Source organism: Amblyomma mixtum, chromosome 3 (genome assembly GCF_055824585.1).
Source record: "Amblyomma mixtum isolate Tamu chromosome 3, ASM5582458v1, whole genome shotgun sequence".
Classification (NCBI taxonomy): domain Eukaryota; kingdom Metazoa; phylum Arthropoda; class Arachnida; order Ixodida; family Ixodidae; genus Amblyomma; species Amblyomma mixtum.
Genome location: NC_143014.1, coordinates 3,154,490 through 3,276,385, shown reverse-complemented (window position 1 = coordinate 3,276,385; position 121,896 = coordinate 3,154,490). Strand labels below are relative to the sequence as shown.

General features: G+C 48.6%; 1 protein-coding gene across 2 annotated transcripts; it reads right to left on the bottom strand.

The window, feature by feature from the left end:
- Positions 1 to 774: 774 nt before the first annotated feature.
- On the bottom strand, positions 775 to 57,371 carry LOC149349118 (mblk-1-related factor 1-like). 2 transcript variants are annotated; one of them, XM_089578071.1, is made up of 7 exons: positions 57,215 to 57,371; positions 56,885 to 56,953; positions 56,731 to 56,807; positions 56,581 to 56,671; positions 56,298 to 56,385; positions 53,032 to 53,317; positions 775 to 1,951 (listed from the first exon to the last, which is right to left on the bottom strand). In XM_089578071.1, exons 1-7 carry the CDS (start codon positions 57,306 to 57,308, stop codon positions 1,394 to 1,396), a joined length of 1,263 nt encoding a protein of 420 aa, XP_089434197.1. In that variant the 5' UTR covers positions 57,309 to 57,371; the 3' UTR covers positions 775 to 1,393. The 2 variants fall into 2 exon arrangements, with proteins under 2 accessions (XP_089434197.1, XP_089434198.1); XM_089578072.1 differs by having other exon boundaries at positions 1,461 to 1,951; positions 56,532 to 56,671.
- Between the last annotated feature and the right edge of the window lie 64,525 nt (positions 57,372 to 121,896).

Genomic DNA, 121,896 nt, shown 5'->3' with positions numbered 1-121,896 from the left:
TCACGACGTTCACTCCAACCTCGACCAAAATTTACAAACTGACGCTATTTTTCTAGACTTTGCTAAAGCATTTGACAAAGTTCCCCACAGGTGTGTACTGCTAAAACTAACCATGCTAAAACTGCATCCTAACGTCTTATTATGGATCGAAGAATTCCTTTCTCATCGCTCCCAGTTTGTTCTCGTTAATGGTCACGTTCCAACCTCTTCCAGTAACATCAGGCGTACCCCAAGGTTCCATATTACCTCCAAACCTGGTTTGCAATGCTCGTCTGTTTGCAGACGACTGCGTTATTTACTGCACAATTTCCAACACCTCCGACTAATCACAGCTCCAAAACGACATTAACACAGTGCACGCCTGGTGCGATGACTGGCTAATGTCGCTTAATCCTAATAAATGTAAACTTGTATCTTTTCACCGCCGATGTAACCCCCAGGTTTTCACTTACTCAGTAGCTAACGTTCCACTTGAATCTGTATACTCATGCAAGTACCTAGGCGTCACCTTGTGCCAGGATCTCTCCTGGCACTCAAAAGGTAACGAACATCGAGCTAGCCGATCATTGGGTTTTTTGAAATGTCATCTACGGCACGCCCCTCACTTCTCGCCTACCAAAACTAGAATACGCACCTGGAGCCAGCACAGTATCTCATCAGTTCACTACAATCTGCCTATTCGCACCACACCAGTGTCTTGCTTCCCACCCTGCGTCGCACCGCCAGCTGGGCTGAGGAGGAGAAGACCACAGAAGCCTTGGAGACAAGAAGGGGTAAAAAAATCACGTCTTTTTAATTGTCCTCTTAATACAGACTCGCTCGTGTACACACGGGGATAAACAGGTGGAATGTTCGCCACTGCAGAGCGAATCGTTTGGCCTTTCGCATCTCCTTTTTGTACAGTGGTGTTCGCCAAAGAGACTGAGAAAACTGCCACAAGTCCCTCATTTCGGGATCTCAAAAATACACTGGTATACTTATGTAGATATCCTCGAGAGCAAAAAAATGGAAAATCTCTGACAAATCAACAAAACAGTAAACATAAAACATGATAAAAAAGCGACAACAAACGCGACCCAGCCACCGCCGTGTAGGTTCGGCGGGGCCAACTCAACAGGCTTTGCACTAAGTCTGGGCGCGCGGTATGGCAGTGCGGTTAAGTCCACTGGCCGCCCAGCCCAAATTATGCGAAAAATACTCTGCGTGGAAAAATAGTCTCTCTCTCTCTCTCTAAGTACACACCGGGCAGGCACTTGGCAGGGCCGAGCCCTGAGGCACGAGATCCGGAAAGCGCCGTCATCACAGTCGGCCCGAAGAAGAAAATACTCTCTCGTCGTCATCACAGAGTAGACTAGCTTAGCATGAGGGACGCTTTCCGGCGGCCACGCGCCGGTCACTTGTCCAGCGTGGATTTGATGAGGGCCTCGAGCAGGCCGTCCGGCTGGCGGGGCCTCTTCTTGGGCCGCAGCAGGTGCCGCTCCTTGACCTTGTACTCGAGCGTGGAGTGGGGCACCCCGAAGTAGGTGCCCGCACGGTGCACGCTCATCTCCCCACGCTGCACCGCGCGCACCGCCTGGATCAGGTGGTCCCGGTCATAGTTGCGGTACCGGCCCCGCTTGGGCCGCGTGCGCTTCTCCTCGGGCGCCGCCGCCGCCGCCGCCGCGCCGCCCCCCGCCGCCGCCGCCTCCGACGAGGAGGAGGAGGACGACGAGGAGGAGGAGGAGGAGGAGGAGGAGGAGGAGGCGGCCGCGGGCCCCGCCCCCCGCTGGGCCGCCGCCGGCCGGTACGAGGGCACCTTGAGGATGACGTCGGCGGCCGGGCGGCGCAGGGCGTCCAGCCGCTCCTGCGCCAGCATCCGGATCAGGTCGGACACGACGGGCAGCGGCGCCTTGGGCTCCTCCTCGGCCCCGGAGGCTGGCTGCAGCGCCAGCTGCTGGATGCTCGACAGGAACTGCGGACACCATTGGGCCACTCTCAGAACGTGCAGGGGGCCACAACGTCCTACAGCCACTCTAGTCACAACTGTACGAGAGGGCAACTGTTATTCCAATATCAAGTCTCACACTGTAAACTACTTCACAAATATATAATAAATAATCATTAACTATCAGCTTGGACTGCAGCTTTTTTATGAGACCAACATCAGTTCGTTGCATTAACAACATATCTTCTGATTCTGGCTTTCCGCAAGGGCTCGTGCTGGCTCCCCTTCTCTTCTTGCTCTTTATAAATGACACTGTTGATAATCTATCTTCTGTTCATATTAAATTGCATGCACATCAGTGTGTGCTCTACAACACAATACTGTTCAGGACCAAATTAGATTAAAAAATGAGTTGTCAAAAGTAATTGCTTTGTGTGATGGGTGGTAAATGACCGTTGACTTTAAAGACTGTTTTTACGAGAAACACCCATGAGAAAAGTCCCCTTTTGTTCCCGTACAGTACTAACACCAACACTCATTCAGAAGTAATGCAGTACAAGTACCTAGGTCCTTAGATTACTAATAATTTATCGTGTACAAAGCACATCGATACTATCACTGCTAGCACTCTCCGTAAACTTTTTTTTTTCTTCGGTGGTATTTGAGATTGTTATGGCTCGGGTAGCGTGGCCAGTTGTATCACCAAGGGGGCTCGTCCGTGATGAGGAAACGGTCTGAAGCTTCAAAGATTGGGGATATCAAAAACAAGCAGGTTTAATGGCAAGAAACTAAGACACTTATTTACATAATTTACAAAAAGAAGAGAGGGAAACATGACGTCGTGCGACTGGATGAGCCTTTTACCCAGGGCCCAGAGCCACTGGATGAACCCATTACCCAAGGTTCAGAGCGTTCGTGCTCACTTTGGTCGCAGGTTAAATAGCCCAAGGCTCCGCCCTTTCACCAGGCGGCAATTCATCGCGACACAAAGATCGGCACTGCACAACACAGCAAACGAAGACACCTGTTGAGAGTCCACCCGTGGGAACTGGCGAGGAGGAAACGTAAGTCTGAAGCTCTTTCGCACTGCGAGGCAACCATACTGTTGGCAGCTCGGGTCCATCGAACACAGGTGTGGCATGATGACGTTGCAGCCGCAGCTGCGCTGGCTTCCTCTGATTCGTTCCGGGTCTTCTCAGACGAGGAGCATCCTTTCTTCCCCTGTCGTCGGTCCTTCTAGAAGGTAAGGTCGTTGGCACCGAGCCGAGCAGGGAAGAGCTCCATCGACCATTTCCCAGCTGGTCATTCTTTTTGGTGGGGTCATCTTGGGGGTCAAACGACCTTTTGAAATTTCCGCTGTTGAATCCGCCACCGTTTCATCGCGGGTCTCAGGATGGGTCGTAACAGCTACCTCCCCTGCCAGACGAGTCTCGGCGGGTAGCAGTCACCGCTGCTGCACGAAGAGACAACTTGGGCTAATTGCTCGCAGAAGTATGCCAGAAGCCCTCTGCCGCTCGCAACATTGTCTTCTTTTGCGCTGACCCAATCTCTTTTGGGTCGTCTCTAAAACGCAAACCACATGCCCAAGCAAGCACTCAACTTCCCTCCGAGCAAACCAGTTCCAAAAGAGGGATTCAATCTCGGTACTATAGCTGTTGGAGAAAAGCTTACACTGACACTTCTCAGGACCCACGGAAGCTGAGAAAAACCAAACCTGCTACTGTACACATTCACTCAAAAACGCACGAAAAAAAAAACATTAGTAGCAATTTTGGTTCATGGACTGCTTAAAGAGAACAGCTAAGAAAGTCCACGTCCCTTCTTGCATGTACTTTAAAAAAGTAAACATCTCCAAAAGCTCCACAACTGAGTGAAATTCACGAAGTTTACAAAAACCACTCAGCACTACCACGAAAAACTGGAAACTCGTTTGCCTTCGCCCCTGTCTCATTTTTTTACAGTGAGTCAACGCAACAAAAAAAAAGGCAAACACTTATTCCCCGAATTGGACATTCTTCAGCCGCGCCCTGCGCGGTCGTGGTCGGACGGCCGGTCCACAAGCAGGTGCTTCAAGAAAACTGCGGGGTTGATTGGTTCCGGGTTCCGCCTCCGCACTAATGGGTGCCTCCTCCATTTTTTTTGTCCCTGCTTGTGGTGTCCGCCTCCGACTCACGCGCTCTCTGCGGCGCCCCTTTGTGTGGCGGTCGCGCGCTATTCTCCCTAGCACGTCGCATGCGTCACCTGTCGAAGGGCAATGCCGTCTTTGCACTCTCAACGGACAAGAGCGCTTTCGCCCCGCAATGGCAGTCACCTTGGCTTTCATCGGGCCCATCCGCTTTCGGGAAAATTTCACTGCTGATTTTCCCTTTCCCTCAACAGCTATCGCGGTGCCGTCCCGAATTAATTTGCCGTCCCTCGCATCATCATGTACACCTGTCCTAGCATTACTCAAATGCTTGTCGCGTTCGCGTTTTTTCTTGCGTAGCGACGCTACCTACACTTCGCTCAGAGTGCTATGCGGCGGCTCAACTGTCGAATTGTTTACTCCTGTGGTTCCGTCTGAGCACCAAAGCTCATTTTCCTGCTGTCTTTCTATCGGAGCAGCATCCTCCTCATTCCGGGCAACAGAAACAATCTTATAGCGCCCGGCGACGCTATAAAGCGCCGGCACTGAGATCGGCGTTACAGCGCGCGCTAGAAGAAAATAAAGATGGACAGCGCGTGCTCGGAGGGCACGCCCGGCACGGGCAGTTCGGAACTAGAAGCCTGCCACGCTGGTCGTCTCTCTCTGGTGCTCCGCTGCGACCCCGCAAATCCTCAACAATCTCGTCTCTGTGGCACTTTTCAGCGAACGTTGCGCTCTTGCCTGGCGCTTCACTGCTGCCGACAGGCGATTCCCGTTCACTCTTTGTGCCGCTTAATACCGCCTCAACTTCCTGACTGCTAGTGCTCGGCAGCTGCACCAGCGGTGTCCCTTCTCTGGCTCTGTCATATCTTTCACACCGAACCTCACTGCATCTTTCTGGCGCGGGGCCTCTGCCTTATCTGCCAACGCGCTATCTGCCTCAGGTCTAACAGTAAGCGTGTCACACCTTTCTTTTTCCTCGCAAAGGTTTCGCTTTTCCTGTTCTTTCTCCACGCGGAGGCTTTTCTGCAGAATAGTTTCACACTTTTCGCCTGCCTCCTTGTTGAGAAGAGGTACCACTTGCTGGGGACAACTGCCCGACCTCTCGCTCAACTCCATATCTAACTTACTGAGCTCAGCCTTTAGCTTCAGTAAATTTTGCTTCACTCTCACGCCTCTTTTCCTCTTTTTCCTGCTCTTTCTGAGCTGCTCTTCCTTTTTTTGTTCGATGAGGCTCCACGCTTCACTGAGCCCCTCATCATCTGCCCCCAAATCAGTAATGGCCTGAATGATCAGGGGTTTTCGTGCCAAACCCCTCGTATCAATTCCCAATTCCTCACACAACAGCAACAGGTCCGGCTTCTGCAGTTTCTGTAGGTCCATGATAGTTATGAGTCTGAGCTATTTCCAAAACAACTATGCAAAAATACCAAACCTCTAGGCTTTAAGCACAGGTGTCTACCAGTTCTAAATTTTAACCCTCTTTTAGAACCTGGTCCGCATCAGAGGAAAAGCCAAGCACTCACCCACACACGTGATCATGTCCCGAGACAGCTGCACTCTCGCTGGCCGACCCGACTGTTGTTGTCGCTTGTAGCTCAGATCCCCATCACTGATCCACAGTTGTTGGGTCTTCGGATTCCAGGCTTCGAATCCGAGGCTTCGGATCCCACCGCTGCCACCAGTTGTTATAAGTTGGGTAGCAGCATCCCACCGCTGGCAACCAGTTGTTGTGGGGCCCAGACTTCGGATTTGGGGAACGAAAAACAAGCAGGTTTAATGGCAAGAAACTAAGACACTTATTTACATAATTTACAAAAAGAAGAGCAAGGAATCAAAAGTTAAGAGTTCATGACATCGTGCGACTGGATGAGCCTTTTACCCAGGGACCAGAGCCACTGGATGAACCTATTACCCAAGGTTCAGAGCGTTCGTGCTCACTTTGGTCGCAGGTTAAATAGCCCAAGGCTCCGCCCTTTCACCAGGCGGCAATTCATCGCGACACAAAGATCGGCACTACACAACACAGCAAACGAAGACACCTGTTGAGAGTCCACCCGTGGGAACTGGCGAGGAGGAAATGTAAGTCTGCAGCTCTTTCGCACTGCGAGGCAACCATACTGTTGGCAGCTCGGGTCCATCGAACACAGGTGTGGCATGATGACGTCGCAGCCGCAGCTGCGCTGGCTTCCTCTGATTTGTTCCGGGTCTTCTCAGATGAGGAGCATCCTTTCTTCCCCTGTCGTCGGTCCTTCTAGAAGGTAAGGTCGTTGGCACCGAGCCGAGCGTGGGAAGAGCTCCATCGACCATTTCCCAGCTAGTTATTCTTTTTGGTGGGGTCATCTTGGGGGTCAAACGACCTTTCGAAATTTCCGCTGTTGAATCCGCCACCGTTAACATCGCGGGTCTCAAGTTCGGTCGTAACAAGATCTACTACACCAGCTGTTTGATCGCTAGCATCAAACCCACTTATAATAATACACTGGATATAACAATGGTCAGTCGCAGCACCATCAGCTTTACCATGTGTTCAATGGTAAAATAAACCGCTTATAGCAATGCTGTCACAGCACATCAAACAATTAAATCTGGTCATTGAGTGTCATCCATAAAAGAGACAAAAAAATGGAAGCGCTGCAACTGCATCAACAAAACCACACTACACAAGCGCATGTGGAGCCGATCGAGCCTGCGCAGCGACTCCACGAAAGACCTGCTCACTGGCGGCGAGGCAGGCATCGCTTCATCCTCTACTTTTCAACATGCAACTGATCACCTTCAGTGCTAAAGAATATTCGCTGTTTGCTCATTTCATTAAAATCCCACCCCTTATGTAATACCCCTGGCCTTTAAGGAAAATAAACTGAACTGAGAAACAACAGACCCCTTCGAGAGAAGAAAGTGGGGAGCACTGGTGTTGCAGTCCACTTTTAACATTTCTGAGGGGTGTCTTGACCACTGCGCTACAGCTGGTACCGGCAGCGTTGTCCCATCTTCCCTGTTCTTCGCTAACTTGGCCCCGTTCCCCAGAATTCATGTGTCCTAAAGGCAGGAGTCAGGCGAGCTGCTGTGTTGCTGCCACGCGTACTCCCAATCAGTCAGTGCGGTGTTGCCAGCATGGCTCTTCACCCTTGGATGTCCCGTAAGAGTGGCCAGTGCAGAGATGCTTTGGTCACTGATGAACAGGCGTGTCGAAGAACTCTCACATGCTGACGATGCAGCCATGACAAACAGCTGGGCGAGTTTGTAATAATTGATTGCGGGGGGCAGAGCAAGACGGAGGACAAAGCCTTCGTCCTTCGTCTTGTTCAGCTGTCAGGAGAACAATGAACAGGTTGCAATATAATAGCAAAAGCTCGTCATTCGACCTACATTAATCCGTAAGGATAATTCCAACTGCCAGCACATATTTGGCCGAGTCTATGGCATCGTACGCTCGCTAATTTGGACATTATGGGTCTCGCACCGGTTAATTCGAACGTGCTCCCGAAGGGCGCCTGCGTCCAGGTATGACTGGTGCGGCAAGCGAATGACCAAACAGCCTTGTTCAAACCGGAATTCTGTGCTGCAGAGTCATCCGTGCACCTCGCCAAGCATGACGACAAACGCATGGCCCCGTCTCAAAATCAGTCAGTTTCACTTTTCTGAGCTTCGTGAAAGCAGCAAGCTAACCGAGCCCTGCTGCACGCCCTTGCGGGTGCTGATTGGTGCATTCATTCACTGCACTGCTCGTCACGTGCCGTTCTGCAGTGAAGCCTCCTCACACCTGTGAGAGGTGTGACGCAGTAGCGGTGGAGCTGCAGCACTGGCACACTGTGAACACTGTCGGGGAGGCCCCTTCTGCTTCGACACTCCCTACAGTATGCATGCAATAAAGCATCTATGGAAATGTGAAAAAAAAAAATCACGCCACTCTCATCTCAAAAGCAAGCAAACATTGTCCAGTCTTTCATCAAACATATGCACCGTGATGCAAATCGGTTCTTGATAGTTTTTCATGGTCATTCCATAGTTTGAACATTTTTCCGGTCCCCTGAAGTTCCAACTAACAAGCTTTTACAGGCATCAGAACAATCAAATCCCTCCGGGTGCTTCCTGTCAATAAATGGTCTAAAGTTTGTCATTTTTCTTTTTTTCACCACAACCCGGTTATAACAGTTATTGGTTATAACAATGGCATTTCCATGCCACTTCAATATTGTTATAAGTGGGCTTGACTGTAACACCATAATCCGTCGAGCACTTGAATATGCTGTCGTAATTTGGGACCCGTTCACCGCTAACTAGAGTGTACTGAACGAAAACGAGTAAGATTTATCTTCAACAAATATGGCCGCGCTTCTGTCAGTCAGTTACTTCAACAATGTGGTTTCCTGTCAGTAAGCAAAAGAAATCACATATGCAGATTAAAGGTCTTTTTTTCAGTTAATAACAGAGCATTACAATATTAACATATCTAGTGTTTTCAGGTTTAGGTTTAAAGTGAAACCTCGTTAAACGGTAGTTGGCCGGAACTCGGAAAAAGTATGTACTAAACGGTAGCGACGACCACTGAGCACGCTTGTCGCTACAATGCCATCGAATGATCCAGTCCACTGTGGGCACAAGTCAACCCGAATAAAGAGCTTTTTTTCGAAGCCATTTCCGCTGCATGCCTGCAGTCGCCACTGCTGGTGGAGGTGATGTCGCCCTCACCCCCGGGAGCTGCCAAAGCAGCCCGAGCCATCTCGAAGACACAGCCACAGAAGATGTCCCAACTGAAGACAAAGTGCGAAGCAGCCGTCATCTCCAGAGGCGTCCACCTGAATACGGACTACTACCAGGCCGTACGCTAGCAAAGAAGGACTCAATTCTGACGTCAACCATGGCTACGACACCAGCCCCCATTATTTTGAACCAGCCCCGACTGCCGTCCGCGTTCAACGGTTCACCGGGCAAGGATCCTGAAGAATGGCTGGAACAATTTGACCGTGTTGCCGTGTTCATGACCAGACTAAAGTAAACCACGTTTTGTTCGCCTGCCCCTGCCCACCAAGCCTATTAATGATGCTCAAGCGTGAGGACCTGCGACAAGCACCCGCAGTGCTTCCATTGCGGTGAAGCCGGTCATATTCTTCGTAACTGCCCCGTATCGGTGCTCGTGGCTTTGCCTTTGACACGCTTCGGCCAATGTCTGCAAGAAATCATCGAGTACCTGCGCCGAGAGCAGTTCACCATCGCCGTCAGCTTCGCGCTTTGGGTCCCCACACTGCAGCTACACAGCTGCGGTACGAGGAAGGTCTCCCAGCCCCCCAGGGGAAACTCAAGAGTGAAGCACCGAAGACCCTCCTCCAACGACCACGCCGCATGAAGATGCTGCCCCCAACCACAATGCAAACAAACCGCCTTCACGCCATCACTCAGAAAAGCTTCAACGACACTCCCTGCCCACAATTCACATACGAAGCCGTGAATCAGGACATCCGAGTTAGAAGTGGCTATCGACAGCCGGAAAGTTGCCGCTCTAGTCAACACAGAAGCCGATTATTCGGTGATGAATGGACGCTGCACAGCTGAGGAAAGTCACGACCGCCTGGGACGGCCCGCACCGCAGGGGGCCTCCTCATCATGCCATCAGGACGATGCACAGCGCGAGTGACTCTCAAGGGACACACGTATCCTGCGGCATTTGCTGTGCTACAGGAATGTTCCCAAAGCCATACAGCTTCCACAGAAACTTCGTGGTTGAAGAAAAATTCGTCCTGGGTTCGAACCCGGGACCACCGCTTCACCGGAGCAGTCGCTCTACCAACTGAGCTAACCGGGACGGCAAGCTTATGGTAGAGCGAGAGCGAATTGATCAATAACTACAAGTGGGAACAGTGCTGGTCAAATGTTTCGGGGGAATGCCCCAAGGTAGAGTAGATTTGTAATAAGGGAGTAATTACTCATTGACATCCACCCGAGCGCAGTCATACGGCTACAAAGGAAAGCTATACAGCTTCCACAAAAACTTCGTAGTTAAAGAAAAAAAATGTCAGCAAAAACAGCGGTCAGTGATGCTACAGGTAATATGCAATTTGGGGAGCGCCAAAGTATTGATTTAGAAACACTATCAGTATTCAACTTTTAGTTTCCAAATCTTGGAACACAATGCTTGAAAAGCTATGCTACTCCATTAGGTTTGTTCTTAAGGGAGAACGAGGGTCCTAAAACTGACCTTTTCATTTGAGGCTTGAATCTCACGAAATTTTGCACATACATGCTTTTTTTCTCTTCTAATCCCAAAAATGTAGTCATAATTGAGCTGGTTGTCTTAGATCAAAAGTTATCTTAAATTCTAGAGTAATTAGGTAATTTTTTACGCAGCTTTAATGAACTTTCTCCTTGCATTTTATTGCTTTTAATTACATGAACTGATAGCCAGCGAATTCCCATACCCGATGACATTCTTACTTTTTTTGTTTAGGCCACGTATAAATGGTAATTTACAATGAGGTCAATGAGTTGCAGTGCCAAATACTGCGACCTTTTACTCTCGACATAGTATGTCACGATGACATGCCTTTAGAGAAAAATGAAGAATGTCATTGGGTATGGTAATTCGCTGGCTATCAATTCTTGTAATTAAAAGCAACAAAATGAAATGAGAAAGTTCATTGAAGCTGTGTATGAAATAACCTAATTACATTCTAGACTTTGTAAGATTTAAGACCACCTGTGCAATTATGATTACATATATGGAATCAGAAGAGAAAAACACAGTTGTGTGCAAAATTTTATGAGATTCTAGACATAAATAAAAAAAGTTAGTGTAAGGCCCTCGTCTTAAGGCACCGCGTTTACCTGAAGAGCACATACTGTGCATATATTTGCGAGCAGAGTAGCTTTAATGTGTGCCTCTCAAATTTTCTTGACGAAGCTTTACTAAATCTCCTAAAACCCTCGCACACTGAAAATAAAGTGGGTTATCTACTGGAGGAGGGGCGCTTTTTCAGTGTGCGCTTGGCTGTCTGGAGGCTAGGCTGAGCTCTTGCATGCAGCAGTCCTGTCGCTCCCTGCACTGAACTTCAGCCACAGCAGCCTGTACAGGTTTTTCCTTTCGAGACCACATACCACTGATGAAAGCCTCTCACATAGTATAGGCATTGCAAACATGCGGAGGTAGATTTAGTCAAGAGTTTGACGAAACGTCGTCTGGTCAGGTAGAGGCATAATAAAAACATAGGGTCACTGACCAAGTCAAAATTTTAATGAAACGTATTGACGTTTCGGAAGCCCTACGGCTTCCTTGTTCACAATGGGTGAAACCAGGCAAAAGCATGCGTTTATATCTTATTCAAAAAATGCGCCGTAATGATCTTGCGTAGTCAGCAGGCAGATTTCCTTGCGTCCGATTTAGTGTACCGGAAGTGGATTGTATCATCAAGGACTCTAGATACAAGCGTCTAGATGTGATTCGTTCTCTGGCAAGCACACGTGCCCCGTCCCAATTGATGATATGTCCAGTTTCTTGCACGTGTTCGGCCAGAGCGTTAGCAGCACTGCGTCCTTTTGTCACGTCATTTTTGTGCTGCTGGATCCGTCTGCACCAGTTTCCGGATTCCCCGATATAATTCCGGTCACAATCTTCACACGGAATCTTGTACACGACCCCAGGATATCTGTCAGGGGGAAGCGGGTCTTTCACATTGACGAGCTCGTTTCTAAGCTTGCTTGTTGGAACGTGGGCAACTTGCACGCCGTACTTTCGGAATACCCGACCAAGCGCTTCACTGATCTGTGGCATGTAGGGGATGGAGGCGCGTTTTGGCTTAGAAGCATTGGAGACGTCAGAAGGTGGCGGTCGCTCCAGTAGATTCTTTTTTGTGTTTGCCACAAAGCTTCTGGGATAGCCATTTCTTGCCAAATCCCTTTCAACAGTCTTTAGCTCTTCCTTCAGGGATTGCTCGTTAGAGCACGTGTTTATTGCTCTTTCGACTAAAGAGCGGACGACAGAGCGCTTGTGTGCCATCGGGTGGACAGAATGAAAGTCAAGATAACGGCCTGTGTGCGTAGGCTTTCTGTACACGGTGAACTCCAGGCTCGTGGGTTTTCGCGTCACACGGGTGTCCAGAAAAGAGATGCAGCCATTCGCCTCCTCTTCCACAGTGAACTTGATTGAGGCTTCTATGCCGTTGAGGTGGTTTAAGAACCGTTGGACGTATTGTTTCTTTAAAATGCAAAAACAATCGTCCACGTACCTGACGAATAATTTAGGGCGTGGCTCGAATGTTTCTAGGGCTTTCGTCTCGATGACTTCCATTGTGAGGTTCGCCGCCGTCACGGAAATTGATGCTCCCATGGCTGTGCCGAAGGTCTGTCGATAGTAATTGCCACCGTACGAGAAATATGTGTTGGCAAGGCAAAAGGAAAGAAGCTTACATAGGTCGGGTACATCGAAAGGTGTGCGCTCTTCAAGGGACGAGTCCTCGTTCAAACGAAGCTTGCAGGTTTCCACAGCCAGGTCAACCGGAACGCACGTGAAAAGGGAACAAACATCGAAGGAAACCATCACTTCACCACTTTCAAGTGCGACGTTCTTCACTTTGTTAATAAAGTCCACTGAATTCCGTATATGTGTCTCGGTCTTGCCAACTAGAGGCGATAAAATCTTGTGCAGGTAGCGAGACAAACTTTGGAGTGGAGACCTTGTAAAATCCACAATAGGACGCAACGGAACACCTTCCTTATGAACTTCCGGCAGCCCGTAGATAGCTGGCGCCGATCCGTTTGTGCAGAGTAGCTTGTAATATAGGCTTCTTTTTGACGGCGGCAGGAACTGAAAAATCGTTGACAGTAGCTTTTGAAGGTCCCTCTGGACTTTAGAAGTGGGGTCTTTGGGTATGCGGCTGTAAGTTTCCGGGTTCTGAAGCAAATCTTCAATTTTGGCTTTATAAGACTCACGGTCAAGAATAACTGCGACGTTTCCTTTGTCGGCTGGTAGTATCGCAATCCTGTGGTTACTGCGTAGCCTTTCTAGTGACTTCCGCTCTTCTGAGGACAGAGGGCACACAGGGTCAGATTTGCGTATACGTGAAAGTATCCCTATCGCCTTCGTACGGACTTCATCCCTGAGACCAACGTCTAATAGTTGAACAGCGCTTTCAACGGTAGAAATCACTTTGCGTGAATCTGGTGGCTTTCCTTGGTTGAAGTTCAGTCCGTGACTTAGAACCTGGGCTTCGCTCGGAGTCAAGAGTGTAAGAGGAAAGGTTCCGTACCTCAATCAATGGAGTCGCCCGTATGCCCCTTTTTTCGGAGGTAAGTTTGTCGAGCTTCGATTCCTGGGCCCTCTCGTGCTTTTCCTTTGTCAAGCGGGCTTCTTGGTTGGCAACGAGTTGGATCTCGTGGAAAACGTCTGGAGCCGAAGACTCTAGGAGAATCACATCTAGACGCTTGTATCTAGAGTCCTTGATGATACAAACCACTTCCGGTACACTAAATCGGACGCAAGGAAATCTGCCTGCTGACTACGCAAGATCATTACGACGCATTTTTTGAATAAGATATAAACGCATGCTTTTGCCTGGTTTCACCCATTGTGAACAAGGAAGCCGTAGGGCTTCCGAAACGTCAATATGTTTCATTAAAATTTTGACTTGGTCAGTGACCCTATGTTTTTATTATGTGGAGGTAGATTGTACCGATGAGGTGGCATAGCCTCCTCGCCTGTTGGACAGAGACGACTGTGGCTTGGACGTCACATGACCAAATCCTGCCTCTCCCACCAAGCCAGCAGGACCTTGCTGTTTCTCCTCCTTGGATAGAACGGAACTCGGGGCCTTCTTGGCACATGTGGCTCTGCTTCCGCACCGGATACAAGGTCTTCTCTTGGGCCCTGCTCACAGCTGGCGCAAAAATTGCCCAATACAACAAAGTCGAGAACAAGCCCTGTGAACAGCTCAATCACAGTTCCGACGCCAATGTGCGATGAGTGCCCATGCGTCATCCATGAGCCGTCGAATGAACCTGCGATGTTGCCCGAGATTACACTCCGTGTAAACTTCCCAAACTGATTGCGCACAGTCAGAAGTCAACTTCTGAGCCGCACGGTCCACCGCGGGCGTCAACTTTTTCTTGACATATTTCTGCCAAGCTTTTGAATACAGACCGCAGTGGGATATATTCATCACCGAAAATATGCCATTCAACGCAGCACGCTGGCTTCCTGTTGACTGCATCGCGCGCGCGGCAAGGATGTTCACCACGAACGGGCTCAAAGTCTGGTCGGTCTCCACACGCGGCGAACTCCATCGAGATGAAATGTCGCCACAGTTCGCACATGTCAGGTTCAGTGTGGCGGCAAGGCCGTACTCTCTGCCCGATTTTTCAATCGACTGCATACTTTGCACTTCACTGAAGCCAGCATCTTGTTCACCACAGAGAAGGAGTCTCCACCGAAGAAGTTTCCCCTGAGCTTCCTTGTCCATTTCTTCGATGCCACAAGCATCGGCGTAGTATCGTGACGAACACGACCCCTGCCCGATGAGGTTTCCGCGACCGGCGCCGCAGTTGGGCCTAGCTCAGTCGGCACCTCCCGATCTGCTGGCGCATTCACGGCGCTCTTGCTCAGGTTGCTGATGAGCCATTTTTTCCTCTTTTTCCCGTATCGACGAGTCGAGCGGAACTTAGGCGCTGACATAGTCGCGAGACGCACACACCTTGACAAGATGGCGACCGCTTGCGCTCAACGGACACTCCCAGCAGACGACATGAGGCCCTTCAGCCAATTCAGTCACGTGCACCGACTAGCATCGCATGTTGGCACTACTTTTTGGCGGCATTTTCTCCCTCATCCAATAAGCATAAAATCAAAACGACAAGCGGCTCTTTCAAATGAGGCCCAGATGGCTGTAGTGACACAATAACAGCAGGTCGCGCGCAAAAAGCCCCTTTATTGCCCCTTTATATCTGCCAAGAGAGAGCTCGGATCCAAGTTTTCTACTCATTTCACAGCCAAAATATTGGCTCTGGAGATAAGAAAATCCACAGGCTGGTAGAGAAACAGCTGCAGATTTCGAATTTCTGGAAAATCGATTTTTTCGCGATTTTTTTGCCTCCAAGAGCTGTCTCCCCCCTTGAGTGGGGACATCGCTCTTTGTGGCCGAAAAGTGGTAAAAAAATCGTATTTTCCATCTTTTCATTTTCGCGATCCTGAGGTCATTGCGCAGCTATCTACAAACCTTTGTTGAAAAATACCGCCTAATTCATGCGTTATAGTGTTCCAAAGACATGAAACCACGTGCACGGCCCTTTAAATTGAGGTCTAATCGCATCGAACTTTGACTGCCCGCAGTTCGAGAAATACACGCTCCGCCGGCCCCATTTGGGCTTCGTTTGAAAGGCCTCGGTTCAGACTACAGTCGACTCCCGTTAATACGAAGTTCACGGGGACACCAAAAAACTTCCAATTAAGCAGGAGGCACCAAAAAAATTCTCTTTATTTGCAGTGAAATCGCGTCAGCTCACGAGAAATAGTCCATAACCTTTCGCTGCTTCTGCTTAGTGAATCGTGCAGCAGAGAGCATGTTTTGCAGACTATAGATATGCTTAAATGCTTCCGCCGAGTTACTTTCTGCAGCGAAAAAGCGCTCCACAACACCGAGGCCCGCCGCTGCATCGGCAGCCCTTGGTTGCGGCTCATCTTCGATGTCGTCGTCCACGTCACTCTCGTCAAGAGATTCGCTGGGCCGAACAATCTGCAGAATTTCGCCGTCCGTAAGGGCTCCGCACGTTTCGACTTCACTGTCCGCAGCGACGAAGTCTTCGAAGGGAACGTCACCCAGAGCAGCGCCAAAATCGGCACCGTCGAGCTCGCCTGTTTGTTCTTCCCCCGATGCAGTACAAGGAGAGGCATCTTCCGAAGCAGCTGCCACAAAGCCGCAAACCCTGAAGCAGTTCGCAACGGTCTCTTTTCTGACGCGATCCCACGCTCGCGCTAGCATGTGAATGGCGCTAAGCAAACTCACCTCGTACTGTGAGGTGTTGTCCATGCACTCAAGCAGGTGCTTCCTGTAGAGGACCTTCACATTTTTTACTATGCCCTGGTCCATGGGCTGCAGGACAGAGACGTTGTATTCGCAGGCAAGAAAGCAAGGCGTATAGCGCTCAAGGTCGGCACTACACTGGTCCACAAGAAAGAGCACTTTCCGGTTGGACGATTTCGATCCAGCTTCATCAGCCAATCTTTGAATAACTCTGACGTCATCCACGCCTTTCTATTCGACGCGTAGTCGACAGGAAGTGTCTTCACACCTTTGAAGCACCTTGGTTTGGCAGCCTTCCCCACCACAAGCAGGCGACATTTTTCTGTGCCAGTCATATTGGCCGCGAGAAGCACAGACACCCTCTCCTTGCTCCGTTTGCCCCCGGCACAGTCGTCGGCTTTAAAAGTCAACGTCTTCTCGGGCAGAAGCCGGTAAAAGAGAGCAGTCTCGTCTGCATTAAATATGTTCTCCGGTTCGTACTCGGCCAAGTACTCGGGGAGCTTCTCCTCTTTCCAGGTCGAGCATGTTTCCGCGTTTACAGACGCCCTCTCACCGCAGACGCTCTTAAACACCAGGTCGTGGCGATCCTTAAATCGTGTGAACCATCCATCAGACAAGGCGAACTCTTCAATCCCCAACATCGTTGCGAGTGATTGGGCTTTCGCTGCGACGATCTCACCGCTGAGAGGAAGTTTGTTATTTCGCGCTTCCCTAATCCATACCAGCAGGGCCTTTTCAAGCTCTGGATGGGCACCTGTGCGCATTCGTTTCCGCGACATCTTGAATGTGTCGTGCTCAAACGCATCCAGGATTGAACGTTTATTCTTGATAAAGTTGGAAAGGGTGTTAGGCTTAATGCCATACTTCTGAGCGATGTCTTGCTTGGCGGTGCCTCCCTTTTCAACTTCTCTCAAAATCTCGACTTTCGTCGCCAAGTCAAGCGTGCGATAATTTCCACGAGTCGTCATGACTGGTAGAACCGCTGCGTGCCAAGTCAAAACAACAGTCCAAATTGCACTCGACGAGATCCTCCTTGGCGTGGAACCAACCGCGGAACGAACGAGAGAGAGACTGGTCGCAGCAAAGAAATGAGCCTAGTGACGCTGTCGCGACGCGACTTGTCAGCACGCGCTAAGCCTAATCTCACCACTTCGAGTTTAGCGGCGCTGCGGGCGCTTACGATGGCATCGGTGTATCTTGTTCGTTTCAAAGCGGCGGTGCTGACAACCATGATAAAATCAAAATGGCGGTCGTCGTGATTCTCGATTGAAAAATAACTTCTAATTAAACGATACTCTAAGCTTTTCAACTTGGAATTATTGAGCGATATTTCCATAGAATTACATATAAAACAGTCGGGACCACCACATCTCTTCTAATTAACCGAAAATTCCAATTAAGCGGCTTCGAATTATCGGGAGTCGACTGTATTCCCATATTCCAGTTGGCAACAATCAGCAAGCCCCAGAAGCGGTAAACAAAGAAACAAAATTGGGCAAAACGCACTCTGCTATTGGTTCTCAAAATCACGTGACCAAAATGGCAATTTTTGTAGCCCGCTTGTAGCCCGGCACCATATTGAGTGAGTCGGGCAGTCACGACGCAGTGAGGTTCGTCGGGCGCTATTTCAATTATTACCCAAGCCTTGGGCTATAAAAGGGAACGACAGGTTGAGATCCGCAGTGCGCTTCTACATTCAGCGACGACGCTCCGGCCCGATAACACCATAACCGGCAGTGAATACACATCCTGAGGGAGCGACAGGTAGAGATCAAAAGTGCGTTGGGTGCACTGCATCATCACATCCCGATAATGCTGTCGCCGGCGGAGCATCTACGTCCTCTGTGTACAGAGACAGAAAAGCGGGGGTCGTAGCCGTCGTCAGGGAAAAGAAATATAGACACGGCAGAGGAGGTAGCCATCACAGAAGCAAAGAGAAACAGATTCACAGGCCGCATGCAGATGCTTCCCAAGGGGAAGCATACGCAAGCAGGCCGAACAAGCAGAATGTGGTATGGGCATGGAGGGACGCCCGCTTCCCCACAAGACATCAGGCAACTACATGGAGATGGCTACAAACAATCTCACACCCAAGTCGCTGCATATACAGCAAGATTTGGCCTAGAGATAGCCACCCTCTACCACTCCCCATGGGGCTGTCAGGCGGGCGCCCAAAATTCGTCAGTCGAGCAGTGGGAGGAGCTTCTGTCCGACCCGCAAGATCAGCTAGCGCTGGTTGAGCGGAGGCAGCAAGAACCAGTGGGAACACCACCTGCTGCTCAAGACCCCTGAACCCCGTCCCATACGGCTTAGCGCAACAGCGAGCAGTGATCAGGGCGATTCCTGCCGCGTACAGACAGCGTAATAATAGCAGCTTCCACGGACAGCCAGCAACGGCGCAATAGATGACGCTTTCCGGTACAGCCACAAAACGCGGAATTTCCAAACCTTTGAGGAAATAAACTTGCTTCTCAATGCTTTGAGGGGCAAGATGAGCAAAGAGCATCCATCGTTTGTTAGGGGCGGACCGCGATCACAATGCCGTTATGAGTTAGAATCGCGAGCCGCAACTTGGGGGAGGTCGTCAGGCACTGGTCTTGGGTCCCAGTATCATCTGTTCCTTGTTGCAAGCGCAATAACGTTGACGGGAAATCATGCTTCCACATCAGAAATGAGCCACAACTCACTCAAGTGATTCCTAGTTACCCTTGGTGCCACAAAAATATGACAGAAACAATTTTCTCCAATTTCTCAAAACTGCAATTCTGGTACATTTAGCATTTTGGAGAAGCAATATCTCCAGTTCTATATCAGCTATTAGTATAATTCTTTTTGTGCTAACAAGATAAATGCACAGGTTGTGCAGTAACGCTAACTTTAAACCACTGCATCCATGGTAAAATTTTGAAAATATATCTCAGTCATCAAAATGACTCTGTCCCTAGAGTGTGCCTTGCGGCGGCACTTTCTGGTGGCGGTTGTCAACATGGGAGAGATTTCCTCTGGGTCTTGATGCCAGTGGTCCCTTAACAGCCCTTTTTGCTAGCCCCCACGTTTCTCCATGATCTGAGGGGACCTGCCCCACCCAGTGGCGGTCTCATAGGGCAAGACGTAGGAATAAAAAGCTTCTTCTGTGATGCATCAAGCAGTCCCCTAATTTGTACTTTCACAGTGCTGCTCATTTCACACAAAAATCCACGTTCTACAGGTTTATTTATTTATTTCAGCACCTCACAGATCCCAAACAGGGGGCATTACATGAGGTGTGGGTTGTATAGAAATATCCACAAAAGACGAACATATTCTGAACAATGTCAACATCAAAGTTCAAAATACAAATGAAACAGGCAAACAGCTCGGAAAATCAAAATGCACAACACTCAAATGCTTTCTAGTGCAAAAGAGAAAAGAAGACAAGTGAACGGTGGCTAAGAACGGATTACAGAACCGTAAAAACCGCAATGGTCAGCGTCAGAGGGGAAACGTGTCTCAAGCTTTAAGCTCATCTTTGAATGCAGGCGTGTCCTCTATTATTACAGGAAGGCCATTGTAACATTTTGCTGTTCCGATGAAGAAAGACCACGCAAATGTTTTTGGGCAAGGGTATGACACCTGTTGGCTGTTGTTGAGACGAGCTGAAAACAGGGAGTGTTTTGTGACGTAGATGCTTAACGGAAATGAATAGTAGAAACGACGAAAAAGGGCTAAACTGGCTAGTTTTCAACGGTGCTTTAATAATTTCAAGCTGTATCAGTTCTTCAGATCAGTTACACTCGTGTGGGATGAATAATCGGAATGGACAAATCTAATGGTGTGATTTTGATAGTTTCGGTGTTCTCAGAAAGGTATTCCTCATGTGGGTTCCAAATGGCAGCTGCATATTCTAATTTTGGGCGCATTAATGTGGTGTAGGCTTGTAATTTTACATGTGCTGGGGCAAACTTCATTGAGCATCGAAAATAGCCAAGGGATCGGCTGGATGCTGCAGTGATGTGAATGATGCGCGTTGACCACATAAGATCGTCAGACAGGTGTAATCCAAGATATTTGTATTCTTTACTAGCATGTAAACGAGGACCGCAGATAAAGTAGCTATGTGGTATTCAGCTGGAGCGTATATGTAAATGCATGACCTTATACTTAGCAATATTTAAAGACATTTGCCATTTTCACACCAGTTTCCTACTGCTAGTAAGCCACGTTGTAAGCTAATACTGTCTTACAACAGCATTAGTTATACAACAGGTTGGTAGTTATACGAGTGCAATTCATACGTGATTTAGGTAGTTATCGTGGTCTTGCCGTGCCCTCACAGTTACTTTTGTGCTTCATGACCGGCACTATCATTCAAGTATTGTGAGATATGCTTTGTTTGTTTGTTTTAGGACGGTTTAACGTCCCAAAGCGACTCAAGCTATGAGGGACGCCGCAATGAAGGGCTCCGGAAATTTCAACCGCCTGGATTTCTTTAAGGGGGGACGTGACCTTTGAAAACCGAAAAATCGCGAAAAAGTCGATTGTTGGAAAAGTATATACTATTCTGGTTGTATATGTTATAAACTAACATTTCTGTAATTATCAATGTCTAATTCGCCGTAAAAATATTGAAAATTAGAAATATAACAAGCCACGGCGGCCCCTGAGCCGCGAGCAAGTGCCGAAAATGCCCCAACTTCGCACGCGCGCCATTCCTCGCACGCTGAACCGAGCGCCGCCATTTTGGTCTTGTTTTGTTTGTGAATTCTTGCACTTTTCTTTGCTGCCGGCGGCGGCGGAGACGGCAGCATGCTCGAGGTGTGGCTAGCTTTTGATTGGGGGCCTTGCGACTGCTTTCGAGTTTCCCGCGCCTGAAATCCGAGGCTACGATTGGACCAAGCGCGCACTCCTCGAGAACGCGGGGGAAAGGGCGGCTGCTATTGGCTGCTGCGCGCGCTGACGTCTCCGCCGGCTGCCCCCTGCGCGTAGTCTGCTCCGGCAGCTCGCTCTCCTTGGTGCGGTGTGTTCGCCTTTGCGATCGCCTTCTTTACACTCTGTCGCCGTGCCCTTTATTTATTTATTTATTTATTTATTTACAAAATACTGCAGCCCGAGGGCCAAGCAGAGTGGGCAATTTAACAACAGCCAAAGATCACACCAAACTACAAAAAAGAAAGAAAGAAAACAGACAAACACTACAAAACACCTGAATGATCAACATAAAGGCAGTCAAAAGTAAAAGGTTGCTGTATGAACAACATTGTCAAAAAGAAAAAAAAAACAGGAAGAAATATTATAAAACACCAGACGTAGGATTACAAACAGAACTCAGATGATAGGGGACAAGCGTTCTTCAAAATCATGAACATAACGCGCAGAAAAGACGAGAGCTGGCAAGCTGTTCCACTGAGCGATAGTGCGAACAAAAAAAGAGTTTTTAAAAAGGTTTGTACGGGCAAAGAACGGCGTAAGGCTGTGGTCATGAACGTTCCTAGTATGCCGGGTTAAGCGTGGGCGCAGGTAGTCCTTGGAAGAGAAATTGAACAGTTGGTGATAAAGTGAAAAAAGAAATTTTAACCTAGCAAGTGCTCTTCTTTTTTCCAAGGATGGAATATTATTTACAGACATGATGGCGGACGGTGAAGCATTCCGATGATAACTGTTGAAAATGAACCGGATTGCTTTTCTTTGTATCATCTCTAGTGAATGTATATCTTTTTTGAGAAATGGATCCCATGACACACAAGCATATTCAAGTTTAGGTCGAATGTACGTGTTGTATGCTAATAGCTTCACGGACTGTGGGGAAGACTTTAATTTGTGGCGGAGGAAGCCAAGTTTCCTTGCAGCGGCAGTGCAAATTTTGTCGACGTGACTAGTCCAACTAAGGTGCTTATTTAATGTTACGCCGAGGTACTTGTAGTTGTCAACTTGCAGTAGGTTTTCGTGGTTCAGTGTGTATGTAAACTGGAAGGGATTCTTCTTTTTCGTGACCCGTAGGAGAACAGTTTTATCAGTATTTACTTCCATTAACCATTCCGCGCACCAATCTGCAACTGCATTAAGGTTTATCTGTAAGCGTGCTTGATCCTGGTTACTATTACTACGGTGTCGTGCAGCTTGTTGATCGTTGCGTGGTCAGTCACGATGCCTACGACGAAATTCAAGACGCGACACGCCTTCGCTGCACAGACGCAGTCCATCCGCATGCCGAAGCGCGCTGCCGACGACTGCATCCATGCTTCCAGCGTCCTACATGCGTACGGGTCGGTCAGCGGCGGAGAAAGATGCCCTGCGCATGGGCAAGGCTGAGGAACAGAATGAAGTGACAACTCAGAGGTGGAAAAAAGAAGAGCTCGGAGACAGCTCCAGCTATTTGGCAGGATCGTTTTAGGGATGGAAATGTCTCAACTTTCGAGGGCCATTTTCTCTGAATTATTTATTTTTTTCCTTGTATGGCTGCTCATCCCAGCATATCTCAGAAACCACTCATCGGATTTCCGTGTGGTTTTCTTTTTATCCTATACATAAATAAATTTTGGGGGCAAGAAAAGCCCATTTATTGAAGATGTTGTGTTTGGAATTGTTGATAAATAAAATTTGGTTAATTAGTGCATGTCTAAGTAGTAATTAAATTCAGTGCTGGGCTAAAATTTTTTTGCCAGAGAAATTTCTAAGGGCTTTGTTGTTGCCTGAGGTGCCTATCCAGGAATTATCATAAATTAACTTCATAGTGCCAACACATTCTGCAAATTCTCCAGGCATGTCCCAAAGAATCCATGTAAACCACCTCGATATACTCGTGTAACTTGAGAACCAGAGGGCACAACTCTATGAAACTTAGTAATTCTTCAGGTGTTCATGCTGTGAGCCTACCCTAAAAATTTCACCAAGATATCGCAAGAAGCAAAGAAGTTAATGTTCTCTCAATCTTCTAAGGCCATTTTCTCAGAATCAATATCTTGCCTGGTGTGGCTGCTAGGGAAAGCCATATATCTTGGGAACCACTTATCAGAATTTCATGGGGTTTCTTTTATACCATACCTGAATAAATTTCTGAGGGCAAGACAAGCCCATTTTTTTAAGATATTGTCTCCAGAATTTGTAATAAGCAATTAAAATTTGGTTAATGCAGGTCTAATAAGTAACACTAGTTCAGGGCTGTGCTGAAATTTTTCTGCAAAGAAATTTAGAAAAAGGAAGAAGAAGAAGAAGAAGACTTTATTTTAAAAGGGCCTTGTCTTACCCTGGGGCACCTATCCTGGAATGACTATGCTGAATTTCAAGGTGCCAGCACATTTTGCAAATTCTCCAGGCATGTCCCAAGGAACCTATGTAAACCACTTTGATATATTTATGTAACTTGAGAACCAGTGGGCACAGCTCCATGAAACTTGCTAGTTCTTCAAATATTTGTGCTACAAGCTTACCCGGAAAATTTCATCCAGATATCTCAATAAATAAAAAAGTTGATGCTCAAGGGTAGCCTCCCCCCTTAACGTGCACTGACATCGCACAGTACGCGGGTCGCTACAATTTTTCATCGATCGAAATTCGACCGCCGTGTACATATATATGAATTATATAAATTGTAATAAAGAGAGTTGGGGTTTGCTGCCCCAGCGGCTAGCGCCGACGAAGGAGACGAAGCAGATAGAAGACGAAGCTGACGAAGCTCGGGAGCGCGCTTGCGAACGCTGGCCTGCTGAACAGCACCGCTTGAACAAAGACCGGCCGTTCACACTAATTGTGCGAGTCGTCTCATTACACTTGGTGGAGGTGCTGCTTGCTCTTCTCCTGGAGCTACGCCACGATGCCCAGGCTACCAGGCTCTACCACGACATCCGACACTTCGGCCCAACCTGTCCCCACCGCTGTCATCTGTTCCGGTGCCGTCCGTCAGCGCGACCCTGCGATTTTCAGCGGCACTGACGACACCGATGTAGAAGACTGGCTGGCCTCCTACGAACGCGTGAGTGCTTACAACAAGTGGGATGACGTCGTAAAGCTCACGAATGTCATCTTCTACTTGACCGATGTCGCCAATTTGTGGTTCCGCAACCACGAAGCGGATTTTACTACCTGGGCGGCTCTAAAAAACCAGCCTGACTGACGTCTTCGGCCGCCCCGCTGTCCGAAAACTTCGTGCTGAACAACGGTTGCGCAGTCGTGCCCAGCAGAACGGCGAGAACTTCACGAGCTATATCGAGGACATCGTTGATTTGTGTAAGCGGCTCAATCCATCTATGAGCGAAGCAGACAAAATCCGACACATTCTGAAAGGGATTGAGGACGATGCGTTTCAAATGTTGTTGTCCAAAGATCCCCAAACCGTTTCCGACGTGGTGTCTTTGTGTCAGAGTTACGACGAGCTTCGCAAACAGCGACATGTCACCCGCCGTACCATTTGCTCGGACGACACCATTTCGAGCTTGGCAGCAGGCAGTCCTGCCCACGATCAGCCGGCACTTCTTCAGCACATCAAGCAGTTTGTGCGGGAGGAAGTCGCTCGTCAATTATCGCTCGTTACCTGCCAATCCACCCCAATGCCATCACTGTCGCCAGCTATTCAGCGTGTCATCCAGGAGCAGGTAGCTGAGGTCCTGCCGCCTGCCAATCCACCCCCTCTGGTCACTGCAGCGCTGACCTATGCAGAAGCACTCGCCCGGCCACGACCTCAGCCAGTTGTGCCTGCTTATTCGCCACCTGTCACCGTGTACCCTCAGCGGCAGCTCGCCCCTGCACTGCCACTCAATCACCATCCTCTGCCTCGTACCGGTCCCCGCCCTATGAATCCGTGGCGTACCCAAGATAACCGCCCGATATGCTATGCTTGCGGTCTCGCTGGTCACGTGGCCCGCTGGTGCCGCACGCGCGGATCCGGTTCTCACGACTACGGGCGCCCTCCGACGTACGACGTTACGTTGCCTTCCGTACCTGTCTCTTCTGCTCTGCCTCCTCAGAATCCCTCCCCGTCCAGCTCCGACTCCTACAACCCTTGTTGTGGTTGTGGTGCCCTGTACGTCGCGAACCCGTTGCCTTTCCCCACCACTTTACTTCGGGGAGAATCGCTTGGCACAGTTGATGTCATCGATCTCGACGACGCTTCTCCTGTCCTTGATGAGCCTGCCGCCCATGACATCAACATCCTCACTCCTCCCGCTGACATCGCCGACCCGTCCTCCTCGGATATGTTTTCCCATTCTGTCGATGCCGCTCTACCACCTCACCACCGCGCCCAGCTCATCGCTTTGCTGCAGCGCTTCCGCGCATCCTTCGACTCCCCTCAAGCACCGTTGGGTCGTGCAGCAGCGGTTCGCCACCATATCGACACTGGCACCCATGGACCCTTGCGCCAACGCCCCTACCGCGTCTCCTCCGCCGAGCGCCGCATCATTGATGAACAGGTGAACGACATGCTACACCGCGGCATGATCCAGCCCTCTCACAGCCCGTGGGCTTCTCCGGTCGTGCTCGTGAAGAAAAAGGACGGCTCCATTAGATTCTGCGTAGACTACCGCCGGCTAAACAAAATTACTCGGAAGGACGTCTACCCCCTGCCTCGTATAGATGACGCGCTGGATTGCCTGCAGGGAGCAGAGTACTTTTCTTCGTTGGATCTGCGCTCTGGGTACTGGCAGGTGCCGATGGCCGAAGTCGATCGCCCTAAAACAGCTTTCATCACACCTGATGGGCTGTATGAATTTAATGTGATGCCCTTCGGTCTCTGCAACGCGCCTGCCACTTTTGAGCGTATGATGGACAACATCCTCCATGGGCTTAAATGGCAGACCTGCCTCTGCTACTTGGACGATGTTGTCATCTTCTCCCAGAATTTTCCTTCCCATCTTCTTCGCCTCGAGAGTGTTCTTCGCTGCCTCAGTGACGCTGGACTGCAGCTAAACTTGAAAAAGTGTCGCTTCGGCGCCCGACAGCTGACTATCCTAGGCCACGTCGTGTCCAAGGATGGTGTACTCCCGGACCCTGCCAAGCTCCGCGCAGTTGCTGATTTCCCGAAGCCCACATCCCTGAAAGAACTCAGAAGCTTTCTTGCCCTTTGCTCCTACTTTCGCCGGTTCATCAAGAATTTTGCTGCCGTTATCGCCCCGCTGACGCAACTTCTCGCTGGTAGCAATGACTTGTCGGCTTGGTCCCCTGCATGCGACGAAGCTTTTGCAACGCTGCGCCAGCTCCTCACCTCTCCTCCGATCTTGCGCCATTTCGACCCTTCCGCGCCTACAGAACTGCACACAGACGCCAGCGGCTTTGGTCTCGGTGCCGTTCTAGCTCAGCGGAAACCCGGTTTCAATGAATACGTTGTTGCTTACGCCAGCCGTGCGCTCACAAAAGCGGAGACAAATTATTCCGTCACAGAAAAAGAATGTTTGGCGATTATTTGGGCGATCACAAAATTTCGTCCTTACTTATATGGGCGCCCGTTCGATGTCACTACCGATCACCATGCCCTTTGTTGGCTGTCGTCACTCAAAGATCCATCTGGCCGCCTGGCTCGTTGGGCTCTGCGTTTACAAGATTACGACATTCGGGTCATTTATCGTTCCGGTCGTAAACACTCCGACGCCGACGCTCTCTCGCGCTCCCCTGTGACCTCTGAGCCTGACCCACCATCTATTTCCGGCCTCACTCCTTCTCTTGACTCTATTGATATGGCTTCTGAGCAGCGCAAGGATCCTTGGACTACTTCTCTTCTGGATTTCCTAGCCAACCGTTCAGCGCACCTCCCTTCTCGAGCGCTCCGTCGTCAAGCCCATCACTTTGTCGTGTGTGACCAGCTCCTGTACCGTCGGAACTACCTCCCCGATGGTCGCAAATGGCTGCTCGTGATTCCTAGGCATCTCCGCTCCGCCATTTGTGCCAGTTATCATGATGACCCGCAATGCGGTCATGCCGGTCTGCTAAAAACTTTTACCCGCCTACGCCTTCGGTATTATTGGCGGGGCATGTACCGTTTTGTCCGCCAGTACATACGCTCTTGCCTGGAATGTCAGCGTCGCAAGAACCCACCACCGCACTCACCTGCTCCTCTGCAACCTTTACTGTGTCCCGTCCGGCCATTTGACCGTGTTGGAATTGACCTTTATGGCCCTCTTCCCTTCACTGCCGCCGGCCACCGCTGGATCATCGTCGCCATTGATCATCTCGCGCGCTATGCGGAAACTGCACCGTTACCAGCTGCGACCGCCTCTGAGGTAGCTGGTTTCATACTTCAGAACATCATTCTTCGTCACGGTGCGCCTAAGGAATTGCTCAGCGATCGGGGTCGCGTCTTCTTGTCCGGCGTCGTGGAAGCCCTCCTTCGGGAATGTCATATCGTTCACCGCACGACGTCTTCGTACCATCCGCAGACCAACGGCATGACCGAGCGCTTTAACCGGACCCTCGGCGATATGATGGCCAAGTACATTTCTGCCGATCACTCAGACTGGGACCGAGTTCTCACTTTCGTTACCTACGCTTACAATTCTGCAACGCAAGCCACTACTGGTTTTTCCCCGTATTTTCTTCTCTATGGTCACGAGCCTTCCTCCATCATGGACACCATACTCCCTTACTGCCCCGATTCTTCCGAATTGACCACCGTCTCTCAAGCCGCTGCGTACGCCGAAGAATGCCGTCAACTGGCCCGTTCCTTTACTTCTCACGACCAGCACCGTCAGAAAAGCGCCCGCGCCGCTTCCCCCGGTCTGCCGCCGTCTTATGCTCCTCAATCCTTGGTTTGGCTTTGGGTGCCCTCCTCCAGCTCGGGGCAGTCTACCAAACTGCTGAGCAAATACCAAGGCCCCTATCGCGTTGTTCAGCAGACATCCCCTGATCGAGCCCCTCACGCCTTCGTCTGACAATCGCCGCCGCGGCCGTGAAATTGTGCACCAAGACCGCCTGAAGCCCTACTACGACCCAGCCATCGTCTCGAGCCCTTAGGCAGCCAGGATGGCGCCTTTTCACCCCGGGGGTATTGTAATAAAGAGAGTTGGGGTTTGCTGCCCCAGCGGCTAGCGCCGACGAAGGAGACGAAGCAGATAGAAGACGAAGCTGACGAAGCTTGGGAGCGCGCTTGCGAACGCCGGCCTGCTGAACAGCACCGCTTGAACAAAGACCGGCCGTTCACACTAATTGTGTGAGTCGTCCCATTACAAAATTAATGGTTACGTGAGCAATATTCCTATATAAATCATAAATAGATGTGGATTACATATGAATATTGTTCACGTAACTGTTAGTATTCAAAGCATGAGTTATGGTATAACACCTTATCGTTCGCCATTGATTTTTTAACAATAAAGTGCACAAAAATTGTTGTACAAATAGAGTGTAAATAACAAATCATTCACGTCCCCTCTCGACAGTCACCCCCTGACCTTGCTCTCAATTCCAGACTGCTGCTCCCTCCAGTGCCTCACATTTATTTTCTAGATAGAGTAAAACCTCGCTTACCCGGACACACACCGCGGTCCCGGCAAAAATGTGCGTAGTTCAATGGTGTTAAACGCTTGTTAACTTGGCAGCATTTAGCCGTGTATCGGTTAACTCAGACAACCCCGTCGAGAGCTATCGAAATGTCCATACTCGGCGGCCCGAATGTTCAAACAGCCGAGGAGAGCCACACAAACCGAAACAAGACGAGAAACAGCCGCAGGAGACAAGAGATGTGATGATGATAGTGAGAGAGCGATCAGTGGCCAGGTGGCGCTAGCCACCATCCAGCAACCACTAAAAGTTGCAAAGGACGACGGGACGGCTTGCTAGACTTACTTTGTCAACGGATCTACGCGCGTGCTGCTCAGCCCATTCGACCCACGCTACGCCTGCGCTGCAGCTGTGTTCTTTTGCGAGTGTGCGAAAAGCCGTGTTGTGTGCGGACTCGTGCCCGTTGCGTTCGACTTCTGGTGCGTGCTGTAACTGCCACCACGTCTACGCCGACGCTGCAGGTGCTTTTTTTTGAGTTGCGAGTGTGACAAGCCGCATTGCGCGCGGACTGGTGCGCGCTGTCTCTGCCGTCACGCTTTGCTGTTATGGCGGCCGCCCCCCCCTTCCAGCGAAGCGGCAACAGCAGCCGGCCAGTAATTTAGAAACAAAGGTCAAGATATTAAAGGAGGTCGGTGAAGGCGTTTCTCGGCAAGAGATAATGAAAAAGTTTGGGCTGAAGCGTAGCACATTGAGTGACTACGTGAAGAACGAAAAAATTCTCCAAGCATTTGACAGCGGGAAGTTCATCGGAGCAAGAAAAAGGCTCAAGCGCATCTGGCGTTAGAAAGTGCGTTGCTACGATGGATCGCAGATATGCGCAGCGGGCAACTTCCTTTGAGTGGGCCGCTGATCTGTCAGCAGGCTGAGAGATATGCAGCGAAAATGAACGTTGATTCTTTCAGTGCGTCTGAAGGATGGTTCGCACGCTTCAAAGAAAGACATGGGTTGGTCTTCAGGAACGTATGTGGTGAGAAGGCAGCGGTAGATGAACGTTGCATCACTGATTGGAAGTCGACCGAGCTTCCTCGATACCTGGCTCGTTACGAACCTGCCGACATCTTCAACGCCGATGAAACGATACTTTTTTTCAAGGCCTTGCCAAACAAAACGATCACGTTCAAGGGTGACCCGTGCGTTGGAGGCAAGAGGAGCAAAGAAAGGATAACTGTGCTCCTCGCCACAAATATGTTGGGCACGGAGCGCCTACCACTTCTTGTGATAGGCAAATCACCCTAGGTGCTTTAAGAACGTTCGCCGCCTGCCTGTAGAATACAAAGCTAACAGAAAGGTGTGGATGACCATGGATACTTTTCAAACCTGGCTGTGGCAGCTCGAGCGCCGCTTCTCCGCCAAAAACGTTTTGTTTGTCGTGGACAACTGCAGCGCACACGCTGGACCAGGGCATCATCCAGCCGAAGCAGCACAGACGGCATGTGATGCTCTGCAAGGAGGCAGAGCGAGAATGGGACATCACCCTCCTCACATCTTGGCCCATTTCTGGAGCAACACGTCGGCGAAGGTCACTGCGAACTCCTTCAGGCACAATTGTGATGTAGATGTGCCTCCCGAGGACGCTGAAAGGATGGGTGACGAAGTGACGGATGACAGGAGCTTGGAGTTTCTCCTGCCTGCCGACTACGTAGCCATTGACGATGGTGTTGCTGTGGCTGGTCAGCTGACTGACATCATATCGGAAGTGCTCTCGCCGTTCTAGAGGAATTCTGCGTACTAGCATCCCGTGACAGTGAGCGTGCGAACCATCACCTGAGAAAGATCATTGTAGCGCACATTCCGGCGACGAAACAAACGAAAATAACGCAGTTTTTCAAGCAATAAAGGTATGTTCATGCTGCATACATTTGTTTCTCATTTTCTTGATACATTCGATAATCCGGAATTCGGTTAACTCGGACATTTTTCCCAGTCCCGTGAGATCCGGGTTAACGAGGTTTTACTGCACTAATACAGGCACCAACCGTGCCTGTCTGTCATTGCTCATGCTTTCAAATTCATCCTGAATGACTTTCATCCAAGTCAGTGTCATCAGCGAATCACAGGCCTTTGATTATCTTCTGTGAAAAGGCGGCGCATCGACGTGTCTCCCTGCCTTTCCTTAATGGAGCTGACTATGGTGGCTGTGCAGCAGTTACACTACATGTCTTCCCGTATTTTTACCTCTACACCCCAATTCTGCAATGCCTGCCAGACTGATTCAACTGAGTCAAATGCTGTCCTGTAATCAATCATATGGGGATTGGTTATATTCTGAGCATCTGTCTATTGTCGAGTAGCCTTTAGGAAAGCCTGCCTGATTGAAGTGTAAGGCTGTCCGGACTGCCATAATAAACAACGTGTAGTAAGCTGATCAGTCCCACTTTCTTATGGATTAAGATGGATGTGGTGGTCCTCGGAAAGGTGGGCTGCTGTAGCGACCACAGGAGGCCAGGGTCTCCAATTAGCCAAGACTTGAAGAAACTAGTCAGGCTGAAGCCCATCAGAGGGATAACAGAGGAATTCAGGACCCCGCTGCAGGGACTGCAAAAATGTCCAAAAAAATCAAATTTCAGAGAAAAAAATCATTATATGGGGAAAGGGGCTCTGTGCACATATCCTTGTCCTGTACAAGGACGCCGATCCCTCAGCGTACGATGGCTGCACTGCCTGGCAGGGTCTAGCAAATGCCCCGAGCGAGAAGGCCCTGCAATCTTTTCCACCAGCCGTGGCTACAGTTGGCACGCAATGTGCCGACTCTTTAGACCTACAGAGGCGAAACAACTTACCGTATTTACTCGCATAATAGGCGCACTTTTTTTCCAGAAAATCCGGCTCAAAGTTCGGGGTGTGCCTATTACGCGGGGTAAAATTTCCGGAAATTTTTAGACTCGCAAAATTGAACACACCGCGTAAACGCACTCGTGTACGGGCCGCACCCCGTTTTCGCGAAGAAAATGTTAAAAAAAAAAAGATCCGTGTAAGGGCCGCACCGAAACTTTCCACGACACACGCGGGAATAGCCTTTGGAATGCACGCGCCGAGGCCTCCGCGATTGGCTCCGGCTGCGCGCAACGGGCGCTTGATCGCGGAGGCCACGCACGTGCACAGGAGCTTCCAGACGCCGCCCACGGAGGGCGCCCAAGGCCAAGCTTATCATCATCATCGTTTTCCTCCGCCGCGAGCTTTCGCTATCTATATCGCCATCAGCATCTCCAGCTCGTTTTTTTTTTTTTTGTTGTTGTTGCTGTCAAGTGCCGGGATTTGCGGTAGGGCGATAGTTATCGTGGTTTATGTCTTTGCCGCGGAGCGTTGCTGTTTTAGCTCGATGGGCAAGCACCTTAACAGCTACACGGCTGGGAGTTTGCTCTCGAACACGGCAAGCGTGCGGCAGGTCGGAAAATACGACGTGGCCGAGAAGTGCGGCAGTTGCGACTGCGGCGTCCCTAAATTTTCGTACGCGACTCCAAGCGCCCAGGTTTTCGTGGGCCTAAGTCGGGAACGTTTCCGGCTGGAGATGAAGCTTTCCAAACAGACGTTGAAAGTGAGCATCCCTGAAAACTGCGTGCGGCTGTTCCACGCGATGTCGTTGTACGTGCTGTGGGTCCGCAGCAGCTGCGACGGCAGCAGCACTAGTAGGGACTAGTAGTCAGTTCAGCAAAAACTTTGTTAAAATAAAGATTGGGAAGCGGGGGGTGGCGAGGCGTCGGCTTGCAATCGTGTAAATACAGTATTGATCACAGTGCCAAGTTCGGGGTGCGCCTATTAGCGCGGAAATAAAAAATCTGATTTTTCGCGCCCAAACTAGGGGTGCGCCTATTATGCGAGTGCGCCTATTACGCGAGTAAATACGGTACTGGCATCCTGAGAACAAATATGCAAACAATTTATTTTCCTATCTTGAAGACTTTTCAAGACATTGATGAATGAACAATGAGCCCTGCAGTGGGCATAGTCAGGCTGATGATGATGAACACTGTGCCCAAGTTTTATATAACTTGACCAATGAAGAATTACAAAAAAATTCGCTGGTGTTTAGCTTTGGTTAAACCTGGTAGGTTGCGTAAGCATCCATAGCGTTCCATTCGGGATCATCACCGGTTGTAGACGATTCGGTTTTGACAGAGGCGCGGTGCGCCCGTCTAGCAGCGTCTTGAGCGCGCCGCTTAGCAAGGCACTGTTCGCGTTCTTCGTCTGTCTCCGAAGCCCGTTGTCGTTTCCTGGCTTCGTCATGCCGACATAGCCTCCCTTTCTGTTTATCAGGCGGCATAACGACGGAGCTGGCAAGCGAGCGAACGCATTTTATGCCCTCCAGCCTCCTCTCCACACTCCGCAGCTGGCGCGGCTACAGCCGCCCTTCAAGGCCAAACGTGCCTCGCGGCCGCCCCGACGCGAAGGGCTGAAACCTGCCGTAATATTGCTTACGCAATAAAACTTTAAGTCTATTTGTTCTGTAGTAACCCTACATTGCAACCATACCAGCACCTTAACTTTAGCTGCAGTTGTGCACAAGTTATAGCCTTTTTTAAGATGCTTATGAATTGACCGCAATTTTTTTTCAATTGAAGTGCTAAATTAATTAAATCTGTAATGAAAACTAGTAATTTTTTATTTCACTCCACAGAAGGATGTATAAGCTTTCATACGCATTAAGAATTATTAAAATCAGATCACCACATCAAGAGATACTTTGGGCAACAGCACATGTTGTGGTAAAAGAAAAAAAGTTTTGAGAAAACAAGGGGAGAAGTTGCACAACACAGCCACAATCTATTTCCTCCTGGTGGAAATTCTCGGCACTTGTGTGCTTCTTGTCGGATGGTGCTGATCAAACGCACCTTTGAAGCCCCACACTGCCTGGCCTTGGGCACAGGACTTTCGTTTGTGCCTTCTTCCCTGTTGAACGACCTGGATGGTGGCATGCTGGGCTCACACCACTTTCCCCGAGGCTTCCAAGGGCTGCACCCATCCAACCCTTCTCTATACTCAAGTGTCTTCTTGGAGGCTACTGTCTCCACCACACAACATCGTGTCAGTCCATGTTTTTCAAGACACCGCCCAAAAGAATTTTCACAACCTCCATTTGGCCAGGCTTGTGTTTTTTTGCCGGCTGGCTTTCCATTCTAGGTACAGTCGCCGACCGATTTTTCCGACTACGCGGAACCCGAAAAATGGTCTGAATAATCCAACAGTCAGAAAAATCCGCGAACTTAAAAAAAATTAGTTTTCTGCGAAAAACCGGCTTTCAAACTCTCGAAAATCGCCGCTCCCCATGTTCCACCTACAAGTGATAATATTAGACTCTATCTGAGCCAGAGCCGTGCTTTCCTCCTGTCCACATCCTGATACCAGAGAGTGCGATGCGAATGAACTGCGCAAAGCAAGAACCTGCATGGGCCAATAGCATTCACGAAGACAGGACCCGCGAGCGAATGCAGTCCCCTCCCCCGCATCCAGGCTGCAGCTGTCCCGTTTTCAATGCGCCCCCTTTGTAGGCCACCTCGATGGCAGTGGAGAGCATCTCATTGTCTGCAATGGCAACGATGGAGAACAAATAGCCAAGCCTATCCAAGCCAGTCCGATCGCGCCCGCCGAGCTGATTCCGTTTAAATCCAAGATGGCACCTTTCACGGTGGTGGCAAACGGGTTGGTAGTGACAGCGATGCTCGCTCGCGTCTATATGAGGTGGAAATAACAAACTTTCGGTTGCAAAACGATCACCACAATATTGCTGGCGTCTATTTTAGTCCGAAAATTCCAACTTTTAGACTCCGTAAGGTCCGAAATAACGGTCATGGAAATGTACATGTTCCTATGAGGTGCGCGACGGTTCCTTGGCGAAGTCTGAAATATCACACTAGTCCAAATTATTGGAGTCCAAAATATCGGTCAGCTACTCTACTTAGGGTCCACATCTTTGGGGCCGAGCCGACATATCCCAAGGAATAGGCCACGAAGTCACGCACATATCCTGTAAACAGTTCAATAACAGTTCCCATGCAGATATGCGACAAATTACGCCAAGTGACACAGCTACATTCCCTGGATTTCAGGTCCGAGTGAGGGACTGCGAGACTGACACCCCTGTCACACGGGCATTTCGAAGGGCCTCGAGCGCTGCTACACGGCCAGTTTCAATGGCCATCGAGTCAACGGAGCAGCCCAGAACTCTATCGAGATTTCGAGGGCCTTCGAGCATTGCCCAAGGTTGCTAGCATTGCTTCGAACGGCACCGATGCACACTTTCGTGCACGATACATCACCATGAACCAACATTATTCTTCAAACTTTACTGCAAGCAGTAAACTATTAGTCTGCACAATAATTTAAAAATTTTATCGGTCTGGTTTAAAGCACATTATTTTTATGCTTTCCATCACAGCCGATCGGCCCAGACCGATTTCCGCCGCGCAGCGACAAACATGGCGGCGCCCCTTTAAAGCCGGACCTCTCGCTTCGGACTGAATTCTCATTGTTGCTGCCTTATTCAGTCGGTTCACTGGTCACAAATGGGGCACTGGTCTTTCGCTTCGTCTCACCTTGCCGATAAGAAAACGTATAAGTGATAAGTTTGCTTTATTTTTTGTTCAGAGTGATGATTCTGCCGCTGCTAAGCTTAAGAGGAGGGTCGGTTTGTTGACAGTAATCGTTCCCGTCCTGGCAACCAGATGGCGCCATTATAGGTTGAGTTTATTTTTGCGTCTGTGCTAGCATACGCTGAACTAAAAGTGGGAATGCGCCTGCGTTTAGCGTACGTAAGCATGCATACGCTGGTACATAGACAGCACAAATTTATGCCTTTTTCTCACTGTATCTGTGTACACTGCAAGCGGCGACATGGTGAGAGCAGAAGCGAGAAACAGTAGCGACGTGGCAGTTTCACCTCGCCCGGGCGTCAACAGATGAGAACAGGTCCTAGTTTTTGCGGTGAGCAATTCCGCTTCGCTCGCCGGAATTTTGGACAAGTGGGAACGGGCCCTAACATTTAGTCAGGTTTTACAGCAATATTTTTGTTATTTGCACAAAACCGAACGGAGCGATTGTAGCGCCACACGAGCTGGGCGCAAGACGTGAAAACCATTTCAATGGCCATTGAGATTTGCCATGTAGCAGGACCACAAGTCCCTCGAGTTCGGTGGCGAGCAAAAATCTCGATGGCCCTCGACTCAATGGCCACTGAAACTGGACAGGGGTATAAGTCTTTTTTTTTTCACATAATCTTGGTAGGCCTTCTTGTGCAGTAAACGATGCGAGATGTTTAGGGTGGAAAAAACATTGTTCACCACAGTCTGGCCTGGAGTCTATCTCGAAAGGATTGCAGGTGAACTCCCCCTCAACTCTCCGCAGGCACTGCACGCACTGAGGCCGTATTACTGTGGTGAACACCGTTGGTTTCATCGTCGTGCGGCGCTTCGGCAGAGGACCCAGTCAGAAGAGACACTGCTTGCGCCGAGATCGAAGAAAGTCATCGCTGTTCTTCACTGCTAAGGGCAGAAGCGGGTCTTAGAACAGTCTAAAATGGTCAAAAAATCGATTTTGAGCAAAACTCATTTTCGGAACGTTTGACCTTCTGAGCACTTATTCTCAAATTTTTAACGCTAAATTCGGTCGGAAAATGAGATAAAATCTGCTTTTAGTATATACCACGGCGGCCACGAAATGCCCTCAAAAGGGCGAAATTTGTTCGAACTTCCCGCGCGCGCCACAAACGCTGCAGCTGGCCGATCGCCACCATCTTGGGCTTGGCTTGAAGCTGTTTTCTTTGTGCGTAATTCGCGATATCTCAAAATGGCGTCGCCCAAGCAAACCGCCTGCCCTCGCCGGTTTTCCGAAGGCCATTTCCAAGTCGCTGATTGGCTCGTGCACGGCGCGCTTTTCAAACGCGCCGTTCCGTGCCTGCCATTGGCTGGCGTGACCGATGCGTCATTTGAAGTGCGCCGTTCCGCGCCTGCCATTGGTTGGCGTGACCGGCGCGTCATTTTTTTTTTCTTTCTTTCTCTTTCGCGTTCACCGCCGTGGCTGTCGCTTCGTGCGCGTCTGCTTTTGCGCTTGTTTTTTCTGGACACGCTGTACTTCTGCTTTGTGCCGGGAATTTTTTCACGCGATCGAGATGACGGGAGACAGTCGGCATAAACCGTGCACGCAACGAGCTTTTGGAAGCCGTAAGAAACGGGCGTGGAACAAAACGCCGAAGGCGTCGGCCACGAGTGCGCCTCAGGACCTCAGTTAGAGCCAGTGACGGACTCGCTGGATCTGCCGACAACGTCAACCACGCTGCTCGCTGACAACACCGCGGGTCCAAGTTCCAGCACGAATTGCATCCCGGATCGCGGTACAGTTCGTGTTGATGCCGCGTACTACTCTGTGGTGGTGCGAGAAAGCGGTAGAGCAGGTGCAGCTTGTTGAGCGATCAGCGCATACGAAGTCCGCTCTGTCGGAAAAGTCAGCGACCCAGCGCAAGTTTGAACTTCTTGGCGTCAGCGCGGAGTGCCAGACGGGTGATGCTGGTACTGAGTTGTGGACATGAAAGTTTTAAACAACTTTTTCGTGCAAGCGAAGTGCGGAACCTGTGGCGCAGGAAGTTGACTTTGAGGAAGGCGCCCGCAAGGCAAACATCTAAAGAGCACCAACACGAGAAACTGACAAGGCGGCACAAAACGGGAGCAACTAAAGATTACAGTCCTGGACTGCTATGGAGACGTTCTCCAGCGGCACAGGGCAGCGCGCTGCCTAATACCAGGCGGTTTTTCTCAAAGACAGAGTAGAAGAGTGTCGAGCGTCGCACCCAACAGTCCTTTTCAAGACCATCCAATTGCTTGCCATGGTGGGGGCTCGGATCTCCTTGGCTCCAGACCTCTAGGTCCCTCAAAAAAGTTTTCAGGATTCAAAATATTCCCTTCAGAGCTCAACACCCTAGCCCTGCACTCCATTGTCTCTAAAAAAATGTACTGATAACTTCATGAGCTCATTTTTTTTACAACTTCATCACACTTTCACCTTCGACATTTTTTTAATAATGTTTCCTTGGATGGAATAAGACACTTTTTGTTTTGTTTTGTAGGGAAACAGATAGGGAACATCTAAATAAAATTCGTTGTTGAATATTCCTCACAAAATTTTCTGTAGTCGGTGTCAAAACTTTAAATGCGATTTTCTCAGCTTCATGTTTTTTGCCAATGTCACTAGCCTTACGGAACTTTTCATTATGTTTTTGTGGTTCAATTTTAATAAATTTTACACCGTTGAATTCAGAAATAATTGAACTGTGGAGCTATGCTATCTTTATGTGGCTAAGTTGAACATATCAAATTTTGCAGACAATAATATCGGCTAATTAAATTCCAGAATTGTGATGCATCGACTTAATTGAATATTTTTATATGATGATGTACCTTAATAACAATATAAATAGCATAGCTCCGCATGGCAGGTCTTTGGCTACGGCTACATTTTAATCGGAACCAAAAAATGTTGAGGGAAAGTGTCTTAATGACCCGTAAGAAATTACCTAATTAGGCTTCAGTTATTTTCTTATACATTGAGAACTAATTGAGATAAGTTGAAACTAATTACATTTTTGAAAACAGGGGGAAGAAATACATATGCATACTTAATTTCACTACAATATCTCTAAAAATAAAAATTTTTGTTTTAAGACCACTGTCTCCCCTTAAGGCGGCGGTACCACGCTAGCGGCGGTCAGCAGCCGTTTTTCGTCATGTTTGTGTGAGCGGTGTGGCTCATCCATTTGCGCTAGAAAAATGATATTGAGCGCATTGTAAAGATAATTGTATCTTCTTTGCGATGGTATGTGTCGCTAAAAGCTATTCACGTTAGTGTAATAGCAGTGAGCAAAAGAGCGAGGGGCATAAAACGATATTTTTGCTCGACTTGCCTGCGTTTGCTTTGCTGGTTACGAAAACTACTGCTCCGAAAAGAAAACTGCTTCTGCAGCTTTTAGATGAAGTGTGACTCGAGAACCTCACAGGCAAGTTATTGAGTTATATTGGGTAGTTATTTAGAACTGGTGCCATAAATAAGTGTGAAATTTAAAAGAATGACGCATTAATAACTCCTAGTCCAATTCATAAATCACAAACATATTTAGCAGGATTGTAGATAGTACCCATGTTGTTAATTCTTGAAAATTTCATTGAGCTACATGTCATAACTTTTTAGTTTTCATTGTTCAAAATTGGTCGTAACCTAGAAACTGCGCTTTTTTTATCTGAGTTGTAGAAGCAAGTAAACGTCGTATAGGGAACAAATTCGGCACACGAAATATTTATGAAATATTCCAAATCCTCTCAAGTCGGCATTTCGCTATGACAAACAGAACGGTAGTACTGCGCCATTCAATTGCGCCATTTTTTGTGCGCCGTAACCTCCGCAAAATACATCCAGCCAGAAAGATCGCTGCTATATTCCAGGCTTTTTTGACAGGAACTGAAGTCGCTGGTCTTAATACCATCAGCGATGTAAATTTGGGTATGATAAACGACTCATGTTAGCTCGCACTCGCCCGCTTTGTTGGTCGACGGGGCTGCTGCATTTGAATCTCGCGGGCGTTTTGACTCAACAATGGAGTTCCGCCGGTCAACGACAGTGGCGCTGTCAAACATTTTGAAGCAAGGCGGTCGTTTCTTCGGCTGCTCAGCAGGCTGTCATCGGCGTATCGTGCTGTTTTGCTTGTTGGTGTTTTTTTTACTGTGCTTTTGTATTTATGTACAGCGCCGTTTTTTATCACGTTATCTTGCCAGCTTTTTTGTGTGTAAAAGTGTCAAATGGGGAATCGGCGGCGATACCTTCAGCGCAAAAGGTCGACGATGACAAAGCTTCGTACGCGCATGGCTGATGTCAGGGCCAAACGCAGGTGAGTCATTCGGACCGCAATTTTGTTATTAGTATGTGCATTGAAGTCCCAACTGTACCTGTGTCGCGTGCGTGAGCTACCTCGTAGTGTGTGTTATCGAGTGCGGTTTTTCATGAACGCGTGTGCAAGATTACGAGTGTCACGGCACTGTGACATTTCGTAAGGCGAGAGCAGAAATCTGCTGCATAATTCTTTGTTCCTTAGCTGGGGTCTTGTAGAAGTGGCTCTAAATTGGAGAGTTGAGGGGCTTGTGTTTAGAAATAGGCGATGAGTTTTAAAAGTCACAGAGGGCATTGAGGGATATTTTATGTACCTATATGACGACTCTCGTCCTGAGCATGCGCACGTCGCGGGTTGGATCCCAGATGTGGCAGATGGAATTTTTTTCTTCACTCCGCTCTGAAGTAAGTCTATAAACTGTTGGCATTTCTAAAAAATATACTACAGCTTATACAGGGCGATAAAATCACCTGCTGATTCTGTATTGCGCAAAACATTTCGCGTTTGCGTTTTGCATTCCTCCTGAGCTCGTTAGGAGCTCGCAGTGCGTGGAAGCGGCAGTTTACGTTGTGGGGGGATGGACACCTTTCTATGCGAGTGGCATTTGGCAGCACGGGGAGCCTAATTTGACAGGGAGCCTAATTTTTATACGCACCACATCTAGCGCTGGAAAAAATGCTGGTACTGTATTTTCAAAATGGCATGCAACATGTCTGCACTCCCTGAAGACTTGCCGCTGCAGACCATCAGACCTCGCCTAGTCGTTTGCTCTTTTGCAACAATATACGTATTTACCCAATTCCAACGCGCCCCCGATTCCAACGCGCACCCAATTTACGGCACAAAAAAAAAAAAAAAAAATTCCAAGCCCCGATTCTAACGCGTGCCCGATATTGGTAATGAAAAAAAAAAAAACTACAAGCCCCGCTTCCAACGTGCATGTGACTTCCACGAATGAAAATAATTTGCAACCGTTTTTATATTTTAAGGAGAGGTGCGGGTGAAAAAAACCGCGATTTTTTTCGATAAAGTCGATTTTATATTTTCTTGCACTTTGTATTCCCCCAAGCCTCTTCTTTTATGTATAAAAAAATCAAAGCCGATAATCAGTGGGAAGTTGGTAAAAAATGCAATTAAAGCACTCGCGGTGGCTCGCGAAAGTGCGAATTTGACCGAATTTTGGGAACGCGGCATTTCGCTCCACGGCGTCGCCCGCTCTTGAATTTTCACGGGGAAGTAGGCCTACCCATCTTCTACCAGAAGCCACTTCGGCAGCGGCGCATTCTTGATAAAAATACAAAAAAAAAAGATCGTTTCCCGCCCTAGTCGAGCGTCGCGACTGGCCCTTCAAATCACATGGTACGATCGGAGCCCTTCCATTGGCTACGAGCATTCCATCGCACGGTCGGACGCAGACGCTCTTCGTTCTGCCGCCACCGAGACGTGAACCAACGCTTCTGCCCGGGTTTTTCTCCTTTCTCCGATATGGATGTCACTGAGAAACGAGATTTTCGTTCACGCAAGTTCCTGACAAAGCATCAGTATAAAGGAAGACGCCCCAAGCGCAAGCGGAGAGCTCCGGTGACGGGAGGTTCGTCTGCTGCTAGGCGTAACTGCGGCAACGGCGATGCACCATTTGGATCCTTCAAGCTTCTTGCGGAGCATCCATGACTTCGTCAGTGCATCTGAGCGAAAGATAAAGATGTTCGGCGGCCAAAACAAGCCTAAAAAAAACGAGCGCGGAAGCGCTGTTATCTGTGAGATCGGCATGATGCACGACCTCGTCAGCGGCGCGGCGTGCCCCGCCTGCAGACGATGTAATCTCTGTCAGAGAATCGGCCGCAAAACAGAAAGGACTCTCATCGTTTTTGGAACTCTACTGACGAAATGACGCGTTTCCGACAACCGTTGCTTCATCAACATATTCTTCGAGCCGCGTATCTCGATCGTGCAACGGCAGTGATGAGGCGTCCGCCGGCGGCAGTGCACGGGATACCGTCGCCGTGAACGTGGTCGCTGCTCACGCGACCAATGACAAGCACCACACCGGTTGAAAACGGCTACTGCGACGCAGAAAACGACGAGAAAACGTGCTCCCATGTTTGCCAGCAGTTAGTGAGCTCCAACATCGTATAATGGCGATGACGATGGGCAGCTATGGGGCAGTTTCGGTTTGCACTCGAATCCAACGCGCATGCGATTTTGAGACGTATTTTCCCCGAAAAAAGGTGCGCGTTGGAATTGGGTAAATACGGTAGTTTTTCTTTACGCCCTCCTGTTATGGCCTCGTAGGTGAGTATATGTTAGGTAAAATCATTATAGAGGGTATTTTTGCTATAAACTTATCACTTGTTTCATACAAATGCTTGAAAGCTACACAGCCCTCCTTGAGTTGGGTGTTTTCCTTAGCTGAAAAGGCGCTGAAGCACATTTGTGGATGAATGCACTCTAAATATGTTTCTAATTGACTTTCAAATATAACCGTTGAGATCGCTGCTATATGAAACATGAAACAGTGTGTTTTCATTTTTTTCCGCTTTATATTTTCAAAAATGTGGGGCTTTTATATGTGCGTTGCAACGGCACTGTTGAGTTGTTTCTTTTTCCCAAGTATAGCTTAGTTGGACATGTACTTCTTATGCCTGCCCATTACTTTCCTTTCTTCTGTTCTATAGCTGCGTCTTTTCTTTTGCTACTAGCCCGCTTGTGGCGTTCACTTTCCTTGGAAGCACAGTATCAATACACACTTTCAAGGGATATTCAACCTCACAGCTCACATTTTTCTGCTTGTGTGTAATGGATACAGCCTTCTGCTGGTAAGCTTTTTCTTCGTGAACTGCTGGTGACATCAAAACAAGCAGTGTATCATTGTTCCAGCAGCTTTGTATCACCCTGTATGGCGTAAGCAGAATATGTTTCTATCGTGCTCAGCAGGCTTTTATCCTAACATATCTGCTCTCATTGTTACAGTGGCAGCAAATGACTTAGATGTACGTAAGGACTTTTCAGTCCACTTGCTATGTTTAGGCACATATTTTCTTTCCTTTTGCATTACTGCCCTCACATTTTTGTATGACGGGAGGTAAGCATATGTCTTTGTGTGTTACTGAAACACTAAGTCAATGGAAAGTAACTGCAATTGTTGAGCAGTAAAGAACAAGCTAATACCCACTTTTGAGCACTGACATTTCCTGTCACTTCCTGGAAATAGACTCACATATGACATTGGTATGGACTTGTTTGCTTGCAGGCAGCCACCATGATGTGTGGGGGAGTTGTGCAAGGCATCTGAACGTGCTTAGCAGATGTTGCAATAAAATGGTCCTGTTTTTATAAGGAGCATGCGTTTGTCTTTTGAAAATGCACATCAATGGAAGTGAATGAAGCCTTCTGCTTCTGCCTCTACCACTGGCGAAGTGCATGTGTGGACAGTGCGATTTCACTAGCATTGTAGTGAATGCAAAGCATGCCCCCAAAATTATATGTCAATCACACAGTGCAAGAAAAAAAGAATGCACGGATAACATTCTTGACAGGTATATGGGAGCGTAGCTGGTGATATGCATGCGCACAATGCAGCAAAAACAATGCCAGCATCTCTTGCCATTGTTTGCACTGCATAAAATACCAGTACTTTTCCTCAGCGGTGTGCAAACCACGGATACCGAAATCGCTAGAAATGTAATCAGTTGTCAGTCTCGGCTACAGGGTATTATGATTCAAAACTAGCTCTTGTAAATGGCGCGGTTTCCGGAAGAGCTGCTCCGCAATAGTACAGCGACATTTGCTGCGCATGGCGCTGCACGAATGCGCGTGTAGTGTCTAGATAGGAGTAGGTGAGTTGCATAAATATGGAAGTCTGCTATGGTGGGCTTGCTGCTCGCACCGCTGGCACTTCCTCTATGTGCACGTGCCAATCTGCTCGCGGGTGCTCAAAAGGGGTGGTGTCCCTCATTGTTAGTCATGGCTGGAATTCCGCTCCGGTCAAGAATGGAGAAAATTGTGCTGCGGGCGTGCGGGGCAGCTTGGTGCATGCGAGTGAGAGGGGAGCGGGCGAGCGTAGTGTGTGTGAGAGAGAGAGAGCGCGGTCGCCCTCTCCCGAAGTGCACGCCTCACGTGTCAGGTCGCCGGCAACGCGAGGCTGCTGAAACTTTTCGCGGTCCTTCCCTGTATCGCCTCGCGTAATGGAAATACAAGCAGGTGGGAAGGTATTCCCTCTCTCTCTACCCTTCACTGTCATCTCGCTTTCCATCCCCCAGCTCAGGTGCTTCTAGACATGATAGCAGATGCCGGGGCTGGCAAGAATCCTTTTACCTTCTTTTGCATTTGCAATAAAAGCCACTTACTACTACTACTCAGGATAGTTCCGTGAACACGAGGGGCCGAGAGCTTCCGGTGAAATTTCTTGGAAACCGGTATGAAGTCCTTTGGCTGCGTGGTCTGTGGATGACATTGGTGAAAACATTTCGTCTAAGAGCTATTTTTCAGCAGATTTCGAAGCCCTCTCACCAACACCATCAAGGACTTCAGGATAATTCAGCAAGGTTATGTGGGAAGCAGGTTTTACATCGCAAATTGTTTTTCGACCTGGTTTACAAAGCGGGGAAAATAAAATGACGTTAGTGTCGATCCGTATTCACAAATTAGAAGAAAGACCATAAATATTTTCAAAATTGTGCTCGTCTAGTTGATAAACATTTACGACCAGATTTTCATTAGCGTGGTTATGAAAACCTAATTGGAAGGGGCCGGAACTCTACATTTTACCAGATCTGACGAACGCTTCAGCCTCTTGCTCAGGACGGTTCCTCATGCTTGTTTACAAAAAAGCATACAGCAGCAGCATGCTTGCATTGTCTTCGCATTCCGGCCTTGAAATAGCATTTGCCACAGCAGTTGCTTTTGTGTGCATGGTCATGAAACGTGAAAAAAATCTGCCATCATTTACACACACATCTATTTTCCTCAATATTTCATGAAATTCTAAGATATTACGGGAGTAGGCATTGCTCTGGCTGAATGTAACTTCTAAGTCAAAATGTTTGCTTGCACATGAATGAGCACATATAGCTATGGCTCTGCAAATAAAGTGTTCCCGCATGCGCGGTAATCTCTTCAGCTTCGCATATCTGTTCAGAGGCACTTTATTTTATGCTCGCATAAAGATTGTGTTTATTATTATTAGCGCAAAACGTAACAAAACCCCATTGTATTGGCCTCGAATTTCAAGTTGATTCACTTAGGACACACACTTCCCCATTGAGGTAACAGCGTTTCATTGACAATCTGCTCCACTGAGTGCACGTGATCAATTAGCAATTTTCGCTCCTTCAAGTTGGCAGAAAAAAAAATGTTTTCACTATTTTCTGGGATACACATCTTAGGCTCTGCATTTTTCTCACCTGAAAAAAGAAAAAAAAACGCGACTGCGCATACAGATTTGCAGGCAGGCCAACTCGTGCAAAGAAAACTGACTTCCTTCAAGACACACGTCATCAACGCACGTGTTTCTGGTCCGATGGGCAAAACATGCGCCGTACCGAGAAGGCTCACACTGGGAGAAGAAAGGCTGCCAGGCGTTTCGAATCAGGGAACAAAGCTGGTGGGGGAACGCTCGGCACCTGAAAAACCGGTTCAGAACCGAAAGTCGACGATTTTGCCCATCGGGGCACACCTTTTTGACGTCACACTGTTTACATCAGGGAGAGGTCTATTATGAGGCACCGGCCGGATTCACTGGCGCCTGGAGCGCGCTCCTGCCACCCGCCCTAAGTCATTCAGCGCAAGCGTTTCCCCTCTTCTATCCTGTGAGGGCAGGCGAGGCGTCTCGAATCGGGGTAGAAAGGCGGCGAAGGAGCCCTCGGGACCAACAACACCTGCTCAGAACCAAAAGTTGTCAGTTCTGCCAACCCGGCCACAACTTTTTGACGTCACGCTGCTTACAATAGGGAGGGGGTTTCACAGTTCTGCGAAACTGATGTTTTGCAAAGGCGATTGACATGCGGCCGTTCCAATCCAAGGTTCTTCTGCAGCCAAGGCCAGGCTAGAAAGAGGAGACAGACCTGTGTGCCTCTGCTGCGGGGAGTGGGTACAAGTTGTCAGGGCGCACCCGCCCTGGGCGCAGTGGGGTTTGTAATAAAAATCTTTAGCGCGGCACCCAACCCTTGCTCTCACCGTCGTGGTGAAGCGGTGCGTTGCGCGTTTCTTTCCAGGAACGACGCTTGCTCCGTCAACAACTGCGGGGGGTTGACGCGGAGCACGGTACAGTGGAGCACGGCTGCTGAGACTACACACTCGCCTTGCCGGACCAAGTGTAGTGTCACGGCCGCTCAATGGAAGCCTCCATTGAGCGGCCGTGGTAGTGTGTTCGCCAAACTCACTGCTGGCCAAATGCGTTTTGGTACGAGGCTTTTGTCGCAAGCTTTCTGGCACGGGGTTTTTGACACACGAGGTTTATGTGGTACGGGACATACACTGCAAGGGCGTTTGTCACGCAGGGCTAACAAGGCAGAGCTTTGGAAACGGGTGTTCTCCACTCGAATCAATCATGCTGTATCGTGCACATCGTACAAAAAATGAGGGTGCCAACAGGGGTGCCCTAACAGTGCTCATTTCTTCAGAAGGCATTATCTGGAGGGTACTGACAAACTATGCCCCTCGTGTGCCTCTGGAGTGGATGCCATTATCAAATTTTCTGGGCAAGTGGCTTATCACGCTTTTGTCACGTGAATAACCTTTATAACAACTATACAGTCAGGTGTGGCTGAAGAAGCAGGTTGACATCCGTGCGCGTGGTTGGTAGATGATATTTTTTCAAAATGTTGATATGATCTGTTTAGACTTATGCCTTCGTTCCACTGTTGTTTCTTTTGGAACAGACATGTTTCTTCAGAAAAATAGTTGTCGCTACGGATATCGAGTATACGCTGTTGTGCCGGGCCAAGATGGCTCGCACTTGACATTAGACTCCGGCGTACCGCGTGTCGCTGCCAAGGTGCAGGGGTTAGCGCATCAGGTGACTGCAACACTTCGCGAAAAAGTAAAAAAAGAAAACCGTACTGCCAGTTGGCGTATTTATTTCTCGCTTCCTGGGTATTTTTTCGCGCAGTTTTTTGAACACGACCGACGAAATAAGTGTTACTGCAAAATTTGCAGTTGGACCCTTGAGGCCTCTTACTCAAGCGCTTTTTTGAACGTACTATCACGTTTAAAAGAAATGCGGTCAGGGTGCAGGTCGAGCTCAGTATTCGAAAGAGCAACTTTTGAGAAGGAAAACCGACACTCCTCTACTCTCTTCCTCGATTTTTTTTTTCGCATTCCCTCAAAATGCGGACTGAACTCGACTTCTGTCGGGCTTATGTATCCACGGGACGAATGCCCTGTGTTGGCATGACGCTCTGACAACCGGTGCCGTTGCGCAGTTTCCACAGCTATTCTAAAAGATTTTTTTTTTCAGCGAGAGAGCTACCGGGCGCTCCGTGTTAGAAGGAGCACAGGGAACGCTGTGAGTAGCGAGACAGGAGGCGGCCAGAGATGATTATCCTAGGGCGAAGACACGATCTGCACCCCTGCCTCGCGCTATGGCTCATCGGTTGAGAAGCGCTGTCTTGAAACGCCGCCATATATTTCGCATCGGCTCCTGGACAATGCAGACCACTGGGAGGCCAGATCTGCGAATTTCCGCTACCTATCGCCGAAATTCACTAATTGTGCAAGGATCGATTCGCCCCAGACCTCAGGGTGAGCACAAAATGTTTTCTTATGCTAGATCAAACACGAAACAGAGCAAACGAAACAGAGCAGCAGAAGCGATTTCAGTTGAAAAGTGACGTGAAAGCAAAAGTCCACTGATTTTGCGGACATCAGCTAGAGGGCTACCACGGTGCGTATAGTTTTGACTTCCCGCATTCCCCGGAATGGAGAAAAAATGAGCCTTTTACTATACAAATTTACTGCACAAACAGTGCCAGTACAAAAAGATGGGAGGGGGGGGGGGGGTAGTGCAATATCCACATTCGATCGCTTATTTTCTAGACAAGATGCTGCCGCACGCTCACATCCGTGTTCACAAGACAGCAGGGAATTAGAACTGTTGGAATATCACAATTTCGTGCTGATCACTAACGATATCACAAAAGCAGGAACGTTGCCTCGTGTGGCTACAAAATGCAGTTCCAATGAATGGATGGAAATGCTATGCTAAGGCCACAGTAGGGAGAAACTCGACGCGATTGTAATGAGTACTTATTAGCTCTTTCCAGCTATGTCCCGCAGTCTCCAGTCGAAGTTTCACAGCCAGTGTTCCCTTTTCGTTTTTCGAACCCCTGGTGGTGGTAGCAGTTTATTTGACAATAAAAAGTGAACGAAAAGAATGTTGCCGGCTGCGGCCGTAAGCGCTTTCGGGATTTTTGTTATCGTGCATGGATGAGCGGGCGGAAAAAAAGAAAATCAGCATTACTTGCAACGTATCTCAACGTCACAGACTACCTCTCCCAAGCTATTATCGGGAACGGGTGGGAGATGAAGGGGGCTAACACACTGTGATATTGCTTTCTTTTCCTCTCCGCAGCTACTGACCCAACGACTTGAACGCAATATGTTTGTACCATTCTGATATGCCTTATTCTGCCCATTTTCTCTTATTTACTGTTACCATATCAGCTGTCTCTTAGAATTCTACATAGCACTGGCAGTGTGTGAGTAAACAATAAAAACACTCGCCATGCTTCGAAATCTCGAGTTGATGTCTCACTGCAGGTGTTTTTCCTGGAATTGCGAAATAAACGTTTGCATGGTGAACGGGAATCAATAGCACACAAGCTACGCGCCACGCGCCTTTGACCTCAGAAAAGGCTGTGACAACACACATGGCAACCACCCTTTGAAACCAAGAGGTCATCTACTGTTCCGCTGCATCCATTTCGACATCATCCATTGTTTTACGAAGGCCATAGCCCATAGATGTCTTGTGGCCCTTTGTTATGGATGCCAGTGGAACCTACGAAGCTTTATTTTGTAATATTGCTTGCCGTGGCTGCCGCTGCTAGTCATCAAAATATTTGTCAGGGTCGCGAGGAAAGAATAACTATAAAACAACGTGTACAACTCTGGAAAAAAATGGAAACAAAATATAATTTCTATAAATGTCAAAGATATAGAGACTTCGTGTTCAGGAAAGTAAAAACAGAGCTAAATTCTACACAAAACACACAGAAAGACGGACAGGACGGGTGCTGACTCCAACTGAACACAATGTCACATCAACTAGCAACGCAAAAGGTCACATTCGAAATAGTGCCTCCTAAAAAAGAATCACCAGGCACCATGGCAGGGCCGCCAAGGGGTGCGTAGGGGCGAAAGAAGCAGTACGGGTGTGCCAAACACGTTCGAGCTCGGTCGTCATTGTTGTGGCGTTTATCCCCCCTCCGTGACTAACCGCCTCCTTCTGCCACAACGCGAGGGAGAGGAGGTCAAGGTAACGCAGAGAGGAGGACCAGACCGTCTCGGAGGAGCGCTTTTTCGCTTCCACGGACAAGTGGAGCCGCCCTGGTGGTTGAACTAACGTCTTGTCCAAGATGGCCGCCGTGGTACCCCCGCCTTAAGCCACTGCTAGTTTTTCACTGGAAAGCGTGTCGACGCGCGCTGTTTGTGCCACACCCTCCGTGGGTGCGCTGGAAAGGCTCGTCACCGGAGCCGGCCTGTTTGGTTTGCGCCGAAGGCTGTCCGAAATTTGCGATGCACAGCAGCCATCGTAGCAAAGATCTCCAAACGGGCGCATGATGCGAGGGCACCAGTGCCATGTTTTGGTGGCCGAACAGCTGCTGGCCAGAGGCTTCTCTAGGAGCCAGAATGGTCCCGTTGTGGATTGTAATCGCCGATATCTCAGTAAATACCCGACATTTAAGAAATATTTCAAGAAGCCGACCTCCTCAAAGAGGCTCCCTTTTAGCTCTGCTAGATCAAGTTTTCAATCTCCCTTGTAGTACACACCAGATGGTGGCGAGTGCAAACAAAAAATCAAGAAACAGTGGTAATGACTGCCCTTACTATAAAGTGGTGGCACAAATAAGTCCAATCAGGGCTCTGAAGTCATCGACTGTATTCAGCTTCAAGCACTGAACAATAATCTAATCATTCGGTAGGATACTGGCAAGCTGTCTCAGGAGACGAAAGATCTGATATGCCAAAGCGAATAGAAGGGCAGGAATCAATAAGCATAAGGTAAGGAATATGGAGAGAATTGAGCAAGCTCTAAAGAATGGAGGTAGCCTAACAGAAGACGGATGGATAGCTAGGCAAGTTGGTCAGAATGCATCGTAATACAGTCGAACCTCGATGTAACGAACCTCAATGTAACGAAATTCACGATGTAACGCATTTTTTTCATTTCCCAATCACTTCCCCATTGAAAACCATGTATTTTTTTTCGCGATTTAACGAAGTAATTTTGCTCCGCACTTTCGATGTAACGAAGTCCTTGCGCATCGCATGCATGTGCCAGGAGCTACCTTGACAATCGAATGAGAGCTAAAAGTTTAGCCGAGATGAAACGCAGTTTGTATTTGCCCTTTTACGCGCCAATTTTGCCGGCAGTGTGCGAGAACGTACCACCGCGCCATCTGTCGTGCGCATACAAAGCCCGCGGCATGGAAGTTTCAAGACGCGCCGCGCCATGACGCCACTGGCGAGCTGTAGACACTGAACGTGAAAGCGCAAACCGGAATTTTCTTGCAGCGTCCGTTCGTTTTTTTTTTTTTTTTTTTGCGTGCGATGTCCTTGTAGACAACAACAAAAAAAAGTCATCAGTGTTGACAAACTCGTGGAGCTAGTGTGGTCGTACCTTTAAAACGGGTGAGCGGCGAAAAAAAAAAAAAAACGTGCCCTGGCAGAGGAGGCGAAGGGGGTAGAGGGGAGGCGTGGCGTGGGAGGCGCGCGCGGTGCATTCTGGGTGGGCGGCTTCGGCGCGCTCTCGGCGCGGCCCGCGCGAAATGCAGCCGGCGGCATTCCGCGCCGGGCGCCGTCAGAGCGCGCCGGTAGCCGCCGAACACGCTGGCGATCGGGCGCCGCTGTTTCGCGGACATGTTTCGCGGCACAATCCCACCGCGCCGGCGTGAGCGATGCGAACATTTTTCTTTATTTTTCTCTGATGCGTCCCCGGCTGCAAATGTTCAATGCTGATGATGATGATACCAGTAGCGACATCTTGTGGCGGCTTTCAGTACTAGGCGCTGCGCTCGTTCTTTTGCTATGCGCACACGGAGAAAAATGATGCCGTCGCGGTGTTTGCTATCACTCATTATGCTCCTGATGTAGAAAAAAACATCCGGTGCCCTTGTTAGCGATACTATTACTCGATTTTCTTGTGTATTTCCTCAATAAGTGATTTACAAGTTCCCATCAACAAGCAGTGTTCCTGAACCAGTTATACTTTATTTTGACAGCTGAAACATGGGAACCTCGACGTAACGAAATTCGCGATGTAACGAAATTTTCGGCTGCAAGTAGGACTTCGTTATATCGAGGTTCAACTGTAAATAGAAGCAGCGAGAGTAGACAGGGACAAGACAACATGTCGTTGTCTGTTCATGCTCCTCCTTTTTATCATGAGTTGGTCACACATAGTTCCCGGCTCTGTAATGTTCTCTTCAATGAAACTTAAGTAGCGATGTCTCTGTCTTTTTTTTCTTGGTCTACTGCGCTGTACCACCCACAATGAGCCTAAAAGACACGGTGAAGAGGAAACTAGGTGTTGGCAAAAATCGGATGCATGCTCTAAGAGACAAAGAGGGAAATGTCATCAGCTATATAGAATTAAAGTAGATGAAGAGTTCCACACTAATCTGTACAGTGGCCAATGTAATCGGGAGGTTAATGAGCGAGGCAGCAGTGCACAGCACTGGGACATCCTGCCAGCAACGGAAGCCGTGGTTTAGGAGCAATGCAGAGGCGGAGGAAAGCAGCTGGTGAGGACCAGGTAACAGAAGAAGGAGCTATCAAAACTAGCCACCCTGTATACAGTCTGGCAGCACACTCTCTGGTTTAGCACAATGGCCAACACGGCTGGGAGTTTTCTTATTAGACGTGGTGCAACCCAGAGGATGCACTGAGGAACACCAGCTGCAAAAAGCACACTTTCCGAGGCAAAGCGAGCAGGTTTCCCGAACTGGAAGGAGAGCTGCGCGGCTTCTCGTGGGATGAGCACAGCACGACTCTGCAAGTGACGACTGAATGTATGCTCATTCCTAGACTGGTGCACTTTCACTCTGAAAAAAATGTTCTCTTGCATGGGCCGCACCCCCGAAAATTCCCCCTCAAATGCAAGAAAAAAAGAAGTGCAGCCCTTACACGGTATTTTACAGAGATGTGAGGGAGGATACACCGATAATGGCAAGGTCTGTCTGCATGATGTTGCTTGCATCTTTTATGCTATTTTCACTGCCAAATCCTCAATTCTTGGATATTTCAGTGCCCAATTTTTATGGCATAAAGAAAGATGTTTTAATTTCCACCACAATCCCGCGGCATGTTTTGATTAGTTGTTGTACGAAATTTTCACTGGCAAATAAAAATGATAAATCCTTGTTTCTTCTATACTGCAGTGCCCGATACTGCAGTGCATGATGAAAGATGTTTAAAAGAACTTTATTCCATGTTTTCCTTTTCGAAATGATGCATTAGAACACGTGGATTACCGCATGACATTTGCCTATGACTGCTAAATAATTGATAACTAAATTTCCCCTCTTACAAAGTTTTAGTTTCATCAACCGAACGACTCCGACGTGTACTTTTACACCATCACAAAACATGTTTTAATTTCCAGCATAATCCCGTGACACATTTTTGTCAGTCGTTTTATGTGATTTTCAGTGATAAATTGAAATTATAAATCCTCGTTTCTTTGATATTGCAGTGCCGGACTTTTACAGCATGATAAAAGATGTTTAATTTCCACCATACTTTGCAAGGCACAGCTTAACTTGCCTTCTCGGAAAAAAGCTTCACCCTGTGTGTGCCCTGTTGGGTGCCCTTATTACAGAGGTCATCCCAAGCCATGCTGGCAGGGCCACGAAGTTTCTGAAAAGGTCGACGGAAATGAAAAAACTGACCGTTTCTCGTGATAGTGCAAATGAAATGAGCTTAAACAGTTCCCTAACAATGGAAAAAAAACTGGAGATAGAAGAAAAGTCAACAGCAGCCAAGACTATCCAGAATTTTGACAACAAACAAGATGGTGGCGTGCAGCAGATCTCAGCGTGTTCCTTTGTTGTGTTGGTTTGCTTGTAGGAAATGTCAAAAACAATGTTACAGCATGTAAAATAAAGTTGAGGCTATGCCCTCCGACCAGAGTGGCACTCTCTGTATGGGCACGCGCAGGAGCACTGCTTGGCAAGGCTTTGTTTTCTTACTGGCAATCCAGTTGGCTTGGAAACTTCCAGCTCTAGCACAACATGTCAGGGAGCAAACCTTCGGGGGCTCTGCATTTTTGCAACATCTCAGAACCTGGGCCGAGTCTGTCACGATGATGATGGTGGATATTTTTTTTTTTACACCAGACCAGCCACAGAGTGCGAAACACCAGGTCACTTGAGGCCATCAGTTGGCAAATGTTTACGAGAGCATCCAGGCAAAGTGGAGCCCCACCCACCTGGGCAAAGAGGGGTCTCAGGTCGGGGCTGTGCTCCAGGGGCTTGGCCGGGGCGGCGCGCAGCAGCTGCCGCAGCGAGTCGCTGGCCGAAGGGGCCGAGGAGTTGCGGCGCTCCAGGGCCAGCTTGTAGACCTTGTTGCGCAGCGTGGAGCGGGGAATGCCGTAGATGACGGCCGCCCGCCGGGTGCCCAGCTTGCCGCTCTGGATGTCCCGCAGGGCCGCCTGCAGCTCCGCCTCCGTGTAGGACCGCTTGCCCCCCCCCTCCGGCCGAGGGGGAGGGGGACGCCTATGGTGAAAACACGACTATTGGCACCCATTGAGGGGCCTTGTTCTTCTTGCAGCCTTTCATGCCATATGTGCAATCCCAGCCCATCCTTATTAATCCCACACAAGGTGTCTTTCACACTATTTGCTTTCCACTGGTGAAGGACAACACTACACAGGTGAAAACAGATAAGCATTAGCCAAATATCTGGCCTCCACAGCAGTGCCCAAGACTGCAGCCACAGCTCAAGCACACAAGACTGCTGACAAGCTCAACAACCCCAATACACTGGAGGGTAATACCCCTGCCACACGGCAAATTTAATGTCATTCTCATCGAATGACATTTGTTCGACTTAATGTCATTTTTTCTGCGCGCTGCTACACGGCAAAAACTAATGTCATTTGCAAATGATGGCGATTGCGATGGAAAGAGAGTACAGTGAGTACAGCATACAAAAATTTCGATGTATGCTTCAATACGTTGCAAAAAGTATTGCTTTGCTAATGGAAACCGATTCTAAAATCTTCATCCTCATTTTAATCAACGTATTTAGATAGGCGCGCTGTGCGAGGGATCTAAAAACGTTGATTTCAATAACGTGTTGATCACTGCTATCCACCACAAGTCCAAGCCAAGCCAAACCTCAGCCAGCGGCGGCAGGCAAATGGCGGACGTCATATTGTGAAATGCTCTCTATGGTGAAATTAGACAGTATTAGTTGTGCGTGCGCAAAAGCTTTGCGCATGCTACGGGCGCACCTTGCGCGCACTGCCGCCCGTCCTCACAACAGTTTTGGTAGGGAGCACGGCGGTTGGGTGTGACTAGCGTAGCGCGCGAGAAGCATAACATACTGTGGCGCCATCTAGACGATAGCAAGTCAAACCTCCTGAACTGAGTGCCGAAAAAACGTTTTTCTCTTTTATTAACGGCAGTAATGAATGCAATCGAAGGCTTTGTTTTTTTTTAATGTAAAGCAATTGGATGAAATGAAAATGCAGATTCTAGTGCAAAGTTGGAGAAATACTTCGCTCGGGGTCGTTGCTATGACGACAGTGTACGCCGTACATAGTTAAGCCTAGCATCAAGAAATTCTGAAATTTATCTCAAAAGCGACTGATATTTTAAACCTATATTGTTACGGAGGGATGAGAATGCACAAAATAAAAGCGAATACAACCGTTTAGAGCAAGCTATCGCGTCGAAAAATGCAGCGGCGACGCAGTATTCGGTCCGAAGCGGGCGAGCTGGGCGTCGCCATGTTATGAATGTTAACCACGCAAGGCTGGTAGCGAGAGTGAGTTTTATTTTTTTCCAATTCTATTTGGCATTTTTATATACATAAATGAACGACAGCACAATCGTAGGGACACGGAAATATTACAGTGCTTGTGACGTTTTTGTAATCGTGTTTTTCGGTGTATATTCTCACCAAGTCTCTGGTGTCCAGGGAACACATTAGCTCGGACGTCGCAGGCGAATGTGTTCAGGGAACTCATTCGATACCTAATGTCGTTTTCATCGAATGACATTAGATTTTCTCATGTGGCAGCAAACTAATGTCGTTTTGAACGAATGTCATTCGATGGGAATGACATTAAATTTGCCGTGTGGCAGGGGTATAAAAGAACATTTGTTTTGCTCATCACACAGCTCTTTGACAAAGCTGCCATCTGAAACGTCACACCGTCTACACACATGTTCAGGGCAACTGAGCCTACCAAGATGACAGCAAAGGCAAGCAAAGGCCAGTGTCACACACCTTCTCTGGCGTGCACCTCAAAATCCTGAGTGGGCATATCCTCCAGCAAATTTCTTCCCAGTATGAAAGGCAAGCATGGAATGGGTTCTCTGCTGCTTGGGTGTTGATGACAATACAATGTAGTGAAGTGCTCAGGTATTTCCTTCAATTCAGTACAGTGCCACATGCATGGGATCACCCAGTGGCCATTCATGATGGCCTCACTTGCACCGAATGGCAACGCCCGCACTAGTGTCACAACAAGAGAGCAGGCTGCCCGTCTATGCTGCTGTCAGCGACACATGCTGCCTTGAATGACGACAACATCACTGATGTATCCTGTCCCTGTTTTTTGGCATCAAAAAACGAGGAGAACATGACCACCCACCTGGACAGTGCCCTGCTTTCAAGGAGTAAACACCCCTTTTGGCTGCAATACTACAAACATCGGATAGAGCGCCAGGATGGGACTCAACTGTGCAAGCTTTCCCCCCCTCCTTTGGAGTAGTTGAGTCCCACCCTGTGTGCAAATAAAATTCATCAAATAAATGGCTGTCCCAAGGAATCAAGTTTAAGACAAAAGTGCCACTGCTTGCCACAGCTGTGCTCAACAGTGGCATTCTTCGTAAAAGCACCAGTTCCTCCCTCAAGAGATACCACTGCACACTGTTATGCTTCCAGTCCAGTGTACCTAATGCAAGCTAATTCCACACTACTCACATGCATGCCATTTTCTCCAGCAGTCTCCATCATGCATACCACCCATAGTGCATTCAGCATTGCAAGGTAAAAATTCATGCAAAGACATTTTATGCTCACATGCAACAAATGGCACCTTCACAGTTATTCAATAGCTCAGTTATTCCCACTGAGACAAGTTCCCTGCACACTGTAATGCCACCATTTGCTCCACAATTTTGCTGCATTCACACCAGCTAGCGATACCTAGCCGTTTCATTATGGGGTTTTAACCTCCCAAAGCGACTCAGGCTATGAGGGACGCCGCAGAGAAGGGCTCCGGAAATTTCGACCACCTGGGGTTCTTTAACGTGCACTGACATCGCACAGTATACACGGGCCCCTAGAATTTCGCAAATTCGACCGCCGCGGCCGGGATCGAACCCGCGTTTCATTATGAACTTGACCAACTTTTTGCGTGTTTCCCGGAAGAGAGAATAGCAAATTATTATTCAACACAACGGTCAACGCACGTGGACGGGAAGTGTCCAGTCGACGTGCGTCGACGCGCACAGTACTGACCCGAGCTGCTGCTGGGTGGGCTCTTGTTCGGCGGGCCGGCCGTGGAGGCTCAGGTCCAGCGGCTGCTCCTCGGGGGGGGCCGGGGAGCCTGCGGGTCGCAAGCAGCGGTCAGCGCTCGCTCCTCGCACAGTCGGCGGTACACGGGTGCAGCCCCCCTCCCATATTAGTCCAGACGGGTTAGGCCGCATGCCTCCACGGTGCTCCATGCAGGCAGGCCTCCTGCCTGGCACTCACCTCAGCGGGGAGGCTCCGAACACTGGGATGGCTGCTGCGAGACAATTACCTGAAGCCTGATCAGAACCTGTCGACTGTTCGTCAAGGTCCATTTGGAAACTCTTAAAGCTAGAATAGTCGCTCGGCGGTCCGGGAGCCTCCTGCGTGCAGAATCCCAGAGTGAGCGTGCGCGCACTGGGCCGGCGCGGCCGACACTCACGTTCGCCGGTCGCGCGTCGCAGAAGTAGCACACCTGGTCCGGCACCCAGTCGACCAGCTGTAGCTGCTCCTCCAAGGCTGCCGGGGGGGGGGGGGGGGGGGGGGGGGGGGAGACGACGGTTAGGCGCCGCGCGACGACCAAAAAGTCCGCCTACCGTTTTCGAGTTGTGTCATCCGGTTCCACCGCTTGGAGCCCATCATTTCTTCGGCCACGCGCTCCAAGCCTGCGAAGACACCAGAGACCTGTTGCGCGATCGGCTGGTCCGGAGCCCGCGCCGGCCAACGCAGACCTCGGGAGGGCGACGCAGCGCACGCCCGAGGCATCCGGCAACTAACCCTAGAACATCGCAGGCACGGTCCCGAAGGCAATAGCCGAAATTTCGGTGACCTACTAAAGCAGCGACTCCCTTCTGTCCTCCGCGGCGAGACCGGCGTGCCCGCTCTGGGCACACGCAGGGGCGGCCCACTCGCTGGCCGACACTTACCGATGACAAAGAGCATATCCCGGCTCCATCGCTGAAATTCCTTTCGAAAGGCGCGTCGCTCTTGCGCACAGCGGGCTAAGGGGCATTCCGCCATGTTTCGTGTTCACCCTTGCCCTGACGTCATTGAGGAGAAAATCCGCGACGGAACTGCCCCGCGCGTCACGTCCGCTGCCTTCGAAGAAGAGGCGACCAGCGCGGGCGCTTTGACTCTGCCGCGCCTGGCGGCCGCTGGGCCTAATTTTCTTTGCGTTTCACATGAACGCGCAAGTAATTTTTTGCTAACCTTACTTTATTTTCGTGGATGTTTATTTTAATATCCACGAGGAGACAGGGTACACCACCACGGTTCCACTGATGCCCCTGCGCGTCATCTATTCCGAGTCTGCGCTTGTTGTGTGTACCCTCACCCCGCCTCCTTTCCCTCTGTCCCGTGATCCGCATGGGTGCGGAGCTCGCTCCCAAATGGACTGGAGGTATGAGAAACCTACTTGTGAATGTTGACATGAGAAGAAGCATATAAAAAAAGTCCTACCATATTTTCATGTTACGAACTGCTGTTGCAGCCCCTGAATGGGGCGGCAATATTTTAGATCAATAAATAACATAATAACAAACGCGTGAAATTTCACTACTAAATAGATAAACACAACAAGTTTTTGCGACTGCATTGATGCATTCGGCAATTAACAGTGAATATTAGTGAAGCCAAAAAATTATTAATTTGCATAGTTATATAGCCAAATGCGAATTAGGGGCGCTGGCAGTCCAGTTTTCATTTCGGTTCCGGTGTTCATATCCAGTATTCACGGATTACAGTTCGGGTAGATAATGGGTTAGTGTCCACATATGCGTAATTGATGATTCTCTGCATTCATATATCCCCGAGGGACTTCGTATACCATGTACAGGGCGTTCCGTATTTATCTGCCCGGGTTGTGAAAATCTCTCCTGCTCAAACTACTGGCTTAGTTGGTCTCAATCACAGTCTAGCTTTATGATAGTCTGCGTTTTCCGATAAATAACTTAACATCAAAACTTGCCTGGAATCGGCGAAAAACTGCAGTCGTCTTCGCGCAAAATTTTCATCAAGGCAAGCGGACTAGCACCAATGGATCAGTGGTTAAGGCGCTCATCTACCGAGTACCCGGATTCGAACCCGACCGCGGCGGCCGCGTTTCAATGGAGGCGGAACGCAAAGGCGCCCGTGTGCTGTGCGATGTCAGCGCTCATTAAAGATCCCCAGTGGTCGAAATTAGTCCGGAAACCACCACTATGGCACCTCTTTCTTCTTTCACTCCCACCTACCTCGCTTCCCTTACGGCGCGGTTCAGGTGTCCACCGAGGATGCGAGATCGATACTGCGCCATTTTCTTTCCTCAAAACCAATTTACCACCCGACCGCCGCGGCGGCCGCGTTTCGTTGGAGGCGGAACGCAAAAGGCGCCCGTGTGCTGTGCGTTGTCAGTGCACGTTAAAGATCTCCAGGTGGTCGAAATTATTCCGGAGACCTCCACTACGGCACTTATTTCTCTTCTTTCACTCCCACCTTCCTCGCTTCCCTTGCGGCACGGATCAGGTGTCCATCGAGATATGCGAGACAGACCTGGACCTAGGGACAGACAGGCCTGGACCAAAGCAAATAAAATCAAGGTAAACCCAATTAAATCCAAAGCCATTATCTTTCGAGCTTATAATAAAGAAGTTCCTCCCCTAGATCCACTCATTTTCCAAGACCAGCACATAGAGATAGTTCACGAGCATAAGGTTCTAGGTGTATACTTCTCTTCGCATCTTAAATGGGACGCTCATATAAACCATATTTCTAAAAAGCTCTCTACTGTTTCCAATTTCCAATTCAATTTATTTCTTTCCATGGAAAGAGGAACTGAGGCAAAAGGCTGACTTGCCTGACGAAGGCCTCAGCACCCATACACAGTTGGCAATGCAGTGGCAAAAAATAAAACGTTTGAAAAAATCTTACTTGTAATACAAGTTAGGAAAAAAACAGGACGTATATGCAGGTTGTAACAAAATAGTGCGCAAAAAACAATTTGCAACACACACTTTTCTACATAAAGTTCGCAGAACAGGCAACACAACCATGATTTACTTATCAGAATACATAATCATCAGAGTAGCATGATTCACAGTAAGTGTGAGGAAATCTCGAGTGAAGCATTATGGAAATTGAATGTTACTGCTTATTAAGTAATGTTTAAGGTTCTTATTGGACCACGATGTGGAAGAATTGAAGTCAAAAGGTGGCGGTAAATTATTCATGGCTGTAGGAACTAGGTAGCGTAGTGTCTGTTTACCGTAATTGGAACGGATTTTAGGAACCACTTTGCTTTCGGAAGTGGTACGTTGTGGAAGAATTGTCAGGAATGGAAGCGTATAGTCGGTTTTTGTGAATATATTGAAATAGTCGGAAGAAGTATACCTGATCTGCCTTCAGAATGCTGTGTTTGATGAAGTGGCATTGATGGGAGGTTTTGTGGTCGGCCGTGATATCCTTCAATTGCTCTCAGTGTTTTTTTTTTGGGATCGTAATAAATTTTTCGTAATTGCCGGAAGTTGTAGTACCCCAGACGAGGATGTAGTAGCAGATTTTAGAGTAAAAAAGGGCATAACATATAGATATCGTTAGCCACGTAGGTATTATGACAGCCAGTCGGTACAGGCAGCCAACTGTTCTGCTCAGACTGGAAGAAAGTTTCAAAATATGTGTATTCCAGGACAGTGTCTCACTAAACCAAACACCAAGAAATTTGTGACTGGAAACTCTGCACTTTGACTGTCTGAAGTGCGTAGAGGCGAAAGCGTTTTCCGAACCACTTTCGCTGCTTCTGTGGCACTGGTGGCGTCACATATAATTGAGTACTAATTACTAAGTGATGACAAATCACTAATTAATGATTAATTACTGATTAATGCCTAAATACTAATTAACTGCTAATTAATGGCGCTTAAGCTTCGCCTTTAGGAGTGGAACGCGACAGCGTGTTGTAGCGCTGCCAGGGAGTCCACGGAACGCCACCACCCGTTCGGCGCGATGCCTTGCCCTTTGAACTCAAAGGAAATGGCGCAGTAATTCTCTGTCATCTCGGTGGACAACTGAACCGCACCGTAGAGGAAGGGACGAAGTGGGAGTGAAAGAAGACAAAGAGGGCCCGTACTGAAGGAAATGAGAATTGTATTTGAGGAAAGGAAATTACGCAGTAACTGTCTCACATATCTCGGTGAACACCCGTCAAAATTCAGGGGGCACTTTTTTTACCTAAAGTGTGGTCACTGATGTGTGGTTAAGATGTTAAGCTTCGCCTCTAAGAGTGGAAAGCGAAAGCGTCTTGCAACGCTGCCAGGGAGTCCATAGAACGCCATTGCCCATTCGGTTCTACGCCTCGCTCGTCGGTAAATTGGTTTTTGAGGAAAGGAAATGTATCTGTCTCTCATATCTCGGTGGACACCTAAACCTCACCGGAAGGGAAGGGAGGAGGATGGGAGTGAGAGAAGACACCGTATTCACTAGACGCGCCTTTGTTCATTCCATACCATCGAGCTGGCGATGTAGTTTTCCCCGTGCCCTTGTACAGGGCCTTGTACAGTGGAGGCCCAGGCAAAGATGTTTTAAAGAGAGTGAAAAAAATGCAGGTGCCGCCAGGAACAAAAACCTTCTTTTTTAAGCTGCACACCGGAACCTTACCGGTTAAAACATTTTTAGAGGGAAAGGAATTATTTTTACCCTGGGGATCTCACTGTTTGATTTGCAGGAAGCCGAAAACAATAGACCATGTTTTTTTACACTGTTGGGAAGGGGTTTATTTTTGGGATGTGTTGCAGCGAACCTTAAAGAAAGAATTTCCGCTAGACCCGTACGGCATTCGGTACTTATATCTGTTGAAAATGAGGATGGGGTGCCTTTCGACTTAATAATGCTGACAGGCCTCCACTGTATATGGCGCTCCAGAATGGCAGGCTACCATTGTGACCGAGACGCAAGACCTGCCAGGATTTACTTTCGCGAAAATATGGACATGTTTCTGGCCATTCAGAAGGCCGCTGCGGACCCTCCAGAGTGGCTCTCAAAACTAGAGCCGCTCAGTACATTGCCTGAATTTTAATTAGACGAAGCCAGATTCATGCTGGCTGACCACGAGTCGTATGTACTATCCGGGACAAAAGTGGTATACTCCACGCGGCGGTAGCCGGAGCAACGGAAAACTGCATTGCAACGCCATCTAAAGGCGGCATCTGGGATTGAGACAGCTAATGCGTGACCTTTATTATCAGCAGGCATGTCGCTTGGCCCGTTTCAATGTTTCGTGATTTAGCTCGCGAAAATGCAGCAGTTTTTCGTTGCTCCGGCTCCCGCCACGTGGAGTATACCACTTTTGTCCCCGATAGTACATAGCGTTTATTGTGTTTTGTTGATTGTTTGTTTTGTCCAATTTTCTTTGCAAAAGCCAGGCAATAAAAAAAAAAAGAAGCTGGCATGGCGTAGTGGATAGCGTGCTCGTCTCGCACGCCGAAGACCGGGGTTCGATTCCCGAGCTCGACCAATTTCCTACTCCGTTTTATTTATTTATATGGCCTGACTAGAAAAGTTAATTAGGCTAATTGGGTAATTAAGCAATTAACTAAGCTCAGACCCACTTACTTGGAGCATCACTATACGATCCCTTCAATTGGTTGCATGGTTACTAGGCAAAGTACGATTGGCCCCGTTTGAAATTCGCGCACTGTGATGTCACGGCCGTTTCGACCCATTGAAAAGCGTGACATTTTCTGTCGACAACTGCTGCTTACAACGATGAGGCATTAAAGGCTTTCGCCGTAATAAATATTAAGCGAATGGCGTTCTATAGTGTTAATAGGCCTGGAAATTATGTAGTGAGTCTTCGAAAGATTTAATAATAGCCTGTTTGCCTGAAACCAGGATTGAAGGTTATTTAGGTATGCATTTGCCTTGCCTTCCAGTGTGCACAGAGCTCTATCACTGAAAAAAATGTTTGTGTCATCAGCATACATTACCTTGTCTGTTGAATCTGGTATATTACATATATCATTAATGTAAGTTATAAATAGGAGCGGCCCTGGGATTGAGCCCTGTCGTACAACTATAGTGTGATGGGGAGCTTCTCTGAATTTTTGGAGTTAATGTGGACATACTGAAAACGGTTATCTAAATAACTAGAAAACAGGGCTGAAGAAATTCCACGCACACCGCAACCGTTTAATTTATGGAGGAGAATAGTGTGATGCACGCAGTCAAAAGCTTTTCTAAAGTCCAAATACCAACCAAGCGTGCATTTTCTGGCTTCAATGTTATCAATAATTTTCTCTTTTGTTGTTAGCAGCGCTTTTTCTGTAGACTTGTTTCTTCAAAAACCCGTACTGCGAATCTATAATGTTATATTTGGCGAAGAAATTTTGTAGCCTGCGGTTCATGGCGCCTTCAAATATTTTAAACAAAATGGGCAGAACAGAGATGGGTCTGTAATTAGTAATTTCCTTTCTGTCGCCACCTTTGTAAATCGCGCAGACTCTAGCAACCTTTAGGTCGTCCGGAAATACACCGGTTGTGAACATGGTGCAATCTCACGCTGTCGCACATTGCTCCCCATAGGTGCTAAACTGCAAATTTACTATGCTCTGTTCCTTTCTCACGTTAACTACTGTACTCTACCCTGCTGAAAAAAGTTGTATGATGCAATAAACTCATACAGTTTGTCAAACAAATATCATAGACTTATTATACAACTCGTAGAAAATTATCATACAAATGTCATACATTTCTATAAAATCATACGGTCATCATAGACATGTCATAGAAGATCGTACAAGTTCTATGATATATCATACAAATTGTATGATATTCTATGATGTAGCCTCTATGAGGTTATTGCATCATATAACTTTTTTTCAGCAGGGTAGTATGGGCAACAACAACTAAAACAACTGAACAAGCTTCTTGTCTTGCAAAGAAAAATTATTCGTCTCATCGTAAACTTAGAACCAACGTCAAATATTCAACCTATAATAACATCACTTAGTATGATCAGTGTGGATAATATTTATGAAAATCGCTTGTTACAATTAACCTATTTCGGTTCGGCAGGTATGGGTAATTTCTTGGTAAAACTTGCATCTCTTCAACACCTCACTCCAATAGTAAACACTAGATGCACTGACACATGGTCCCTACCACATTTTAGAACAGACTACAAATTACAATCCTTCGCTCATAATCTTCCTGTTTTTCTCAATAAATATGAAGACACTGTTGGTTTCCTAAACAATTGAGAACCTACTTCGTGCAAATATAATCTATCCATACATGTGTTTTTACTTTAAATATTAAACTCGCATTTACAAACTTTCTGCCTTGTTGAGCATTTTCCATTGATTTTACTTATTGATCACTCGGTATCAACACGGCATATACGCCAGGAAAGCCCGAATTGCTCTTACCACGCCTCGCGCTGCAGCCCTATGCCTGGATAAGATATATCATGTTCACGTTCTTCATCTCACCACCTTTCCGAAATCGCAGCTTCCTCTTGTCACAGGACTCCTTACTGGGAGTGCGTCCGCACTTGTCTCCGCGAAATATGCACGCTTTGCGCAAAGGAAGACTTCATGTCGAATCGTTGGCTAAGCACCCTGCGCCCCCCCCCCCCCCCCCACCCCTACCTTGTTCTCACTGGTTGGTGTTATCACAGGCAGCCCTGTTTCTATTATCCATATTTGGTTGTGCCTTGCCACTCGGTGTCATCTCAGGATATACGTTAGGTCAGCCTGAATTGCTCTTACCACGCCTCCCGCTGCAGCCCTATGCCTGGACAAGATATATCATGTTCTTGTTCTCCATATCACCGCCATTCCATCATCGCAGCTTCCTCTTTTCACGGGACTCCTTACACGGAGTGCGTCCGCACTTGTCGCCGCGAATTTTGCACGCTTTCCGCAAAGGAAGGCTTCATGTCTAATCTATTTATTTATTTATTTATTTATTTATTTATTTATTTATTTAGGACATACTGCAGGCCCAGAGAAGGGCCCTGGCAGGAGGGGCACAATAAACACAATACAAAAAAGCACAAAACAAAAAGTACAAGGCAAGTAAAAAAAAAATAAATGAACGGCCTGTTCAATGGCATCAATGTCAACTGTTGATGATGGTGGCAACTGATTCCACTCGTTAATGGTGCGGGGAAAAAAAGAGATCGTTAGCTAATCGTTAAATCGTTAGCTAAGCAACCTGCGCCCCCCCCCCCCCCCCCTACCTTGTTCTCACCGTTTTGTGTTATCACAGGCAGGCCTGTTTATGTCATCCATATTTGCTTCTCCCTTGCCACTCAGTATCATCACGGTATACACGTGAGGTCAGCCCAAATTGCTCTTACCACGCCTCCCGCTGCAGCCCTATGCCTGGACAAGATATATCATGTTCACGTTCTTCATCTCACCACCATTCGTTGGCTAAGCACCCTGCGCCCCCCCCCCCCCCCTTACCTTGTTCTCACTGGTTTGTGTTATCACAGGCAGCCCTGTTTCTATTATCCATATTTCCTTGTGCCTTGCCACTCGGTATCATCACGGGAGATACGTCAGGTCAGCCTGAATTGCTCTTACCACGCCTCCCGCTGCAGCCCTGTGTCTGGACAAGATATATCATGTTCTTGTTCTCCATCTCACCGCCATTCCATCATCGCAGCTTCCTCTTTTCACGGGACTCCTTACACGGAGTGCGTCCGCACTTGTCGCCGCGAATTTTGCACGCTTTCCGCAAAGGAAGGCTTCATGTCTAATCTATTTATTTATTTAATTATTTATTTATTTATTTATTTATTTATTTATTTATTTATTTAGGACATACTGCAGGCCCAGAGAAGGGCCCTGGCAGGAGGGGCACAATAAACACAATACAAAAAGCACAAAACAAAAAGTACAAGGCAAGTAAAAAAAAATCAATGAACGGCCTGTTCAATGGCATCAATGTCAACTGTTGATGATGGTGGCAACTGATTCCACTCGTTAATGGTGCGGGGAAAAAAAGAGATCGTTAGCTAATCGTTAAATCGTTAGCTAAGCACCCTGCGCCCCCCCCCCCCTACCTTGTTCTCACCGTTTTGTGTTATCACAGGCAGCCCTGTTTATGTCATCCATATTTGCTTCTCCCTTGCCACTCGGTATCATCACGGTATACACTTGAGGTCAGCCCAAATTGCTCTTACCACGTCTCCCGCTGCAGCCCTATGCCTGGACAAGATATATCATGTTCACGTTCTTCATCTCACCACCATTCGTTGGCTAAGCACCCTGCGCCCCCCTTATCTTGTTATCACTGATTTGTGTTATCACAGGCAGCCCTATTTCTATTATCCATATTTCCTTGTGCCTTGCCACTCGGTATCATCACGGGAGATACGTCAGGTCAGCCCGAATTGCTCTTACCACGCCTCCCGCTGCAGCCCTATGCCTGGACAAGATATATCATGTTCACGTTCTTCATCTCATCACCATTCCTTGGCTAAGCACCCTGCGCCCCCCCCCCCCTACCTTGTTCTCACTGGTTTGTGTTATCACAGGCAGCCCTGTTTCTATTATCCATATTTCCTTGTGCCTTGCCACTCGGTATCATCACGGGAGATACGTCAGGTCAGCTTGAATTGCTCTTTCCACGCCTCCCGCTGCAGCCCTATGCCTGGATAAGATATATCATGTTCTTGTTCTCCATCTGACGACCTTTCCGAAATCGCAGCTTCCTCTTCTCACAGGACTCCTTCCTCGGAGTGCGTCCGCACTTGTCGCCGTGAATTTTGCACGCTTTGCGCAAAGGAAGACTTCATGTCTAATCGTTAGCTAAGCACCCTGCGCCCCCCCCCCCCCCCCCACCTTGTTCTCACTGTTTTGTGTTATCACAGGCAGCCCTGCTCATACTATCCATATTTCCTTCTGCCTTGAAACTCGGTATCATCACGGCATATACGTCAGATCAGCTCGAATTTCTCTTACCACGAGTTCCGCTGCAGCCCTATGCCTGGACAAGATATATCATGTTCACGTTCTTCATCTCACCACCTTTCCGAAATCGCAGCTTCCTATTGTCACAGGACTCCTTACTCGAAGTGCGTCCGCACTTGTCGCCGAGAATTTTGCACGCTTTGCGCAAAGTAAGACTTCATGTGTAATCGTTAGCTAAGCACCCTGAGACCCCCACCCCACCTTGTTCTCACTGTTCTGTGTTATCACAGGCAGACCTGTTTATGTTATTCATATTTGCTTCTGCCTTCCCAAGCAGCCACCGATATCCTTCGGACGGCCGACAGAGGTCCGTTTCGGATGTTATGTACGTCCGCTGAACATCCGCAAACAGCCGGTAGACGTCCGTCGGCCGTCCGAAAGGTGGCCAAAGGTATGCGGTTCGCCCGCCGACGGACGTCCAGTTGAGTACGTCCATTGGCGGATCTTTCTCGAATATTCGCATATATGGTGCCTGCGTGCTCTTTTCACTACGCGCGATGCAATAAAACCAAGAACGATTTGATGAATTGCACGTATATTTTATTGTGGTTGATGATACATGAGCAGAGCCATGGGTTATATTCGGAAAATTTCTTAGATGTGACTCTTCAAATGTGGCAAGCTTGGGACGCACATCCATAATCTTCCCACCCACAGGATTTCTGAAATAAAAAGAACGCGGCAAACATCAGTCATTTGAAACAAATGACACAATGCAGCAGCCCAAGTAAAAACATTGGAACCAATTTATAGAAGTGTTTAATGGTGCAAGTATAACAGACAATGCACTTTAACAAACACCTCAATAAGTATAAGGCAATAACAGCTCTCACTTTTCCACATCATATTTGAGAATGTATCTGTTCTTTATTTATTCTCATGGGCCTTAGGGCACTTACCTGCGCAGCACTGTACGCGACTGTGCACAGAAAGCCGCAAAGCTTCCGTTGCGAACTACTGCGAACTACACGTGCTTCCTATGGTCCGCCTTTCGCGCGTTGTGGACCTAGCGATGCCTTAAAAATGAACAAGATGCGAAAATACTCCGTCCCACAACTTTGAAAAAGAGGAGTGGGAATTAGCCGCGCGAGTTGAGGGCTCCCGCAGCTGTGTGACGTAGGCTCCCGAAAGTGTGAGAACAGCACACACTTATGGAAGCCATCTCCTCGCGCTTACTGCTCCCACTGTCCTGTGAACGAATGTTATATGAACATGCTGCATTGTCCTAGAAGCAAGTTCCAAGAAGTGTACTGGATACATACCTTCGTAGGCAATCACATGTGCACTAAGCCTTCTTTAAACCAAGGTCGACACAGTACGGGATTCCGGTGTTCCAGAAGAGCTTCAGGCGCTTCCCATATCTTTCGAATTGCTTAAGTTACATACTACTTTCGTCCACAGACCGAACAAAGCCGCACATTATAATAACAGAGCTATAAAGCTTTGCGCGACAACACTACGCGACAAATCAAAAACAGCGCTACGGAGCCGTACTGATGGATTGGATTGGACTGACCGCGAACTGCCATCTATGATGATGGTGATAGCAGAATGCACGGGAGTTTTGATACTTACGAATGGTTTCAATGGCAAGTTTAGCTAGCAAAACAGTGGACATGTCGCACAACTCCACTAATTTGGAGAAGTTTTATAAATATAAAACTAGTCATTGAGTTCTTGCAAAATTCTCCAACACCTGCTTCTCCTCTTAGATAAATTTAGCTCGTTGGCGGCTCTTGCACTGCAGGTAGGAGTGGAATCGCACCAATTCACAAACATCTTCGCATCAAACCCTCCAACTGATGCAAATAAAACAGTATACATTAACGAAAGACGCGAATTTTCTGTGAAATAAAAAAAACGTCCATACTCATGGCCTGGGAAAATACTCGGCCTTACATCCTTCGGACGTACACCTCGTCTCTCATGCGGATATACAAAAGTGGACACTGTCCGTACGTCCGATGGACGTCCGATCTCGCCAAAAAGACGTTCGGATCTAGCTCGTATGTCCGACTGATATCTGTGGTTGCTTGGGTTGCCACTCGGTATCATCACGGGAAATACGTCAGGTCAGCCTGAATTGCTCTTACCTCACCTCCCGCTGCAGCCCTATGCCTGGACAAGACATATCATGTTCACGTTCTTCATTTCACCACCTTTCTGAAATCGCAGGTTCCTCTTGTCACAGGACTCCTTACTCGGAGTGCGTCCGCACCTGTCGCCGCGAATTTTGCACGCTTTGCGCAATGGAAGACTTCATCTCTAATCGTTAGCTAAGCACGCTGAGACCCCCACCACACCTTGTTCTCACTGTTCGGTGTTATCACAGGCAGACCTGTTTATGTTATCCATATTTGCTTCTGCCTTGGCACTCGGTATCATCATGGCATATACGTCAGGTCAGCTGGAATTGCTCTTGCCACGCCTCCTGCTGCAGCTCTATGCCTGGACAGGATATATCATGTTCACGTTCTTCATCTCACCACCTTTCTGAAATCGCAGCATCCTCTTGTCACAGGACTCCTTACTCGGAATGCGTCCGCACTTGTCGCCGCGAAATTTGCACGCTTTGCGCAAACGAAGACTTCATGTCTAATCGTTAGCTAAGCACGCTGAGCCCCTCCCCCCTACCTTGTTCTCACTGTTGTGTGTTATGACAGGCAGACCTGTTCATGTTATCCATATTTGCTTCTGTCTTGGCACTCGGTATCATCATGGCATATACGTCAGGTCAGCTGGAATTGCTCTTACCATGCCTCCCGCTGCAGACCTATGCCTGGACAGGATATATCATGTTCACGTTCTTCATCTCACCACATTTCTGAAATCGCAGCATCCTCTTGTCACAGGACTCCTCACTCGGAATGCGTCCGCACTTGTCGCCGCGAAATTTGCACGCTTTGCGCAAACGAAGACTTCATGTCTAATCTTTAGCTAAGCACGCTGAGCCCCTCCCCCTACCTTGTTCTCACTGTTCTGTGTTATCACAGGCAGACCTGTTTATGTTATCCATATTTGCTTCTGTCTTGGCACTCGGTATCATCATGGCATATACGTCAGGTCAGCTGGAATTGCTCTTACCATGCCTCCTGCTGCAGCTCTATGCCTGGACAGGATATATCATGTTCACGTTCTTCATCTCACCACCTTTCTGAAATCGCAGCATCCTCTTGTCACAGGACTCCTCACTCGGAATGCGTCCGCACTTGTCGCCGCGAATTTTGCACGCTTTGCGCAAACGAAGACTTCATGTCTAATCGTTAGCTAAGCACGCTGAGCCCCTCCCCCCTACCTTGTTCTCACTGTTGTGTGTTATGACAGGCAGACCTGTTTATGTTATCCATATTTGCTTCTGTCTTGGCACTCGGTATCATCATGGCATATACGTCAGGTCAGCTGGAATTGCTCTTACCATGCCTCCCGCTGCAGCCCTATGCCTGGACAGGATATATAATGTTCACGTTCTTCATCTCACCACCTTTCTGAAATCGCAGCATCCTCTTGTCACAGGACTCCTTACTTCCCTACTGAAAAATCCGGTATGAATTTTAAACCGGAACCGCATACCGGGTTATTGTACAGGATTTGCGATACCGGATTACTAGAATGTCCTGTATAAAACAGGACAGTCCTGTATAATACAGGACTCTCCTGTTTTGTACAGGATACTCCGGTATCGCAAATCCTGTACAATAACCCGGTATGCGGTTCCGGTTTAAAATTCATACCGGAATACAGGACAGTCCTGTATTAAACAGGCTAGGCCCGTATTATACAGGAGGGCCCTGTATCACAGGACAAAGGCAGAATAAAATGCTTCAAATATATCTCACTTGGACTAAATCTGCCCAAAAACTGGGGCCATAAGTGTACATGCCAAATGCTGAAATATACAGAGCCTCAGAAACTGGTAATCTGCGATTCTGCGATTATCAGCAACTCGCATTGCCGTCGATGTGCCATTGTGTTATTTGCTCCCACCTTTTACCAAAGTATTGGTAGCTTGGTGAGTATTATAATGCATCAAAAACTCCAAAAGATGTTTATTTTTTCCGCATGTCTTGAACCAGCTCACTGAGGTAATAATTTAACTCTTTGCGACGATCTACCGGCGCTGGGGTCTCTACAGGGTGCTGGCCAATGAAGTAGTCAAAAGCACCTGCAGAAAAGAAAATATGATTGGTAGTACATAATGCCCCCAGCTTATCATTTAATTGCGCACTGACACACAACATAATGCATTGAGCACTGTGACATGCAACTTACGGCCAATGGCTTGTAGCTTTTCAGGGGTCATTGGCTTTCTGCCCACTGTGGAGGCTTCTGACTTCAGGTTTCGATGGCAAGCTTGCCCTGTAACGCCCCTTTCCAGGAGTTGTGGAGTCGTCCAAAGGCTGCGTCTTTACAGAAACGCGAATCTTTGGGTGCCACCATAACTGCTGCGCACGTTGCCGAAGGAATAAAAATTCCATTCCCGAGGTGGACCTGTATCCAATAACAAATGCATACCCCAGTAGCACAAACGGGGCTCTGAATTGCGGGCCCCCGTGGGCCCAGAGAAGCCACAGACAAGCCAGGCGTCTCAAGACGCCAGGCCCTGAGCATTGGCAATGCTCAGTATCGTGAATGCACCTACCGCCTTCCATATTTGAATCAATAATGTATTGTAAATCTGCGTCGTAACATTGTTGGTGTGTAAACAGGTTGCTCAGACGATTGCGATGCTTGCGTGGTCATCCTCCATTATTTACGGCACATACCGCAGCATTGATGCGATGCGTGATGTTTGTTCAAGGTCTTGAGCCGCTCCCCCTCAGGACGCTTATCAATGATTGCTCTCGCACGTATACACCATGTGCCTCTGTAAAGAAATAATACAAACTATAAAACTAATTTTAGTCGTGCTATTATGAAGGACAAGCAATTTCGGTATGTAACTGAAAGAAAATTTTACGCTATTTCATCCCTCTACGCTGTGCAGTCTACAAAGTTTTAGTTAAAAAGACACTGAACAGTTAGAACGTTACTGTTGACGCCGAGCATATAACCGAGACGGAGGCAGTACTTAAAGAACAGAGTGATTTAAAATGCGTACTTACGTCCTAGCAGCACGACGTCGCCGTCATAAAATCCGCCTTCCACCGGTCAAATGTTCACCACCGGCCTCCACCGGTCAAATGTTCACCACTCACGTCTTTCGGAGCGAAGTCATTCATCGCTGAGACAAGGATGATAGGGTTCCACCATATTTGCACTGGACGTACGCATGAAAGGCGATGTCATCTTTGATCATGGATTGATCAAGGCAACACGAAGAAAGTCGCAAAAAATTGTATAACACAAATTCAACGCCAACGAGCGAGTGCCAGCGTGTTTTCCCAGCGTGTTTTCCCAGCTACCTTCATCGCTTGACACTCAACCCAGCCGCAGGAGAGAAGTAAAAACCTGTTCCAAACAAACGCAGGAAAGGCGGGGGGGGGGGGGGGGGGGGGGCACTTTTGCAAAAAGTCACCGCGAAGCGGCCGGGGACAGTGAACAAGCAGAATCGGAACCTCCTCGCCACTTCATGGAAGTCGCGGGGAGCGTGGTCGGGAGGGCGGCTTAAAATGTTCGGTCGTGGGTTGACAGACACAGAGGAGCCCAAGGGGAAGGAACAAAGCCCGATAGAAAGACCAGGAATGCGCAGGTTTTTTTGTTGTGACGGACCCAGGAAAAGCAGAGAAGGCGGTGACGAGAGAAAAAAAAAAGCTTTAAAAAATTTGCGTAAAGACGGGTTACTCGTGTAAGGTTTCTACAGGTGGTTTTTGTTTTTATTTTGTTCTCTCGAGCGCTGTATCTTCTAGCTAGCACGAAGCGTCGCCCTTAAGGGAACACCGCAAGCTGCCGGCTCCGTTGATATCTTGTTCGTCGATAGAAATGTTCTGGGCGATTTGTGATTAGTATGCCTTCCTGATAAAGTGAAGGATGGGGCCGCTCGGGATGGCACTTGGACAAGTTGCGTTATCAATGGGCAATCACTTGACGAAGAAGTGCAAAGAATTCCTGCACGAAAACCAAGAATTTTCTTTCTTCATCGATGCGTCGCTACAGACTGCCGCTAGCGAACAGCTGCTGCAATGAACGCGACAGTAACAAACCTTTTGGAGCCTCTGGCGCAGTCACCGGAGGCTCGCCATGTTTATCAGCCAGTCGTGAAGTTCTGCACTGTGAAATCCAGAGTAATCTGCGCAGGACTTACGAAGGCTGCTGGCGGATATATACTAGCCGTGTGCCCGCACACAGCCGCCTTGACTTTGTCAGGGTGCTGCACGGGAAGCCAATATGGCGGTTGCCCTCAAATCACCAAATCATGCACAAACTGCATGTTTTGCCACTGCGAAGCTCACGCTCAACCCTTTTCTTTTCCTAGCCCTTTCAACAAAACCGTGTATGTGTTGATTATCGCACTTATGCGCGCGCTGCCCCCCACCTTTCCCCTAAAAAATATCTGCTGGCGTACAACAGTCAATCTGCAGACCAAGCACCAAAACCGCGGCACATATCGCTCTGAATACAGGCTGGTATATCCGGTTTGAGCTCCGTACCGGACTAGTCTGTCCGGTTTGAGCTCCGTACCGGACTGGTCTGTCCAGTTTGAGCTTCGAACCGGGAATGGACTGTCCGGTATAAGCTCCGTACCGGAGCGGTCTGTCCGGTTTGGGATCGATACCGGACCGGTATGAACCGGTATAGCCATCAAACCGGACGGGTCTCGCCGGTATGAGAGTGATACCGGACCGGTATGAAACCGATATGTTCCGGTAAAATCCGGTTTGCCGCGTTACCGGATTTTTCAATAGGGTTGGAATGCGTTCGCACTTGTCGCCGCGAATTTTGCACGCTTTGCGCAAACGAAGACTTCATGTCTAATCGTTAGATAAGCACGCTGAGCCCCTCCCCCTACCTTGTTCTCACTGTTCTGTGTTATCACAGGCAGACCTGTTTATGTTATCCATATTTGCTTCTGCCTTGGCACTCGGTATCATCATGGCATATACGTCAGGTCAGCTGGAATTGCTCTTACAATGCCTCCCGCTGCAGACCTATGCCTGGACAGGATATATAATATTCACGTTCTTCATCTCACCACCTTTCTGAAATCGCAGCATCCTCTTGTCACAGGACTCCTTACTCGGAATGCGTCCGCACTTGTCGCCGCGAAATTTGCACGCTTTGCGCAAACGAAGACTTCATGTCTAATCTTTAGCTAAGCACGCTGAGCCCCTCCCCCTACCTTGTTCTCACCGTTTTGTGTTATCACAGGCAGCACTGTTTATATTATCCATATTTCCTTGTGCCTTGCCACTCGGTATCATCACGGGAGATACGCCAGGTCAGCCTGAATTGCTCTTACCACGCCTCCCGCTGCAGCCCTATGCCTGGACAAGATATATCATGTTCTTGTTCTCCATCTGACCACTTTTCCTTCATCGCAGCTTCCTCTGGTCACAGGACTCCTTACTTGGAGTGCGTCCGCACTTATCGCCGCGAATTTTGCACGCTTTGCGCTAAGGATCATTTCATGTCTAATCTGAAAGAAGCCAAATGCCACTGAAACCAAGGGGCTCAGGGGATTTTTAATTAATTCATTTATTTTGTGGTGTTGATCAATTTAGAATATTACTGAATATGTTATCGCTTCAAGCTAATTGATTAGCAAATGAGAAGAAAAAACAACCACATGCCGCCGGTGGGATCCGAACCCACTACCTCCGAATTACGCGTCCGGTGCTCTACCTCTGAGCTATGGCGACGGCTGTCAAATCTTCTGCTTTCGGGCGTATTTATGTTTACAAGTAACCTAACCTTGAGAGTGTTCATCACCGCCGCCCACGTTCATAAGCGGCGGACGTAGAACGTCCTGAGTTACCGCAGGTGTGACGTAGAACGTCATCGAACGGAGAGGGTGGAAGCTGCGTGAGAACCCTCTTATGCTTCCTATGGCGTCAAGGCTGCCAGAACCGAGGCCCTCGCTAAGCAATTAAGCAAACAAGGGAAGGAGAATGAGGGGCTCGTTATAAATATGAAAGAAGCCAACAGCCACAGAAAGCAAAGGGCGCAGGGGATTTTTAATTAATTTATTTATTTCGTGGTGTTGATCAATTTAGAATATTACTGAATATTACTTTATTGTTATTTTTATTTACGAAGTGCGCTGTAACCTGAAATGTAGCACCTTTGATAGCCCTGTAACCCCAATTTTTGATGCTACCTTTCTACCATTGTGTTCTTGTACGGCGAGCTGACTGGAAGTGTATCCATCAAGAAAATTGTGTATATAGAAAACTGGCGCTGGCTTGAATTGTGCACTTATGTCGTATTTACTGCACTGTGTTTGTGTTGTATATATATAAAAAAAAGTCATTGAATTCCCACCCTGTATCGGCCCAAAAAGGGCTAACAGTATCAATAAATAAATAAATAAAATAAATAAATATGTTATCGCTTCAAGCTAATTGATTAGAAAAGCAGAAGAAAAAACAACCACATGCCACCGGTGGGATCCGAACCCACGACCTCCGAATTACGCGTCCGGCGCTCTACCTCAGAGCTACGGCGACGGCTGTCAAATCTTCTGCTTTCGGGTGTATTTATGTTTACAAGTAAGCTAACCTTGAGAGTGTTCATCAGCGCCACCCATGTTCATAAGCGGCGGACGTAGAACGTCCTGAGTTACCGCAGGTGTGACGTAGAACGTCATCGAACGGAGAGGGTGGAAGCTGCGTGAGAACTCTCTTATGCTTCCTATGGCGTCAAGGCTGCCAGAACCGAGGCCCTCGCTAAGCAATTAAGCAGACAAGGGAGGGGATTGAGGGGCTCGTTATAAATATGAAAGAAGCCAACAGCCACAGAAAGCAAAGGGCGCAGGGGATTTTTAATTAATTTATTTATTTCGTGGTGTTGATCAATTTAGAATATTACTGAATATGTTATCGCTTCAAGCTAATTGATTAGAAAAGTAGAAGAAAAAACAACCACATGCCGCCGGTGGGATGCGAACCCACGACCTCCGAATTACGCGTCCGGTGCTCTACCTCTGAGCTACGGCGACGGCTGTCCAATCTTCTGCTTTCGGGGGTATTTATGTTTACAAGTAACCTAACCTGAGAGTGTTCATCAGCGCCACCCACGTTCATAAGCGGCGGACGTAGGAACGTCCTGAGTTACCGCAGGTTTGACGTAGAACGTCATCGAACGGAGAGCGTGGAAGCTGCGTGAGAACCCTCTTATGCTTCCTAAGGCGTCAAGGCTGCCAGAACCGAGGCCCTCGCTAAGCAATTAAGCAAACAAGAGAAGGGGTATGAGGGGCTCGTTATAAATATGAAAGAAGCCAACTGCCACAGAAACCAAGGGGCACAGGGGATTTTTAATTAATTGATTTATTTTGTGGTGTTGATCAATTTAGAATATTACTGAATATGTTATCGCTTCAAGCTAATTGATTATAAAAGCAGAAGAAAAAACAACCACATGCCGCCGGTGGGGTGCGAACCCACGACCTCCGAATTACGCGTCCGGTGCTCTACCTCTGAGCTACGGCGACGGCTGTCCAATCTTCTGCTTTCGGGGGTATTTATGTTTACAAGTAACTTAACCTTGAGAGTGTTCATCAGCGCCACCCACGTTCATAAGCGGCGGACGTAGAACGTCCTGAGTTACCGCAGGTGTGACGTAGAACGTGATCGAACGGAGAGGGTGGAAGGTGTGTGAGAACCCTCTTATGCTGCCTATGGCATCAAGGCTGCCAGAACCGAGGCCCTCGCTAAGCAATTAAGCAAAGAAGGGAAGAGGATTGAGGGGCTCGTTATAAATATGAAAGAAGCCAACAGCCACAGAAACCAAGGGGCACAGGGGATTTTTAAATAATTAATTTATTTTGTGGTGTTGATCAATTTAGAATATTACTGAATATGTTATCGCTTCAAGCTGATTGATTAGAAAAGCAGTAGAAAAAAACAACCACATGCCACTGGTGGGATCCGAACCCACGACCTCCGAATAACGCGTCCGGTGCTCTACCTCTGAGCTACGGCGACGGCTGTCCAATCTTCTGCTTTCGGGGGTATTTATGTTTACAGGTAACCTAACGTTGAGAGTGTTCATCAGCGCCACCCACGTTCATAAGCGTCGGACGTAGAACGTCCTGAGTTACCGCAGGTGTGACGTAGAACGTGATCGAACGGAGAGGGTGGAAGGTGTGTGAAAACCCTCTTATGCTGCCTATGGCATCAAGGCTGCCAGAACCGAGGCCCTCGCTAAGCAATTAAGCAAAGAAGGGAAGAGGATTGAGGGGCTCGTTATAAATATGAAAGAAGCCAACAGCCACAGAAACCAAGGGGCACATGGGATTTTTAAATAATTAATTTATTTTGTGGTGTTGATCAATTTAGAATATTACTGAATATGTTATCGCTTCAAGCTAATTGATTAGAAAAGCAGAAGAAAAAGAACCACATGCCGGCAGTGGGATCCGAACCCACGACCTCCGAATTACGCGTCCGGTGCACTACTTCTGGGCTAATCGTTACATCAGCACGCTGAGCCCCCCCTCTACCTTGTTCTCACTGTTCTGTGTTATCACAGAAAGAGCGGTTTATGTTATCCATATTTGTTTCTGCCTTCACACTTGGTATCATCACGGCATATACATGAGGTCAGCCCGAATTGCTCTTACCACGCCTCCCGCTGCAGCCCTATGCCTGGACAAGATATATCATGTTCACATTCTTCATCTCACCACCTTTCCGAAATCGCAGCTTCCTCTTCTCACAGGACTCCTTCCTCGGAGTGCATCCGCCCTTTTCGCCGCGAATGTTGCACGCTTTGCGCAAACGAAGACTTCATGTCTAATCGTTAGCTAAGTACCCTGAGCACCTCCCCCTACCTTGTTCTCACTGTTCTGTGTTCTGACAGGCAGACTTGTTTATGTTATTCATATTTGCTTCTGCCTTGGCACTCGGTATCATCATGGCATATACGTCAGGTCAGCTGGAATTGCTCTAACCACGCCTCCCGCTGCAGCCCTATGCCTGGACAAGATATATCATGTTCACGTTCTTCATCTCAGCACCTTTCTTAAATCGCAGCACCCTCTTGTCACAGGACTCCTTACTCGGAATGCGTCCGCACTTGTCGCCGCGAATTTTGCACGCTTTGCGCAAACGAAGACTTCATGTCTAATCGTTAGCTAAGTACCCTGAGCACCTCCCCCCTACCTTGTTCTCACTGTTCTGTGTTCTGACAGGCAGACCTGTTTATGTTATCCACATTTGCTTCTGCCTTGGCACTCGGTATCATCATGGCATATACGTCAGGTCAGCTGGAATTGCTCTAACCACGCCTCCCGCTGCAGCCCTATGCATGGACAAGATATATCATGTTCACGTTCTTCATCTCAGCACCTTTCTTAAATCGCAGCATCCTCTTGTCACAGGACTCCTTACTCGGAATGCGTCCGCACTTGTCGCCGCGAATTTTGCACGCTTTGCGCAAACGAAGACTTCATGTCTAATCGCTAGCTAAGTACCCTGAGCCCCTCCCCCCTACCTTGTTCTCACTGTTCTTTGTTATCACAGGCAGACCTGTTTATGTTATCCATATTTGCTTCTGCTTTAACACTCGGTATCATCATGGCATATACGTCAGGTCAGCTGGAATTGCTCTTTTCACGCCTCCCGCTGCAGCCTTATGCCTGGACAGGATATATCATGTTCACGTTCTTCATCTCACCACCTTTCTTAAATCGCAGCATCCTCTTGTCACAGGACTCCTTACTCGGAATGCGTCCGCACTTGTCGCCGCGAATTTTGCACGCTTTGCGCAAACGAAGACTTCATGTCTAATCGTTAGCTAAGTACCCTGAGCACCTCCCCCCTACCTTGTTCTCACTGTTCTGTGTTCTGACAGGCAGACCTGTTTATGTTATCCACATTTGCTTCTGCCTTGGCACTCGGTATCATCATGGCATATACGTCAGGTCAGCTGGAATTGCTCTAACCACGCCTCGCGCTGCAGCCCTATGCCTGGACAAGATATATCATGTTCACGTTCTTCATCTCAGCACCTTCCTTAAATCGCAGCATCCTCTTGTCACAGGACTCCTTACTCGGAATGCGTCCGCACCTGTCGCCGCGAATTTTGCACGCTTTGCGCAAACGAAGACTTCATGTCTAATCGTTAGCTAAGTACCGTGAGCACCTCCCCCCTACCTTGTTCTCACTGTTCTGTGTTCTGACAGGCAGACCTGTTTATGTTATCCATATTTGCTTCTGCCTTGGCACTCGGTATCATCATGGCATATACGTCAGGTCAGCTGGAATTGCTCTAACCACGCCTCCCGCTGCAGCCCTATGCCTGGACAAGATATATCATGTTCACGTTCTTCATCTCAGCACCTTTCTTAAATCGCAGCATCCTCTTGTCACAGGACTCTTTACTCGGAATGCGTCCGCACTTGTCGCCGCGAAATTTGCACGCTTTGCGCAAACGAAGACTTCATGTCTAATCTTTAGCTAAGCACGCTGAGCCCCTCCCCCTACCTTGTTCTCACCGTTTTGTGTTATCACAGGCAGCACTGTTTATATTATCCATATTTCCTTGTGCCTTGCCACTCGGTATCATCACGGGAGATACGCCAGGTCAGCCTGAATTGCTCTTACCACGCCTCCCGCTGCAGCCCTATGCCTGGACAAGATATATCATCAGAAGAATGGCCTGAGGGGCGAGTTGGTGCATGATGAAATGAACGGCGGCGCAACAAGAAGAACACAACAAGAGAGGGGACACCACATGCGCACACTACCAACTGTTTATTGCATGGAAAGGTGGCGTATTTAAACACAGCTCAGGCATGACACTCATCGCATTATCGCACAGACCCAACACGTGGAAAAGAAACAGCAACATCAGGATAAAAGACTAGAACCCTTAACCTCTGCAGAAAAAACTAAAAGATTTTGATAACAGAACTTTGAGCAGGCCATCTCGTAGCAAAAGCAGAGTTTGCTACGAGATGGCCTGCTCAAAGTTCTGTTATCAAAATCTTTTAGTTTTTTCTGCAGAGGTTAAGGGTTCTAGTCTTTTATCCTGATGTTGCTGTTTCTTTTCCACGTGTTGGGTCTGTGCGATAATGCGATGAGTGTCATGCCTGAGCTGTGTTTAAATACGCCACCTTTCCATGCAATAAACAGTTGGTAGTGTGCGCATGTGGTGTCCCCTCTCTTGTTGTGTTCTTCTTGTTGCGCCGCCGTTCATTTCTTCAAGATATATCATGTTCTTGTTCTCCATCTGACCACTTTTCCTTCATCGCAGCTTCCTCTGGTCACAGGACTCCTTACTTGGAGTGCGTCCGCACTTATCGCCGCGAATTTTTCACGCTTTGCGCTAAGGATCATTTCATGTCTAATCTGAAAGAAGCCAAATGCCACTGAAACCAAGGGGCACAGGGGATTTTTAATTAATTTATTTATTTTGTGGTGTTGATCAATTTAGAATATTACTGAATATGTTACCTCTTCAAGCTAATTGATTAGCAAAGGAGAAGAAAAAAGAACCACATGCCGCCGGTGGGATCCGAACCCACGACCACCGAATTACGCGTCCGGTGCTCTACCTCTGAGCTACGGCGACGGCTGTCAAATCTTCTGCTTTCGGGCGTATTGATGTTTACAAGTAACCTAACCTTGAGAGTGTTCATCAGCGCCACCCACGTTCATAAGCGGCGGACGTAGAACGTCCTGAGTTACCGCAGGTGTGACGTAGAACGTCATCGAACGGAGAGGGTGGAAGCTGCGTGAGAACCCTCTTATGTTTCCTATGGCGTCAAGGCTGCCAGAACCGAGGCCCTCGCTAAGCAATTAAGCAAACAAGGGAAGGGGAATGAGGGGCTCGTTATAAATATGAAAGAAGCCAAAAGCCACAGAAACCAAGGGGCACAGGGGATTTTTAATTAATTTATTTATTTTGTGGTGTTGATCAATTTAGAATATTACTGAATATGTTATTGCTTCAAGCTAATTGATTAGCAAAGGAGAAGAAAAAACAACCACATGCCGCCGGTGGGATCCGAACCCACTACCTCCGAATTACGCGTCCGGTGCTCTACCTCTGAGCTATGGCGACGGCTGTCAAATCTTCTGCTTTCGGGCGTATTTATGTTTACAAGTAACCTAACCTTGAGAGTGTTCATCACCGCCACCCACGTTCATAAGCGGCGGACGTAGAACGTCCTGAGTTACCGCAGGTGTGACGTAGAACGTCATCGAACGGAGAGGGTGGAAGCTGCGTGAGAACCCTCTTATGCTTCCTATGGCGTCAAGGCTGCCAGAACCGAGGCCCTCGCTAAGCAATTAAGCAAACAAGGGAAGGAGAATGAGGGGCTCGTTATAAATATGAAAGAAGCCAACAGCCACAGAAAGCAAAGGGCGCAGGGGATTTTTAATTAATTTATTTATTTCGTGGTGTTGATCAATTTAGAATATTACTGAATATGTTATCGCTTCAAGCTAATTGATTAGAAAAGCAGAAGAAAAAACAACCACATGCCACCGGTGGGATCCGAACCGACGACCTCCGAATTACGCGTCCGGTGCTCTACCTCAGAGCTACGGCGACGGCTGTCAAATCTTCTGCTTTCGGGTGTATTTATGTTTACAAGTAAGCTAACCTTGAGAGTGTTCATCAGCGCCACCCAAGTTCATAAGCGGCGGACGTAGAACGTCCTGAGTTACCGCAGGTGTGACGTAGAACGTCATCGAACGGAGAGGGTGGAAGCTGCGTGAGAACCCTTTTATGCTTCCTATGGCGTCAAGGCTGCCAGAACCGAGGCCCTCGCTAAGCAATTAAGCAAACAAGGGAAGGGGATTGAGGGGCTCGTTATAAATATGAAAGAAGCCAACAGCCACAGAAAGCAAAGGGCGCAGGGGATTTTTAATTAATTTATTTATTTCGTGGTGTTGATCAATTTAGAATATTACTGAATATGTTATCGCTTCAAGCTAATTGATTAGAAAAGCAGAAGAAAAAACAACCACATGCCGCCGGTGGGATGCGAACCCACGACCTCCGAATTACGCGTCCGGTGCTCTACCTCTGAGCTACGGCGACGGCTGTCCAATCTTCTGCTTTCGGGGGTATTTATGTTTACAAGTAACCTAACCTGAGAGTGTTCATCAGCGCCACCCACGTTCATAAGCGGCGGACGTAGGAACGTCCTGAGTTACCGCAGGTGTGACGTAGAACGTGATCGAACGGAGAGGGTGGAAGGTGTGTGAGAACCCTCTTATGCTGCCTATGGCATCAAGGCTGCCAGAACCGAGGCCCTCGCTAAGGAATTAAGCAAAGAAGGGAAGAGGATTGAGGGGCTCGTTATAAATATGAAAGAAGCCAACAGCCACAGAAACCAAGGGGCACAGGGGATTTTTAAATAATTAATTTATTTTGTGGTGTTGATCAATTTAGAATATTACTGAATATGTTATCGCTTCAAGCTAATTGATTAGAAAAGTAGTAGAAAAAAACAACCACATGCCACTGGTGGGATCCGAACCCACGACCTCCGAATAACGCGTCCGGTGCTCTACCTCTGAGCTACGGCGACGGCTGTCCAATCTTCTGCTTTCGGGGGTATTTATGTTTACAGGTAACCTAACGTTGAGAGTGTTCATCAGCGCCACCCACGTTCATAAGCGGCGGATGTAGAACGTCCTGAGTTACCGCAGGTGTGACGTAGAACGTGATCGAACGGAGAGGGTGGAAGGTGTGTGAGAACCCTCTTATGCTGCCTATGGCATCAAGGCTGCCAGAACCGAGGCCCTCGCTAAGCAATTAAGCAAAGAAGGGAAGAGGATTGAGGGGCTCGTTATAAATATGAAAGAAGCCAACAGCCACAGAAACCAAGGGGCACAGGGGATTTTTAAATAATTAATTTATTTTGTGGTGTTGATCAATTTAGAATATTACTGAATATGTTATCGCTTCAAGCTAATTGATTAGAAAAGCAGTAGAAAAAAGAACCACATGCCGGCAGTGGGATCCGAACCCACGACCTCCGAATTACGCGTCCGGTGCACTACTTCCGGGCTAATCGTTACATCAGCACGCTGAGCCCCCCCTCTACCTTGTTCTCACTGTTCTGTGTTATCACAGAAAGAGCTGTTTATGTTATCCATATTTGTTTCTGCCTTCACACTTGGTATCATCACGGCATATACATGAGGTCAGCCCGAATTGCTCTTACCACGCCTCCCGCTGCAGCCCTATGCCTGGACAAGATATATCATGTTCACATTCTTCATCTCACCACCTTTCCGAAATCGCAGCTTCCTCTTCTCACAGGACTCCTTCCTCGGAGTGCGTCCGCCCTTTTCGCCGCGAATGTTGCACGCTTTGCGCAAACGAAGACTTCATGTCTAATCGTTAGCTAAGTACCCTGAGCACCTCCCCCTACCTTGTTCTCACTGTTCTGTGTTCTGACAGGCAGACCTGTTTATGTTATCCATATTTGCTTCTGCCTTGGCACTCGGTATCATCATGGCATATACGTCAGGTCAGCTGGAATTGCTCTAACCACGCCTCCCGCTGCAGCCCTATGCCTGGACAAGATATATCATGTTCACGTTCTTCATCTCAGCACCTTTCTTAAATCGCAGCACCCTCTTGTCACAGGACTCCTTACTAGGAATGCGTCCGCACTTGTCGCCGCGAATTTTGCACGCTTTGCGCAAACGAAGACTTCATGTCTAATCGTTAGCTAAGTACCCTGAGCACCTCCCCCCTACCTTGTTCTCACTGTTCTGTGTTCTGACAGGCAGACCTGTTTATGTTATCCACATTTGCTTCTGCCTTGGCACTCGGTATCATCATGGCATATACGTCAGGTCAGCTGGAATTGCTCTAACCACGCCTCCCGCTGCAGCCCTATGCCTCGACAAGATATATCATGTTCACGTTCTTCATCTCAGCACCTTTCTTAAATCGCAGCATCCTCTTGTCACAGGACTCCTTACTCGGAATGCGTCCGCACTTGTCGCCGCGAATTTTGCACGCTTTGCGCAAACGAAGACTTCATGTCTAATCGTTAGCTAAGTACCGCGAGCACCTCCCCCCTACCTTGTTCTCACTGTTCTGTGTTCTGACAGGCAGACCTGTTTATGTTATCCATATTTGCTTCTGCCTTGGCACTCGGTATCATCATGGCATATACGTCAGGTCAGCTGGAATTGCTCTAACCACGCCTCCCGCTGCAGCCCTATGCCTGGACAAGATATATCATGTTCACGTTCTTCATCTCAGCACCTTTCTTAAATCGCAGAATCCTCTTGTCACAGGACTCCTTACTCGGAATGCGTCCGCACTTGTCGCCGCGAATTTTGCACGCTTTGCGCAAACGAAGACTTCATGTCTAATCGCTAGCTAAGTACCCTGAGCCTCTCCCCCCTACCTTGTTCTCACTGTTCTTTGTTATCACAGGCAGACCTGTTTATGTTATCCATATTTGCTTCTGCTTTAACACTCGGTATCATCATGGCATATACGTCAGGTCAGCTGGAATTGCTCTTTTCACGCCTCCCGCTGCAGCCTTATGCCTGGACAGGATATATCATGTTCACGTTCTTCATCTCACCACCTTTCTTAAATCGCAGCATCCTCTTGTCACAGAACTCCTTACTCGGAATGCGTCCACTCTTGTCGCCGCGAATTTTGCACGCTTTGCGCAAACGAAGACTTCATGTCTAATCGCTAGCTAAGTACCCTGAGCCCCTACCCCCTACCTTGTTCTCACTGTTCTGTGTTATGACAGGCAGACCTGTTTATGTTATCCATATTTGCTTCTGCCTTGGCACTCGGTATCATCATGGCATATACGTCAGGTCAGCTGGAATTGCTCTAACCACGCCTCCCGCTGCAGCCCTATGCCTGGACAAGATATATCATGTTCACGTTCTTCATCTCAGCACCTTTCTTAAATCGCAGCATCCTCTTGTCACAGGACTCTTTACTCGGAATGCGTCCGCACTTGTCGCCGCGAATTTTGCACGCTTTGCGCAAACGAAGACTTCATGTCTAATCGCTAGCTAAGTACCCTGAGCACCTCCCCCTACCTTGTTCTCACTGTTCTTTGTTATCACAGGCAGACCTGTTTATGTTATCCATATTTGCTTCTGCTTTAACACTCGGTATCATCATGGCATATTGTCACGTTGTAGTGACGGCAGTCCAGTGGTCAGGAAGACACCAGCCAGTCTTGGAAACGAAGCTCTTTATTTGGGCTGACTTGCGCCCGCAAAATAACTGAATCACTCGGCGGCGGCGTAAGCAACAAACGTGCTCGTCGGTCGTCGAAGTACGAATGCCCGCTGCTCGTGGCATCGTTCAATTTAAAGCCGGCTAGGAAACTTCGAGATAACAGGTCGAGATCATCTAGAGTAATCTAGAAACACATAGGCGAAGCTGTTCATGGCTGTGAACAATCGAGATTAGTCCGGTCGCTTCTCGCGTCAGGAACAAAAATGATAACAGCCCTTTCCTGCAGCCTTGAGCGTGAGCGAACAAACACTACAATGATACGTGGCATTACCCCCCTTCCAAAGAAGCATCGTCTCGATGCTTTAAAATGAAAATAAACACGGAAAATGAAACTTCGAGTCCTTTAGCGTTCATAATATGGCTTCAGGCGTACGACATGTACGACTTCCGGGCGTGGGCGGCGTCGCTGAGATGCTGTCGTGGCGTCGGGGATGACTTCATAGTCGAGGTCACCGATCCGACGGAGAACCCTGTACGGGCCAAAGTAGCGTCGCAGCAACTTTTCGCTCAATCCACGGCGGCGAACTGGCGTCCATATCCAAACCCGATCACCTGGCTTGTAATGCGTGTCTCGTCGGCGCAGATTGTAGCGTCGGGCGTCGGTGTGCTGCTGGTCTTGAATGCGAAGCCGCGCAAGTCTTCGGGCTTCCTCGGCGCGATGAAGGTAGGCGGCGACGTCGAGGTTGTCTTCGTCGGAAACGTGCGGGAGCATTGCGTCGAGTGTTGTCGTGGGCTTCCTGCCGTATACCAGCTGGAATGGGGTAAACCTGGTTGTCTCCTGGACGGCAGCATTATAAGCGAAGATCACGTAGGGAAGAATGGAGTCCCACGTCTTGTGTTCGGTGTCGATGTACATGGAGAGCATGACTGCGATGGTCTTGTTCAGACGCTCTGTGAGTCCGTTGGTTTGTGAATGATAGGCAGTGGTCCTCCGATGGCTTGTCTGGCTGTAGTTTAAAATGGCTTGCGTCTACTCCGCTGTAAACGCCGTTCCTCTGTCTGTGATGAGCACTTCCGGGGCGCCGTGTCGCAGGAGAATTTGTTCGACAAAAAATTTTGCGACTTCTGTTGCGGTACCACTAGGCAATGCTTTTGCTTCGGCGTAGCGGGTCATGTAGTCGGTGGCCACGATGATCCACTTGTTTCCTGATGAAGAGGTCGGAAAGGGGCCGAGGAGGTCCATCCCGATTTGCTGAAAGGGCTTAGTTGGCGGTGGTATGGGGTTCAGGAGTCCGGCTGGTCTAGTCGGAGGCGTTTTGCGTCGCTGACACTCACGGCACGTTTTCACGTAATGGGAAACGTCGGTAGCTAGCCGTGGCCAATAGTACTTCTCCTGGATGCGGTGCAACGTGCGAGCAATCCCGAGACGTCCTGCAGTCGGCTCATCATGACATGCCTGCATAATTTCTTGCCTGAGATTTTTGGGCACGACAAGAAGATGCACTGTCCTGTTCGGCGCGAAGTTCTTCTTCAGGAGGACATTATTGTGAAGGACGAAGGACGACAGTTGCCGCTTGAACCCTCGGGGAGGCGATGCGGTCTTGCCTTTCAGATAATCAACTAGGCTTTGCAAGTCAGGATCCGAGTGCTGCTGCTGCGCGAAACTGCTGGCGCTTACCGGTCCTAAGAAAGCGTCGTCGTCTTCCTCTTCGGGTGCTGCGTCGACAGGAGCTCGTGACAAGCAGTCTGCATCGGAATGCTTGCGGCCAGATTTGTAGACTACGGTTATGTCGAATTCTTGAAGACGCAGGCTCCAACGAGCAAGGCGGCCGGAGGGATCTTTCAAATTGGCCTGCCAGCACAGAGCATGGTGATCGCTCACAACCTTGAATGGTCGTCCGTATAGGTAGGGGCGAAATTTGGATGTGGCCCAAATAATGGCGAGACATTCTTTCTCTGTCGTCGAATAGTTGGCTTCGGCTCTCGACAGTGAACGGCTAGCGTACGCGATAACTTTCTCCTGTCTGCCGTTTTTCTGAACGAGGACCGCTCCTAAGCCCACCCCGCTTGCATCGGTATGAACTTCGGTTTCGGCGTTTTCATCAAAGTGCCCGAGCACAGGAGGGGACTGTAAGCGGCGCTTCAGCTCGTTGAAAGCTTCCTCTTGTGGCCTTTCCCATTTAAAAGGCACGTCAGCCTTGGTAAGTTGAGTCAAAGGTTCAGCGATGCGCGAAAAGTTCTTGACGAATCGTCGGTAATAAGCGCACAATCCAAGAAATCTGCGTATAGCCTTCTTGTCATTAGGCTGTGGAAATTCTGCGATCGCAGCCGTCTTCTGGGGGTCTGGGCGAACTCCATCCTTGCTTACGACGTGACCAAGGAACAGCAGCTCCTCGTAGGCGAAGTGGCATTTCTCTGGTTTCAGTGTCAGGCCTGAAGACTTGATCGTTTCCAGCACTATCAGAAGCCTTCTGAGGTGGTCTTCAAAGCTTGAGGAGAAGACAACAACGTCATCTAAGTAGACTAGGCAAATCTGCCACTTCAAGCCTGCGAGCACCGTATCCATTACTCGCTGGAACGTCGCTGGGGCAGAGCAGAGGCCGAATGGCATCACCTTGAACTCGAAGAGTCCGTCTGGCGTGATGAACGCAGTCTTCTCGCGATCTCTTTCGTCGACTTCAATTTGCCAGTAGCCGCTCTTCAGGTCCATCGATGAGAAGTACTTAGCGTTGCACAGCCGGTCCAGTGTATCGTCGATGCGGGGGAGGGGGTAGACATCCTTCTTCGTAATGTTGTTCAGGCGACGGTAATCGACGCAAAAGCGAAGGTTGCCGTCTTTCTTTTTCACTAGGACGACCGGTGCTGCCCAGGGGCTCCTCGATGGCTGTATGACGTCGTCACGAAGCATTTCCTCAACTTGCTTGCGGATAGCTTGGCGTTCTAGCGGCGATACGCGGTAGGGGCTCTGTCGCAGTGGTCGCGCGTGTTCGTCTGTGACAATGCGGTGCTTGGCAAGCCGGGTTCGTCGCACATTCGATGCTGATGAGAAGCAATCGGTGTACCTTTGAAGAAGACTGCGTATTTGGTCTTGTCTGCTCCGGGGTAATGCCGGGTTGATGTCAAACGTGGGTTGATGGCCTTGGTCAGATGGTTCTGCGGGTTGGTCGGGTAGGGCAAATACGTCTCTGATGTCTGCCAGCTCGTCGAGAAAAGCGATCGTCGTACCTTTGTTTAGATGCCGGTATTCTTCCGTGAAGTTGGTTAGCAACACCTGGGCTTGGCCATTTCGGATTTCGGCGACTCCCCTCGCGACGCCCAATCCTCGATCCAGGAGTAACTGTGTGTTCCCCTCGATAACGCCTTCGGCATTTTCGATGTCTCCAGTACCTATGCCGACGAGAACACATGATCGGGGCGGCACGCTCAATGCTTCATCGAGGACGTTTAAGGCAACGGGATGAGTCGCGCCCGTCGCAACAGGTATGGCTTTTTCCGTGGAAAGCTTGATCGACTTAGATCGAAGGTCGATGATCGCCCGATGTTCGTTCAGGAAGTCCATTCCCAAAATCACGTCTCTCGAGCATTGCTGTAGGATCAGGAAGGTTGTCGCATAGGTTCTCCCATTTACAGCAACTCTCGCGGTGCAGCGTCCTGACGGCGTAATCAGGTTGCCACCTGCGGTGCGGATCAGCGGGCCATCCCAGGTCGTTGTTACCTTTCTGAGTCGGACAGCGAGTGGGCCACTCATGACAGAGTAGTCAGCTCCCGTGTCCACCAAGGCAGTAACCGCGTGACCGTCGACCGTAACTTCAAGGTCACTTGTTCGCGTTCTCGTATTGTACGTTGTCTTCGGTGTCCGATCTCGGCTTCGTCGAGTAGTGAGGCTGCGGTGGGCGTACTGCGACGTTACTTCACTGGGCAGCGGTAAAAGCTTCAAGTCTGGCCGCGTCGTTGTCGTCGGTATCGTCGTCGTCGGTGTCGTCGTCGTCGGTGTCGTCGTCGTCGGTGTCGTCGTCCTCGGTGTCGTCGTCGTCGGTGTTGTCGTCGTAGTTGAGGCATGGTCTTGAGTACTCGTCGATGGAGGATCTTTGTCATTGCACTTAGAAGCAACCTCACCTCCAGAGGCTGCTTTATTTAGTTTAACCTTCGGGGGCTGGGGGAGCGTCCACGCACGGCGTAACCTCGGCTAGGGGATACAAAGCGCGGGGACGATGGCGACGGGGAACGTGATAGGCGGCTCGGCGATGAGTATTCTTCCCGACGTAAAAACTCCTCGATTTCGGCTGGTCGCTGGCCGGGTCGGGGTCGTGGAGCGTCGTAAGAGAACCCTCGGATGCCCAGTCTTCTGTATGGGCAGTGCCGGAGGACGTGACCGGCTTCGCCACAGTGGAAGCATAGTGGGCGGCGCTGGTCGGGAGTTCTCCACTCGTCGCATTTCCTCGGCTGCGCGCGTCGCTCGTAGGACGGGCGGGTTGGGGCGAGTGAGCGGCGGCCCAACGCAGCTGGCTGAGGGCGATAGGGGCTTGGGTCCCGTCGTCGAGGTGCAGGACGGCGCACAGCTGCGGCGTAAGTCATGGCTGGGGGCTGCAGAGGCTGCGTGGGTGTCGGCGTCACACCCAAGGCCTGTTGAACCTCGTCCCGGATTACGTCAGTAAGTGATGTAACCTGCGGCTGCGTTCCATTTGGCAGCAATCGTCTGAGCTCTTCTCGTACAACTTGGCGTATAACCTCCCGCAGGTTATCGTTGTTAGGGGCGTCCAGGCAGTTTGCTGAAAAAACGCGCTGCTGGCGCTCATATTGGCGGGCTCGGGCGTCAAGAGTTTTTTCCATCGTGGAGGCCTCTTCTATGAATTCCGCCACGGTTTTCGGTGGGTTCCGTACGAGGCCGGCAAAGAATTGTTCTTTAACTCCTCGCATAAGCAGCTTGACCTTTTCTTCTTCCTTCATGTTCGAGTCGGCACGCCGGAAGAGACGCTTCATCTCCTCAGTGTACACTGCAACGGTCTCGTTTGGGTGTTGTATGCGAGATTGTAGCATCTGCTGGGCTCTCTCCTTTCTCACGACGTTTGTGAAAGTCTTGAGAAGCTGCTCTTTGAAGGTTTCCCAATTCGCGAGGCTGGCTTCCTCATTCTCAAACCAGACTCTTGCTGGTCCCTCCAGGGCAAAGAAGACGTACCTAAGTTTCGTGGCATCGTCCCAGTTGTTGAAGATAGCCACACGGTCGAACTGCTCCAGCCATTCTTCGGGGTCGGCGCCAGGCGAAGCGTCGAAGGTTGGTGGCACCCGGGGCTGGTGAAGAATGATTGGAGTCGTCGTCTGGGGCAAGCTCATGGTAGACGTTGCGGCTGGCTTCCGCTTCCGGGTAGGGTCCGGCAGATTCCCGAACTCTGGTGCGTCCCCTTGAAGGCGTCGGCTAGCGCGGTGGACTGGACTCAGGTCCTGCGGTTGATGACTCAGAGGGCTGGCGTCACGGCTTGTGGGGGGTGTCCGGAACATGGGAGGCTACCCAGCACCTCCACCAGATGTCACGTTGTAGTGACGGCAGTCCAGTGGTCAGGAAGACACCAGCCAGTCTTGGAAACGAAGCTCTTTATTTGGGCTTACTTGCGCCCGCAAAATAACTGAATCACTCGGCGGCGGCGTAAGCAACAAACGTGCTCGTCGGTCGTCGAAGTACGAATGCCCGCTGCTCGTGGCATCGTTCAATTTAAAGCCGGCTAGGAAACTTCGAGATAACAGGTCGAGATCATCTAGAGTAATCTAGAAACACATAGGCGAAGCTGTTCATGGCTGTGAACAATCGAGATTAGTCCGGTCGCTTCTCGCGTCAGGAACAAAAATGATAACAGCCCTTTCCTGCAGCCTTGAGCGTGAGCGAACAAACACTACAATGATACGTGGCAATATACGTCAGGTCAGCTGGAATTGCTCTTTTCACGCCTCCGGCTGCAGCCTTATGCCTGGACAGGATATATCATGTTCACGTTCTTCATCTCACCACCTTTCTTAAATCGCAGCATCCTCTTGTCACAGAACTCCTTACTCGGAATGCGTCCGCACTTGTCGCCGCGAATTTTGCACGCTTTGCGCAAACGAAGACTTCATGTCTAAGCGTTAGCTAAGTACCCTGAGCACCTCCCCCCTACCTTGTTCTCACTGTTCTGTGTTCTGACAGGCAGACCTGTTTATGTTATCCACATTTGCTTCTGCCTTGGCACTCGGTATCATCATGGCATATACGTCAGGTCAGCTGGAATTGCTCTAACCACGCCTCGCGCTGCAGCCCTATGCCTGGACAAGATATATCATGTTCACGTTCTTCATCTCAGCACCTTCCTTAAATCGCAGCATCCTCTTGTCACAGGACTCCTTACTCGGAATGCGTCCGCACCTGTCGCAGCGAATTTTACACGCTTTCCGCAAACGAAGACTTCATGTCTAATCGTTAGCTAAGTACCGTGAGCACCTCCCCCCTACCTTGTTCTCACTGTTCTGTGTTCTGACAGGCAGACCTGTTTATGTTATCCACATTTGCTTCTGCCTTGGCACTCGGTATCATCATGTTATATACGTCAGGTCAGCTGGAATTGCTCTAACCACGCCTCGCGCTGCAGCCCTATGCCTGGACAAGATATATCATGTTCACGTTCTTCATCTCAGCACCTTCCTTAAATCGCAGCATCCTCTTGTCACAGGACTCCTTACTCGGAATGCGTCCGCACCTGTCGCCGCGAATTTTGCACGCTTTGCGCAAACGAAGACTTCATGTCTAATCGTTAGCTAAGTACCGTGAGCACCTCCCCCCTACCTTGTTCTCACTGTTCTGTGTTCTGACAGGCAGACCTGTTTATGTTATCCATATTTGCTTCTGCCTTGGCACTCGGTATCATCATGGCATATACGTCAGGTCAGCTGGAATTGCTCTAACCACGCCTCCCGCTGCAGCCCTATGCCTGGACAAGATATATCATGTTCACGTTCTTCATCTCAGCACCTTTCTTAAATCGCAGCATCCTCTTGTCACAGGACTCCTTACTCGGAATGCGTCCGCACTTGTCGCCGCGAAATTTGCACGCTTTGCGCAAACGAAGACTTCATGTCTAATCTTTAGCTAAGCACGCTGAGCCCCTCCCCCTACCTTGTTCTCACCGTTTTGTGTTATCACAGGCAGCACTGTTTATATTATCCATATTTCCTTGTGCCTTGCCACTCGGTATCATCACGGGAGATACGCCAGGTCAGCCTGAATTGCTCTTACCACGCCTCCCGCTGCAGCCCTATGCCTGGACAAGATATATCATGTTCTTGCTCTCCATCTGACCACTTTTCCTTCATCGCAGCTTCCTCTGGTCACAGGACTTCTTACTTGGAGTGCGTCCGCACTTATCGCCGCGAATTTTTCACGCTTTGCGCTAAGGATCATTTCATGTCTAATCTGAAAGAAGCCAAATGCCACTGAAACCAAGGGGCACAGGGGATTTTTAATTAATTTATTTATTTTGTGGTGTTGATCAATTTAGAATATTACTGAATATGTTACCTCTTCAAGCTAATTGATTAGCAAAGGAGAAGAAAAAAGAACCACATGCCGCCGGTGGGATCCGAACCCACGACCACCGAATTACGCGTCCGGTGCTCTACCTCTGAGCTACGGCGACGGCTGTCAAATCTTCTGCTTTCGGGCGTATTGATGTTTACAAGTAACCTAACCTTGAGAGTGTTCATCAGCGCCACCCACGTTCATAAGCGGCGGACGTAGAACGTCCTGAGTTACCGCAGGTGTGACGTAGAACGTCATCGAACGGAGAGGGTGGAAGCTGCGTGAGAACCCTCTTATGTTTCCTATGGCGTCAAGGCTGCCAGAACCGAGGCCCTCGCTAAGCAATTAAGCAAACAAGGGAAGGGGAATGAGGGGCTCGTTATAAATATGAAAGAAGCCAAAAGCCACAGAAACCAAGGGGCACAGGGGATTTTTAATTAATTTATTTATTTTGTGGTGTTGATCAATTTAGAATATTACTGAATATGTTATCGCTTCAAGCTAATTGATTAGCAAAGGAGAAGAAAAAACAACCACATGCCGCCGGTGGGATCCGAACCCACTACCTCCGAATTACGCGTCCGGTGCTCTACCTCTGAGCTATGGCGACGGCTGTCAAATCTTCTGCTTTCGGGCGTATTTATGTTTACAAGTAACCTAACCTTGAGAGTGTTCGTCACCGCCACCCACGTTCATAAGCGGCGGACGTAGAACGTCCTGAGTTACCGCAGGTGTGACGTAGAACGTCATCGAACGGAGAGGGTGGAAGCTGCGTGAGAACCCTCTTATGCTTCCTATAGCGTCAAGGCTGCCAGAACCGAGGCCCTCGCTAAGCAATTAAGCAAACAAGGGAAGGAGAATGAGGGGCTCGTTATAAATATGAAAGAAGCCAACAGCCACAGAAAGCAAAGGGCGCAGGGGATTTTTAATTAATTTATTTATTTCGTGGTGTTGATCAATTTAGAATATTACTGAATATGTTATCGCTTCAAGCTAATTGATTAGAAAAGCAGAAGAAAAAACAACCACATGCCACCGGCGGGATCCGAACCCACGACCTCCGAATTACGCGTCCGGTGCTCTACCTCAGAGCTACGGCGACGGCTGTCAAATCTTCTGCTTTCGGGTGTATTTATGTTTACAAGTAAGCTAACCTTGAGAGTGTTCATCAGCGCCACCCAAGTTCATAAGCGGCGGACGTAGAACGTCCTGAGTTACCGCAGGTGTGACGTAGAACGTCATCGAACGGAGAGGGTGGAAGCTGCGTGAGAACCCTCTTATGCTTCCAATGGCGTCAAGGCTGCCAGAACCGAGGCCCTCGCTAAGCAATTAAGCAAACAAGGGAAGGGGATTGAGGGGCTCGTTATAAATATGAAAGAAGCCAACAGCCACAGAAAGCAAAGGGCGCAGGGGATTTTTAATTAATTTATTTATTTGGTGGTGTTGATCAATTTAGAATATTACTGAATATGTTATCGCTTCAAGCTAATTGATTAGAAAAGCAGAAGAAAAAACAACCACATGCCGCCGGTGGGATGCGAACCCACGACCTCCGAATTACGCGTCCGGTGCTCTACCTCTGAGCTACGGCGACGGCTGTCCAATCTTCTGCTTTCGGGGGTATTTATGTTTACAAGTAACCTAACCTGAGAGTGTTCATCAGCGCCACCCACGTTCATAAGCGGCGGACGTAGGAACGTCCTGAGTTACCGCAGGTTTGACGTAGAACGTCATCGAACGGAGAGCGTGGAAGCTGCGTGAGAACCCTCTTATGCTTCCTAAGGCGTCAAGGCTGCCAGAACCGAGGCCCTCGCTAAGCAATTAAGCAAACAAGAGAAGGGGTATGAGGGGCTCGTTATAAATATGAAAGAAGCCAACTGCCACAGAAACCAAGGGGCACAGGGGATTTTTAATTAATTGATTTATTTTGTGGTGTTGATCAATTTAGAATATTACTGAATATGTTATCGCTTCAAGCTAATTTATTAGAAAAGCAGAAGAAAAAACAACCACATGCCGCCGGTGGGGTGCGAACCCACGACCTCCGAATTACGCGTCCGGTGCTCTACCTCTGAGCTACGGCGACGGCTGTCCAATCTTCTGCTTTCGGGGGTATTTATGTTTACAAGTAACCTAACCTTGAGAGTGTTCATCAGCGCCACCCACGTTCATAAGCGGCGGACGTAGAACGTCCTGAGTTACCGCAGGTGTGACGTAGAACGTGATCGAACGGAGAGGGTGGAAGGTGTGTGAGAACCCTCTTATGCTGCCTATGGCATCAAGGCTGCCAGAACCGAGGCCCTCGCTAAGCAATTAAGCAAAGAAGGGAAGAGGATTGAGGGGCTCGTTATAAATATGAAAGAAGCCAACAGCCACAGAAACCAAGGGGCACAGGGGATTTTTAAATAATTAATTTATTTTGTGGTGTTGATCAATTTAGAATATTACTGAATATGTTATCGCTTCAAGCTAATTGATTAGAAAAGCAGTAGAAAAAAACAACCACATGCCACTGGTGGGATCCGAACCCACGACCTCCGAATAACGCGTCCGGTGCTCTACCTCTGAGCTACGGCGACGGCTGTCCAATCTTCTGCTTTCGGGGGTATTTATGTTTACAGGTAACCTAACGTTGAGAGTGTTCATCAGCGCCACCCACGTTCATAAGCGTCGGACGTAGAACGTCCTGAGTTACCGCAGGTGTGACGTAGAACGTGATCGAACGGAGAGGGTGGAAGGTGTGTGAGAACCCTCTTATGCTGCCTATGGCATCAAGGCTGCCAGAACCGAGGCCCTCGCTACGCAATTAAGCAAAGAAGGGAAGAGGATTGAGGGGCTCGTTATAAATATGAAAGAAGCCAACAGCCACAGAAACCAAGGGGCACAGGGGATTTTTAAATAATTAATTTATTTTGTGGTGTTGATCAATTTAGAATATTACTGAATATGTTATCGCTTCAAGCTAATTGATTAGAAAAGCAGAAGAAAAAAGAACCACATGCCGGCAGTGGGATCCGAACCCACGACCTCCGAATTACGCGTCCGGTGCACTACTTCTGGGCTAATCGTTACATCAGTACGCTGAGCCCCCCCTCTACCTTGTTCTCAGTGTTCTGTGTTATCACAGAAAGAGCTGTTTATGTTATCCATATTTGTTTCTGCCTTCACACTTGGTATCATCACGGTATATACATGAGGTCAGCCCGAATTGCTCTTACCACGCCTCCCGCTGCAGCCCTATGCCTGAACAAGATATATCATGCTCACATTCTTCATCTCACCACCTTTCCGAAATCGCAGCTTCCTCTTCTCACAGGACTCCTTCCTCGGAGTGCGTCCGCCCTTTTCGCCGCGAATGTTACACGCTTTGCGCAAACGAAGACTTCATGTCTAATCGTTAGCTAAGTACCCTGAGCACCTCCCCCTACCTTGTTCTCACTGTTCTGTGTTCTGACAGGCAGACCTGTTTATGTTATCCATATTTGCTTCTGCCTTGGCACTCGGTATCATCATGGCATATACGTCAGGTCAGCTGGAATTGCTCTAACCACGCGTCCCGCTGCAGCCCTATGCCTGGACAAGATATATCATGTTCACGTTCTTCATCTCAGCACCTTTCTTAAATCGCAGCACCCTCTTGTCACAGGACTCCTTACTCGGAATGCGTCCGCACTTGTCGCCGCGAATTTTGCACGCTTTGCGCAAACGAAGACTTCATGTCTAATCGTTAGCTAAGTACCCTGAGCACCTCCCCCCTACCCTGTTCTCACTGTTCTGTGTTCTGACAGGCAGACCTGTTTATGTTATCCACATTTGCTTCTGCCTTGGCACTCGGTATCATCATGGCATATACGTCAGGTCAGCTGGAATTGCTCTAACCACGCCTCCCGCTGCAGCCCTATGCCTGGACAAGATATATCATGTTCACGTTCTTCATCTCAGCACCTTTCTTAAATCGCAGCATCCTCTTGTCACAGGACTCCTTACTCGGAATGCGTCCACTCTTGTCGCCGCGAATTTTGCACGCTTTGCGCAAACGAAGACTTCATGTCTAATCGCTAGCTAAGTACCCTGAGCCCCTACCCCCTACCTTGTTCTCACTGTTCTGTGTTATGACAGGCAGACCTGTTTATGTTATCCATATTTGCTTCTGCCTTGGCACTCGGTATCATCATGGCATATACGTCAGGTCAGCTGGAATTGCTCTAACCACGCCTCCCGCTGCAGCCCTATGCCTGGACAAGATATATCATGTTCACGTTCTTCATCTCAGAACCTTTCTTAAATCGCAGCATCCTCTTGTCACAGGACTCCTTACTCGGAATGCGTCCGCACTTGTCGCCGCGAATTTTGCACGCTTTGCGCAAACGAAGACTTCATGTCTAATCGTTAGCTAAGTACCCTGAGCACCTCCCCCCTACCTTGTTCTCACTGTTCTGTGTTCTGACAGGCAGACCTGTTTATGTTATCCACATTTGCTTCTGCCTTGGCACTCGGTATCATCATGGCATATACGTCAGGTCAGCTGGAATTGCTCTAACCACGCCTCGCGCTGCAGCCCTATGCCTGGACAAGATATATCATGTTCACGTTCTTCATCTCAGCACCTTTCTTAAATCGCAGCATCCTCTTGTCACAGGACTCCTTACTCGGAATGCGTCCGCACTTGTCGCCGCGAATTTTGCACGCTTTGCGCAAACGAAGACTTCATGTCTAATCGTTAGCTAAGTACCCTGAGCACCTCCCCCCTACCTTGTTCTCACTGTTCTGTGTTCTGACAGGCAGACCTGTTTATGTTATCCACATTTGCTTCTGCCTTGGCACTCGGTATCATCATGGCATATACGTCAGGTCAGCTGGAATTGCTCTAACCACGCCTCGCGCTGCAGCCCTATGCCTGGACAAGATATATCATGTTCACGTTCTTCATCTCAGCACCTTTCTTAAATCGCAGCATCCTCTTGTCACAGGACTCCTTACTCGGAATGCGTCCGCACTTGTCGCCGCGAATTTTGCACGCTTTGCGCAAACGAAGACTTCATGTCTAATCGCTAGCTAAGTACCCTGAGCCCCTCCCCCCTACCTTGTTCTCACTGTTCTTTGGTATCACAGGCAGACCTGTTTATGTTATCCATATTTGCTTCTGCTTTAACACTCGGTATCATCATGGCATATACGTCAGGTCAGCTGGAATTGCTCTTTTCACGCCTCCCGCTGCAGCCTTATGCCTGGACAGGATATATCATGTTCACGTTCTTCATCTCACCACCTTTCTTAAATCGCAGCATCCTCTTGTCACAGAACTCCTTACTCGGAATGCGTCCGCTCTTGTCGCCGCGAATTTTGCACGCTTTGCGCAAACGAAGACTTCATGTCTAATCGCTAGCTAAGTACCCTGAGCCCCTACCCCCTACCTTGTTCTCACTGTTCTGTGTTATGACAGGCAGACCTGTTTATGTTATCCATATTTGCTTCTGCCTTGGCACTCGGTATCATCATGGCATATACGTCAGGTCAGCTGGAATTGCTCTAACCACGCCACCCGCTGCAGCCCTATGCCTGGACAAGATATATCATGTTCACGTTCTTCATCTCAGAACCTTTCTTAAATCGCAGCATCCTCTTGTCAGAGGACTCCTTATTCGGAATGCGTCCGCACTTGTTGCCGCGAATTTTGCACGCTTTGCGCAAACGAAGACTCCATGTCTAATTGTTAGCTAAGCACCCTGAGACCCCCACCCCACCTTGTTCTAACTGTTCTGTGTTATCACAGAAAGACCTGTTTATGTTATCCATATTTGCTTCTGCCTTGGCACTCGTTATCATCATGGCATATACGTCAGGTCAGCTGGAATTGCTCTAACCACGCCTCCCGCTGCAGCCCTATGCCTGGACAAGATATATCATGTTCACGTTCTTCATCTCAGCACCTTCCTTAAATCGCAGCATCCTCTTGTCACAGGACTCCTTACTCGGAATGCGTCCGCACCTGTCGCCGCGAATTTTGCACGCTTTGCGCAAACGAAGACTTCATGTCTAATCGTTAGCTAAGTACCGTGAGCACCTCCCCCCTACCTTGTTCTCACTGTTCTGTGTTCTGACAGGCAGACCTGTTTATGTTATCCATATTTGCTTCTGCCTTGGCACTCGGTATCATCATGGCATATACGTGAGGTCAGCTGGAATTGCTCTAACCACGCCTCCCGCTGCAGCCCTATGCCTGGACAAGATATATCATGTTCACGTTCTTCATCTCAGCACCTTTCTTAAATCGCAGCATCCTCTTGTCACAGGACTCCTTACTCGGAATGCGTCCGCACTTGTCGCCGCGAAATTTGCACGCTTTGCGCAAACGAAGACTTCATGTCTAATCTTTAGCTAAGCACGCTGAGCCCCTCCCCCTACCTTGTTCTCACCGTTTTGTGTTATCACAGGCAGCACTGTTTATATTATCCATATTTCCTTGTGCCTTGCCACTCGGTATCATCACGGGAGATACGCCAGGTCAGCCTGAATTGCTCTTACCACGCCTCCCGCTGCAGCCCTATGCCTGGACAAGATATATCATGTTCTTGCTCTCCATATGACCACTTTTCCTTCATCGCAGCTTCCTCTGGTCACAGGACTTCTTACTTGGAGTGCGTCCGCACTTATCGCCGCGAATTTTTCACGCTTTGCGCTAAGGATCATTTCATGTCTAATCTGAAAGAAGCCAAATGCCACTGAAACCAAGGGGCACAGGGGATTTTTAATTAATTTATTTATTTTGTGGTGTTGATCAATTTAGAATATTACTGAATATGTTACCTTTTCAAGCTAATTGATTAGCAAAGGAGAAGAAAAAAGAACCACATGCCGCCGGTGGGATCCGAACCCACGACCACCGAATTACGCGTCCGGTGCTCTACCTCTGAGCTACGGCGACGGCTGTCAAATCTTCTGCTTTCGGGCGTATTGATGTTTACAAGTAACCTAACCTTGAGAGTGTTCATCAGCGCCACCCACGTTCATAAGCGGCGGACGTAGAACGTCCTGACTTACCGCAGGTGTGACGTAGAACGTCATCGAACGGAGAGGGTGGAAGCTGCGTGAGAACCCTCTTATGTTTCCTATGGCGTCAAGGCTGCCAGAACCGAGGCCCTCGCTAAGCAATTAAGCAAACAAGGGAAGGGGAATGAGGGGCTCGTTATAAATATGAAAGAAGCCAAAAGCCACAGAAACCAAGGGGCACAGGGGATTTTTAATTAATTTATTTATTTTGTGGTGTTGATCAATTTAGAATATTACTGAATATGTTATCGCTTCAAGCTAATTGATTAGCAAAGGAGAAGAAAAAACAACCACCTGCCGCCGGTGGGATCCGAACCCACTACCTCCGAATTACGCGTCCGGTGCTCTACCTCTGAGCTATGGCGACGGCTGTCAAATCTTCTGCTTTCAGGCGTATTTATGTTTGCAAGTAACCTAACCTTGAGAGTGTTCATCACCGCCACCCACGTTCTTAAGCGGCGGACGTAGAACGTCCTGAGTTACCGCAGGTGTGACGTAGAACGTCATCGAACGGAGAGGGTGGAAGCTGCGTGAGAACCCTCTTATGCTTCCTATGGCGTCAAGGCTGCCAGAACCGAGGCCCTCGCTAAGCAATTAAGCAAACAAGGGAAGGAGAATGAGGGGCTCGTTATAAATATGAAAGAAGCCAACAGCCACAGAAAGCAAAGGGCGCAGGGGATTTTTAATTAATTTATTTATTTCGTGGTGTTGATCAATTTAGAATATTACTGAATATGTTATCGCTTCAAGCTAATTGATTAGAAAAGCAGAAGAAAAAACAACCACATGCCACCGGTGGGATACGAACCCACGACCTCCGAATTACGCGTCCGGTGCTCTACCTCAGAGCTACGGCGACGGCTGTCAAATCTTCTGCTTTCGGGTGTATTTATGTTTACAAGTAAGCTAACCTTGAGAGTGTTCATCAGCGCCACCCAAGTTCATAAGCGGCGGACGTAGAACGTCCTGAGTTACCGCAGGTGTGACGTAGAACGTCATCGAACGGAGAGGGTGGAAGGTGTGTGAGAACCCTCTTATGCTGCCTATGGCATCAAGGCTGCCAGAACCGAGGCCCTCGCTAAGCAATTAAGCAAAGAAGGGAAGAGGATTGAGGGGCTCGTTATAAATATGAAAGAAGCCAACAGCCACAGAAACCAAGGGGCACAGGGGATTTTTAAATAATTAATTTATTTTGTGGTGTTGATCAATTTAGAATATTACTGAATATGTTATCGCTTCAAGCTAATTGATTAGAAAAGCAGTAGAAAAAACAACCACATGCCACTGGTGGGATCCGAACCCACGACCTCCGAATAACGCGTCCGGTGCTCTACCTCTGAGCTACGGCGACGGCTGTCCAATCTTCTGCTTTCGGGGGTATTTATGTTTACAGGTAACCTAACGTTGAGAGTGTTCATCAGCGCCACCCACGTTCATAAGCGTCGGACGTAGAACGTCCTGAGTTACCGCAGGTGTGACGTAGAACGTGATCGAACGGAGAGGGTGGAAGGTGTGTGAGAACCCTCTTATGCTGCCTATGGCATCAAGGCTGCCAGAACCGAGGCCCTCGCTACGCAATTAAGCAAAGAAGGGAAGAGGATTGAGGGGCTCGTTATAAATATGAAAGAAGCCAACAGCCACAGAAACCAAGGGGCACAGGGGATTTTTAAATAATTAATTTATTTTGTGGTGTTGATCAATTTAGAGTATTACTGAATATGTTATCGCTTCAAGCTAATTGATTAGAAAAGCAGAAGAAAAAAGAACCACATGCCGGCAGTGGGATCCGAACCCACGACCTCCGAATTACGCGTCCGGTGCACTACTTCTGGGCTAATCGTTACATCAGCACGCTGAGCCCCCCCTCTACCTTGTTCTCAGTGTTCTGTGTTATCACAGAAAGAGCTGTTTATGTTATCCATATTTGTTTCTGAATTCACACTTGGTATCATCACGGCATATACATGAGGTCAGCCCGAATTGCTCTTACCACGCCTCCCGCTGCAGCCCTATGCCTGAACAAGATATATCATGCTCACATTCTTCATCTCACCACCTTTCCGAAATCGCAGCTTCCTCTTCTCACAGGACTCCTTCCTCGGAGTGCGTCCGCCCTTTTCGCCGCGAATGTTGCACGCTTTGCGCAAACGAAGACTTCATGTCTAATCGTTAGCTAAGTACCCTGAGCTCCTCCCCCTACCTTGTTCTCACTGTTCTGTGTTCTGACAGGCAGACCTGTTTATGTTATCCATATTTGCTTCTGCCTTGGCACTCGGTATCATCATGGCATATACGTCAGGTCAGCTGGAATTGCTCTAACCACGCGTCCCGCTGCAGCCCTATGCCTGGACAAGATATATCATGTTCACGTTCTTCATCTCAGCACCTTTCTTAAATCGCAGCACCCTCTTGTCACAGGACTCCTTACTCGGAATGCGTCCGCACTTGTCGCCGCGAATTTTGCACGCTTTGCGCAAACGAAGACTTCATGTCTAATCGTTAGCTAAGTACCCTGAGCACCTCCCCCCTACCCTGTTCTCACTGTTCTGTGTTCTGACAGGCAGACCTGTTTATGTTATCCACATTTGCTTCTGCCTTGGCACTCGGTATCATCATGGCATATACGTCAGGTCAGCTGGAATTGCTCTAACCACGCCTCCCGCTGCAGCCCTATGCCTGGACAAGATATATCATGTTCACGTTCTTCATCTCAGCACCTTTCTTAAATCGCAGCATCCTCTTGTCACAGGACTCCTTACTCGGAATGCGTCCACTCTTGTCGCCGCGAATTTTGCACGCTTTGCGCAAACGAAGACTTCATGTCTAATCGCTATCTAAGTACCCTGAGCCCCTACCCCCTACCTTGTTCTCACTGTTCTGTGTTATGACAGGCAGACCTGTTTATGTTATCCATATTTGCTTCTGCCTTGGCACTCGGTATCATCATGGCATATACGTCAGGTCAGCTGGAATTGCTCTAACCACGCCTCCCGCTGCAGCCCTATGCCTGGACAAGATATATCATGTTCACGTTCTTCATCTCAGAACCTTTCTTAAATCGCAGCATCCTCCTGTCAGAGGACTCCTTACTCGGAATGCGTCCGCACTTGTCGCCGCGAATTTTGCACGCTTTGCGCAAACGAAGACTTCATGTCTAATTGTTAGCTAAGCACCCTGAGACCCCCACCCCACCTTGTTCTAACTGTTCTGTGTTATCACAGGCAGACCTGTTTATGTTATCCATATTTGCTTCTGCCTTGGCACTCGGTATCATCATGGCATATACGTCAGGTCAGCTGGAATTGCTCTAACCACGCCTCCCGCTGCAGCCCTATGCCTGGACAAGATATATCATGTTCACGTTCTTCATCTCAGCACCTTTCTTAAATCGCAGCATCCTCTTGTCACAGGACTCCTTACTCGGAATGCGTCCGCACTTGTCGCCGCGAATTTTGCACGCTTTGCGCAAACGAAGACTTCACGTCTAATCGTTAGCTAAGTACCCTGAGCACCTCCCCCCTACCTTGTTCTCACTGTTCTGTGTTCTGACAGGCAGACCTGTTTATGTTATCCACATTTGCTTCTGCCTTGGCACTCGGTATCATCATGGCATATACGTCAGGTCAGCTGGAATTGCTCTAACCACGCCTCGCGCTGCAGCCCTATGCCTGGACAAGATATATCATGTTCACGTTCTTCATCTCAGCACCTTTCTTAAATCGCAGCATCCTCTTGTCACAGGACTCCTTACTCGGAATGCGTCCGCACCTGTCGCCGCGAATTTTGCACGCTTTGCGCAAACGAAGACTTCATGTCTAATCGTTAGCTAAGTACCGTGAGCACCTCCCCCCTACCTTGTTCTCACTGTTCTGTGTTCTGACAGGCAGACCTGTTTATGTTATCCATATTTGCTTCTGCCTTGGCACTCGGTATCATCATGGCATATACGTCAGGTCAGCTGGAATTGCTCTAACCACGCCTCGCGCTGCAGCCCTATGCCTGGACAAGATATATCATGTTCACGTTCTTCATCTCAGCACCTTTCTTAAATCGCAGAATCCTCTTGTCACAGGACTCCTTACTCGGAATGCGTCCGCACTTGTCGCCGCGAATTTTGCACGCTTTGCGCAAACGAAGACTTCATGTCTAATCGCTAGCTAAGTACCCTGAGCCCCTCCCCCCTACCTTGTTCTCACTGTTCTTTGTTATCACAGGCAGACCTGTTTATGTTATCCATATTTGCTTCTGCTTTAACACTCGGTATCATCATGGCATATACGGCAGGTCAGCTGGAATTGCTCTTTTCACGCCTCCCGCTGCAGCCTTATGCCTGGGCAGGATATATCATGTTCACGTTCTTCATCTCACCACCTTTCTTAAATCGCAGCATCCTCTTGTCACAGAAGTCCTTACTCGGAATGCGTCCACTCTTGTCGCCGCGAATTTTGCACGCTTTGTGCAAACGAAGACTTCATGTCTAATCGCTAGCTAAGTACCCTGAGCCCCTACCCCCTACCTTGTTCTCACTGTTCTGTGTTATGACAGGCAGACCTGTTTATGTTATCCATATTTGCTTCTGCCTTGGCACTCGGTATCATCATGGCATATACGTCAGGTCAGCTGGAATTGCTCTAACCACGCCTCCCGCTGCAGCCCTATGCCTGGACAAGATATATCATGTTAACGTTCTTCATCTCAGAACCTTTCTTAAATCGCAGCATCCTCCTGTCAGAGGACTCCTTACTCGGAATGCGTCCGCACTTGTCGCCGCGAATTTTGCACGCTTTGCGCAAACGAAGACTTCATGTCTAATTGTTAGCTAAGCACCCTGAGACCCCCACCCCACCTTGTTCTAACTTTTCTGTGTTATCACAGGCAGACCTGTTTATGTTATCCATATTTGCTTCTGCCTTGGCACTCGGTATCATCATGGCATATACGTCAGGTCAGCTGGAATTGCTCTAACCACGCCTCCCGCTGCAGCCCTATGCCTGGACAAGATATATCATGTTCACGTTCTTCATCTCAGCACCTTTCTTAAATCGCAGCATCCTCTTGTCACAGGACTCCTTACTCGGAATGCGTCCGCACTTGTCGCCGCGAATTTTGCACGCTTTGCGCAAACGAAGACTTCATGTCTAATCGTTAGCTAAGTACCCTGAGCACCTCCCCCCTACCTTGTTCTCACTGTTCTGTGTTCTGACAGGCAGACCTGTTTATGTAATCCACATTTGCTTCTGCCTTGGCACTCGGTATCATCATGGCATATACGTCAGGTCAGCTGGAATTGCTCTAACCACGCCTCGCGCTGCAGCCCTATGCCTGGACAAGATATATCATGTTCACGTTCTTCATCTCAGCACCTTTCTTAAATCGCAGCATCCTCTTGTCACAGGACTCCTTACTCGGAATGCGTCCGCACCTGTCGCCGCGAATTTTGCACGCTTTGCGCAAACGAAGACTTCATGTCTAATCGCTAGCTAAGTACCCTGAGCCCCTCCCCCCTACCTTGTTCTCACTGTTCTTTGTTATCACAGGCAGGCCTGTTTATGTTATCCATATTTGCTTCTGCTTTAACACTCGGTATCATCATGGCATATACGTCAGGTCAGCTGGAATTGCTCTTTTCACGCCTCCCGCTGCAGCCTTATGCCTGGACAGGATATATCATGTTCACGTTCTTCATCTCACCACCTTTCTTAAATCGCAGCATCCTCTTGTCACAGAACTCCTTACTCGGAATGCGTCCACTCTTGTCGCCGCGAATTTTGCACGCTTTGCGCAAACGAAGACTTCATGTCTAATCGCTAGCTAAGTACCCTGAGCCCCTACCCCCTACCTTGTTCTCACTGTTCTGTGTTATGACAGGCAGACCTGTTTATGTTATCCATATTTGCTTCTGCCTTGGCACTCGGTATCATCATGGCATATACGTCAGGTCAGCTGGAATTGCTCTAACCACGCCTCCCGCTGCATCCCTATGCCTGGACAAGATATATCATGTTCACGTTCTTCATCTCAGAACCTTTCTTAAATCGCAGCATCCTCTTGTCAGAGGACTCCTTACTCGGAATGCGTCCGCACTTGTTGCCGCGAATTTTGCACGCTTTGCGCAAACGAAGACTCCATGTCTACTTGTTAGCTAAGCACCCTGAGACCCCCACCCCACCTTGTTCTAACTGTTCTGTGTTATCACAGAAAGACCTGTTTATGTTATCCATATTTGCTTCTGCCTTGGCACTCGTTATCATCATGGCATATACGTCAGGTCAGCTGGAATTGCTCTAACCACGCCTCCCGCTGCAGCCCTATGCCTGGACAAGATATATCATGTTCACGTTCTTCATCTCACCACCTTTCTTAAATCGCAGCATCCTCTTGTCACAGGACTCCTTACTCGGAGTGCGTCCGCACTTGTCGCCGCGAATTTTGCGCACTTTCCGCAAACGAAGACTTCATGTCTAATCGCTAGCTAAGTACCCTGAGCCCCTCCCCCCTACCTTGTTCTCACTGTTCTTTGTTATCACAGGCAGACCTGTTTATGTTATCCATATTTGCTTCTGCTTTAACACTCGGTATCATCATGGCATATACGTCAGGTCAGCTGGAATTGCTCTTTTCACGCCTCCCGCTGCAGCCTTATGCCTGGACAGGATATATCATGTTCACGTTCTTCATCTCACCACCTTTCTTAAATCGCAGCATCCTCTTGTCACAGAACTCCTTACTCGGAATGCGTCCGCACTTGTCGCCGCGAATTTTGCACGCTTTGCGCAAACGAAGACTTCATGTCTAATTGTTAGCTAAGCACCCTGAGACCCCCACCCCACCTTGTTCTAACTGTTCTGTGTTATCACAGGAAGACCTCTTTATGTTATCCATATTTGCTTCTGCCTTGGCACTCGATATCATCATGGCATATACGTCAGGTCAGCTGGAATTGCTCTAACCACGCCTCCCGCTGCAGCCCTATGCCTGGACAAGATATATCATGTTCACGTTCTTCATCTCACCACCTTTCTTAAATCGCAGCATCCTCTTGTCACAGGACTCCTTACTCGGAATGCGTCCGCACTTGTCGCCGCGAATTTTGCACGCTTTGCGCAAACGAAGACTTCATGTCTAATTGTTAGCTAAGCACCCTGAGACCCCCACCCCACCTTGTTCTAACTGTTCTGTGTTATCACAGAAAGACCTGTTTATGTTATCCATATTTGCTTCTGCCTTGGCACTCGGTATCATCATGGCATATACGTCAGGTCAGCTGGAATTGCTCTAACCACGCCTCCCGCTGCAGCCCTATGCCTGGACAAGATATATCATGTTCACGTTCTTCATTTCAGCACCTTTCTTAAATCGCAGCATCCTCTTGTCACAGAACTCCTTACTCGGAATGCGTCCGCACTTGTCGCCGCGAATTTTGCACGCTTTGCGCAAACGAAGACTTCATGTCTAATCGTTAGCTAAGCACACTGAGCCCCTCCCTCCTACCTTGTTCTCACTGTTGTGTGTTATGACAGGCAGACCTGTTTATGTTATCCATATTTGCTTCTGCTTTAACACTCGGCATCATCATGGCATATACGTCAGGTCAGCTGGAATTGCTCTAACCACGCCTCCCGCTGCAGCCCTATGCCTGGACAAGATATATCATGTTCACGTTCTTCATCTCACCACCTTTCTTAAATCGCAGCATCCTCTTGTCACAGGACTCCTTACTCGGAGTGCGTCCGCACTTGTCGCCGCGAATTTTGCACGCTTTGCGCAAACGAAGACTTCATGTCTAATCGCTAGCTAAGTACCCTGAGCCCCTCGCCCCTACCTTGTTCTCACTGTTCTTTGTTATCACAGGCAGACCTGTTTATGTTATCCATATTTGCTTCTGCTTTAACACTCGGTATCATCATGGCATATACGTCAGGTCAGCTGGAATTGCTCTTCTCACGCCTCCCGCTGCAGCCTTATGCCTGGACAGGATATATCATGTCCACGTTCTTCATCTCACCACCTTTCTTAAATCGCAGCATCCTCTTGTCACAGAACTCCTTACTCGGAATGCGTCCACTCTTGTCGCCGCGAATTTTGCACGCTTTGCGCAAACGAAGACTTCATGTCTAATCGTTAGCTAAGTACCCTGAGCCCCTACCCCCTACCTTGTTCTCACTGTTCTGTGTTATGACAGGCAGACCTGTTTATGTTATCCATATTTGCTTCTGCCTTGGCACTCGGTATCATCATGGCATATACGTCAGGTCAGCTGGAATTGCTCTAACCACGCCTCCCGCTGCAGCCCTATGCCTGGACAAGATATATCATGTTCACGTTCTTCATCTCAGCACCTTTCTTAAATCGCAGCATCCTCTTGTCAGAGGACTCCTTACTCGGAATGCGTCCGCACTTGTCGCCGCGAATTTTGCACGCTTTGCGCAAACGAAGACTTCATGTCTAATTGTTAGCTAAGCACCCTGAGACCCCCACCCCACCTTCTTCTAACTGTTCTGTGTTATCACAGGAAGACCTGTTTATGTTATCCATATTTGCTTCTGCCTTGGCACTCGGTATCATCATGGCATATACGTCAGGTCAGCTGGAATTGCTCTAACCACGCCTCCCGCTGCAGCCCTATGTCTGGACAAGATATATCATGTTCACGTTCTTCATCTCACCAGCTTTGTTAAATCGCAGCATCCTCTTGTCACAGAACTCCTTACTCGGAATGCGTCCACTCTTGTCGCCGCGAATTTTGCACGCTTTGCGCAAACGAAGACTTCATGTCTAATCGCTAGCTAAGTACCCTGAGCCCCTCCCCCCTACCTTGTTCTCACTGTTCTTTGTTATCACAGGCAGACCTGTTTATGTTATCCATATTTGCTTCTGCTTTAACACTCGGTATCATCATGGCATATACGTCAGGTCAGCTGGAATTGCTCTAACCACGCCTCCCGCTGCAGCCCTATGCCTGGACAAGATATATCATGTTCACGTTCTTCATTTCAGCACCTTTCTTAAATCGCAGCATCCTCTTGTCACAGGACTCCTTACTCGGAATGCGTCCGCACCTGTCGCCGCGAATTTTGCACGCTTTGCGCAAACGAAGACTTCATGTCTAATCGTTAGCTAAGTACCGTGAGCACCTCCCCCCTACCTTGTTCTCACTGTTCTGTGTTCTGACAGGCAGACCTGTTTATGTTATCCATATTTGCTTCTGCCTTGGCACTCGGTATCATCATGGCATATACGTCAGGTCAGCTGGAATTGCTCTAACCACGCCTCGCGCTGCAGCCCTATGCCTGGACAAGATATATCATGTTCACGTTCTTCATCTCAGCACCTTTCTTAAATCGCAGAATCCTCTTGTCACAGGACTCCTTACTCGGAATGCGTCCGCACTTGTCGCCGCGAATTTTGCACGCTTTGCGCAAACGAAGACTTCATGTCTAATCGCTAGCTAAGTACCCTGAGCCCCTCCCCCCTACCTTGTTCTCACTGTTCTTTGTTATCACAGGCAGACCTGTTTATGTTATCCATATTTGCTTCTGCTTTAACACTCGGTATCATCATGGCATATACGGCAGGTCAGCTGGAATTGCTCTTTTCACGCCTCCCGCTGCAGCCTTATGCCTGGGCAGGATATATCATGTTCACGTTCTTCGTCTCACCACCTTTCTTAAATCGCAGCATCCTCTTGTCACAGAAGTCCTTACTCGGAATGCGTCCACTCTTGTCGCCGCGAATTTTGCACGCTTTGTGCAAACGAAGACTTCATGTCTAATCGCTAGCTAAGTACCCTGAGCCCCTACCCCCTACCTTGTTCTCACTGTTCTGTGTTATGACAGGCAGACCTGTTTATGTTATGCATATTTGCTTCTGCCTTGGCACTCGGTATCATCATGGCATATACGTCAGGTCAGCTGGAATTGCTCTAACCACGCCTCCCGCTGCAGCCCTATGCCTGGACAAGATATATCATGTTAACGTTCTTCATCTCAGAACCTTTCTTAAATCGCAGCATCCTCCTGTCAGAGGACTCCTTACTCGGAATGCGTCCGCACTTGTCGCCGCGAATTTTGCACGCTTTGCGCAAACGAAGACTTCATGTCTAATTGTTAGCTAAGCACCCTGAGACCCCCACCCCACCTTGTTCTAACTTTTCTGTGTTATCACAGGCAGACCTGTTTATGTTATCCATATTTGCTTCTGCCTTGGCACTCGGTATCATCATGGCATATACGTCAGGTCAGCTGGAATTGCTCTAACCACGCCTCCCGCTGCAGCCCTATGCCTGGACAAGATATATCATGTTCACGTTCTTCATCTCAGCACCTTTCTTAAATCGCAGCATCCTCTTGTCACAGGACTCCTTACTCGGAATGCGTCCGCACTTGTCGCCGCGAATTTTGCACGCTTTGCGCAAACGAAGACTTCATGTCTAATCGTTAGCTAAGTACCCTGAGCACCTCCCCCCTACCTTGTTCTCACTGTTCTGTGTTCTGACAGGCAGACCTGTTTATGTAATCCACATTTGCTTCTGCCTTGGCACTCGGTATCATCATGGCATATACGTCAGGTCAGCTGGAATTGCTCTAACCACGCCTCGCGCTGCAGCCCTATGCCTGGACAAGATATATCATGTTCACGTTCTTCATCTCAGCACCTTTCTTAAATCGCAGCATCCTCTTGTCACAGGACTCCTTACTCGGAATGCGTCCGCACCTGTCGCCGCGAATTTTGCACGCTTTGCGCAAACGAAGACTTCATGTCTAATCGCTAGCTAAGTACCCTGAGCCCCTCCCCCCTACCTTGTTCTCACTGTTCTTTGTTATCACAGGCAGGCCTGTTTATGTTATCCATATTTGCTTCTGCTTTAACACTCGGTATCATCATGGCATATACGTCAGGTCAGCTGGAATTGCTCTTTTCACGCCTCCCGCTGCAGCCTTATGCCTGGACAGGATATATCATGTTCACGTTCTTCATCTCACCACCTTTCTTAAATCGCAGCATCCTCTTGTCACAGAACTCCTTACTCGGAATGCGTCCACTCTTGTCGCCGCGAATTTTGCACGCTTTGCGCAAACGAAGACTTCATGTCTAATCGCTAGCTAAGTACCCTGAGCCCCTACCCCCTACCTTGTTCTCACTGTTCTGTGTTATGACAGGCAGACCTGTTTATGTTATCCATATTTGCTTCTGCCTTGGCACTCGGTATCATCATGGCATATACGTCAGGTCAGCTGGAATTGCTCTAACCACGCCTCCCGCTGCATCCCTATGCCTGGACAAGATATATCATGTTCACGTTCTTCATCTCAGAACCTTTCTTAAATCGCAGCATCCTCTTGTCAGAGGACTCCTTACTCGGAATGCGTCCGCACTTGTTGCCGCGAATTTTGCACGCTTTGCGCAAACGAAGACTCCATGTCTACTTGTTAGCTAAGCACCCTGAGACCCCCACCCCACCTTGTTCTAACTGTTCTGTGTTATCACAGAAAGACCTGTTTATGTTATCCATATTTGCTTCTGCCTTGGCACTCGTTATCATCATGGCATATACGTCAGGTCAGCTGGAATTGCTCTAACCACGCCTCCCGCTGCAGCCCTATGCCTGGACAAGATATATCATGTTCACGTTCTTCATCTCACCACCTTTCTTAAATCGCAGCATCCTCTTGTCACAGGACTCCTTACTCGGAGTGCGTCCGCACTTGTCGCCGCGAATTTTGCGCACTTTCCGCAAACGAAGACTTCATGTCTAATCGCTAGCTAAGTACCCTGAGCCCCTCCCCCCTACCTTGTTCTCACTGTTCTTTGTTATCACAGGCAGACCTGTTTATGTTATCCATATTTGCTTCTGCTTTAACACTCGGTATCATCATGGCATATACGTCAGGTCAGCTGGAATTGCTCTTTTCACGCCTCCCGCTGCAGCCTTATGCCTGGACAGGATATATCATGTTCACGTTCTTCATCTCACCACCTTTCTTAAATCGCAGCATCCTCTTGTCACAGAACTCCTTACTCGGAATGCGTCCGCACTTGTCGCCGCGAATTTTGCACGCTTTGCGCAAACGAAGACTTCATGTCTAATTGTTAGCTAAGCACCCTGAGACCCCCACCCCACCTTGTTCTAACTGTTCTGTGTTATCACAGGAAGACCTCTTTATGTTATCCATATTTGCTTCTGCCTTGGCACTCGATATCATCATGGCATATACGTCAGGTCAGCTGGAATTGCTCTAACCACGCCTCCCGCTGCAGCCCTATGCCTGGACAAGATATATCATGTTCACGTTCTTCATCTCACCACCTTTCTTAAATCGCAGCATCCTCTTGTCACAGGACTCCTTACTCGGAATGCGTCCGCACTTGTCGCCGCGAATTTTGCACGCTTTGCGCAAACGAAGACTTCATGTCTAATTGTTAGCTAAGCACCCTGAGACCCCCACCCCACCTTGTTCTAACTGTTCTGTGTTATCACAGAAAGACCTGTTTATGTTATCCATATTTGCTTCTGCCTTGGCACTCGGTATCATCATGGCATATACGTCAGGTCAGCTGGAATTGCTCTAACCACGCCTCCCGCTGCAGCCCTATGCCTGGACAAGATATATCATGTTCACGTTCTTCATTTCAGCACCTTTCTTAAATCGCAGCATCCTCTTGTCACAGAACTCCTTACTCGGAATGCGTCCGCACTTGTCGCCGCGAATTTTGCACGCTTTGCGCAAACGAAGACTTCATGTCTAATCGTTAGCTAAGCACGCTGAGCCCCTCCCTCCTACCTTGTTCTCACTGTTGTGTGTTATGACAGGCAGACCTGTTTATGTTATCCATATTTGCTTCTGCTTTAACACTCGGCATCATCATGGCATATACGTCAGGTCAGCTGGAATTGCTCTAACCACGCCTCCCGCTGCAGCCCTATGCCTGGACAAGATATATCATGTTCACGTTCTTCATCTCACCACCTTTCTTAAATCGCAGCATCCTCTTGTCACAGGACTCCTTACTCGGAGTGCGTCCGCACTTGTCGCCGCGAATTTTGCACGCTTTGCGCAAACGAAGACTTCATGTCTAATCGCTAGCTAAGTACCCTGAGCCCCTCGCCCCTACCTTGTTCTCACTGTTCTTTGTTATCACAGGCAGACCTGTTTATGTTATCCATATTTGCTTCTGCTTTAACACTCGGTATCATCATGGCATATACGTCAGGTCAGCTGGAATTGCTCTTCTCACGCCTCCCGCTGCAGCCTTATGCCTGGACAGGATATATCATGTCCACGTTCTTCATCTCACCACCTTTCTTAAATCGCAGCATCCTCTTGTCACAGAACTCCTTACTCGGAATGCGTCCACTCTTGTCGCCGCGAATTTTGCACGCTTTGCGCAAACGAAGACTTCATGTCTAATCGTTAGCTAAGTACCCTGAGCCCCTACCCCCTACCTTGTTCTCACTGTTCTGTGTTATGACAGGCAGACCTGTTTATGTTATCCATATTTGCTTCTGCCTTGGCACTCGGTATCATCATGGCATATACGTCAGGTCAGCTGGAATTGCTCTAACCACGCCTCCCGCTGCAGCCCTATGCCTGGACAAGATATATCATGTTCACGTTCTTCATCTCAGCACCTTTCTTAAATCGCAGCATCCTCTTGTCAGAGGACTCCTTACTCGGAATGCGTCCGCACTTGTCGCCGCGAATTTTGCACGCTTTGCGCAAACGAAGACTTCATGTCTAATTGTTAGCTAAGCACCCTGAGACCCCCACCCCACCTTCTTCTAACTGTTCTGTGTTATCACAGGAAGACCTGTTTATGTTATCCATATTTGCTTCTGCCTTGGCACTCGGTATCATCATGGCATATACGTCAGGTCAGCTGGAATTGCTCTAACCACGCCTCCCGCTGCAGCCCTATGTCTGGACAAGATATATCATGTTCACGTTCTTCATCTCACCAGCTTTGTTAAATCGCAGCATCCTCTTGTCACAGAACTCCTTACTCGGAATGCGTCCACTCTTGTCGCCGCGAATTTTGCACGCTTTGCGCAAACGAAGACTTCATGTCTAATCGCTAGCTAAGTACCCTGAGCCCCTCCCCCCTACCTTGTTCTCACTGTTCTTTGTTATCACAGGCAGACCTGTTTATGTTATCCATATTTGCTTCTGCTTTAACACTCGGTATCATCATGGCATATACGTCAGGTCAGCTGGAATTGCTCTAACCACGCCTCCCGCTGCAGCCCTATGCCTGGACAAGATATATCATGTTCACGTTCTTCATTTCAGCACCTTTCTTAAATCGCAGCATCCTCTTGTCACAGAACTCCTTACTCGGAATGCGTCCACTCTTGTCGGCGCGAATTTTGCACGCTTTGCGCAAACGAAGACTTCATGTCTAATCGCTAGCTAAGTACCCTGAGCCCCTCCCCCCTACCTTGTTCTCACTGTTCTGTGTTATGACAGGCAGACCTGTTTATGTTATCCATATTTGCTTCTGCCTTGGCACTCGGTATCAGCATGGCATATACGTCAGGTCCGCTCGAATTGCTCTTACCACGCCTCCCGCTGCGGCCCTATGCCTGGACAGGATATATCATGTTCACGTTCTTCATCTCACCACCTTTGTTAAATCGCAGCATCCTCTTGTCACAGAACTCCTTACTCGGAATGCGTCCACTCTTGTCGCCGCGAATTTTGCACGCTTTGCGCAAACGAAGACTTCATGTCTAATCGCTAGCTAAGTACCCTGAGCCCCTCCCCCCTACCTTGTTCTCACTGTTCCGTGTATGACAGGCAGACCTGTTTATGTTTTCCATATTTGCTTCTGCTTTAACACTCGGTATCATCATGGCATATACGTCAGGTCAGCTGGAATTGCTCTTTTCACGCCTCCCGCTGCAGCCCTATGCCTGGACAGGAGATATCATGTTCACGTTCTTCATCTCACCACCTTTCCGAAATCGCAGCTTCCTCTTCTCACAGGACTCCTTACTCGGAATGCGTCCACTCTTGTCGCCGCGAATTTTGCACGCTTTGCGCAAACGAAGACTTCATGTCTAATCGTTAGCTAAGTACCCTGAGCACCTCCCTTCTACCTTGTTCTCACTGTTCTGTGTTATGACAAGCAGACCTGTTTATGTTATCCATATTTGCTTCTGCTTTAACACTCGGTATCATCATGGCATATACGTCAGGTCAGCTGCAATTGCTCTAACCACGCCTCCCGCTGCAGCCCTATGCCTGGACAAGATATATCATGTTCACATTCTTCATCTCAGCACCTTTCTTAAATCGCAGCATCCTCTTGTCACAGAACTCCTTACTCGGAATGCGTCCGCACTTGTCGCCGCGAATTTTGCACGCTTTGCGCAAACGAAGACTTCATGTCTAATCGTTAGCTAAGCACGCTGAGCCCCTCCCCCCTACCTTGTTCTCACTGGTTTGTGTTATGACAGGCAGACCTGTTTATGTTATCCATATTTGCTTCTGCTTTAACACTCGGTATCATCATGGCATATACGTCAGGTCAGCTGGAATTGCTCTTTTCACGCCTCCCGCTGCAGCCCTATGCCTGGACAGGATATATCATGTTCACGTTTTTCATCTCACCACCTTTCCGAAATCGCAGCTTCCTCTTGTCAGAGGACTCCTTACTCCGAATGCGTCCGCACTTGTCGCCGCGAATTTTGCACGCTTTGCGCAAACGAAGACTTCATGTCTAATTGTTAGCTAAGCACCCTGAGACCCCCACCCCACCTTGTTCTAACTGTTCTGTGTTATCACAGAAAGACCTGTTTATGTTATCCATATTTGCTTCTGCCTTGGCACTCGGTATCATCATGGCATATACGTCAGGTCAGCTGGAATTGCTCTAACCACGCCTCCCGCTGCAGCCCTATGCCTGGACAAGATATATCATGTTCACGTTCTTCATCTCACCACCTTTGTTAAATCGCAGCATCCTCTAGTCACAGAACTCCTTACTCGGAATGCGTCCACTCTTGTCGCTGCGAATTTTGCACGCTTTGCGCAAACGAAGACTTCATGTCTAATCGTTAGCTAAATAACCTGAGCACCTCCCTTCTACCTTGTTCTCACTGTTCTGTGTTATGACAGGCAGACCTGTTTATGTTATCCATATTAGCTTCTGCCTTGGCACTCGGTATCAGCATGGCATATACGTCAGGTCCGCTCGAATTGCTCTTACCACGCCTCCCGCTGCGGCCCTATGCCTGGACAAGATATATCATGTTCACGTTCTTCATCTCACCACCTTTGTTAAATCGCAGCATCCTCTAGTCACAGAACTCCTTACTCGGAATGCGTCCACTCTTGTCGCTGCGAATTTTGCACGCTTTGCGCAAACGAAGACTTCATGTCTAATCGTTAGCTAAATACCCTGAGCACCTCCCTTCTACCTTGTTCTCACTGTTCTGTGTTATGACAGGCAGACCTGTTTATGTTATCCATATTAGCTTCTGCCTTGGCACTCGGTATCAGCATGGCATATAGGTCAGGTCCGCTCGAATTGCTCCTACCACGCCTCGCGCTGCAGCCCCATGCCTGGACAGGATATATCATGTTCACGTTATTCATCTCACCACCTTTGTTAAATCGCAGCATCCTCTTGTCACAGAACTCCTTACTCGGAATGCGTCCACTCTTGTCGCCGCGAATTTTGCACGCTTTGCGCAAACGAAGACATGTCTAATCGCTAGCTAAGTACCCTGAGCCACTCCCCCCTACCTTGTTCTCACTGTTCTGTGTTATGACAGGCAGACCTGTTTATGTTATCCATATTTGCTTCTGCCTTGGCACTCGGTATCAGCATGGCATATACGTCAGGTCCGCTCGAATTGCTCTTACCACGCCTCCCGCTGCAGCCCTATGCCTGGACAGGATATATCATGTTCACGTTCTTCATCTCACCACCTTTGTTAAATCGCAGCATCCTCTTGTCACAGAACTCCTTACTCGGAATGCGTCCACTCATCGCCGCGAATTTTGCACGCTTTGCGCAAACGAAGACTTCATGTCTAATCGCTAGCTAAGTACCCTGAGCCCCTCCCCCCTACCTTGTTCTCACTGTTCCGTGTTATGACAGGCAGACCTGTTTATGTTTTCCATATTTGCTTCTGCTTTAACACTCGGTATCATCATGGCATATACGTCAGGTCAGCTGGAATTGCTCTTTTCACGCCTCCCGCTGCAGCCCTATGCCTGGACAAATATATCATGTTCACGTTCTTCATCTCACCACCTTTCCGAAATCGCAGCTCCCTCTTCTCACAGGACTCCTTACTCGGAATGCGTCCACTCTTGTCGCCGCGAATTTTGCACGCTTTGCGCAAACGAAGACTTCATGTCTAATCGTTAGCTAAGTACCCTGAGCACCTCCCTTCTACCTTGTTCTCACTGTTCTGTGTTATGACAGGCAGACCTGTTTATGTTATCTATATTAGCTTCTGCCTTGGCACTCGGTATCAGCATGGCATATACGTCAGGTCCGCTCGAATTGCTCTTACCACGCCTCCCGCTGCAGCCCTATGCCTGGACAGGATATATCATTGTGTTCAGAAAAGAAAAAACAGCGCTAAATTCTACACAAACCACACAGAAAGACGGACAGGACGGGCGCTGACTCCAAGTAAGTTTATTGAAAGCCACATGTAGCATATATATAGCCCGAAGAAGGTAAACGCATGCGCATTTCCCACATGGCAACAACACCCACACACACAAGGACGATAACTTCTCATAATCGCGTATTTTTTAACAATCTGTGCTCACTTCCTCGTAGGGAAATAGAAGTGGTGCTGACGCACATGCCACCCCTCTCTTTGATAAAAAAGGCTTCTGCCAGTTCGCGAGCTAATCTATCTTTACTTCTGGTTAGAATTTTAATCTCTTCAAGTCGTGGTGCACACTGCTTTTTATTTCCATCAATGCAAGAGCGGCAATGGGCGGGAAGGTTTTCGAACGAATCCGATGCGTTCCCTAAGGACCTTCTGTGTTCCCCGGCACGCTCGTTGACGCAGCGTCCGGTCTGACCGACGTACACTTTGCCACATGTAAGGGGGATCTCGTAGACCACTCCCGTGGCACACCTTACGTACGGCTTTGAGTGCTTCTTCCCACACCCAGATGTGGCTTTCGCACCGCTGCTAATCTTTTCTGAACACAATGTCACACCAACTAGCCCAGCAAAAGGTACTGTTAAAGGATATATCATGTTCACGTTCTTCATCTCACCACCTTTGTTAAATCGCAGCATCCTCTTGTCAGAGAACTCCTTACTCGGAATGCGTCCACTCTTGTCGCCGCGAATTTTGCACGCTTTGCGCAAACGAAGACTTCATGTCTAATCGCTAGCTAAGTACGCTGAGATCCTCCCCCTACCTTGTTCTCACTGTTCTGTGTTATGACAGGCAGACCTGTTTATGTTATTCATATTTGCTTCTACCTTGGCACTCGGTATCAGCATGGCATATACGTCAGGTCCGCTCGAATTGCTCTTACCACGCCTCCCGCTGCAGCCCTATGCCTGGACAGGATATATCATGTTCACGTTCTTCATCTCACCACCTTTGTTAAATCGCAGCATCCTCTTGTCACAGAACTCCTTACTCGGAATGCGTCCACTCTTGTCGCCGCGAATTTTGCACGCTTTGCGCAAACGAAGACTTCATGTCTAATCGCTAGCTAAGTACCCTGAGCCCCTCCCCCCTACCTTGTTCTCACTGTTCTGTGTTATGACAGGCAGACCTGTTTATGATATCCATATTTGCTTCTGCCTTGGCACTCGGTATCAGCATGGCATATACGTCAGGTCCGCTCGAATTGCTCTTACCACGCCTCCCGCTGCAGCCCTATGCCTGGACAGGATATATCATGTTCACGTTCTTCATCTCACCACCTTTGTTAAATCGCAGCATCCTCTTGTCACAGAACTCTTTACTCGGAATGCGTCCACTCTTGTCGCCGCGAATTTTGCACGCTTTGCGCAAACGAAGACTTCATGTCTAATCGCTCTCTAAGTACCCTGAGACCCCCACCCCACCTTCTTCTAACTGTTCTGTGTTATCACAGGAAGACCTGTTTATGTTATCCATATTTGCTTATGCCTTGGCACTCGGTATCATCATGGCATATACGTCAGGTCAGCTGGAATTGCTCTAACCACGCCTCCCGCTGCAGCCCTATGCCTGGACAAGATATATCATGTTCACGTTCTTCATCTCACCACCTTTCTTAAATCGCAGCATCCTCTTGTCACAGAACTCTTTACTCGGAATGCGTCCACTCTTGTCGCCGCGAATTTTGCACGCTTTGCGCAAACGAAGACTTCATGTCTAATCGCTCTCTAAGTACCCTGAGACCCCCACCCCACCTTCTTCTAACTGTTCTGTGTTATCACAGGAAGACCTGTTTATGTTATCCATATTTGCTTATGCCTTGGCACTCGGTATCATCATGGCATATACGTCAGGTCAGCTGGAATTGCTCTAACCACGCCTCCCGCTGCAGCCCTATGCCTGGACAAGATATATCATGTTCACGTTCTTCATCTCACCACCTTTCTTAAATCGCAGCTTCCTCTTCTCACAGGACTCCTTACTCGGAATGCGTCCACTCTTGTCGCCGCGAATTTGGCACGCTTTGCGCAAACGAAGACTTCATGTCTAATCGTTAGCTAAGTACCCTGAGCACCTCCCTTCTACCTTGTTCTCACTGTTCTGTGTTATGACAGGCAGACCTGTTTATGTTATCCATATTAGCTTCTGCCTTGGCACTCGGTATCAGCATGGCATATACGTCAGGCCCGCTCGAATTGCTCTTACCACGCCTCCCGCTGCAGCCCTATGCCTGGACAGGATATATCATGTTCACGTTCTTCATCTCACCACCTTTGTTAAATCGCAGCATCCTCTTGTCACAGAACTCTTTACTCGGAATGCGTCCACTCTTGTCGCCGCGAATTTTGCACGCTTTGCGCAAACGAAGACTTCATGTCTAATCGCTCTCTAAGTACCCTGAGACCCCCACCCCACCTTCTTCTAACTGTTCTGTGTTATCACAGGAAGACCTGTTTATGTTATCCATATTTGCTTATGCCTTGGCACTCGGTATCAGCATGGCATATACGTCAGGTCCGCTCGAATTGCTCTTACCACGCCTCCCGCTGCAGCCCTATGCCTGGACAGGATATATCACGTTCACGTTCTTCATCTCACCACCTTTGTTAAATCGCAGCATCCTCTTGTCAGAGAACTCCTTACTCGGAATGCGTCCACTCTTGTCGCCGCGAATTTTGCACGCTTTGCGCAAACGAAGACTTCATGTCTAATCGCTAGCTAAGTACCCTGAGCTCCTCCCCCTACCTTGTTCTCACTGTTCTGTGTTATGCCAGGCAGACCTGTTTATGTTATTCATATTTGCTTCTGCCTTGGCACTCGGTATCAGCATGGCATATACGTCAGGCCCGCTCGAATTGCTCTTACCACGCCTCCCGCTGCAGCGCTATGCCTGGACAGGATATATCATGTTCACGTTCTTCATCTCACCACCTTTGTTAAATCGCAGCATCCTCTTGTCACAGAACTCCTTACTCGGAATGCGTCCACTCTTGTCGCCGCGAATTTTGCACGCTTTGCGCAAACGAAGACTTCATGTCTAATCGCTAGCTAAGTACCCTGAGCCCCTCCCCCCTACCTTGTTCTCACTGTTCTGTGTTATGACAGGCAGACCTGTTTATGATATCCATATTTGCTTCTGCCTTGGCACTCGGTATCAGCATGGCATATACGTCAGGTCCGCTCGAATTGCTCTTACCACGCCTCCCGCTGCAGCCCTATGCCTGGACAGGATATATCATGTTCACGTTCTTCATCTCACCACCTTTGTTAAATCGCAGCATCCTCTTGTCACAGAACTCCTTACTCGGAATGCGTCCACTCTTGTCGCCGCGAATTTTGCACGCTTTGCGCAAACGAAGACTTCATGTCTAATCGCTAGCTAAGTACCCTGAGACCCCCACCCCACCTTCTTCTAACTGTTCTGTGTTATCACAGGAAGACCTGTTTATGTTATCCATATTTGCTTATGCCTTGGCACTCGGTATCATCATGGCATATACGTCAGGTCAGCTGGAATTGCTCTAACCACGCCTCCCGCTGCAGCCCTATGCCTGGACAAGATATATCATGTTCACGTTCTTCATCTCACCACCTTTCTTAAATCGCAGCATCCTCTCGTCACAGGACTCCTTACTCGGAGTGCGTCCGCACTTGTCGCCGCGAATTTTGCACGCTTTGCGCAAACGAAGACTACATGTCTAATCGCTAGCTAAGTACCCAGAGCCCCTCCCCCCTACCTTGTTCTAACTGTTCTTTGTTATCACAGGCAGACCTGTTTATGTTATCCATATTTGCTTCTGCTTTAACACTCGGTATCATCATGGCATATACGTCAGGTCAGCTGGAATTGCTCTTTTCACGCCTCCCGCTGCAGCCTTATGCCTGGACAGGATATTCATGTTCACGTTCTTCATCTCACCACCTTTCTTAAATCGCAGCATCCTCTTGTCACAGAACTCCTTACTCGGAATGCGTCCACTCTTGTCGCCGCGAATTTTGCACGCTTTGCGCAAACGAAGACTTCATGTCTAATCGCTAGCTAAGTACCCTGAGCCACTCCCCCCTACCTTGTTCTCACTGTTCTGTGTTATGACAGGCAGACCTGTTTATGTTATCCATATTTGCTTCTGCCTTGGCACTCGGTATCAGCATGGCATATACGTCAGGTCCGCTCGAATTGCTCTTACCACGCCTCCCGCTGCAGCCCTATGCCTGGACAGGATATATCATGTTCACGTTCTTCATCTCACCACCTTTGTTAAATCGCAGCATCCTCTTGTCACAGAACTCCTTACTCGGAATGCGTCCACTCTTGTCGCCGCGAAGTTTGCACGCTTTGCGCAAACGAAGACTTCATGTCTAATCGCTAGCTAAGTACCCTGAGCCCCTCCCCCCTACCTTGTTCTCACTGTTCCGTGTTATGACAGGCAGACCTGTTTATGTTTTCCATATTTGCTTCTGCTTTAACACTCGGTATCATCATGGCATATACGTCAGGTCAGCTGGAATTGCTCTTTTCACGCCTCCCGCTGCAGCCCTATGCCTGGACAGGATATATCATGTTCACGTTCTTCATCTCACCACCTTTCCGAAATCGCAGCTTCCTCTTCTCACAGGACTCCTTACTCGGAATGCGTCCACTCTTGTCGCCGCGAATTTCGCACGCTTTGCGCAAACGAAGACTTCATGTCTAATCGTTAGCTAAGTACCCTGAGCACCTCCCTTCTACCTTGTTCTCACTGTTCTGTGTTATGACAGGCAGACCTGTTTATGTTATCCATATTAGCTTCTGCCTTGGCACTCGGTATCAGCATGGCATATACGTCAGGTCCGCTCGAATTGCGCTTACCACGCCTCCCGCTGCAGCCCTATGCCTGGACAGGATATATCATGTTCACGTTCTTCATCTCACCACCTTTGTTAAATCGCAGCATCCTCTTGTCAGAGAACTCCTTACTCGGAATGCGTCCACTCTTGTCGCCGCGAATTTTGCACGCTTTGCGCAAACGAAGACTTCATGTCTAATCGCTAGCTAAGTACCCTGAGCTCCTCCCCCTACCTTGTTCTCACTGTTCTGTGTTATGACAGGCAGACCTGTTTATGTTAATCATATTTGCTTCTGCCTTGGCACTCGGTATC

Bases quoted from the DNA above. Each gene is read 5' to 3' on its own strand.
- LOC149349118 (XM_089578071.1), bottom strand. From the start codon at position 57,308: ATGGCGGAATGCCCCTTAGCCCGCTGTGCGCAAGAGCGACGCGCCTTT. The intron at 56,954-57,214 runs GTAAGTGTCGGC...GTGTCTTCGCAG, and splicing joins GGATATGCTCTTTGTCATCG to GCTTGGAGCGCGTGGCCGAA. The intron at 56,808-56,884 runs GTAGGCGGACTT...CCCCCCCGGCAG, and splicing joins GATGACACAACTCGAAAACG to CCTTGGAGGAGCAGCTACAG.